Genomic DNA, 144,179 nt, shown 5'->3' on the forward strand with positions numbered 1-144,179 from the left:
GACTGACCCTGAAAGTCAGGCCAATAGGGCCATCAGATTCAGGGCCATCGCTGGCTTTCTCCAGGTGCAAGGTGAGATAAGTTGCACACATGTGGCCATCAAGGCTTCAACAGACCAGTCAGCCGCCTTCATCAACAGGAAGGGTTTCCATTCCATCAACATTCAACTGGTCTGTGACCACGGAAAGCGTTTCCTGCAAGTGTGTGCCCGCTTTCCAGAAAGCAGTCACGACGCTTACATACTTCGACAGTCCCAGGTGGCACAGTTTTTCAGGCCCCCCCCCCAACCCCCACTCGCTTTCAGGGTTGGATTCTTGAGGGCAAGAGCTACCCATTGAAGACCTGGCTACTCATGCTGTGAGGAACCCTTGCACTGCAGCAGAGGAGGTACAACAGCTCCATGGGTCCACCTGAGCATCCATCAAACAGGCAATTGGACTGCTGAAGATGAGATTCCCTTGCCTCGTTCGATCCGGTGGAGGCCTGCAATATGCCCCAGTGTTGGTGTCACGTATTGTGGTGGTCTGCTGTGCTCTGCACAATCTAACACATAATTGATCACCAGTCCTGAACTGATGAGGATGTGGAGGCTGCCGATGAGCAGGCAGTTCAGGACCTTGAACCCCTTGCACCAGAGGCAAGAGACAATCTTGCACTTACCCGCTTCCAGCCACCATGATGGCCTCTCAAGTGAAAGCAATAAAGACTCACCTTGATGGATTCAGTCTGTTGTTTCCTTTCTATTTGGATTCCATGTCTAACGCCCAGCTTAATCATGCACTCTGGCACATCTGGGATGCAAAGGAGGGCTGTGCCTATACTGACAGCCCAATGAGGGAGAAAGGTGAAATCAGCATCTCACAATTAAGGCATGAAAGAATAAGCACTTTTCAACAATGAATGTGAACGGTAATAATGAAAGAACTTGATAAAACAAATGACAAATGTCAAACACCCGTGAAACCCCAAGCGTGTCTAAGTGGTTTTGTTTTTATGTTTTCATGTGCTTCTACGAGGTGTGACCCCTACGCTAGCAGCTGGGCAGGAGGCAGGCTGCTGATCAGGCTGCCCCTTGGCCTAAACCGACTTGGCAGCCGTCCTCTGGCTGTCTGATGCCTGGAAGGCCCTGACTGCTTGAGGGTTTCCTGCACAGGTGCAGGACTCTCCTCAGGTGTCGTGGCTGCTGGAGCTGGGCTCACTGACGGAGGGGTTCAGGAGCCACTGTCCACAATCAGAGTGCCCTGAGGGGAGCCCCTAGATGTGGGGGTCAGCCTCTTTGCCTCTCTTTCAAGCTCACATGAACCTCCCTGCTCACCAGAGAAGGATGAGGAGTGGGAGAAGACACAAGGTGCCTCTTCCTCCTCTCCCCTTGCCACTGTATGAAGCTCATGGCCAAGGTGATGTTCTGCAGGTCTGCACACATCTGTGGGATCTGGCTCTCCATGAGGGTCGTCAACCTCTCAGTGGAGGAAACCATGTACTCACATGCCTGAGATACGGGAGCAGTCATGGCATAGATGGACTCTTCCATTGTCCGCTGACTGTGCATGGCCTCCGGCATCACCGCCACATGTTGCCTTACTTCTCTCTGCAACTCCAGCGTGCCCTGTGCTATCAACACCAGAGGCTCGTCACCATCCTGGGGCTCGGCATGGGCCTGGCCACCCACAGTCCTTCAACTGTCAGAGGCCTCGGCTGTCTCAGCCTCAGCCAGCTGCTCGGGCATGTGTGCGATGCTCTCACCAGCTTGTGGTCCCTGATTCTAAGGCCGAGTAGAAACCCACTGAGGTGAAAGTATCTGCACTGGTGGAGAGTCATGTGATTGTGCATCCTCTTACTGCTCCTCCTCAGAGGTTGACAGCTGTCCCCCTTCAGTTGGAGCCTCCTTCGGACACTGACCTGCATGAGGGAACACAAACATATGTGGGTTAGGTTGTGCAGATCTCATCATGCCAACCATGCGTGATGTGGATCTCCAGAAGTGTGTTGGATGTCGAATGAAGACAATCCTCATTCTCTTGTGCGGAGACTCCAGTCTCACCAGCTGCTATTGAGCGGCCGCCCTGACTCCCCGCCCACTCCAATGCCGTTGAGAGAGGCCATATATCTGGAATTCCTCTGCCAGTCCACAAGGTTTCCCTCCTGTTATGGGCCGTTGGTTCTGCAAGTGGAAACAGAGCAATATTAAGATTTCACAAGACGAGCCAGATAACAATTCTGCTAGTGGCAGCCTCTCATCCCCTGCTGGGCTTACCTACATGGCTACTCCCTATGTGTGCTGTCAGGGGAGGTAATGAGGGGTGAGCTGTGGCCAAGATGCAGCCATGCATCTGACAAGATGTTGTGACGCTTAACCCCTTTAACCACTGCCTTTGTGGTACCTCCTTCCCCATATCCTGCTGCCTGCCGTGTAGCCACATGCAATCCCCAAAGAAGAGAGAGGCATGGAGCACTCACCTTGGTAGAATGAAGGAGATCTTTGCTTCTCTTTCTGCACTGCTCCCATATTCATGGGGTGGGTGAGGGGAGGTGGCCCCATGGCTGCTAATCTCCTTTGCAATCTCTGTTCAGGCTTGCTTGGTCAGGTGGGAGGACCACTTCTTGCCATCCCTGGGGAAGAGAACCTTCTGCCTTTCCCGTGCAGCCTGGAGGAGAATCTTTGGGATGGCATCACTAAACCGTAGGGCCACCCAATGCCTTGCCTCTGCCATAGTGCGTTGTCCTTTTCTGTGGGGGGCTGAGGTGGTCTAGGAGTCACTATCACACTGGGTTCATCAGTAACCAGCAAACAGCAAAGCATCTAAGGCAGCAATGCAAGCAGGACTGACAGGGCTTTAAATATGGCACCAGCACCTGCTCCGGAGTCATCTGCCACCACAATCTGTGCCTCGCAGCCTGTCCCCGTCATGTAATTGGACGGGCCCACACCTCCATTCTGATAACCGCCCACCCGCCACATGATTGTGGTTGGCCGGCCACACACGTGACAAGTGGCGAGGGCGCCCACTTCCAGGTCCGCCACCAGAATTCACAACGGGTTAACTAAATTCAGCCCCAAGGTTCCACTGTTCCTCTACACTTTTCAGTATCCTAACATTTATTATGTATTCCCTCACCTCATTTGCTCTCACCAAATGCAGCCAGATTGAATTACATTTGCCACTAATCTACCCATCTGACCAGTCTGTTGATATCTTCCTGCAGTTGACAGCTTTCTTCCCCACTATTAAACACATGGCCAATTTTCATATCATCTGCAAACTTCTTAATCATATCCCGACATTTTTAAGTCTAAATCATTGATATATCCCATGAGCAGCATGGGACCCAGTACAGAGCCCTGCAGAACCCCACTAGAAACAGCCTTCCAGTCATAAAAACACCCATAAGAATTGCCCAGAGTACTTTTCTTCTTATTGGCTTTTTCTGTTGTTTTTTTGCCTCTTCCAGGAAATTACATGGCTGTGAGGATATGAGGGTTAGGGAGAAAGAAGTGTTTGTCATGATACTCCAGCTATCATGAAGTGGGGTAAGCTTGCTGGACTAGATCTTCATTTCCTGCTCACCAATTTCATATGTTCGTATGTTCTTAACCTGTTTTCACAATTTAATTCTCTAAACCATAGTCTTCATTCATTCATTTTACTTGCTCATAGAACTACATAAAATATTATAGCACAGAAGAAGCCATTCTGCCCAACATATCTATGCCGGTGATTATGCTCCACACGAGCCTCCTTCCCAATCTCACCCTATCAACATATCTTTCTATTCCTTTCTCCATTATGTACTTATCGAGCTTCCCCTTCAATGCATCAATGCTAAATACCTCAACCACTCCATGTGGTAACAAGTTCCACATTCTCACCACTCTCTGAGCAAAACCGTTTCTCAAGAATTCCTTAGTGGCTTTATTAGTGACTATCTCATATTTATGGCCCCTAGTTTTGGACTCCCCCAACAAGTGAAAACATCTTCTTGTCCACCTTATCGAACTCCCTCATAATTTGAAGCACCTCTATTAGATCACCTTTCAGTGTTCTCTTTTCTGGAGACAAGATCCCCAGCCTTTTCAATCATTTGTTTTTAATTCATTCATGGGATGCCGGCCTCGCTGACAAGGCCAGCATTTATTGCCCATCCCTGACGGTCCTTGAGAAGGTGGTGGTGAGCCGCCTTCTTGAACCACTGCAGTCCATATGGATTATAGTTTTTGATATAATTGCTTGGCCATTTCAGAGGACAGTTAAGAGTCAACTACATTACTCAGGGTCTGGAGTCAGAAATAAAAGATATACCAGGTAAGGACAACAGATTTCCTTTCGTAAAGGACATTAATGAATCAGTTGTGTTTTTAATGACAATCTGGTAGTTTATGGTCATCATTACTGAGACTAGTAACCTCTCCTCCAGCAGAATGGGCAGCCAAACAGTTCACTCTGCCACTCAGTACGGTTGCCAACTCTGATTTGATGTATTCCAGGAGATTGCATCACATGACTTCTAACCACTGCTGGTCACCCAACACAGCCATCCTTGTGGTGCCCTGCCTTCATGCACCAATTGGAAAATGAACAGACTCTTTAGGGTAAATTTTCCTGATGTGGATTCTTATTTAGTGAATGAAGTGTGGTGGTCAGCATGCTTGATTCACAGTGCTCACGATTATCTAATGACTTGTTTCAGTGGTTGGAAAGTCAGGATTGCTATAAATTGGGCCCTCTGATCAACACATCTGTCAAGATCATCCTCAGAAAATTAACACTTTGACCTAGAAATTCACTGAATGGGTAGGCCTGAGGGGCACCTGATAGTGGGCTTCAGGCCTCATTTAACTGAGCCCAGCATGCTGACCAAGAGGCTTTGAATGTTGGGGCACTGCATCACTAGCACTGGCCCTCAGGTAGGTAGTTAAAGTGGAAGGGAAAGGAATCAGGAGTGGGGGAAATGACCTGGAAAATGAAGAGTGGTCTGGACTGGGGGGTAAGTCAAAGTGGCGATCGGGAGGGGACATTGGAACAGGGAGTCAGGAGAAGGGCTCAAGGCTGCACACCACTTGCAGTTTTAATGTGGGCTCAGGAAGAACAAGTCTGCACCACATTCAGCTAAATATTTTTCAGATATCTTTTGCTGGAGGCCAACAGTGGTCTCTTTAAGGATGACCTCCTTTTCCTGAACTCATCAGGCCGCAGGCTGCATTCGGGGCAGCACAATTTTGCACAGGGGGCCTCAAGCAGGCACTGGACCGTTTATTTTTATTTGCCTGATGCCTGTTCCAGGCACGATCTCTATGCACCTTTTTTTCCTACAACAATATCACGGGCAGTGTACTGCTGCTCATTATCTTGTTTTAACACCATCGAATTGGCCTTTATTTCTTCATTTAGTGACCACTATATATGAATTATATAGAAATTAGAGCATACCTGACAAATTTTAAAGGTTGACACATTACCAAATTTCACTTAAAATTACATTTTCATCGACAAATAAATTCGATTCCACAATGCAGTTGGCTTGAGGAGGACACAAACGTTTGAAATAAACTAATTTAACTTTGCAGGCTGTTCAGCTGTGAATTTACACTCCCATCTCTGGGGAGCTCCTGCAAGATGCTTCTTATAAATTCCAGTTTTCTGCCTTAATATTATCAAATGTTATCAAGAGCAAAATTCATAAATGCACAGGAATCATCAGCTGCTGTGGCTTGTGCGATGAATGAGTTCATTTTGGAAAAGGTTAGGAAGCCATTAAAAATAAACAATTTTTAACGTCTTTTTATTGACCAATTGCTTTATCTGTTTGCTAAAGAGAGATGTTCGGGGGTGGGGGTGGGGGTGGGGGGGGGCCTCAGTTAGTATCTGTAAAGAGAAAAGACAGCTTAACATTTATAAACCTGGGCCAGAGATTACTGCCTCTACATACATACTAGCCCACGAGTTACCTTTGAATTAAAGAAAATGGGGTCTTTTGGCCAACTGGCCAATTGATTTGCCAATCTTCCAGGATTGTGCTGGAGTTTCCAGGAATTGTAGATTAATCTCAGGACATTGCTGTGAGGGTTATCAAAATAAATTGTTTTTTCCTTATTTTTTTTTATTCATTCGTGGGATCTGGGCATCACAGTATTTATTGCCCATCCCTAATTACCCATGAGCCACTGCCTTCAACTACTGCAGTTCATGTGGTGTAGGTACACCCACAGTGCTGTTAGAGAGGGAGTTTCAGGATTTTGACCCCGTGATGATGAAGGAATGATGATGTATTTCCAATCAGGATGATGTGACTTGGAAGGGAACTTGCAGGTCACAGAGTCATAGATTCATTACGCCACAGAAGGAGGCTATTCAGCCCATCGAGTCCATGCCGGTTCTCTGTAGAGCAATCCAGTCAGTCCCATTCCCCTGCTCTATCCCCATAGTCCTGCAAATACCCATCCAAATTCCTATTGAAATCATTCATCATCTCCACTTCCACCACCCTCATAGACAGCGAGTTCCAGGTCATTACCACTGTACGTAAAAAAGTTCTTCCTCCCATCCCCAAGTATTCCCATGCACCTGATGCTCTTATTCTTCTCTGATGGTCGAGCTTGCAGGTTTGAAAGGTGCTGTTGAAGTCGCCTTGGCGAATTGCTGCAATGTATCTTGTAAATGGTGCAAGACTACTTCCACTGTGCTCTGGTGGTGGTGGGAGTGAATGTTTAAGCTGGGGTACAGGGTACTGATCAAGTGGATTGCTTTGTCCTGGATGGAGTGTTGTTGTTGCTGCACTCATCCAGGTAAGTGGAGAATATTCCATCATACTCTTAACTTGTGCTTTTAGATGGTGGACAGACTTTAGGGATTGTGGAGGTGCTCTTGTAGCCACTGTTTTTATATGGCTATTCAAGTTTCTGGTCAATGGTGACCTTCAGAATGTTGATGGTGGGGGAATTCAGTTTTGGTAATGCAGTTGAATGTCAAGGGAAGGTGGCGAGATTGTCTCTTGTTGGCGATGATCATTGCCTGGCACTTGAATGGTGTGAATGTTAATTGCCACTTACCAACCCAAGCCTGAATGATTCCAGATCTTGCTCCATGCAGGCACAGACTGCTTCATTATCTGAGGAGGTGCAAATGATACTGAACATTGTGCAATCATCAATGAACATCCCCACTTCTGACCTTATGATGGAGGGGAGGTCATTGATGAAGCAGCTGAAGATGGTTGTGCCTAGGACACTGTGCTGCAGAACTCCTGGGACTGAGATGATTGGTCTCCAACAACCACAACAATCTTCTTTTGTGCTAGGCATGACTTCAGCTGGTGGAGTGATTGCCCCTTTATCCCCATTGATTTCAGTTCTACTGGGGCTGCTTGATGCCACACTCTGTTAACTGCTGCCTTGATATCAAGGGCAATCACTCTCATATCACCTCTGCCATTCAGCTCATTTGTCCATGTTTGGTCCAATGAAGACTGGAGCCGAGTGGCCCTGGTGAAAACTAAACTGAGCATTGGTGAGCAGTTTAATTATGGGTAAGTGCCACTTGTTAGTACTGTTGACGACACCTTCCAAGCTGTTTTGGAACAACTTGGCTAGGAGTGCAGCTGGTTCTGAAGCACAAGACTTCAATACTACAGCTGGAATGTTGTCAGGGCCCATAGCATTTGCTGTATCTAGTGCACTCAGCCATTTCTTGATTTCCATTGGAGGTGGCGGAAATGGCAGAGGATAATCCGTTGAATATGGAGGCTGGTGGGGTGCAAGGCGAGGACAAGAAGAACCTTATCATGGAGGGAGGGAGGCAGGCGAAGGGGGTGACAGCTTGAGTGTGTGAAACAGATCATCCTCCACCATTTCCATCACCTCCAGCATGATGCCACCACCAAACACATCTTCGTCTCCCCTTCCCTTTCAGCATTCTGAAGGAACCGTTCCGTCCACAATACCCTGATCCACTCTTTAGTCACTCCCAACACCCCCTCCCTTTCCTACAGTACCTTTCCATGCAAGCGCAGGAGATGCAACACCTGCACTTTTACCTCCTCCCTGCCCATCATCCAGGGCCCCAAACAGTCCTTCCAAGCTCTTGCACCTATGTCTAAATCAAGGCTGCAATGACGTCTGGTGGTTCTAACAAAACCTGAATTGAGCATCATTGAGCAATTTATTGGTGATTAAGTATTGCCTGGTGGAACAATTGATGACTCCTTCCAAATGTAGAGTATGAAAGCTGGTAGCCAGGTGCATTTTAATGCCCTGGGTCTTCTTCCATTATCTCAGTGAGCCAATAGTTTCACGTTTTGATAATCTGTGTCCCTGTATAGGAAACACAGCAAGTTACCATGCAGGTACTACAAGCAATTAGAAGGAAAATAGTATGTTGGCCTTTATTGCAAGAGGGTTGGAGTATAAGAGTAAGGAAGTCTTGCTGCAATTATACACAGCTTCGGTGAGACCACACCTAGAGAACTGTGTACAGTTTCAGTCTCAGTACCTAAGGAGGGGTACACTTTCTTTAGTGGGGATTCACTAGATTGATTCCTGGCATGATGGTTGCCCTATAGTTACGACCGAGGTGGGAGCATTGCACTTTCAATTCAGTCCCATCACTCCACAGGTCGCAGCATATTATTAAAGTTGTCCCACCTAACCGGAAAACAGCCAAATTAAACACTTTATTAACCTCCAGAATAAAATACACCAAGCCAGGAATCTTTATTAAAAAACTAAATCTTAAACACTATTAAGATAAAGACCTTATAACTTCTTATTTAACCTAAGCCTCCCCATGCATGCACACATATATTCAAAAACTAACAATGGTTAACCGGTTTTCAAAGAATAGTGTTTTTTAGGAATAAAATAGTAGCTGGGTTGTAAGTCCTGGTGAGTTATGTTCCCAGTTGATGTGGTATCCCAGAGTAACCAGATGCCACTCGAAGCCTCCAGACGAATTCGACGAAACTGTTTTTGATAGATAGGCATCCAAAGTATTTCAGCTGCAGCAGGCATCACACAGTTCTTTCAACAAGAAGCACAGCAATAGGTCCACTTTGATTTTAAAATTGGCAGTCTTTTGGTAAAAACTTTACTGAGAATTCCAGCAAACACAAATAGGCAATAGAGTTACTTCTGTAGCAGACTGCTTAGAGTTTTGAAGTAAAACGGAATTTTACTACCTCCAATAATGCAAATTGTTCTTCATTTGTCTCCAGTTCAAACCGGTTTGAGGAGAGATTGAGTAGAATGGGTCTACACTTTCTGGAGATTAGAAGAATGCGGGGTGATATCATTGAAACACAAGCTTCTGAAAGGATTTGACAGGGTAGATGCTGAGAGGCTGTTTCCCCAGGCTGGACAGCCTAGAACTTGGAAGTCTCAGGATAAGGGGTTGACCATTTAGGACTGAGATGTGAAGCAAGTTCTTCACTCAGGGGGTTGTGAATCTTTGGAATTCTCAATCTCCTGAGGTCTGTGGATGCTCGGTCGTTGAGTATGATCAACACTCAGATGGATAGAATTTTGGACTCTAGGAGAATTAAGGGGATCGGGTGGGAAAGTGGAGTTGAGGTTGAAGATCAGCAATGGTCTTATTGAATGATGGAGCAGCCTCAAAGGGCAATATTGGCTTACTCATGCTCCTATTTTTTATGTTTATGTTGTTGTTATTATACCACTGATTCACAGAATAGGACCATGCTATAAATCAAACTGCTCACCCCCTTGTGCATGTGAACACTGCCCCAAACTCATTGCATATCAGGGCCCATTTTCCAAGCACGCACATCCAGAATTCAAGATGATTGGTCCTACTGGTTTTTCAGCTTCAGCTACAGTCTGGTTCCTGGCAAGAGATCCACTCTTTTGGGCCACTTTTGGATCTTATGTTGACCTTTTGTCTGCCCTGCAAACGATTCTGCACACCTTTTGAATCTTCATTCCCATGAAATACCTCCAGCAGTGCATCCTCTGATACTCTACCCTTCAAACAGCTTCTGAACTCACTCAGCCACCACAGCGTCTCCGAACCTGGGCATTAGTTCATCAATGCTTCATGCCAATTCCACCATACCTATATCAATTTTATCCCACCTCGGGACCTCTGACTCTAACTCTGACCTCCTTCCTATTGTCTCCTCTTTATTCCCCATTTCTGACCAGGATATATGTATTTTAATTTTGCAACGTAACCAGGCCTATGTAGGTTGTTTTTACCTGTGTCCATTCATGTACTGCTCCAGACCTGAGTCCATCACTTCTATTTCCACTGTTTTCTCCCCCCTTTTTTCATTTTTTCTCTTTATGCCTCAGAGATGCCCTCTCCCGTCATCATGCTTTCTTTCATTTCTCCCCTCTCAGGTACTCTGCTTTCCTAAATCTCTACATCAATCCTTTAGCACTCCTCAACCTACCTACTTTTCTACTGTTGTCTTAGCTAAGCCGACAATTTCCCTTTTAACCTCTCTAAAGGCATCCTGCGAATGGTCTATCAAGGCACTCATCACTGCCTCCTAACAGGCAGCAACCCCACTGCTCAATCCTACTCTTTCACTCACCATCCCACCCAGCACACCTGCTGGAGGCTAATCTTTTTTTACCTCCTTCCCAACCCACTCACTAATCCCAATGCTGACACTGTGAACAATCTCACTTGGTCGGCTATCAGTGCCCCTCTCTACATCTCCCTCAAGAATGTCCATTCACTTGTGAACCATTGCCATCCATGAGCTTATTGTGGATGATTGCATCGACATCACGGACTTGATAGAAACATGCTAGGGTCCTCCAGGTGGTCTGAGGGCTGGTCCAAAATGCAATTTACTGATGCACAATGCCACGGCCGAGGCCATACAATAGTACTGACCAGTATCCTCATCCCCACCACTCGTATGACATCACACAACCAGGCCAGCTCCTGTGTCCATGGTATGAGTCATCATAAGTGTGAGCAACAATAATGTTTTATAAGTAAGACTTACATTACTGTTACAACATACATCTGCAAGACTGGATTTTCAACACTTGTGGAACTGAAAACAAAGAGGAACCACCTGGAGGACCCTAGAAGACTACCACACTTTGAGAACCACTGCTCTATACCTTCTATCACTTTCCCCGCCCAAACCTCGCTGTGGCGGTGTGGGTCTTTCACCAAATCATATTCATGTCTGACCACCACCCCCCCCCAACTTCTCTGGCTCCGTTCTGATCCTTTCAAAATCTCACCTTGTTCCACCCCTCTCACCACTCATTTAAAATCCTCATTCTCTACCGCCCACCCAAGTACCATAAAAATTTTCTCACTATCTTCCTTGCTTTCCTTCTACAGCCTCTGCACCGTGATTATTTATCCTCTGCTGTTTCAGCCTCCATCACAATCATCATGCTCTCTCTCCTCTGAGTTCACTGCCCTCTTATCCTCCCTTAACCTCTCCCACAATATAAACTCCCCAACCCATATTCATGGCACCCCTTGAACTTGCCATCACACGTGGTCTTGCTACACCCATCGTTCACTCTCTTGTATCACGTGGTCTTGCTACACCCATCATTCACTCTCTTGTATCACTCTCCTCTTGCATCACTCTCCACCCACAGTGGAGAGCGCCTGTGGAGAAAGCCTCTCCTAATTTAATTAGAATTGCACTTTCAAAATTCCAGCTGTCCATTCACCACAAGATTTCTGCAGCTACCATCAGCTCAACTATACCCTCACCTCGACCTTGATGTCAAGTCCCTATTAAAATCATTACTCTCTCTCACCCTGATCATTCCCCTGGTACGGCCCTCATCTCCGCTCCCTTAAGCCCAAGGGACACAGTCTTGCAAAGATATGGCAGACAACCAGATCTGGCTGGATCATATAAAGTACTATCAGGTTTTGCTCTCCTCTGTCAAAACTGCTCGTTATTGTAGGGTCATCCGGGAATCCAAAGATAATTCTGGCTTTTCTCTACTGCAGACCATCTTCTTAAACCCCTTTCCCCTGACTTTTCCACCCTCATCTCCAAAAAGTATGAGGAGCTCAAGGACTTCTAATATTGAGACCATCCATTCAGCTGCCTCTGCCGCTTCCCTCCCTTCCCCCAGCCCACCAGACCAATCTTCATCTAAGGTTCCCCCCTGCTCTAACCCTAAACATGCATCTGTCTCTAGTTTCTCTCCTATCTCTCCTCACATCCATTATCCATGAAACCCACCTCCTGCACCCTTGACCTAATTCCCACTAAATGCCTGACCACCGGACATGCCTTCCTGGGCCCCTTTTTAGCTGATATTGTTAATGGTCCTCTCTCCTCAGGTACTGCCTCATTCTCTTCAATTCTGCCATCATCACCCCTCACCTCAATAAAACCACTCTTGAACACACCACCTTTGCAAACTGCTGCCCATCTCCAACCTCCCTTTCTGCACCAAAGATCTTGAATGTGCTATCACCTTCCAAATCTGTTCGCATCTTTTCCGGAACTCCATGTTTGATTCCCTCCAATCAAGTTGCTGCCCCCTACAACAGTGCAGAATCAGCACTTATCATAGTCATAAATGGCATCCTATTTGACTGTGACCATAGTAGACTATCCTTCCTCATTCTTTTTGACCTGTTTGCAGCTTTTGACACAGTTGACCATACCATCCTCCTGCAATGCCTCTCTCTTTGTCTTCCAGCTGGGTGGGACTGCAATTGCCTGGTTCCAATCTTATCTGCACAGTCATAGCTAGAAAACCACTTGCAATGGCTCTTCTTCCTGCTCCGTGTGGTGTCCCCCAAGGATCTATCCTTGGCCCCCTCCTATTTCTCATCTACACGCTGCCCCTCAGCGACATCATCTGAAAATATAACTTCAGGTTCCACATGTACACTAACAACCCCAGCCCTACCTCAGCACAACCTCTCTCGACTCCTCCACTATCTGGAAATTGTCAGAGTACTTTTCCGACATCTAGTACCATATGAGCAGAAGTTTCCTCCAACTAAATATTTGTAAGACCAAAGCCATTGTCTTTGGTCCCTACCACAAATTCCATTCCCTAGGCACCAACCCCATCCCTCTCCCTGACAACTGTCTGATGCTGAACCAGTCTGTTCACAACCTTGGTGTCAGATTTGACATCAAGATGAGCTTCTGACCATATATCCAGGCCATCACTAAGACTGCCTATTAACACCTTCCTATCAGCGCCCAACTCTGCCCCCACTTCAGCTCATCCACTGCTGAAACCTTTGTCCATGCCTTTGTTATCTCTAGGCTTGACTATTCCAACGCAATCCTCAAGCCTCCCATCTTCCGCCCGACATTAACTTAAGTTCACCCAAAACTCTGCTGCTCGTGTTCTAACTCGCACCAAGCCCCGTTCATCACGCCTGTGCTCGCTGACCTACGTTGGCTCCCAGTTAAAATTCACATCATTGTTTTCAAATCCCTCCATGGCCTTGTACTTTCCTATCTCTGTTACCTCCAACAGCCCCACAACCCTCTGATTTGCACTCCTCCAATTCTGGCCTCTTGAGCATCCTGAATTTTAATTGTTCCACTAATGGAACCTATGCCTTCAACTGCTGAGGCCCTAAGCTCTGGAATTCCCTTCCTAAACCTCCCTACCTCTTGTTCCTTCTTTAAGACGCTACTTAAAACCTATCTCTTCGGCAAGTCTTTTGGTCATCTGTCTTATTATGTGGGTTGGTGTCAAATTATGTTTGATAACACTCCTGTGAAGGGCCTTGGGACATTTAACTACTTTAAAGATCCTATATAAATTTAATTTGTTGTTGTTGTTGTACAGGATCAAGCCAACTGGCCAAAGATATCAGGAAATTATGAAGTGATCATTTCAAACAATGTTCATAAAATATAAGCATCTTCATGAAATCATCCATGCTGCTTCTAATGCAATGTTTATGGACGCTTGCAGTTGGAAATACACTGCTTTGCCAGTAATTGAGAAGGAAAGATCCAAGACTTCTAGAGATCCCAAGACATATTAACAGCTAAAGGTCCTTGCAAGTGGTAATTGAAAAGCAAGCAATGAGGAAGTTTAATTTCCTTCATTTCCATTCTAATTCCCCAAGATGGTTTAATTTTGAACATTTCAAGTCATGCTGCATTTGAATTCATTAAAATTCTCACATTTCCCTCAATATGAATAATGTCAGTAAGTCACTGCCATTCATCAATTAAATGTCTATTGATCCCTTTTAATGATTTCACTACCATTGATCAATTACACAACCACTGAATCCATTTAGTTATTTCAATGCTTTTAATAGATTACACGCCCAGTTTGAACCTGTTTAATGATTTCACTGCCACTGTTTGATTACATGCCTATTGATCCCTTTAAAAGACTTCATTGACATTGCTGGATTTCATTTTCTCAGGAACCAGCACTTATAGATGATGGAATAAACATCCACTGCATGTGAGGGCTGTTACACTTTTACTGGTTGAAGGCAGATGAGAGAGGCAATTGCATGGAATTGAGGCATGAATAGAAAGCAATGCATATGAAGGTCAGTGCACCAGTATTTAAGGTTCGTGTTTTGAAACAACAGCAGAATATACCTAGCTATGTTAGCCAGTTGTACAGTAGGATGGAACAGAAGGTTGAGAGGAGATTTGATGGAGGTGCTCAAAATCATGAGGGGATTGGATAGAGTAGATAGAGAGAAACTGTTCCCATTGGCAGAGAGGTCGAGAGCCAGAGAGCGCTGATTTAAGATGATTGGCAAAAGAAGCACCACAACATGAGGGAAAAACTTTTTTTACACAGCAAGTGGTTAGGATCTGGAATGCACTGCCTGAGAATGTGGTGCAGATTCAATCATGGTATTCAAAAGGAAATTGGATAATTATTTGAAGAGAAAAAATTTCAGGGTCATTGGGGAGGGGGGGGAGAGGAAAGACAGGGGAGTGAGACTAGCTGAGTAGCTCTTAGCGAGCTGGCACAGACATGATGGACTGAATGGCTTCCTTCTATGCTGTAACAATTCTATGATTCTATAAATTGAAAATAATTAAGGATCCAAATTATGAGACAAAGTGTGCCATTCCTGTCACATGGACTGCATTGTCTGGGATACAGGTTGACTGAAAGAATAAATGACTACACAGCAGTACATTCTGGAGGAAATGGCATTGGCGATTGGGTTGTGACACCATTTTAGCAACTTGTAAACATAAATGGGTAGAAATTGAACCCTTGATGCAACCAATTTACTGGTGCAAAACAGGTGCAACAGGAGTTAATTTTGAGGAACAACATCCTGTGCCCACTCAGTGTAAGGTGTCCTGAGGCTATCATATTAGTATAGGTAGGCACCCATGATGCTGACCTGAACAGGTGTTAGGCACCTTTAAATATGTAAATGAGGGGCCTAATCTCTAACCTCAGGACGACGGCACTGAATTGTCGATCGATGTGTTGAGCAGGATTCTTCGGCTGTTGTGACCTATGCAAACCGGGACAAAAAGTAAACATTTCAGTGCTTCTGCCAGCTCCAAAGCATTCCTGAGGGCTATTGCTGGCCCCCTATCCATTCCCCCTCCTATAGATTTACCTGAGCAGTGATGCCAGTGAGGCAGACAGTCCGAAACTGGAACATAGCCCAACCTTGGGCCTCCAGTTGTGCTGCATCAGTTATGCACCCAAAAATTGGCCACAATCAATTTTTAAATCTGAGTTCATCTCTGAGCAGCTCACAGGTCAGGACTGACAAATCTTGAACAGAGTGTAGTTAACAAAAAAGAGATCTGTCTGGCCAATTGATGTCCAGCATTCTGTCCACAGCCAAATTGCAAACAGTCAAAAATAGGTATACAGCACCAGAGTCACAAACTTGTGACATTACCTTCTCTCCATTCACCAGTTCATTATAGAGTCGTCTGTCTCTTCTATATTCTTTCATCTTTCAGAACATGGAATGTCTCCACTACTCTATCCTGCTTACAAGTGAAGATGGAAGTTTCAAACCCTTAAATCACATGTTTGCATCTAACTTTTACTTCATAACTCCAGCATATTTCATTCAGTAGCACTTGTTTGAAAGGAAGGAGACTGGCCTTCACTCAATGCTATACATCTCCAGCCGATTAATAACAACTGCCAGCCAGTTCTCTGTTTGGTGGCATTTTGTACTTTTCCAGCATTTTAAGTCTCTTGTGGGTGACAGAAAGGCACTCCAGAGGTTCAAATATTTATTGCAGCAGGGCAGCTAAGTCTTCAGAGGTCTGTCAAAGCAGCATTGGATCAAAGAGAGCAAGAAATTTTCACGCCCAATGTAAAATCTTGGCCCTTGTCCTGCCACAGATTATGTTGGCATTACCAACCTATATCAGGTATTAGAGGAAGTAAGTAGCCATTTACACCATTGTAATATGTGATAATTTATTCACTCAATTTTATAAATGTCTCAATCCCAGAACTCTGGGGCACACCCAGGTCAGTTAAAGTGCTAAAGGAGAAAATACATTAGCTTAGTAAAATTTTAATCAATAATGGTTAGAATTAGCAAACCAAAAGCTTTCTAGGTAGTTCATTTTATTTTGTTTCCAAAAGTACAAGAAAACATGTTTGTCTTCAAACAAATGCACACTCCAGTCATCATCAGTGCTCTGAAATGAAGTACCCGCAGAATCGAAACACATTGTATGCAATACAGTGACCGTGGTGAACCTGGAACTCAACTATTTGGTATCCCATCCCTCGGAAAATACTTCCAGATTATCTTACACATACAAATAGAAACTAATCTGAAGCAAGCATACAGTAGCTGCTTGAGTCAAGTAAGCACTCCAGAAGAATAAGTTGTGCTGGTGCATGTTTAGCCAGTTGCTGCTGTCAGTATACTTATGTATAAAAACTCTGAACAATTTAGACATTACAGTCAGGCTGCAGTATTTGTTTATATTAAAGTACAGATTTTGGTGAGTGAGGGGGGGATCTCATAGAAACCTATAAAATTCTAACAGGACTTGACAGGAAAGATGCAGGAAGGATGTTCCCGATGGTGGGAGAGTCCAGAACCAGGGGTCGTAGTCTAAGGATACGGAGTAAACCTTTCAGGACTGAGATGAGGAGAAATTTCTTCACCCAGAGAGTGGTGGACCTGTGGAATTCGCTACCACAGAAAGCAGTTGAGGCCAAAACATTGTACGTTTTCAAGAAGGAGTTAGATATAACTCTTGGGGCCAAAGGGATCAAAGGATATGGGGGGAAAACGGGAACAGGTTACAGAGTTGGATGATCAGCCATGATCATAATGAATGGCGCAGGAAGTTTGAAGGGCCGAATGGCCTACTCCTGCTCCTATTTTCTATGATTTCTATGGAAAACACTATACATCAAATGGTTTGGCGGGAGTTTACCAGTCCTATCTGGCAGGATATCCCCCTCCTACAGAGATGCTCCACTGTCCCCAGCCTAATTTAGATTATTAGCATAAGAAAGGCCTCTGCTGGGGAGTCATGCTGAGAGGTGGAGTTATGACACAGCATGCCTTGGAGGAGGTTGGTGGAGTTGGGGGGGTGGGCGGTTGGAGGGCACTACATCATCAGAATTCCAGCAGCCTCAATGACGAGGCAGGCCATTGTAAGCTCACTACAACATCAGAATTCCAGCAGCCTCTTAGCTGTTATAAAAAGACAAGAACAATTTTGAAGAATAAAAAAGCTCCATCTTGTCCTTGGGCCAGCTCAAGGCATCATTCTCTGAGTGTCACCAGCAATAAAACTGGGCCTAACAGGCAGCCCCTGCCTGCAACTCTCAAGTAGGGTTAATTCCTGACTGAGGTGGATATCACTGCAAGTGGAATGTTGGCTGATGCGCCACAAGATCGCTGTGGTCTCCTGGAAATTGTTTTCATATCTGGAGGTTGGGGAGGAATTTTGTAGAATTCCTTTTGCACTGATTTCTTTTTGGCCTGAATAAGCCTAGGGAGTTTAAAAAAATATAATTTTGCCTCGCGCATGAGATTGTGTAGCTGCTGTTGGGTGGGGAGTATTGGAGGTAATGATGCTGGCTTGATGGAACAACTGGTCTTTTTATCTGCTATTTTCAATTTGCTTAAATGCCCTGAAATATAATAGACTGCATTTCCCTATCTTAAATATTCTTAAAATGCTTCCTCCTGCATATGGTTTAATCTGTTTTACACCATCAGTTCCATGCACTCCAGAAGTGAGGGGAGAGGCCAGTTTCAACCCAGTTCTGATAAAAGGTCACAGACTTGAAACGTTAACTCTGTTTCTCTCTCCACAGATGCTGCCAGATCTGCTGAGTATTTCCAGCACTTTCTGTTTTTATTTCAACCCATGCGTGCCTCAGTTTGGCTGAAAATTTGCATGAGTAGGCAAGGGATCTCCCCTCCCACTACTATTAACAATACTAAATACAGCCGTGTCTAAAATTACAGCATTGTCACAAGTTCAATGGTTCAATGGTTTCATATATAGCATCTATTTCTTTTGGCTAGTCCAGATACATTCATTTATGAAAATCAAATGCTTGTAGTCAATTGTGCCTTTGTTAGAAGCTGGGCACTTTAGAGTTTCAGTCATCAGATGCTGGCTCTACGAAAGAGTTCAGAATCTCACGACGATGGCAGCTCCTGAAATGTTGCCCGATGTTCATACTTACTTCCCTCTGCAAGTTGTGGCTGTTCCTTTTGGCTGCTGACCAAATCCAAGCATGCTGGAGGACTTGCTGTGCGGTGTACCGATTTCTGGGGTTCACCACCAGAAGCTTGCTCACAAGATCCTTAGCACCTGACCAAAGCAGACCACGAAATAAACAATCATCCAAATCGTGTCATCTACCACTGAAGCACTAGCACAAAACCCAATGACATAAGGCGACAATTTTGGAAGGTAGCTTTTCCAGTTGCGGACTCCTGAAGTGGAGTCGGCCTGCCTGGAGCATATATTGAGCGCAGAGCTCACAGTTTCCATTCTTTGATGTATTTGCTACCTATAACTTGTAATAGCAGATAAGTACTCATTTGTTAACTGGTGTCAGCTTGGCTCAGTTGGGAGACACTCATCTCTAAATCAGAAAATTATGAGTTCAGGCCTCACTATGGACTTGAACATACAATGTAAAAAAACATTTGCGTATGCTACAGAAGGATCGTTGCATTGTCAGATTTTGCATTTTCACAATTGACATTTTCAGATAGCACATTAAACCAACACCCTATCTTCCCCCTCAGGAAGGCATAAAACATCCAGTGACACTTTGAAGAAGAGCACAACAAGATTACAATCTTGTAGAATTGTCCGTGATTTGATTATAATACCCTGCAGTTGAAACTCATTAATAAACTAACTGGTGAAACAAGTACAGAAAAGCATCTATTACAGATTTCAAGTTGGCTACTTGACAGAAAGGCTACATAGTTTTCAAGTTGCTACTACCTATCATTTTACATCGAGAAAAAGGATACCAGCTGGCAAGTTTAGACTAGGATATTGGCAGGCACTGACCGTACAAGGTTAGACTAGGATATTGGCCGGCACTGACTGTACAAGGTTAGACTAGGATGTTGGCCGGTACAGACTGTACAAGGTTAGACTAGGATATTGGCTGGTACTGACTGTGCAAGGTTAGACTAGGATATTGGCCAGCACTGACTGTACAAGGTTAGACTAGGATATTGGCTGGCACTGACTGTACAAGGTTAGACTTGGATATTGGCCGGCACTGACTGTACAAGGTTAGACTAGGATATTGGCTGGCACTGACTGTACAAGGTTAGACTAGGATATTGGCCAGCACTGACTGTACAAGGTTAGACTAGGATATTGGCTGGCACTGACTAATACACTGTTAGACTAGGATATTAGGCAGCACTGACTACAAGGTTAGACTATCATATTGGGTGGCACTGATTGGACTAGGATTGTGGTCAGCACTGACTGTGCATGGCTGGAGTATGATACTGGCAGCCACAGCATGTACACAGCTAAACTAACCTATTGGCTGTGACTGAATTTGCATGGCTCGACTAGGACACTGGTCGTCATTGACTGTACATGTTGGAGATCAATGCTGATTGGTAATGATGGTACAGGCTGGAATAGATTACTGGCATGCACTGATTGTACATGGCTGAAGTAGGAAATATAGCACCACTGCCTGTACATGTTAGACTAAGATATTGGTCGATACTGAGCCTACACAGGTGAACTAGGATATCGGCTGCCACTGACTGTGCATGGCTAGACGAGGGTGCTCTCTGGGACTGACTGTGCACATTGGACTAGGATATTAGTCAGCAGCGAATGTACACAGCTGGACTAGGAAACTGGCCACCACTCAGTGTACACGGCTAGACTAGAATATTGGCTGGCACTGACTGTACATGGCTAGATAGGATATTGGCCGGCACTGACTGTTGTTATGCTTGGAAGGAGCCGTGATGAAATAAACAATGCACTGGAGGAATTATAACAGTAAAAAGTCAACTGATTGAGGGATAAATATTGGCCAATTTGGAGAAAATCCCTGCTCTTCTTCAAATAGTTCCATTGGGATCTTTTATGTCCACCGTGCTGAACACCACTTGGACTTCAATGTCCATCACCAAGAATGGTACGGTAGCTACTGACCGAGCTGGCCAAGTCCTGAAGAACATAGCTGCCAGACTTCTCCTACATCAGGCAGTGAGGGAGCCAACAAGAGGGAAAAACTTACTTGACCTCACCAATCTCCCTGTCACAGATGCATCTGTCCATGACAGTATTGGTAGGAGTTGATCAATTGGCAAACATCCATTCACCAAACTCAGGAAGAAGGAGACAGTCTGTGATCCACAACTGTTTTATTCTCAATCCAGTACAAATACCAGTTTCCACTCTTCCCTTCTGGACTAACAACCTGTCCAGAAGTAACTCCCTCCTGACAGGGGGGGAGTGGAGTGGGGGGACCCAGCCATTAAATACAAGCTGCAATGAGCATCATCTGCTCTCTATTAACTCTGATGTAAGTCCTGGTTAGTTAAAGGGACCAGCATTTTCAACATTGTCAGGAGTGACTACCACACAGGGTGGCGCAGTGGTTAGCACTGCAGCCTCACAGCTCCAGCGACCTGGGTTCAGTTCTGGGTACTGCCTGTGTGGACTTTGCAAGTTCTCCCTGTGACTGTGTGGGTTTCTGCCGGGTGCTCTGGTTTCCTCCCACAGCCAAAGACTTGCAGGTTGATAGGTAAATTGGCCATTGTAAATTGCCCCTAGTGTAGTTAGGTGGTAGGAGAATGGTGGGGATGTGCACAGACTCAGTGGGCTGAAGGGCCTGTTTCAGTGCTGTATCTCTCTATAACACAGTCCTTGTGGAGACGCAGTCCCTTCTTCACATTGAGGATACCCTCCATTGTGTTGTGTGGCACTACCATTATTCTACATGGGATAGAATCAGAACAGATCTAGCAGTTCAAAACTGGGTATCCATGAGGTGCTGTGGGCCATCAACAGCAGAATTGTTTTCAACCACAATCTGTAACCTCATGGCCCAGCATATCCCTCACTCTACAATTACCATCAAGCTGGGGGATTGTTACGAAAGTGCTTCCATATTTTTGTTAAATCTTGAGGACTTGTGTTTTAAAACTGAAAAATGGATTCCATAGATGCTGGACTTTTTTTTTTAAAAGGGGTCATCAGAAGGTCTTTTGGACTTGGTTTGTAATCAACCCTTACTGGAAGTTACCTGTTTTCAGATAAGTATCCAACAGGAACTTTTTGGCTTGGGAAAGATGTTTACAGGGAAGTGACAGGTTAAGGTTTTTAGAGGTCAGGAGGCTTGGCTCTTGAGATATGGTTTTAGTTTTGCTTTGACAGTCAGTTGGCGTATGGACAGTGTTTGGAAGGAGTTTAAAAATCAACCTGAAGGACAAAACCCCAGTTCAGCCTGTTCCATTTCTTTGAAAAGCCTTTTCCATCTTTTGGCGTAGCTCTTAGAAGCGAGTGTAAGAAATTGAAAAATTGATTATGCATTCCTCCTGAAAGGCCTGCCTGAAACCCCAGGTGCCACATTTCTCCTGAGATGCTAGAAAAACATGCCGGATAAATACTCAACGCCGCCTGAACGAATTGCTCCAGAAAAGGATCCCTGTGACCCATGACCGTATATCTGGACGTCACAAACCAAAAAGGGGCAACTGACATCTTTCCATATCTTCTCTTTTTTTCTTCAAGAATTTGCAAGTATTTGACCCAAGTATTCTTTTTTGTCTTTTCTTTGTAACAGAGCTCTAAACAGAAAATCTCTTTATTTGTCGGTTAACTGGTGAGTGTGTATGTATGTGTATGTGTGAGATGCTGAGGTAAAAAGGGAACTTTAATTTTTCAATCTGTGTGTTAATGCTTTGCTTCGTTACTGGGTATGTCTTGTTTTATAATAAACTGATAATTTTGTTGTTTATTAAAGAAACCTGGTAGGTGTATTTTATTCTGGGATAAAGAGTAGAATATATGATTGACCATATCGGTAACTGAGTAAAAATTTAAATATATGTTGTGACCTGAAGAGAAGTGGAACTAGAAAAATCAGTGCACTCCTCCCGCCTTGGTCATAACAGGATCAACCCTGGTTCAATGAGGAGTGCAGAAGGGCATGCCAGGGGCAGCACCAGGCATACCTAAAAATGAGATGCCAAGCTGGTGAAGCGACAACACAGAACTACTTGCATGCTAAATAGTGGAAGCAGCATGTGATAGACAAACAAAGCGATCCCGCAACCAATGGATCAGATCTAAGCTCTGCAGTCCTGCCACATCCAGTCATGAATGGTGGTGGACAATTAACTAACTGGAGAAGGAGGCTCCACAAACAACCCCATTCTCAGTGATGGGGCAGCCCATCACATCAGTGCAAAAGACATAGCTGAAGCATTTGCATCCACCTTCAGCCAGAAGTGCCAAGTGAATGATACATCTTGGCTTCCTCTTGAGGTCCCCAGCATCACAGATGTCAGTCTTCGGCCAATTCAATTCACTCCACGTGATATCAAGAAATGGCTGAAGACACTGGATACAGCAAAGGCTATGGGCCCTGACAACATCCCAGCTGTAGTACTGAAGACTTGTACTCCAGAACTAGCTGCACACCTAGCTAAGCTGTTCCAGTACAGCTACAACACTGGCATCTACCCGATAATGTGGAAAATTGCCCAGGTATGCCCTGTCCACTAAACGCGGAACAAATCCAACTTGGCCAATCACCGCCCATCAGTCTACTCCCAATCATCAGCAAAGTGATGGAAGCTGTCGTTGACAGTGCTATCAAGCAGCACTTGCTCAGCAATAACCTGCTCACCGGTGCTCAGTTTGGTTTCCGTCAGGACCACTTGGCTCCTGACCTCGTTACAGCCTTGTTCCAAACATGAACAAAAGAGCTGAACTCCAGAGGTGAGGTGAGAGTGACTGCCCTTGACATCAAGGCAGCATTTGACTGAGTATGGTATCAAGCAGCCCTATCAAATTTGAAATCAACGGTAATCAAAGGGAAAACTCTCCAATGGCTGGAATCATACATAGTGCAAAGGAAGATGGCTGTGGTTGTTGGAGGCCAATCATGTCAGCCCCAGGACATCACGACAGAAGTTCCTCAGAGTAGTGTCCTAGGCCTAACCATCTTCAGCTAATTCATCAATGACTTTCCCTCCATCATAAGGTCAGAAGTGATGATTGTACAGTGTTCAGTTCCATTCACAACTTCTCAGATACTGAAGCAGCCCATGTCCACATGCAGCAAGTCCTGGACAACTTTCACACTTGGGCTGATAAGTGGCAAGTAACATCCGCACCACACAAGTGCCAGGCAATGACCATCTCCAAAAAGAGAGAATCTAACCATCTCCCCTTGATGTTCAACGGCATTACCATTGCTGAATCTCCCACCATCAACATCTTGGGAGTTTCCATTGACCAGAAAATTAACTGGACCAGACATATAAATACTGCAGCTACAAGAGCAGGTCAGAGGCTGGGAATTCTGCACCTCCTGACTCCCCAAAGCCTGTCCACCATCTACAAGGCACAAGTTAGGAGTGTGATGGAATACTATCCACTTGCCTGGATGGGTGCAGCTCCAACAACACTCAAGAAGCTCAACACCATCTAGAACAAAGTAGCCCACTTGATCAACACCCCATCCACCACCGACGCACAGTGGCAGCAGTATGTACCATCTACAAGATGCACTGCAGCAACTCGCCAAGGCTCCTTTGACAGCACCTTCCAAATCTACCTACCTCTGCCACCTAAAAGGACAAGGGCAGCCAATGCACGGGAACACCACCACCTGCAAGTTCCCCTCCAAGCCACACCCCATCCTGACTTGGAAGTACATCGCCTTTCCTTCATTGCCACTGGGTCAAAATCCTGGAACTCCCTCCTTAACAGCACTGTGGGTGTATCTACACCACATGGACTGTAGTGGTTCAAGAAGGTAGCTCACCATCACCTTCTCAAGGGCAATTAGGGATGAGCAATAAATGCTGACTTTGCCAGCGATGTTCACATCCCATGAATGAATGAGAAAAACAACCTGAGAGGGCTGATAGGGCCTCAGTTTAACTCCTCATTGAGGAAACAATAATCTGACAGTGCAGAATTCAATGAGTACTGCTATGAAATGTCAGCTAAGGTTATGTGCTTAACTAACTAGAGTGGGGATTCAACCCATGATCTTGTGACTAAGAGCCAAGAACACTAACACTAAGCCAATGCTGGCTTCTGAAGGTGCGGAAAGCATTATTTTCCCAAAATCAGAGCATGTGTTATTATCAAAAACTAGAGATATGCACATATTAATGGAAGGGGATTTAAACATTATTGGAGTGAAATTCAACATAGGCAGGAGTATAAAACTTGGCTTCCGTGATATGTAAATTCAGGCGGGAGGTACAATGGAGGCTGATATACCACTGCCAGTTTTGTACTCTTGCCAAAATTGAATTTCACCCTCTATATGTTGCCCTGAGGTTCCATGATACTCATCTAAGCTTCCCAGCACACAAACTTTACACAGCCCTGCCACAGTGGCATAGAATTCCAAATCTTCCGCTGAGGGAGGGGCAAGAATTAAACTCCATTTTCCCATGCTGCTAAGTTCAGCAATAATAGTGCCAGTTCGACATACTTTGTTGGTGTAAAGGTAGTAACCAGAAAAAATAACATAGAAGCAACTCTTGTCATTAATCTGCATTACGGCTTCAAATTGCAGACAAAATATCTGTGAACTCAGTGCCATTCCGCTGATTACACCAACTATCCACAGCCTGAAATAAATAAAGCTCACCATCAGAAATACTGTCCCAATATGGAGAGAGGAATTCATATTCGCCAAGTTGGATGATTTCAAATAACTCTTCTTGGTCTCGCTCCAGACTGCGAAATGGAGGAAAGCCACACAGCAGGATATACAGGATCACACCAGTGGCCCACATATCCACCTCTAACCCATAACCTATCAAAAGAATAAGACCAAATGTTAAAGTCAGTGTGAACTAGCATTGCTCACTATGCAACAGTTACACAGATTCTAACTGTGGTTGGGGGCTCTAGCAATAATTTATTGAACTGAGCATCGCAAAGAGGAGGAAGGTGACGGGGAGAGCTCCTCTGTTTGGTATTTTAGTGTAATGGTAAACGTATGCAATAAGAACACATGCTATAAATGTGACGACAGTAAGTATAACTTACTACCCCAAAATGACATCAGAATCTTAAAATCATAGCCTTGAGTAAAGTTGTGTGTATCAAAAAAGTAAATAAATGGTTAAGTGGACATATTGGTCAATATTCCACGAGCTTCTTTGTACCTGTGCACTAGCTTTTAGTGCACAATCACTGAATGTTAGTGTACATGTACAAAAAGTAATCCAAATCAAAAATAATGAATTACAAGGGCGAGGAAGTAATGCTTCAGTTGTACAGAGCCTTGGTCATTCCCCATCTGCAGTAATGCATTTGGTTTTGTGCACAGCACTCAGGAAGGATATACTTGCCTTGGAAGAGGTACAGTGCAGATTTACCAGAATGGTACTTAAAGGGTTAAATATTCAGCTGGGTTGCATAAACTTGGCTTGAGTTTAGAAGGTTGAGGGGAAATCTAATTGAGGTCCTTAAAATGTAAAGAGGTTTGATGGAGTGGATACAGAAAAACTGTTCCCTCTGGTGGAGGAATCCAGAACAAGAGGGCATTGTCTTAAAATTAAAGCTTAAATTAAGCCATTTAGCAGTGGAATCAAGAAGCACTATTTCACATAATGGGCACTGGAAGTTTGGAACTCTCTCCACCCAAAGGTTGTGGATACTGGGTCAATTGAAATTTTTAAGACAGAGATTGATAGATTTTTGTTAGTTTCGGTGACTGCAGCTTGGATAGCAACGGAGGTGCGTGAACGGGCTTACAGCTGTGAAGTCAATTTCAGCGTAAGTTTAAAAGTGAATTCCCTTTTGTTTTCGGAGGACCAGGGGAGTGCTGGGTAAGGAAAAAGGTATATATTTGTGTGGTGGCTGTACCCGAGACACTACACGTGTAGTGTCTCCCACCCACCCTCCTCCTCTAACCAAAAAAAAAGGACTCTGGTGTGTTGATAAGGTAAGCTTTTTATTTAGGAAGTTCTGTCCGTTGGATTGCTAACCTAACGAGTTTTGACTTTTTGTTTTTTTTTGGTTTTTCAGTAGATTTGTTGGGAATTTGGAATAGTGGGAATGGAGGTTAAGGCAGTTGTATGTTCCTCCTGCAGAATGTGGGAGGTAAGGGTCGCCAAGAGTGTCCCTGCTGACTGCATCTGTGGGAAGTGCACCCAACTCCAGCTCCTCGAGAACCGCGTTAGGGAGCTGGAGCTGGATGAACTTCGGATCATTCGGGAGGCGGAGGAGGTTATTGAGAGGAGTTATGGGGAGGTAGTCACACCTCAGGTAAAAGAAGTAGGTAGATGGGTTACCGTCAGGGGAAGGAGAGGGAACCAGCAGGCAGTGCAGGGATCCCCTGTGGCCGTTTCCCTCAACAACAGGTATACCGTTTTGGATACTGTTGCGGGGGACGACTTACCAGGGGTAAGCAATGGGGTACAGATATCTGGCACAGAGTCTGTCCCTGTTGCTCAGAAGGGAAGGGGGAAGAGGAGCAGAACATTAGTCATTGGGGACTCCATAGTTAGGGGAACAGATAGGAGGTTCTGTGGGAACGAGAGAGACTCACGGTTGGTATGTTGCCTCCCAGGTGCCAGGGTTCATGATGTCTCGGATCATGTTTTTGGGATCCTTAATGGGGAGGGGGAGCAGCCCCAAGTCGTGGTCCACATAGGCACCAACGACATAGGTAGGAAGAGAGATGGGGATTTAAGACAGAAATTTAGGGAGCTAGGGTGGAAGCTTAGAGCGAGAACAAACAGAGTTGTTATCTCTGGGTTGTTGCCCGTGCCACGTGATAGCGAAGCGAGGAATAGGGAGAGAGAGGAGTTGAACACGTGGCTGCAGGGATGGTGCAGGAGGGAGGGTTTTGGTTTCCTGGATAATTGGGGCTCTTTCTGGGGTAGGTGGGACCTCTACAAACAGGATGGTCTTCACCTGAACCAGAGGGGTACCAATATCCTGGGGGGGAGGTTTGCTAGTGCTCTTCGGGGGGGTTTAAACTAATTCAGCAGGGGAATGGGAACCTAAATTGTAGTGCCAGTGTACAGGATGTTGAGAGTAGTGAGGTCAGGGATATGGTTACAAGGACGCAAGAGGGCACTGGCAAGCAAGAACCTGGTTTAAAGTGTGTCTATTTCAACGCCAGGAGCATCCGGAATAAGGTGGGTGAGCTTGCAGCATGGGTTGGTACCTGGGATATCGATGTAGTGGCCATTTCGGAGACATGGGTAGAGCAGGGGCAGGAATGGATGTTGCAGATTCCGGGATTTAGATGTTTCAGTAAGAACAGAGAAGATGGTAAAAGAGGGGGGGGTGTGGCATTGTTAATCAAGGAGAGTATTACAGCGACAGAAAGGACGTTTGAGGACTCGTCTACTGAGGTAGTATGGGCTGAGGTTAGAAACAGGAGAGGTGAGGTTACCCTGTTGGGAGTCTTTTATAGACCTCTGAATAGTTCCAGAGATGTAGAGGAAAGGATAGCGAAGATGATTCTCGACAGGGGTGAGAGTAACAGGGTAGTTGTTATGGGGGACTTTAACTTTCCAAATATCGACTGGAAATACTATAGTTCGAGTACTTTAGATGGGTCAGTTTTTGTCCAGTGTGTGCAGGAGGGTTTTCTGACACAGTATGTAGACAGGCCAACCAGGGGCGATGCCACATTGGATTTGGTACTGGGAAATGAACCCGGCCAGGTGTTAGATTTAGATGTAGGTGAGCACTTTGGTGATAGTGATCACAATTCGGTTAGGTTTACCTTAGCGATGGGCAGGGACAGGTATATACCGCAGGGCAAGAATTATAACTGGGGGAAAGGAAATTATGATGCGATTAGGCAAGATTTAGGATGCGTAGGATGGGGAAGGAAACTGCAGGGGATGGGAACAATCGAAATGTGGAGCTTATTCAAGGAGCAGCTACTGCGTGTCCTTGATAAGTATGTACCTGTGAGGCAGGGAGGAAGTTGTCGTGCGAGGGAGCCGTGGTTTACTAAAGAAGTTGAAGCGCTTGTCAAGAGGAAGAAGAAGGCTTATGTTAGGATGAGACGTGAAGGCTCAGTTAGGGCGCTTGAGAGCTTCAAGCTAGCCAGGAAGGATCTAAAGGGAGAGCTAAGAAGAGCAAGGAGAGGACACGAGAAGTCATTGGCGGATCGGATCAGGGAAAACCCTAAGGCTTTCTATAGGTATATCAGGAATAAAAGAATGACTAGAGTTAGATTAGGGCCAATCAAGGATAGTAGTGGGAAGTTGTGTGTGGAATCAGAGGAGATAGGGGAAGTGTTAAATGAATATTTTGCGTCAGTATTTACAGTAGAGAAAGAAAATGTTGTTGAGAATACTGAGATTCAGGCTACGAGGCTAGATGGGATTGAGGTTCACAAGGAGGAGGTGTTAGCAATTTTGGAAAGTGTGAAAATAGATAAGTCCCCTGGGCCAGATGGGATTTATCCTAGGATTCTCTGGGAAGCTAGGGAGGAGATTGCAGAGCCTTTGTCCTTGATCTTTATGTCGTCATTGTCGACAGGAATAGTGCCGGAAGACTGGAGGATTGCAAATGTTGTCCCCTTGTTCAAGAAGGGGAGTAGAGACAGCCCTGGTAATTATAGACCTGTGAGCCTTACTTCGGTTGTGGGTAAAATGTTGGAGAAGGTTATAAGAGACAGGATTTATAATCATCTTGAAAAGAATAAGTACATTAGAGATAGTCAGCACGGTTTTGTGACGGGTAGGTCGTGCCTCACAAACCTTATTGAGTTTTTCGAGAAGGTGACCAAACAGGTGGATGAGGGTAAAGCAGTGGATGTGGTGTATATGGATTTCAGTAAGGCGTTTGATAAGGTTCCCCACGGTAGGCTATTGCAGAAAATACGGAAGTATGGGGTTGAAGGTGATTTAGAGCTTTGGATCAGAAATTGGCTAGCTGAAAGAAGACAGAGGGTGGTGGTTGATGGCAAATGTTCATCCTGGAGTTTAGTTACTAGTGGTGTACCGCAAGGATCTGTTTTGGGGCCACTGCTGTTTGTCATTTTTATAAATGACCTGGAAGAGGGTGTAGAAGGGTGGGTTAGTAAATTTGCAGATGACACTAAGGTCGGTGGAGTTGTGGATAGTGCCGAAGGATGTTGTAGGGTACAGAGAGACATAGATAGGCTGCAGAGCTGGGCTGAGAGATGGCAAATGGAGTTTAATGCGGAAAAGTGTGAGGTGATTCACTTTGGAAGGAGTAACAGGAATGCAGAGTACTGGGCTAATGGGAAGATTCTTGGTAGTGTAGATGAACAGAGAGATCTTGGTGTCCAGGTGCATAAATCCCTGAAGGTTGCTAACCAGGTTAATAGGGGTGTTAAGAAGGCATATGGTGTGTTAGCTTTTATTAGTAGGGGGGTCGAGTTTCGGAGCCACGAGGTCATGCTGCAGCTGTACAAAACTCTGGTGAGACCGCACCTGGAGTATTGCGTGCAGTTCTGGTCACCGCATTATAGGAAGGATGTGGAAGCTATGGAAAGGGTGCAGAGGAGATTTACTAGGATGTTGCCTGGTATGGAGGGAAGGTCTTACGAGGAAAGGCTGAGGGACTTGAGGTTGTTTTCGTTGGAGAGAAGGAGGAGGAGAGGTGACTTAATAGAGACATATAAGATAATCAGAGGGTTAGATAGGGTGGATAGTGAGCGTCTTTTTCCTCGGATGGTGATGGCAAACACGAGGGGACATAGCTTCAAGTTGAGGGGTGATAGATATAGGACAGATGTGAGAGGTAGTTTCTTTACTCAGAGAGTAGTAAGGGCGTGGAACGCCCTGCCTGCAGCAGTAGTAGATTCGCCAACTTTAAGGGCATTTAAGTGGACATTGGATAGACACATGGATGAAAATGGAATAGTGTAGGTCAGATGGTTTCACAGGTCGGCGCAACATCGAGGGCCGAAGGGCCTGTACTGCGCTGTAATGTTCTAATTCTAATTCCAAGTGTATCAAGGGATATGGATCAAATAGAATGGAGGTTCAGATCAGCCACACTCTGGCTGAATGTCAGTACATGCAGAATAGTATTGAATGGCTTACTGCCTTTCCTACGTTCCTATACATGAACACTACACATGCTGAACCTAGTTAAGACATGGCATAATCAGTGTGGGAAAGGGGAATAAAGGGAACTAGGGCTGCGGCAGACATGTGGGTTTTGGAATTTCACTCATGTAGGGGATAACCACCAATTTAGACTGTTTGGGTCAGGCAGCCTGTTTCCACATTGGAATTTCTATATAATTTTGACTCATCGTAATGCAAGTGCTTGTTGGGGGGTGTTGAGGGTTGGGGGTGGTGATGAAATTTGAGGTTAAATATAGTGCATCACCATGGACAGTCGTAATGCACTATAATCTGGAAAGATACTAGATGGTGTGGCACCAGAGACTCCCCAATCCTAGGCGTGTCTCTGAGGAAGGGAGGACTGGGAGAGGTATTTTTGGATTGCAAGTATTTTCCCCAATGAAAAATGCTGGGAATACTCAGCAGATCTGGCAGCATCTGTGGAGAGAGAAATAGAGTTAGCATATCAGGTCAATAACCTTGCATGGAACATTATTCTCTGTTTTTATTTCGGATTTCCAGCATCTGCAGTATTTTGCTTTTGTTTTTCGCAACAGCCTCAGCATAGAACAATCTTAGCTTTGCTGTCCACTGACCTTGCTCATTGTCGGTGATGCATAATGACACCAATTTGTTGGGAATATGGAAAATGATTAAAATCTATTCTATCACGTACAAACAGATTACCTGATTTTCAGTTTTAGATTTTCCTAAATTTGGGTCAAGAATGTTTTCTTCTCAGGCCAATAGCAAAACAAATTGTTTGCACTTGGAAAACTTCTGAGTTGAACTGGAAAGTCAGAGCAAGGCAAAAATGAAACACAGTGCACTCAATAAGACTGCATGATGAATGGAGTCAATTACCAGAAACCCGTAAACAGAGACGACCTGCCACCTGGTATGTGATGTGAGTCATTTTACGTTTATGTTATGGCAGAGGTGATCCTCTTCCTACCTTAACGGTTTTGTTTGGCTTGTAGTCATTTAGGTTTTGAGTTGGGTTGAGCCAGATTCTGGAATTGATATTTGGGTGGTAACTAGTAGGTGAAATCTTAAAATCTGAACCCATGAGTCCGGAGATATAATAACACATTACGGGATCAATTTTATGGTGTAGCGCTCCTGGTGTGGCAGGAGCCCATATTAGGAATTTGGGTGGTGAGCTGAGAGCCCATGATTCACAGTTCACATCATTTTTTGATCTAAGCACTGGAATTCCTTCCCTAAACCCCTCTTTCCTCTTTTAAGATCCTCCTTAAAACCTACCTCTTTGGTCATCTGCCCAAATATCTTATGTGGCTTTGTGTCAAATTTTGTTTGATAAGCCTCCTTTGAAGTGCCTTGGGATGTTTTACTACATTAAAGGCACTACATAAATAAATGCTGTTGTTGTTAATTGGGTACATGTTGTATCCGATACGAGGCCCTGCACCAGGAGCCCTAAATCGTAAAATCTGCATCTGCATTTCTAAAACCATGGGTGGATTTTAAGTCACAGCAGGTTTTTGGTGGGACAGTACACTGGCAAATTAATTTCCTCCCACAGCAGAGTGAAGCCAAGGCAATTTTAACTGCCAAGCCTCATTAATATGGCACTAGCTCCAGGCAGGAAGCAGCTACCGGCCTGCAGAATGGCCGTTGGCGATCCAGCAGCACTAAGGTTACTGTAGAGACATCTTGCGGTACGAGAGGAAAGGAGAAAAGTCTTTGTTTCAGGAGGCCTAAAACTTGCTTGGGGGGCTGAGAGGAGCAATCCTGCTCCTTCTGGCCCCATAAGGGAAAGCAAAGGAACTTAACTTGAATAGCTTCTTTGTTTTTATTTATTCATTCATGGGATGTTGGTATCACTGGCAATACAACATTTATTGCCCAGCCCTCTTTGCCTTTGAGAAGGTGGTAGTGGGCCACATTTTATAACTGCTGCAGTCCTTGTGGTATGAGTACATCCACAGTGCTGTTAAGGAGGGAGTTCCAGGATTTTGATCCAGTGACAGTGAAAGAATGGCAATATATTTCCAAGTCAGGATGGTGTGTGACATGGAGGGGAACTTGCAGGTGGTGGTGTTCCCATGCTCCTGTTTCCCTTGTCCTTCTAGGTAGCAGAGATCGTGGCTTTGGAAAGTGCTGTCGAAGGAGCCTTGGTGAGTTGCTGCAGTGCATCTTCTATATGGTACACACTGCTGCCATTGTGCGTCGGTGGTGAAGGGAGTGAATGTTGAAGGTGGTGGATGGTGTGCCAATCAAGCAGGCTGCTTTGTCCTGGATGGTGTTGAGCTTCTTGAGTGTTGTTGGAGCTGCACCCATCCAGGCAAGTGGAGAGTATTCCATCACACTCCTGACTTGTGCCTTGTAGATGGTGGACAGGCACTGGGGAGACAGGAGATGAGTTACTCGCTGCAGAATTCCCAGCCTCTGACCTGCTCTTGCAGCCACAGTATTTATGTCACTGGTCCAGTTAAGTTTCTGGTCAATAGTAACCCCTAGGATGTTGATGTTGGGTGATTCAGTGATGGTACTGCTGTTGAAATTCAAAGGGAGATGGTTAGATTCTCTTTAGTTTGAGACGGTCATGGCTTGGCACTTATCAGCCCAAGCCTGAATGTTGTCCAGGTCTTGCTGTGTGAGCACAGACTGCTTCATTACCTGAGGGTTACAAATGGGACTGAACACTGTGCAATCATCAGCAGACATCCCTACTTCTGACCTTAGGATGGAGGAAAGGTCATTGATAAAGCAGCTGAAGGTGGGTGGGCCTAAGGCACTGGCCTGAGGAACTCCTGCAGCCATGTCCTGGGTTGAGATTTTTGGCCTTCAACAACCATAACCAACCATAGAACTCCAGCCAGTGGAGAGCTTTCCCCCGATTCCCACTGACTTCAAGTTTACTCGGGCTCCTTGATACCACATGGTCAAATGCTGCCTTGATGTCAAAGGCTGTCACTTTCACCTCACTTCTGGAATTCACCTCTTTTATCCATGTTTGGACCAAGGCTGTAATGAGGTCTAGAGCTGAGTATTCCTCTTCTGACAAGCCTGCATCTAGCAGGGAAGCTGCAGCGGCTCTCCACTGCAGTCAGTGCCCAATTATATCATTGGGCCGCAATGTGCACAGTAAAAGAAAGACCCCACTGGCTTTGGGTGTGCAGCTTAGCTGCCTTTCTAGATTTGTTAGTAAAAATTGGAAACAGTGTAATCTGGGCAGGACAATGGTGGGTAAGTCACCTATTGGATTATAACTGCTTCTGTGCTTGGTATCCAAGGGTCGGGTAGGGTTAAAATCTACTCCCGTATATTAAAACCAAATGAAATTCCTCAAAGCAGAAAAGTCAGTGGGAGGAGGAGCTACTACTTTATATTTAAACAAGTTGATAGAAAACCACATGGTCCATGAATTGATCAACTGTAGCACCATGCTCCCATTCCCTCAAAGCCTTACACCTGGGGCAGGTGGATGTCTACATGGTGACATTTACCACAATGGTTCCTGCAGTGCTGGGGTGGATGACTGCTAAGCAATGAATAATTACACAAAATTCTCCCCCAAAATCATTCAATAGGAAATACAGAATCTGCATTCAGCTCTATTACATGAGCCTTTGCTCATTCCATACCTTATGTGTTTATTGGAAGGTACCATACACATGCAAAGCCCAATATATTTAAGTGGCTCATGATGTTACTCCATTATCTACAATAAGGGATGGAAGCCATCTAGTGTACAATAGAGATTGGTGGATGGTGGAGAGCAATACACGAGACACAGGAATGAAGATAAGTACAAAGCAAACAACTGCAGAAGCATTACCAAGGTGCAGTAGAAATAACAAAATAAGCTGCAAAACAAGTAAATGTCTTGCAAAGCTTCTGGGCGACGACAGGGATAAGGATTAACAGGATTGCCCAGTGCACCTAACAAGTTTACAATATTATTATTCCTGACATAAGGATACATTTTACTTGTAGTCTTTAATACCTGTTTCAGAGAGGATTTCGGGAGCCACATATGTCGGTGTTCCACATACAGTAAATATGGGCTGGGTCACTTTCAGAGCGAGGCCAAAGTCAGCTAGTTTTAATACTGTGCTTCCATCGGCTTTGTGCTGAACCTACAGATGGAAAACAAACCCCACAAAACCATTAAAGTGACACAGTCCTTGGCCACAGACAATTATAGTAAATGTTGTGCTGTTCAATGTAAAGGCTGTTGGTGTTGGGGAGTGGAACACTTCCCATTTCAGGCAGCATCAAGCACGAAGAGATCAGGGAGTATACCTGGATGCAGTGTAAAACTCCCTCCACATTATGCTAACATGCCACAGTTCCGATTGTACTAGTATGATTTTTCCTTTTCCTACATCAGCCATCCTGTGGCCTCTATAAGAGAGATTACCGTGCAAAAATCAGAAGCACTGTTAGGTTGTGTGGCCATTCACATTAGGAACTGAGCTGAGACTATCCAATCTCATTTCATGTAGACCCTTTAAAGTTACTAAAAAGAGACTTTCATCCCATCAGTCTAAACTGGATGTGAACTTCGACTCAGAAGTGAAAGTTCCATTGCACTACCTAGTCTCCCAACATTTCTTGTTTAGAAACAGCTACAACGTAACAAGTATAATCTTATGAGTTTAAATTTTACAAACTAGCAAAGCTTAGCACAATGGGAACACAAACCAGGAATCGAGACATGCTGACTACTGCCATCGAACTCATAGAATCATAGAATGATACAGCATAGAAGAAGTCCATTTGGCCCATCATGACTTTAGTAGAGCTATTCAATTAATCCAACTCCTGGTATGCGATGCTGCATTGGGAATTGCAAAATCTACCCCATAAGAGCCAGGGACAAACCAGCTCACAGCAGCTGAACAAGTAACTACTACTAAATAAAGAATGTTCCCAAATCCAGATCCCAGAAGCCCTCCAGGAGTAATGTGTGGAGGGAAATACAGGTGCCGCAGCAATGGAATAACCATTTTAAATCAGCTCTGGAGGGTTTAGACTTTTAAAAAAACGTCAAATACAGTGAGGGCATTAACTGAAATATGGGAAGAGATGCTTTTAGCCAGCATATATGTACCAATTCCAGTCAACACACTATTACTCTAATGGCTTCCATCTCCATTTGCAAACATTCATATGGTGGCAGAGGGACTTTATGGAAATGACCTGCAGGAAATGTGACCAAGACCACAGAAATGAAGAGGAGGCAGGTCCAGTACATGATGACCAATGAACAAGCAGGTTAGCCATCCATTTCCCTCTCTTATCAGATAGATATGCCGAAACATCCTATATAAGAAGTTTTGTGATATAACTGCAAGCAATCATGTTGTGATCCAGGTAATTGCTGTGATCCTGGAGAATCTAAAGCTGAAATGGCAGGGATAATGCTGCTCCTTTATCTCCCTGACCCAAGCACATGGGGTGATCCATCTTCATTGTCTCAAATGATGTTGACTATACCCCTATCCCCCACCCCTGGTTTTCTATTTTGAATTTCCACCAGCTCCTCCAGGACCTCCCCAATCCTGACCCAATTTCCTGGGTCTACACGAAAGATATGTTCCTGGCAACATGCCCATCACAAGTCTGAGCCCAGTGGGAATTGTGCTGCAACACCAGCAGAGGTGGTTTGGGGTCTTAAAAGGATGAAAAAATGGCCAGCATGGCATTAGATATGAAACATCAGCTGAAATGTTCAGAGACAGAAGGCTTCCTAAGTCTATTGGGGGGGGGGGGGGGAGGACAGATTTAGCACCCTTATTGTAGCTTCCTCAGGTCTGCCATCAATTTCCACATGGAAACCATTGATAAGTTGTGAACAGGTGGTAAATCCATTGGAGAGTAAGGCCAACTCCCCCTACTTGCATGAGGCAGGTGGCTTAACAGCAGCCAGCGATGATCTTGGCATTAGACCTCCCCACCCAAATTTTCCCTCATTCAACTCTGCGATTTCACCCAGTTTCAATAAGGAGTGTAGACTAGAATTCCCCCATGATGCCACTGCTGGGTGACTGGAGCAGAACCTGTTGGCAGGGTCCTGAATATAGATAACTGATCTCCTGGTATGCTGCTCTATGGACCTCACAGGAATTCTAAAAGGAACGTTGACAAATCTCCTGCCCAAGCACATAAACAGTACTGTAAAGGTACAATCTGGCTTTTAGAAACATGAATCATGTATCCTTGAGGATTTTCTATTTGATAGCCCTCTTTAATTTAAGAGGGCTTTTTACAAAAAGAGCTTTTTACAAACAATCAGCCTGGTCTGCAGGTTCATGAGAAGACCCAAAATATGCAGACAAGAATAAAAGGTTAATCATGATTAGCTGGGATCCTTTTTATTTCACCTCCTGGAGAACAGGGTCTTTCAGTATCATTTTAACATTTGGCGATGTTGTAAATTGGAGCATATTGGATTGGTCGCTCAATGATAGATGTTCCTTTCTAATTAATTTTACACCATCGTTAAAAGTTAAAATTACTCTACCCTGCCTCCTCTTCATTTCTGTGGTCTTGGTCACATTTTGTCAAAGAAGCCTTCAGAATTCCAGCAATGGTTGGAAGTCAATGACCGCTCTCAAGTACTACCATCATTGTAAATAATTAAAAACTAAACTGCAGGAAAAATCATCATATTCTAATCTAGTGTCTGGAAGAAGCACAACAGTAGTCCATAAGTGAAAAAGGTACACTTTCACCATCTACCGAGTCCAAAGAATAGGGAAACTAGGGTATGATCTAAAGTCCCTTTTACTTGTGATAATCTCTATTGAAGTAAGGTTTTAAAAATTAATAAAGAACTTCAAATGTATTGAACAAAACTGTTCACTCATCCACTGATAAACATTGTACATAACAGAACCAAAGATTCACTCAGGCCATAAGGACAACTTTTAGAAATCACTTATGAATTCATTGCTCATAGGTTTGCAATGGTTTCTTCATTTCTGAAATAAAAAGCAAATTCCACTGGTCCCCATTCTATCACTCCCATTAAGGATCTTAATGTTCATCATGCATTTCAGCCGACGGAAATCTATTCAGAGGGCAAATTAGATCTGTTTTATCTGAAATTTGCCGCTATGTTGTGAAGACTCGTAATTTTGTTTGTGGTTTGTTACAGGCTCAGATGAGTGCCATGTAAACTATGCCCAGCCATCTGCTGTTTGTGATAAATCTCCAAGCTAGCTACAACAAAGAAATAAACAGGAGGGGAAGGTTGGAGCTGGATAATGTGAAGGATAAATTACATTTCAAGAGTAAGGAGGAGCATACTGAGATTTTTGCTTCACAATTATGTTCCAAATATCAATGGATATTATTACAACAATGCTCAAAATAAAATGTGGACAAAGGCATAATTTTTTTCGCAACTCAAGCTTGCACATCTAGGGCGGAATTTTATCAGCCCGTCATGGGTCCCAGCAATGGCACTTGATGAGGGTGGCGTCATTGCACATCATGGCCGTAATTTTACGCCACCCCAGCAGGTCGGATGGTGGTGTGGGGGCGGCGTAAAATTGAGCGGCAGGCTCCGGGAGGCCTTACCACCCCAATTCCACCTCCGACCAAGTTTACGGAGGTCCGGCGGGGGGGGGGGGGTGGTGAGAAGCGGCCCGCCCGCCCGAGGCCAATCAAGACCCTTAAGTGGCCACTGCAAGCACCCGTTGCAAGCGGGTGTGCCGGGGACGTGAAAGGCCCGATTGAGGGCCGACCCCGGTCCCAACCCAACACCGGGATCCAAGACGCCCCCCCTACCCCCAAATGACCACCCTAGCCTCACCAGGGCCCGACCGATTCCCCTGGTGAGGCAACCCAAATTTACCTTCAGTCCCGGCTCCTTGGTGTCCTCCTCGGTCGGCTGGGCTGCAGTCCTTCAATGGCCACCGCTCCCAGTGGCGCTGCTGAGACTAAGAGCTGCCGGCCCGCTGATTGGCCAGCAGCTCACTGAGGCGGGACCTCCTCCCTCAAATGGGTGGAAGTCCCGCCTCAGGACAATTAAAGCCTGGGGATCCGTAAAATACGGGACGGACCCCCAGGCTGGGCGGAAGCGGGTTCAGCATCGACATTTACGTCAGAGTCCGGCTCCCGTCCGCCCACTGTAAAATTCCGTCCCACGTGTGTGGCTGCCTTACCATGATCACATGCTGGCTGGCGCATTTGAATGCAAGAGGCGTGGGGCCCATCCCATTGGAGAATCAGGGCAGGCAACAAGACACCGATGGCATCATCAACTGAGACAAACGCAGGTGCTGGTGCCATATTTGAAGCGCTGCCAGCCCTGCTTGGACTGCTGCTTCACCTAGTGAATTTGCTGCTGCTTTGCCTTTGTGCTGCTGACCAGCCCCCCACCAGCTGGGGTCCCTGTGCTGCTGACCCCCCTGGCTGGAGTCCCAGTGCTGCTGTGCTGCTGACCCACCCCCCATTTGCCTGGAGAACATGTGCTGCTGAACCCACACTGGCAGGAGTCCCTGTGCTGCTTTGCCGCTGACCCCACCTCCCATTTGCCTGGAGTTCCTGTGCTGCTGCCTTCGACTGGCTGGAGACCCTGTGCTGTTGTGATGCTGACCAAAGCCGCATAAGGCCAGGAGCTGACCAGGAGCCAAGAGGGACCATGTCAGGTGGATGACACCAGGTGGCTCCACAGTTCAGCGATGCCTCCCTGCGGATTCCCTTCCAGGCTGTAAGAGAAAGGCAGAAATTCCTCTTCCATGAGGTGGGAGGAAGAAACCCTCCCGCCTGACAAAGCAATCCTGGACGGAGATCGCAGAGGAGGTCAGCAGTCATGGGGTCACCTCCCAAAACTGGATCCAATGCCACAAGAGAGTCAGTGACCTCCTTTGCTCTGCCAAGGTGGGTCCTCCAAACCCATCTCATCTTTGGGGTTTGCATGTGGTCATGTGGGAGGGAGCGCGACATGGTCAGGGAGTGGCTGCAAAGTCGGTGGCAGGGGGCTGTGGCAACAACAGATCATGTCATCTCCAAGACAGACAGCCTTCTGTCCTAGCTTGCCTCCTGCACGTCCCTTGAGAGCAGATGTGAGGAGGAGGCAATCGGGAGCCCCCATCCTGGGCCAAAGGTCTTCTACCAGAACAAGAGTCCTCCTGGTCTCTTTGGGAAGGCTGACAGTATTTTGCTAATTCTCCTCAGCAGAAAACTGCTTACAACACTAGGGAAAGGGTGAAGACTGGAGGTGGGATCCCAGACATCTGAGAACTGACCCCGGCAGAGGAGCAGGTCCTGGAACTAGCGGGCTCCCAGGGAGGCTATTCTGTAGCAGATGGAGAGACTGCAGAGTTCAGCCAAGACAGTGAGGAGGCATTGTGTTCATGTGCCCCCCCCCACTGCCCTTCCAGAGAACCACACCACACATGGTTGATATAGGCAGGTCGATGCAGCAGAACCCCAAAATGTTTGTGTTTTCTCATGCAGGTTGTAGTCCCTCAGAGAGAAGATCGTCTGCTGGCGCCTCTGGAATCCTGTTGTCCTCTGAGGAAGAATCCTCAGAGGCTGTACCATCATGCACCCACTACCAGTGCAGAAACTCCATCATTGGTGGGTATGTGCTTGGACACAGATGCAGGTTGACAAGCGGGTGAGAGCACCACACATGTCCGAGCAGCTGACAGAGGCAGTGACAGATGAGGCCACTGACAGTCAGAGGACTGTGAGAGGCCTGGCCCATGCTGAGCCGCAGGCTGATGTCAAACCTCTGGTGTTGGCAGCACAGAACATGTTGGAGTTGCAGAGAGAGATAAGGGAACATCTGGCAGAGCTGTCAGAGGCTATGTGTAGTCATGCATGGACAATGGAGGAATCCAGCCATGAGTGCTGCTATCTCTCAGGCGTGTGAACGCGGAGATGTTGGCGACCATCCTGGAGAGACAGATCCCAGAGATGCACGCAGACCTGCATATCCTCACCTTGGCCATGAGTTCAATGAAGCAGTGGTAAAGTGAAAGGGCGATGAAGCACCTGGTGTCTTCTCCAGTTTCTCGTCCTTCTATGGTCAGTAGGGAGATTTAAGTAGCCTTGAAAGGGAGAGGCTGACCTCCACATCTGGGGGCTCCCCTCAGGGCGCTCCGAGTGTGGACACCGGCTCCTCAGCCTCTCTGCCAGTGAGCCCAGCTCCAGCAGCTGCAATGACTGTGGAGGCTCCTGCAGGTGAGCGGGAACCCGATACAAATACATGCTAAATACCTCTTCAGTAATTGTAATTGCAGTCCCGCCCCCATTGCTGCAGCAATGCCACCTTGGACCTTTCCTGTCGCTGACAAAATCTCGAGCCAACATCATGACATCGAGTTTCTGGGCGAGCGTGACCACCCCCCAATATTTCAGCCCACCACACCTCCAATCCCACTCCTGCTGGCTGGATAAAATTCAGCCCATATAGTGACTTTAATGGAGTGTCATGAAAACCCCACCTGCCAAGAATGAGGCATATTAATTTCATTATATGAAACATTAATTTTAAACTGTTCCTGGACTGAAAAGATGACTTGTTTAAAAAGATCCCAGCAGTGCTGGAAACATTTGCATACTAAGTGACAGTTGCCTGGAGAAGACAATGGAATTACTCCCTGATCCAATTAACCCAAATGGATTTTGATTACCAAACAATGAATGTATAAAAAGCCAGCATTCCATCCACCTCTCCCCCCCCCGCAACCCCGCCAACTGAGGGTGTCTGCTAAGATGGAGAATCCACAAGAACGCAGGAGAGTTTGTTTACCAAAAAGCTGTTCACATGACTAACCTGATGGCCCAGGTTTGGTTTTGAATTGTGTTCACCGACCAGTTTGGGTCAGACTGCAATTTGAAGACAACAGAGAAGGAAGGTCTCTCTCTCTCTCTCCTTCTCACACAAAGACAGGGATCCATGGAAGAAAATTAAGCCTCAAGACAGAAAACCATCGAAACAAGTTTGAAAGTGTGTACTGGGCCCCAACGAGACGACAAGATTGAACTGCAATCGAGGACTTTACATCAAACTCAAAAGACAGTAAATGAACTCCAGCTATTGCTTCAAACCTTTCCCCTTGATTCTTTCTCCTTTTCTGTCTCTATCTGCGTGTGTGTTTATCGCATATGCATGCTAGCATGGTCTCGTCGCGTATTCGTAGTAGTTTGAACTGAATTAGAATTTTAAGGTTAATAAACTTACACCTTTCTTGTTTAAATCTAAGAAAACCTGTCTGGTTGATTTCTTTGCCACTACAATTGGAGAGCAGTAAAACAAGGATTCACTGAGGGGAAGCTAAAACACAGTGTTTTTAAAAATTAAACCCTGTTATGGTCAAATCAGGAAAAGACTGAGAGGGAAGCTCTAGACCCCTTTCTCAACTGGTCATAACAGTAGTAAAACATCCCAAGGCGTTCTCAGACAAAATTTGACACTGAGCCACATAAGATATTAGGACAGGTAACCAAATGCTTGGTTAAAGTGCAAAGTTTTAAACAGCATCTTAAAGAGAAGAGAGAAATGGAGAGGTTTGAAGTGGGAATTCAAGAGTTGAAGACCTAAACCATTTAAGGCACAGCCACCAATGTTGGAGTGAAGGAAAGTGAGGATCTAGCACTGTGGAATTCATTCATCATGAAGATTAAATAAATTAGGAAGAATGCAACATTAAGAATAAGTGTATTCTCCAATGTAAACTCTTAACTTTACTTACAAGAAGATTTTCTGGTTTTAAATCTCTGTGTACAATGTTCTTGCTGTGGATGTATGCTAATGCATCGCAAAGGTTGTTCATCATAAGGGCAGCATTGTTTTCTGTAAATTTCACACTATCTGTAATTGCATCAAATAGGTCTCCTCCATCAATGTACTCCATAATAAGATATATCTCCCCCTCAGTCTCAAACTCCTCAATGAACCTCACAATATTAGGATGAGAAAGGCTCCTTACAATTGCAATTTCATTTTCAATCATAATCGCTTTTCCTTTTACCTTCGATTTATCAATGATTTTCACTGCATACTCATATTTTGTATTCTTAAGCCGACATTCTTTTACTAAAGCAAAGTTACCATCACCAATAGTTCTGCCAATTTCATAATACCGCTCAATTTCTCTGTGAGGTTTTGGTTGTTGTGGCCTTGAAACAAGTACATCTGCTTCTCTAGTGTAAATGCTATTGGCTTTTTTGATGAAAAGTTGTTCCATTCTAATAGTTTTCACAGGTTGCTTTTGAGTTTCTTTTACTTCTTTATCACCCCATATTTGTTCTTCCTCATTCCTTGATGTTTCATGACTACAACAGCATTTTCGTGTATCCTCTTGCTTTGTATTTTTACAGACTTCAACTCTTGTAATAGGCAGTTTATCTTCAGTATCCCATTGGTGTTCCTTCATTTGTCCTTGTCGCCTTTCAGGTTTCACTTTCTCCAAAATGTCTATTCCTTCTTCCTTTTTAATTTTCTTCTGATCCCTCCTTATATACTTCACTGGCTGCTCTCCTTCAGTATCATATTTGTCTTCTTTCCATCTATTTCTGTTTCTTGCTTCCTCGCTCCTTTCTATTTCTTTAACTTCATAAGACATTGTTTGTTCACTGGTGACTTCTACTCTATCTTCTTCCCATTTAGGTCCTCCTATCTGCAACATCTTTATTTCTTTTGTTCTTTTACATTTTCTTTCACATGTTCCTGCATCCTCCTCAATTTCTCTGTTCTTCTCTTTTTGTTTATGCTTCTTCTTTTTGTTGAGTTGGCACTTCTCCATTTCTTCTTTGTCCCTATCAAAGCTTTTATCCTTCTTCTGCTGCCTCGCTTTCTCATCTGGCTCCCTGCGCTCTCTTTCCCACCTCTCCTGTTCCCATTTCCGAGCCCGCTCTCTTTCCTGTTGTCCCACTCTGGCTCTGACTTCTTCCATCTTTTTGGCAATTTTTCTTTCAGATGGGACAGCCTCAGTACGCTCAAACTCAGCAGCTGCCTTTAATCCCATCTCATTGTATCTGTGGTGAGGTTTCTCAGAATGACACCAGTGCCGCTGGATCAAGCTTTGGGCATATGGATTGTTGGGGTAGAGTTCTCTTAAGACTTTCTGTATATCATTTATAGTTAGCTGCTCTCTCCCAGCAGCAATAAACACCTCATCTCCTCTGTAAAAGTCCGAAACACTTCTCACCTCTTTCCCTTTCAAAGTGTAGAGTTTTTTCACACATTCACTTCTACCACGTAGGTGTCCCAAAGCTTCTGCAATATCACCAACAAGTTGCTCAAATGTCTGTGTGCAGCGTCTGTTCAAGAGAATGGTCACCTTCTTATGTGATTGCCCGCCAGCTTTTATTACCGTCATTATCCTGGGCCTTGCAGGTCTGGTCTCAGAATGGACAGCATTACAGCAACTCCCTTTGTGAGTGAGTGTATTGCAACTGGTTGCAACAGACAATGACTGTCCAAAAGTACTTCTTCCTATGGGTGGATAGGTGGCCCGCAGATTATTTTCCTGGGGCTCGCTGCTTAAGTTATTAAACAAGGCTTGTTTCTCTGGAAAAGAAAAGATTTAAGCAATTTAGTCTGTGAAATATTATATCAGCTGTTCTCAAAAATTAAAATCAGAAAAGCTCTGCAGACTAACACTTCCTAGCACAATTACATAATATTTAAGTGAACTAAAGGGAACTGAATAGATACCTAAAATATTTCTTTGTACGGTGGGGTGGGAGATTAAACACATTAGCTGGTTAGAGTTTTAGTTCATCTATTCGTCATCAAATGTAAATAATACATAAACCCTTGAGAGTCTGGAGCTTCTAATCAGCATGTCGTGTTGCCCATCACTTGCTAAATTTAGCAAACAGTTCGGAATCTTAAGCTAGGATTCAGCCTCTTGATCCCATCAGAAGAAATTTTTCAACAATGCAGAAGCTTTTCGTGACTGATTTTTATTTGTAGGATAGATCAGTGGGCATTGACGCCTCACCACAAGGCCTTTGATATCTGTGGGAGGCCCGATCAATTTTCACAACTGGGCTTCATCTAAAGACCAGAGACAAGATGACAGCATTAATTATGTCTTTAGAGTGGCGCAGTGATTAGCACCACAGCCTCACAGCTCCAGTGACCCAGTTTCAGTTCTGGCTACAGCCTGTGAGAAGTTTGCGAGTTCTTCCTGTGACCACGTGGGTTTCTGCCGGGTGTTCCGGTTTCCTCCCACAGCCAAAGACTTGCAGGTTGATAAGTAAATTGGCCATTGTAAATTGCCCTTAGTGTAGGTAGGTGGTAGAAGAATTGAGGGAAGGTGGGGATGTGGTAGGGAATATGGGATTAATGTAGGATTAGTATAAATGGGTGGTTGATGGTCAGCACAGACACGGTGGGCCGAAGGGTCTGTTTCAGTGCTGTATCTCTCTATGACTCTATAGGCAGCTCACTGCTTGAGGGGGAGAGTAATTGTGCGGGCCTGCTGCTTCTTAAAACCAGCCTGCAGATCTTAAAGGGGAAGGAGTGTTTTCAGCCACTAGATTCCAATTATCAAATACTGCCATGCAAATTCTCATGGAGAAAGTGAGGACTAGGAAGGAAGTCCTGTTTCCTTTTGATGGACAATGGGTGAGTTAGCCAGCATTATTGCAGAGAGGAGGCTGGACAGGTCAATGCCAACAGGACAGTTTCTAGAACCTGGCGGCAACGCAGGAAGAAGCTTCATAATCTTACCAGGATTGTTGCGATGAGATAAAAACAAGAAATGCTGGAAATACTCAGCAGGTCTGGCAGCATCTGTGGAGAGAGAAGCAGAGTTAACGTTTCAGGTCAGTGACCCTTCTTCAGAACTGGCAAATATTAGGAATGTTAAAGGTTATAAGCAAGTAAAACGGGGGTGGGGCAAGAGATAACAAAGGAGAAAGTGTAGATAGGACAAGGTCACAGAATAGCTGACCAAAAGGACATGGAGCAAAGGCAAACAATATGTTAATGATGTGTTGAAAGACAAAGCATTAGTACAGATAGGGTGTTAATGGACTGAAAATTGAACAGCTGCAAGTACAAACATGAAAAAAAAAGTGGGTAAGCAAACTGAACAAACTAAGATGAAATAAAATAAAATAAATACAAAAACAAATCTAAAAAAAGGAAAAAGAAAAAAATAACTAAAAATAAAAGTAAAATGGGGGGCCCGTCATGCTCTGAAATTATTGAACTCAATGTTCAGTCCAGCAGGCTGTAGTGTGCCTAATCGGTAAATGAGGTGCTGTTCCTTGAGCTTGCGTTGATGTTCACTGGAACACTGCAGCAATCCCAGGACAGAGATGTGAGCATGAGAGCAGCGGGGAGTGTTGAAATGGCAAACAACCGGAAGCTTGGGGTCCTGCTTGCGGACTGAGTGGAGATGTTCCGCAAAGCGGTCACCCAGTCTGCGTTTGGTCTCCCCAATGCAGAGGAGACCACTTTGTGAGCAGCGAATACAGTATACTACATTGAAAGAAGTACAAGTAAATCGTTGTTTCACCTGAAAGGAGTGTTTGGGGCCTGGGATAGTGAGGAGAGAGGATGTAAATGGGCAGGTATTGCACCTCCTGCGATTGCAGGGGAAGGTGCAATGGGAAGGGACGAGGCGCTGGGAGTAATGGAGGAGTGGACTAAGGTGTCACGGAGGGAACGATCCCTTCGGAATGCTGAGAGCGGAAGGGAGGGGAAGATGCATTTGGTAGTGGCATCATGCTGGAGGTGGCAGAAATGGCGGAGGATGATCCTTTGGATATGGAGGCTGATGGGGTGGAAAGTGAGGACAAGGGGAACCCTGTCGCGCGGTTCTGGGAGGGAGGGGAAGGGGTGAGATTAGAGGTGCGGGAAATGGGCTGGACACGGTCGAGGGCCCTGTCAACCACAGTGGGGGGTAATCCTCGGTTGAGGAAAAAGGAAGACATATCAGAAGCGCTGTCATGGAAGGTAGCATCATCAGAGCAGATGCGTCAGAGACGGAGAAACTGGGAGAATGGAATGGAGTCCTTACAGGAGGCAGGGTGTGAAGAAGTGTAGTCCAGGTAGCTGTGGGAGTCGGTGGGTTTATAATGAATATTCGTAGACAGCCTATCCCCAGAGATGGAGACAGAGAAGTCGAGGAAGGGAAGGGAAGTGTCGGAGATGGACCATGTAAAGGTGAGAGAAGGGTGGAAATTAGAAGCAAAGTTGATAAAGTTTTCCAGTTCGGGGAGGGAGCAGGAAACGGCACCGAAACAGTCATCAAATGTACCGGACAAAGAGTTGGGGGAGGGGGCCTGAGTAGAACTGGAACAAGGAATGTTCGACTTATCCCACAAAAAGACAGGCATAACTAGGACCCATGCGGTTACCCATAGCAACACCTTTTACTTGAAGGAAGTGAGTGGAGTTGAAGGAGAAGTTGTTCAATATGAGAACAAGTTCAGCCAGGCGGAGGAGGGTGGTGGTAGATGGGGACTGGTTGGGCCTCTGTTCAAGGAAGAAGCGGACAGCCTTCAAACTGTCCTGGTGGGGGATGGAGGTGTAGAGAGATTGGACGTCCATAGTGAAGAGGAGGCAGTTGGGGCCAGGAAACTGGAAATTGTCAAAATGACATAGGGCGTCAGAAGAGTCACGGATGTAGGTGAGAAGAGACTGGACCAGCGGAGAAAAGATAGAGTCAAGATGGGCTGAAATAAGTTCAGTGGGGCAGGAGCAGGCTGACATAATGGGTCTGCCGGGACAGTCCTGTCTGTGGATTTTGGGAAGGAGGTAGAAGCGGGCTGTCTGGGGTTGTGGGACTATGAGGTCAGAAGCTGCCAGCTCACATTGAACAACTTCTCTAGTTTATTCAGTTTGCTTACCCACAGTTTTTTTTCATGTTTGTATTTGTGGCTGTTCAATTTTCAGTCCATTTACACCCTCTCTGTATTAATGCTTTGCCTTTCAACACACCATTGGCATATTGTTTGCCTTTGCTCCACGACCTTCTGGACAGCTATTCTGTGACCTTGTCCTATCTACACCTTCTCCTTTGTTATCTCTTGCCCCACCCTCACTTTACTTGCTTATAACCTTTTACATTTCTAATATTTGCCAGTTCTGAAGAAGGGTCACTGACCTGAAACGTTAACTCTGCTTCTCTCTCCACAGATGCTGCCAGACCTGCTGAGTATTTCCAGCATTTCTTGTTTTTATTTCAGATTTCCAGCATCTGCAGTATTTTGCTTTTATATTATTGTTGAGATGAGAGTCCTCTTCACATCTGCAACCACCAGACTTTGACCCCATCACCAGCAATCCCCCCCTCCTCCCTCGCCTCATTAACCTCCCCTTCAACCTCAATGGGACTCTTCACTGCACCTCCTTCAGCCTCCACTCACACACTGAACACCTGCTACTGCTCTTACAATGGCTTCCTGCTCTTCCTACATTTGCTGCTTCTTCCTTTAAGTATGCACATTACCTTAAGTTGCTCCAACAGAGCACACACCAACTCACTCTCAGTCTACTTGCAGGGTAAGCTGGCACATAATCAGAGCATAGAAAGTGGATCTACCTCTTAGGAAACTTGGACTCTCATGGAGTAAGCAGCCATCGACATCTTTGGCAGAAAGGGCATGCTGCACTGTAGTTGGCGAGCTTTGAGGTCAAACACAGCAGGGTATTTGGGAATTATCTCTTTTCTCTTTCTAATTAACTCTAGCTTACATACTCACACACACAGTATGGTAACTAAGACTGCACTATAGAATCATAGAATGGTTACAACACAGAAGGAAGCCATTCAGCCCATCGTGTCCATGCCAGCTCTACAAAAGCAATTCAGCTAGTCACAATCCCTGCCCTTTTCCCTGGAATCCTGCAAAATTTTTTCTCTTCAGGTCTTATCCAATTCCCTGTTGAAAGCCATAATTGAACCTGCCTCCACCACGCTCTCAGGCAGTGCATTCCAGATCTTAACTACAGGCTGCATAAAAAGTTTTTCCTCATGTCACCTTTGGTTCTTTTGCCAATCACATGGTGATTGTTGCCTCCCTGGTGCCAGGGTCAGGATGTTACTGAGCGGCTGCAATGCATTCTGAGGTGCAAGGTGGGGGTGGTGAGCAGCCAGCGGTACTAGTCCATATCGATATCAACAACATAGGTAGCAAGAGGCATGAGGTCCTGCAGGCAGATTTTAGGGAGCTAGGAAAAAGATTCTAGCAAGCAAGTGCTATTAGGGAGTGTTTAAATTAACTGGGAACAAAGAGGTAACATTAGTGAGGAAAAACAGGATGCAAAAAGAATTGGGAGAGACAGGTAGCACTAGAGTAAGAAATAGTAAGGTATTAGGTAAGATGAAATGCAATAAGGCCTAAATTGGGTCAACTGTGCATATATGTGAATGGACAGAGTGTGGTAAATAAGGTTGGTGAGCTACAGGTGCAAGTCGCCACATGTGAATATGATGTCATGGCGATATGGAAACCTGGCTCAAAAAAGGGCAGGACTGGATACTAGATACAAGGTGTTTAGAGAAGATAGGGAAGGAAAAAAATGAGGAGGGGTGGCAGTACTGATTAAGGATAATATTACAGTGCTGGAGAGAGAGGATGTACTAAAGGCATCAAGGACAGAATCTTTTTGGTTACAACTAAGAAACAATAGAGGTACCATTACGCTGGATGAGCTAAAAATTGTTAAAGAGGTGGTATTCGAAATACTGAATGTACTTAAAGTTGATAAGTCACCAGGATCAGATGAGATGCCTCCAAGGATACTGAGGGAAGTAAGGGTGGAAATTGTGGAGGCACTGGCCATAATCTTCCAAACCTCCTTAGATACAGGAGTGGTGCCAGAGGACTGGAGAATTGTAAATGTTACACCCTTTTTCAAAAAACAGAGTAAGTATGAGCCCAGCAACTACAGGCCAGTCAGTTTAACCTCGGTGATGGGAAAGCTTCTAGAACTGATAATTTCAGCCAAAATTAACAGTCACTTAGACAAATGTGGATTAATCAAGGAAAGCCAGGACGCATTTATTAATGGCAAATCGTATTTAACTAATTTGATTGAAGTTTTGATGTGGTAACAGAAAGAGTTGATGAGGTAATGTGGTTGATGTGGCATAGTTGGACAAAAGGCATTTAAAAAAGTGCCACATAACAGGCTTGTCAACAAAGTTGAAGCCTATGGAATAAAAGGGACAGTAACAGCATGGATACGAAGTTGACTGAGTGACAGGAAACAGAGAGTAGTGGTGAATGGTTGTTTCTCAGACTGGAGGAAGGTATATAGCGGGGATCCCCAACCTTATCTCTGTTCCTGCACCCCTTATTTTATATTGCCTCTCCTCATTCTTCCAAAATGTATCACGTCACATTTCTCTGCATTAAATTTCATCTACTACTCTGCATTTCATTGCCACTCAGCTGCTACTGCTTGCCCTTGTCACAACATGCCTTGTCCATCTGCCTTTCTTCTAGGTCCCTCAGTCAACTCAGGCTGTGTAGCTGCACAGATGGAGCGGAACAATCGTTCCAAAGATGTGGTGTCATTTACTCAAAGCTACCCAAGAACCAACTCAAAATTGGCACTGAGTGGTATAAATAGTGAGATAGGTGAGTCTGTACACAGCATTTCATAGGGCAAAAGTCTGCAAGTGCAAGTCGAAAGAACAGCCCAGAAATTGGCCAGCTTAGGTTGTACCTCTGATTAAAATAACAGAGATGCAGACTTGAGGGACCTGGTCTTTCAAAGATAAATGCTTCCTATGCACCAGCAGTTGTATTGGACTACCCACCAGTAACATGCTGGAGGATTTGTAACAGTCCTCCATCAACTTGCATGGCGTTCTGGTACATAGCACCGACACACTCCAATCAACCATACAGTCTCTGGTACCAGTGGCAACATTTCTCAGGTTGTTCATTCTGGGTCATGCAGGCTCTTGGCTCCACTATTCCTTCTTGGACAGGCTGGAACATTGAATGGGTTCAATTACATCCTACAGTCCGCTCTCCTGCAGATCAAAGAGAGCACCTTGTAGCAGTATAAGAACAGGTTAAGACATCACTTAAGCCAGGCATTATGGGTTCATACCTGCTGATAATTGTTGAGATATTTGTGTGCAGAGTGCTCTTGGTTAACAAGTTGGTTAACCTGTAATGTCAGGTGACATAAATATCAAGATTGGTCTTTGAGCAAATGTAGTTAATTGGAGGGTGCAAAAACAGTGACAGATGATAGGTATGAATGTTTATGCTGAGAGGCAGGGATTATTTGGCTGAAGCTTTCTTTAAAGCTGCTGCCAAAAAGCTTTAGCTGCAGCCCAGTGTGGGAACCCTTCCACTTCTCTGTCATTCTTACTGTCATCAGGGTCTTTTCAGCTTGCTGAAGGCCCTCATCCGGTGGTGACTCCACATGTTGTCCCTGTTGCAGATCAATGTTATGCAGCATACATCAAACCAGTATCATAGGTGACACCCTTTCTGGGCTGTATTGAAGGAAACCACCATAAACACACAGCAGGGTCATTGCTTGAATAATCCAGTGGTCTGCTCCATGAGAGTTCTTGTTGACCAATGAATCTGATTGTAGCACAGTTCAGTCACCGAGCATGGGTCTGAGAGGCATCAAGATAATTGTGCAGGGGATAGCCCTCATCTCCAAGCAGTCAACCTCTCACATACTGTACAGGGGCATAGAGTGGGGGTGATTTATAATATAAAAGTATCATGGCAGACACCTGGATAGCAGACACAGACCTATATTATTCGCTACTGATGATCATGTATCAGATATGTAAACTAATGCAATGGTAAATTCATTTATGCAAGACATACTGATGGCCTTGATCTTCCTTTAGGGTCATTATGCTAACCTCAAACTTGGCATTTGGGCCTAAGAACATAAGAAATAGGAGCAGGAATAGACCATATGACCCCTTGAGCTTACTCCACTGTTCAATTCAATCATGGCTGATCTTCTGCCTTAACTCCACTTTCCTGCCTGCTCCCCATATCTCTTAATTTCCCGAGAGACCAAAAATCTATCTCAGCCTTGAAAATACTCAACAATGGAGCATCCACAACCCTCGGGGTAGACGATTCCTGAGACTGTGCCCCCATGTTCTAGCTTCTCCAGCCAGGGGAAACAACCTCTCAGTATGCACCAGTTCAGAATCTTGTATGTTTCAATTAGATCGCCTCTCAATCTTCTGAACTCCAGAGAGTATAGACCCAATTTACTCAACCTCTCATCATAGGACAACCCTCTCATTCCAAGCACCAATCCAGTGAACTTTCACTGTACTCCCTCCAATGCAAGAATATCCTTCCTTAAATATGGAGACTAAAACCACACACAGTATTTCTGCAGTTGCTGGAAATATGAAATAAAAGCAGAAAATGCTGAAAATACTTAGCAGGTCAGGCATTACCTGTGAATAGATAAACCGAGTTAACATTTCAGGTTGATGACCTTCTGTCAGATCTGGCAAACATTAGAGATATAACAGGTTTTAAGCAAGTACAGAGTCAGGAAAGAGGAGGTGAAGGAACAAAAGGGAAGGTCTGTGATAGGGTGGAAGGCAGGAGAGATCAAATGACAAAAGGGAAGATGGCATAAGGCAAACGGAGATGGTAATGGGACAAGTAAAGAAACAAAAAATGGCTCCAGAGGAGGTGTAAATAGGAATGGGGAATCATCACCAACAGCTGTCATCTGAAAAAAATGGGGACAACGGTTATGATATGAAATTGTTGAACTCAGTGTTGAGTTTAGAAGACTGTTAAGTGCCCAATCGAAAGATGAGATGCTGTTACACAAGCTTACAGTGGGCTTTATTGGAACAGTGTGGGAGACTGAGGACAGAGAGGTCAAAGTGGGAGCAGAGCAAAGAATTAAAATGACAGGTGACTAGAAGCTAAGAGTCATGCTTGCAGATTGAATGGAGATGTTCCGCAAAGCGGGTGCCCAATCTGTGTTTGTTCTCCCCAGTGTAGAGGATACTGCATCATAAGCAGAGAATACAGTATATACACCCTATCACAAATCTCCTCATTTGCCCTCTATCCTTTCCCTGCCTCTGTACCTGCTTAAAACTTGTTTCCTCTCTAGCTTTTTTCAGTTTTAATGAAAGACCATTGACCTGAAATGTGAACTCTGTTTCTCTCTCCACAAATGTTGCCTGACCTGCTGAGTATTTCTAGCATTTTCTGTTTTTATTCCAACACCTGTGGATTGGTTCACACTATCTAAATATAAAGGTACATGGTGTCCCCAAAGACACATTGTACAGCGAGCTCGCCACTGGTATCAGACCCACCGGCCGTCCATGTCTCCGCTATAAAGACGTCTGCAAACGCGACATGAAATCGTGTGACATTGATCACAAGGCGTGGGAGTCAGTTGCCAGCATTCGCCAGAGCTGGCGGGCAGCCATAAAGACAGGGCTAAATTGTGGCGAGTCGAAGAGACTTAGTAGTTGGCAGGAAAAAAGACAGAGGCGCAAGGGGAGAGCCAACTGTGCAACAGCCCCAACAAACAAATTTCTCTGCAGCACCTGTGGAAGAGCCTGTCACTCCAGAATTGGCCTTTATAGCCACTCCAGGCGCTGCTTCACAAACCACTGACCACCTCCAGGCGCGTATCCATTGTCTCTCGAGATAAGGAGGCCCAAAAGAAAGAAGATGGTGTCTTACAGGCCTCAACAGTACCATATGAGATTGGGGTTATATGCACAGCAGCAATGCTTTGTTTTGCTGCCATTAGATCTGTTTCTTCAATCTGTTCATTTTACCCCATTTACAACAACAACTTATATTTATATAGCGCTTTTAATGTAATAAAACGTCCCAAGGCACTTTACAGGAGCATTATAAAACAAAGTATGACACCGAGCCACAAAAGGCGATATTAGGTCAGATGACCAAAAGCTTGGTCAAAGAGGTAGGTTTTAAGGAGTGTCTGAAAGGAAAAAAGCAAGGTGCAGAAGCAGAGATGTATAGGGAGGATACTCCAGAGCTTGGGGCCTAGGCAACTAAAGGCGTGGCCACCAATGGTGCAGCAATTAAAATCAGGGATGCACAAGAGGCCAGAGTTAGAGGAGGGCAGCTACCTTGGAGGGTTGTAAGGCTGGAGGGGATTATAGAGATAGGGAGGGGTGAGGCCAAGGAGAGATTTGAAAACAAGAATGAGAATTTTAAAATCAAGACATTGCTTGAGCGGCAGCACACCAGTAGGTCAGAGAGCACAGGGGTGATAGGGAAATGAGACTTGGTGCAAGTTAAGACACCGGCAGCAGAGTTTTGGATGATCTCAAGTTTGCAGAGAGTAGACTGTGGGAGACCAGCCAGGAGTGCGTTGGAATAGTCAAGTCTCGAGGTAACGAAGGCATGAATGAGGGTTTCAGCAGCAGATGAGCTGAGACAGGGCGAAGTCGGGCAATATTATGAATGTGGAAATAGGCGATCTTGGTGGTGGTACGAATATGAGTTCAGAAGCTCACGTTGAGGTCAAATGTGACACCAAGGTTGTGAACAGACTGGCTTAATCTCAGACTGTTGCCAGGGAGAGGAATGGAGTTGGTAACTAGGGAATGGAGTTTGGAGCAGAGAACAAAAACAATGGCTTCAGTCTTCCCAATATTTAATTGGAGCAAATTTCTGCTCATCCAGTACTGGGTGTTGGATAAGCAGGGGAGGAGTCATAAGAAGTGGTGATGAGGTAGAGCTGAGTATCATCAGCATACATGTGAAAACTGACACCGTGCTTTTGGATGTTGTTGCCAAGGGGCAGCATGTAGATGAGAAATAGCAGGGGGCCAAGGACAATTCCTTGGAAGAATTATCCGAGATAATGGTGTGGGGGCAGGAAGAGAAGACATTACAAGTGGTCCTCTGGCTACAATTAGAGAGATGAGAATGGAACCAGGTGAGAACAGTGGCGAGGCAATGGAGGAGGATGGTGTGGTGAACTGTGTCAAAGGCTGCAGGCCGATCGAGAAGGACGAGGAGGGAAGGTTTACCTTTGTCACAGTCACATAGGACATCCTTTGTGACTTTGACAAGAGCTATCTTGGTACTGTGGCAGGGGTGGAAACATGATTGGAGGGAATCAAACATGGAAAGATGGTAACAGATTTGGGAGGCAACAACATGTTCAAGGACTTTGAAGAGAAAAGGGAGGTTGGAGATGGGATGGTAGTTTGCACGGGCTGTGGGTCAAGAGTTGTTCTTTTGAGGAGAGGGGTGATGATGGCAGATTTAAAGGACAGAGACAACACCTGAAGAGAGAGAACCATTTACAATATAGGCTAACATGGGGACAATGAGGGGAAGTTGGGTGATCAGCAGTTTAGTAGGAATAGGATTGAGGGAAGAGGAGGTGGGTCTCTGGGTCTCATGGGCAAGATGAGCTCAGACAAGGCATGAGGGGAGATAGGAAAGAAACTGGAGAAAGATGCGAGTTCAGGGCTAGGGCAGTGGGGAGCATTATTGGAAGTTTAGCCAGGTGGGCTAGTGGAAGGAGGCAGCTGATTGGATGGTCTTGATTTTAGTGACAAAGATGTCCACGAGCTCCTCGCACTTATTGTTGGAGGTGAGGGTGGAGGGGAGAGGGCTTTAAGAAGACAGTTTGCAGTACAGAAAAGAAGCCAGGGATTATCTTTGCATTCCAACATGATCCTGGAATAGTGAGCAGTTACAGCAGATTACAGCAGAACCTGATAGTGTTTGATGTGGTTCAGTCAGATCTGGCAGTGGATGGCTAAACCAGTTGTCCACCATATCCTTTCAAGTCTGTGTCCCTTGTACTTAAGGGAGCAGAGATGAGGGCCTTACCAGGGGAGATGGCCAGGGTAGAGAGACTGATACTTTTATTGGGAATTCGGGCATCAAAGGTGGAGGTGAGGGTATGGTTGAGCAAATCAGCAGCTGCAGTAACCTTGTGGTCAATGGAGGGCCGAAAGCTAGATAGTTGAGATTTTGAAAGTGCAGTTGTAAGTGAACAGGGGGATAGTTTTTTCCAGGGACGGATACAGAATGAGGTAGGGTTGAGGCATGGAAGGGGGATGTGGATGGAGAGTGATACAAAGAAGTGATCAGAGATGGCCTTATCTGTAATTGATACGATGGGAATAGCAAGACCACGTGAGATGGCAAGCTTAAGCGGGTGGCCGTGAATATGGGTTGGGGAGTTTACATGCAGGGAGAGATTTAGGGAGGATAAAACGACAGTGAACTCAGAGGAGAGAGAACATGATTAGTTGAGATGGAGATTGAAATCACAGAGGATGTGAAGTCGCTCAGTGCAGAGGCTGAAGGAGGAAAGCAGTGAAGATATATTGGTGATAACATTTTTATCGTACTTGAGAGGGCGGTAGAGAACAATGATTTTGAAAGATAGGTGACGGGGTGGAACATGGTGAGATGCTCAAAGGTGAAAGTACCAGAGGAGTAGGGGGTCAGGCCAAGGTGTGATCTGGTGATAAGCACCACACCGCCACCGCAACAGTTTTGGAGGGGCAAGTGGTGGAAGATGTAGCCAGGCAGAGGGGTTTCATTAATTGGTAAGGTGTCACCACCCCTCAGCCAGATTTCTGTTAAGGCCATAATATTGATGCAATCATCCACAATATGTTCAGGGATGGCAAAGGCCTTGTTCACCAGTGAATGGACATTCTGGAGAGAGATGTGTAGAGGGGTGGTGGGAGCTGATCCACTGGCAGAGTTCACAGTGTCAGCAGTGGCAGAGGTGAGTTGGACAGGAAGAAGATTGGCAAGATTAGGCCTCAACGGGCACACTGGGCAAGAAGGTCAGCAACAGAATGGGATGGGGTAATTGGGATTGCTGCTCATAATGAGTGCCTAGTGCCCCGATGTGCCCGTCAGAGGATGACAAGAGAGGCATAGAGGGAAGCTGTAGGCTCATCTAAAATGGAGTCAAGCCTTTCAACTCGTATTAGACATAAAATATGATGGAATAAAAATAAATAACATTTTCTTCACCTTAACTACACTGTCCCAACAAAGTACAACATGCTAGACATCGGCTTGATTAGTGACATACTGACATGCAATGGAGATAATGGAGAAGGTTAAATCTTCACCTCACCCTAAATAAATCACCATAGTAAATTAGTTTGCAGTTGTAAAGCTTTACAGAGTATGTTCCAGAAATTCTAGAACTTGGCACCTTTATCTGCAAATGGAACTGGTTATTGAACTGGCTGCCAACTAGCAAGTGCATCAAGGACACAAAACCAGCTACCTTTATCCCACCTGAATGGCAAATGCAGGAAAGGAATGTTTACAAATAAAGATTTTCTCTCTAGCTTCCCCAGAGTCAATTCACAAACTTGAGAGGCTAAATTGGATAGCACCTGAAAATGGTCACTGGAATCACGATGCACGATTAACCCATATCATTTAAATATCATGCAGGCAGCACATCAGATCTGTGCTGCTTCCTTACTTGGATGATTGCCATGTACTGGCAGCGCTAGTCATGCTGTTCATTGGGTGTCGAAAACTGTAACTTGCTGGCACCATTTAAATCTAGCCTGCACCTCTTAAAGGGAGATGCATTGTGGCTGGTGAAGGTGCTGGCAGTCATGCAGGAAGTGAATCTGACCTGGAATACACTGAATAATGGCACAACAAGGTAGAGCGTGGACTTCAAGATGTTCGGATGCTGCACCAGAGGCCTTGGTGGAGGTGAAAAGTAGGAGAGATGTCCTGTATCCACGGGGAGGAAGGAGGCCCTCCAGACGCATAGTCAAAAGGCAGTGGTAGTGAATAACCGTGGAGATCAATGCCAGGAGTCAAGCTCTGAAGACCTGGATGCAGTGCCGCAAGAAATTCAATGATCTCACATGAGCCGTCAAGGTCAGTGAATGCATCTTCAAATGCCATATCTTACCAATTGTATCAACTAGCCTCAGACACTGCTTGAATTACTATACAGCCATCAGTCAACTACCAACAATTGAGACTAATCAGGACTCATACCAAACATTCATATGCATCACTTCACCTTCACACATGAAGCACTGCTTCAAGCCTCACAGCCACATCTCACACCTTCACACACTGTCATCTATTCAACCTAGGCAGCCACATCAGCAAAACAGATTGCACAACACTCACTGAAACATTTCCCTCTCTCTTGCAGAATAATGTGGCACACAACCAGAGGCAGCAGGAGCTAAGTGGAGGGGGGGCATGTGCACCTGCATGTACTAATCCCAATGGAGGAGATGATGCTGGCCATTACTGGGGTGCCCATTGCTGAAACTGTGGCTGTTGACGAAGCAGAAGCCATCGAAGATGACAGTATCCTCACACTTAATCCTCCTTCAACATCCCACTTCCTCCTCATCCCACATGCTCTTCTGAGTTATAAACTACAGATGGTGGAAGCATGCATCTCTCACCTTTCCCCTGCCCTCACCACAGCCTTATCCTTGTACATTTTTCTTATCAGATATCCAACAGCTGCAACCTGGCCAGACAGTGGCCAGACCAAGAAGAAAGTAATAATGAAAACAAAGCACTGTCATTTGATTTCACACTCACAGCCACCAGCTCAGATACTGACACTGCACGTTTCTTACTGGATGTTTTAGAGGCAGGATCTGCACATAGTGAGACACCAGGCATGAATGGGCTGCAGCCAGAGCAGGGGGTAAGGATAGCACAAGTGCCAGCTCATCACAGGGAGAGCTCACAAACGGATTCTACTGTAGAGAACTCAGATCAGGACTTCAATTGGGCAGCCTACAGAAGAACGCTGATGGGAATGCACAAACAAATGCTTGGAGCATTGGGAAGCCTGCAGTCAATGTCAATTTGCATGAAGGAGTCCAACACCAACTTGGCACAGAGCTTTGCACAGAGCTTGACCAGCCCATCCTTTCCAGCATGGAAGTGATGGTCAAAGCCATTCGCAGATGTGTGGACCCAATCAAGGAGCAACATCTGATGGCCGATGTCAGAGCTTCCATCACAGCACAAGCAGCAGCCACCCGCTACCTAAGTGCGGCAGTGAAAACTCAAAGTAATGTCATACAAGATCAGCTTACTGTCATCATGGCTGTGGATTACAGTGTGCAAAGGGGCTCATAGTGTGCCACAGCAGTCTGACAATCTGATCTTCAACAGATTACTAGAATTGCTGAGGCATTGCCCCAGTGGAGCGGCAGTGGCTCTATGGAGCATGAACCTGCTGTCATCTCTCAAAAGACTGCACTCATCCTCCAACCACTGCCAGTCCGCCAGTACCATTACTGTTGTCTGTCAGCCAGCCAGCTCACATTGCTGCTCCCCACACTGAATTAATACAGTTTGCAGCTGGGCCTTCTAGGACCAGAGCTGCTCGAGGTCATCCTGCGAGACCATCTGCAATCTCCCCCACTGAAAGTCATCAACTTTCCACCGGCCATGCTGCAGCCATTGGGATAGCCCTGCATAGAAGCACTAGAGCAGGCAAAGGCACATGGAAGAGAGGCACTAAGGGAATGTATAAGAGTGATTAGTCGACTTTTGTATGCATTTTGGCATGGTTTGATTTATAAATTTGGTTTGGAATGTTTATTTTGTTATGGTTTTTATTTTTACATTGTGGCCAAACAGACACCGTGATGGTGAGTGACAGAGGGAAGGAAAGGAGTGAGACTGTTGGTGAATGGAGAATTAGGGTTGTGGTTACTGGTATTGAACTCAGGAAGTTTTTCATGGACAGCCTGGGCTGAAAGGAGCTGTCTAGGTTGCCTCCTCCTCGTACTCCTGCTCCTCCTATTGCTCCCTATGTAGCAGGTGGCAAGGGCTTTTCCCTCATGATGGCGAGGTTGTGCAGCATGCAGGAGACCACTCGAATCTTGAGACCTCTTTTGCTGAGTAGTCCAGTGCCCTCCAGAGTAGTCCAGACAGTAGAGGCATTGTTCCAGCATGCCAATGTTCTGCTCTATCACATTTCGTGTGGCAGCATAGCTTTCAGTGGATGCATGTTGTGCACATGTGTGTGGGTTGTGCATTGGAGTCATCAGCCAGTCAGCAGATAGACCTTGTTGTTCAGTAGCCACCCTTTTGTTTGCTGCAGTGACTCAAATTCAGCTGGCACAGCACACTGCCGCAGAATGAATGCTGCCAGGATTCACAGCATTGCCCTGCATGATTTGCTGCAGGTCACACACCAGCTGGACGTTAAGGGAATGGAATCCATTTCAGTTCTGGTATAGGTCATTGTTGACATGCAGCACCCACAAAGCGATATGCGTGTAGTCAATGTTTCCCTGTACTATAGGGAAGCCTTAAATCCTGGTAAAGCCATGTGCTCATTCCACCTGCTTGGCTCTGGCAAGAAAGAATGAAATGTATTCAGGTCTCGTTGCTTATTGAAGAGCAGACATCTCATTCTTGTTCCTCTCTGAGGATCAGGTACGAGAGTTGTTCCCTGCATATCTGGATGGATATGGCCCACTGCTGAGAGCGTGTTTCCTGTTCTTCCAGCAGCTTGTCCTACTCTGCATGGCCTCTGTTCACTCTCCAAGTCATGTTGTATTCCAAGGGGACTGTCTACTAGTGCACCCATGTCTGGGAGCAACTGGTTTGTGCAGAAGTCTTGAAGTCAGCAAAGATCCATGAGGACCTGCCATACCACTTCCTGTGGATGTCTGCAACTTGAAACAAATATAGAAAACACCAAACACATGCAGAATCATTGCACCAGCCAGAAGATATCAACCAGCAATTAACCTGTTGATAATCCTTTTAAATCGTACTAGTGGGGGTTCTTTCTGCTGCTGGATGTGTTTTCAGTTATGTGAGTTTAAGAGAGGGTGTTAGCTGAAGTGTTGAGCTCCAAAATGGCACAGCTGACATCAAACCAGCATTGAACGCTGAGTGGTATTATGATCTGTCTTCTCTGTATATTTCTGGGGTCAGTTCATTGCGCACGCGCTAACCCCCTCAACAATATCCCCAAAAGCGTGCATCTGCACCACGGACACCAGTTTTGTGCTCGAAGGGCACTTGTAGCGCCCAAAAAAGCAGCAGTAACAAGCCCAACTTCTTGCCCTTGAAATCTGCAGGCCCAAATTTTTAGTAAACAATTAATTAACCCAAGCTCATGTGGAATAATTTGCAAAGCAGAACAGGAAAAAGTGAGGCAGATGAGGGAAATCAGTTCACTTATTCTCAAGTTCCTTCCTCCAAATGCTATAAATAAATTAAACGCTGCAACTCAAATCAGGCATCAAGGAACGTAATTCAAATTTTAAAAAAAGCAGCTTCATAAAATCCACTTTGATTAAGGGGCTCTCTATAATTAACATCACAAACATACAGGGCTGGATTTAATGGGCTCCCTATAGGCTATAGGCAGACTAGGAGGTGGGGTGGGACCCATAGAATTGCGACAGGAGGCAGTGGGTGGGGGAGGGCCCGTTGCTTTCCCATCCCACTGCAATTTAGTCAGAGGCAGGATAGGCTGAAGACGGCCTTCCCGTCCAGAGGCCAACTGAGGGCATAAGAGGCCTATTATCAGCCACTTAAGGGCCTATTCCCCCCACTGCTGACATTAGGCCAGTGGCAGGGGCGGTTGGGGCCTCTGCCACGCGGGGAGGTCACCCAGTAAAAGGAGGCAACCTCCCTGCAGGCTTGGGAGCAGCGGGAGGGAGGGGGGGAGTCTCCTCTGTGGGCAATCTGTGCCCATGGAGGGTCCCCATTGGGAAATAACCCACCTCCCTGACAGCCCCCCCCCCCACACCCCGCACTCAGCACCCACCCTTCCTTCCCCCATCGTCATCATCAGGGTCTGCCAGACTGGCCCCGGTGACCCCGCCTCACGTACCTTGGTTCTGGGTCTCCAGCAATGGGTCTGATTCCAAGACCTCTTGTAGTACTGACAGTGGCCACTGCTCCCATTGGCACTGCCAATACTACTGAGCTGCCAGCACTCTGATTGGAGGCAGGGATCCCAGTGCCAGGCTGTTAATTGTCTAGGCGCCATAAAATAGAGCCGGTGGGTGGGGCGTTCCAAATGGCCAAGGTGGGATTCCCACCGCCTTTTCAGTCCGGCGCCGTGATCCCTGCTGGCTCCACTAAATCCTGCCAACAAGGTACAACATTCCAATATGGTGCCTGTAGTGAGACACTCTGACCAATGGCAGCAGCTAATCAGCAAAAAGGTGATTAGCCTTTTCTGTATTCAAACAGTCTGACAAAGACAAAGGATAAATCTTCAAAGTCAAAAAGTGTTGAAGAAATCCATCTTATACCTACCCTAAAAATATTCCAAAATTGAATGTCTTTTTCTAAAACAAAAGAGGTGTGAAGTAGCCACGTCCTGGGCCATAGTGTGGTCACCATGGGAGAGAAAGCAGAGTGTCTCCTAACAGGAGGTGAGAGGTGACACAGTTTTACCTTAAAACAAAGACAGAGACTGACCCAGAAACTGAAGCTACTTGTAACAACTGCATTCCAGCAAACCAGAAAGCACATGCCCTGCTGAAAAAATCTGACATCTACATTACACAGCAGAGAGAGCTGGAAGTGACCCACCATCTTCAACAGAACCTTCTATCAAGAGAGAAATCTACAATCATCTCAGGCCTTGAACTTGAATTTCAAAAGAATTCAACAACTTTATTGTAACCCTTCTCCTCCACGAAAACCCATTTACCTCTTTCCCTTCTCTATCTGTTTTGTCTTATGTGTGCGAGCAAATGAATGAGTGAATGAGGTTGCCACAATTTCGGGATAAGGTGTATTGACCAATAAACAATTGACTTTCTGTTTTAAAAACCTACAAGTAAACCTGTCGCTGTCTGTTTATTTGAAAAATAAAATCCCAAGGGGCTAAACTCTTGATACAAATACACTTGCTGCAGTCAGGTGGGGAGTTGATCAGTAGGGAACCACCCACGTCACAACATGTGGCCGTAATACACTGTTTGTCTGTCATCCAGTACTGATGGATGAGCAGAAAGTTCCTCTAATTAAATACTGGGAGCTCAAAGCCATTGTCTTTGATCCCCACCACAAATTCTATTTCCTAGTCAATGATTCCATCCCCCTTCATGGCCACTGCCTGAGATTGAACCAGACTGTTCACAACTTTCGCATCCTTTATGAGCTTCTGACCTCATATCTTCACCATCACCCAGACCGTCCACTTCCACCTCCATAATATTGCCTACTTTTGCTTCTGCCTCTGCTCATCTGAGGAAACCCTAATCGATGCCATTATTACTTAGACTATTCCAATGATTTTCTGGCCAGTCTCCCATCTTCCACCCTTCGTAATCATGAGCTCATCAAAAACTCTTTTGCATGTATCCTAACTTGCACCAAGTCCTGCTCACCGATCACCCCTGTGCTCACTGACCAACGTTGGCTCCTGGTCCAGTAACGTCTCGACTTAAATCATTCTCATCCTAGTGTTCACATTGCTCCATGGCCTTGCCCATCCTCCAGCCCTATGAGCTTCTGATAACTCTCCATTCCTCCAATTCGGGACACTTGTGCCTCCTCTAGTTCCTTCATCCCTCTGTTGGTGGCCGTGCCTTCTGCTGCTTAAGCCCTAAGCTCTGAAATTCCCTCCCTAAATCTCTCCACCTTTCTCTCCTTTAAGGCACTTTTTAGACTGTATTTCCTTGACCATCTGTCCTAACATCACCTTCTGCAGCTCGGCGTCAAATAATGCTCCTGTGAACTGCCTTGGGATGTTCTCCTATGTTAAAGGTGTTACATAAATGCAATTTGTTGTTGTTCCATATCTACCAATTTCTATTCCAATTCTGATCTACCCCCAAAAGAAACATTAGTTTTAAGCTGCATAGCTGCATTAAGCTACAATCCTTCCAGACATATCTGCCAAACCAATTTTAATGCCAAGGAGTCAGTAAACCATAATAATTTTATGTAGACCATTGGGGATTGACAAATCTAGGGATTTATTTGGTCAATAACCATACAAGAAAGAAAGGAATGAGAAATAATTATTTCAAGGTACGAAACCTGCTCCTTCCACACACTATGAACAATCAACCTATTGCTGCCCATCTGAATAGAAGCTTTACAAAATCTATCCTTGATCCTTAAACAGAATGTGGAGATGCAGGCAACAATGGCACCATCAGGTACGCCAACTTGGAGATCGAGGCCACCCGGCCGTTTGAGATCGATCCAGTGATAGGATTTATCAGCACAATGGTGGCAGCTTCACGGCTGGTGGTGGCCCAGAACCTGGGGGTGCCGCTCCTCTCCTCCACTGACACTGTCATGCTGCACATCAAGGGTGTGAATGACAACAAGCCAGTCTTGGAGCGGCAGCTGTACAGCGTGACCAGGCGGGAGCAAATGGACCCTGGGACCTGCTTCCTTCAAGTGAGTGACAGCCATAACAGGCCAACACCCTGCAGACAAGTTGAGGCAGCGGTCAACAGGGGACAGAAGCTTCAAATTTAGACCTAACCCTTGGCCATTACTTAGCCTTAGCCATTGATTTGGCCCTGGCTCTTGACCCTGTCTTTGGCCTTGCCCTTAACTTTACTCTCAGCCTAGCCTGTGACCCTTGCTCTTGACATCGTCTTTGCCCTTGACTAAGCCCTAGCACATGGACCTTGACCTTTCCTTTGTCCTAGCCCTTTACAGCTGCAGTTTCCACCTATACACACACTGAATAACTTGTGGGTTGAACCTGTGCCGTGCCATATTGGCAACAAATGCATTAATTCATTGTTAATGAAATTTGTTTGCTTTTTTTTTATTCATTCACGGATGTGGGCATCGCTGGCTAGGCCAGCATTTATTGCCCATCCCTAATTGCCTTTGAGAAGGTGGTGCTGAGCTGCCTTCTTGAACCGCTGCAGTCCATTTGTGGTAGGTACACCCACAGTGCTGTTCGGAAGGGAGTTCCAGGATTTTGACCCAGCGACAGTGAAGGAACGGCGATATAGTTCCAAGTCAGGATGGTGTGTGATTTGGAGGGGAACTTGCAGGTGGTGGTGTTCTCATGCATTTGCTGCCCTTGTCCTTCTAGTTGGTAGAGGTCGCGGGTTTGGAAGGTGCTGTCTAAGGAGCCTTGGTGCATTGCTGCAGTGCATCTTGTAGATGGTACACTCCGCTGCCACTGTGCGCCGGTGGTGGAGGGAGTGAATGTTTGTAGATGGGGTGCCAATCAAGCGGGCTGTTTTGTCCTGGATGGTGTCGAGCTTCTTGAGTGTTGTTGGAGCTGCACCCATCCAGGCAAGTGGAGAGTATTCCATCACACTCCTGACTTGTGCCTTGTAGATGGTAGACAGGCTTTGTGGAGTCAGGAGGTGAGTTACTCGCCTCAGGATTCCTAGCCTCTGACCTGCTCTTGTAGTCACAGTATTTATATGGCTACTCCAGTTCAGTTTCTGGTCAATGGTAGCCCCTAGGATGTTGATGGTGGTGGATTCAGCGATGGTAATGCCGTTGAATGTCAAGGGGAGATGGTTAGATTCTCTCTTGTTGGAGATGGTCATTGTCTGGCACTTGTGTGGCGCGAATGTTACTTGCCACTTATCAGCCCAAGCCTGGATATTGTCCAGGTCTTGCTGCATTTCTACACAGACTGCTTCAGTATCTGAGGAGTCACGAATGGTGCTAAACATTGTGCAATCATCAGCGAACATCACCACTTCTGACCTGTTGATTGAAGGTAGGTCATTGATGAAGCAGCTGAAGATGGTTGGGCCTAGGACACTACCCTGAGGAACTCCTGCTGTGATGTCCTGGAGCTCAGATGATTGACCTCCAACAACCACAACCATCTTCCTTTGCGCTAGGTATGACTCCAGCCAGCGGAGGGTTTTTCCCCTGATTCCCATTGAACTCAGTTTTGCTAGGGCTCCTTGATGCCATACTCAGTCAAATGCTGCCTTGATGTCAAGGGCAGTCACTCTCAACTCAGCTCTTGAGTTCAGCTCTTTTGTCCATGTTTGAACCCAGGCTATAATGAGGTCAGGAGCTGAGTGGCCCTGGCGGAACCCAAACTGAGCATCACTGAGCAGGTTATTGCTGCTTGATGGCACTGTTGATGACACCTTCCATCACTTTATTGATGATTGAGAGTAGACTGATGGGGCGGTAATTGGCCGGGTTGGACTTGTCCTGCTTTTTGTGTACAGGACATACCTGGGCAATTTTCCACATTGCAGAGTAGATGCCAGTGTTGTAGCTGTACTGGAACAGCTTGGCTAGGGGCGCGGCAGGTTCTGGAGCATAGATCTTCAGTACTATTGCTGGAATATTGTCAAGGCCCATAGCTTTTGCAGTATCCAATGCCTTCAGTCATTTCTTGATATCACGCAGAGTCAATCGAATTGGCTGAAGTCTGGCATCTGTGATGCTGGGAACTTCAGGAGGAGGCCGAGATGGATCATCCACTTGACACATCTGGCTGAAGATTGTTGAAAATGCTTCAGCCTTATCTTTCACACTGATGTGCTGGGCTCCCCCATCATTGAGGATGGGGATATTTGTGGAGCCACCTCCTCCAGTTAGTTGTTTAATTGTCCACCACCATTCACGGCTGGATGTGGCACGACTGCAGAGCTTAGATCTGATCCGTTGGTTATGGGATCGCTTAGCTCTGTCTATTGCATGCTGCTTATGCAGTTTGGCATGCAAGTAGTCCTGGGTTGCAGCTTCACCAGGTTGACACCTCATTTTGAGGTATGCCTGGTGCTGCTCCTGGCATGCCCTCCTGCACTCTTCATTGAACCAGGGTTGGTCTCCTGGCTTGATGGTAATGGGGGATATGCCGGGCCATGAGGTTACAGATTGTGGTTGAGTACAATTCTGCTGCTGCTGATGGCCCACAGCGCCTCATGGATGCCCTGTTTTGCATTGCTAGATCTGTTCGGAATCTATCCCATTTAGCACGGTGATAGTGCCACACAACACGATGGACAGTATCCTCAATGTGAAGGCGGGGCTTCGTCTCCACAAGGACTGTGCAGTGGTCACTCCTACCAATACAGTCATGGACAGAAGCATCTGAGGCAGGCAGATTGGTGAGAACAAGGTCAAGTATGTTTTTCCCACGTGTTGGTTCCCTCACCACCTGCCACAGACCCAGTCTAGCAGCTATGTCCTTCAGGACTCGGCCAGCTCGGTCAGCAGTGGTGCTACCGAGCCACTCTTGGTGATGGACATTGAAGTCCCCCACCCAGAGTACATTTTGTGCCCTTGCCACCCTCAGTGCTTCCTCCAAGTGGTGTTCAACATGGAGGAGTACTGACTCATCAGCTGAGGGAGGGCGGTAGGTGGTAATCAGCAGGAGGTTACCTTGCCCATGTTTGACCTGATGCCATGAGACTTCATGGCGTCCAGAGTCAATGTTGAGGACTCCCAGGGCAACTCCCTCCCTACTGTAGACCACTGTCCCGCCACCTCTGGTGGGTCTGTCCTGCCGGTGGGACAGGACATACCCGGGGATGGTGATGGCAGTGTCTGGGACATTGTCTGTAAGGTATGATTCCGTGAGTATGACTATGTCAGGCTGTTGCTTGACTAGTCTGTGGGACAGCTCTCCCAACTTTGGCACAAGCCCCCAGATGTTAGTAAGGAGGACTTTGCAGGGTCGACAGGGCTGGGTTTGCCGTTGTCGTTTCCGGTGCCTAGGTCGATGCCGGGTGGTCCATCCGGTTTCCTTCCTTTTTATTGACTTCGTAGCAGTTAGGTACAACTGAGTGGCTTGCTAGGCCATTTCAGAGGGCATGTAACAATTAACCACATTGCTGTGGGTTTGGAGTCACATGTAGGCCAGACCAGGTAAGGACAGCAGATTTCCTTCCCTAAAGGACATTAGTGAACCAGATAGGTTTTTACAACAATCGACAATGGTTTCATGGCAATCATTAGACTAGCTTTTAATTCCACCTTCTGCTGTGGTGGGATTCGAACCCATGTCCCCAGAGAAATACCCTGGGTCTCTGATTTACTAGTCCAGTGATAATACCACTACGCCACTGCCTACCCTGAAATTTTTTGCTATTTTATTATTTAATCGATTTGTTTAAGGTAGTAGAGGAAGAATCTTCATAATTTGTTACAAATATTGACCGGTGTAGTTTAAATCAATACCACCAATTTGTACCTATATAGTGCTTTTAATGTAAGGAAAAATGCCCCAAAGCACTTCACAAAATACATTGGATGCCACACCAAAGAAGACTGAATAATTTTTGCATGATTCAGGCTTGAGTGGTTAATTCAACAACAAGTTTTAATATATATTGAGTCAACTCTGTTCTAATACAACTTGACAAGCAAGTAATGCAATTTGATTCCTAGGCCTGGGGTGATCAGCTCTGTCTCTGTAGGCTGCCTGCACAGCAGTGAACTTCCAACTGTCCTGAAAACTCTAACTTTCAAAGGGGGAATGGTCTATATTTATGCTATTCAGCTGCCTTAGGTTGCACATCCACATCTATTATCTTCTAGGCATATAGAATCCCATCATTCTAGCATTGCATTAAGTGACTGCTGATGATTTGTGGCCGCAACTCTTACCTTGGCTGGATATGTACCTCTCAGGGAAGTGTAAGACTATATTACCAAAGTACAAATTATTAATGGCCTTAGTGCCTTCAAATACTGCAAACAAGAACATTTTCCCATGTTGGTTATGTGGGTCTCCAGTAACCAGCTTTATTCTCCAGGTGAGGGTCACCTCTTGACATGGGAGTTATAGTTTTGGAGACTTCAGTATTCTCTGCTGTTAGCTTCTTTGTTCACAAGCAGGGGCTAAATTCACTCTGGCTAAAGTGCTGAAGCAAAGCAAGCTGGGATATCATGACTACTGTCTTAGAATATTTTATGAAAATGGCTTAAAGCTAACAAAGGAGAATGTTAAATTGCTGGCATTGGGGTACTGGAATCCAATGTAGGTCAGCAGGGACTGAACTGGTATGGATTAGAATATGGTTAGCATAGTTTTGGATGAGCTGAAGTTTATGGGGGGGCGGTGGGAGGGGTTGTGGAGGATGGGTCCAGCCAAGAAAAATTGAAATAGTCCAGTGTGGAGGTGGGGAAGGCATGCATGAAGGTTGGTGATGCAGGCAATGTTACATAGGTGGAAGTAAGAGGTCTTTATGATGGAGAACATGTGGTGTCCGAAATTCAGTTCAAGATCAAATAGAAAGTAGAAGTTGCAAATAGTCTTGCTAAGCCTGAGATGCTGGCCAGGCTGTTAGGTGGAATTCAAAACAAAGGTACAGATTTTATGCTGGGAGTGCAATATGATGACTTTTGTCTTTCTAATATTTAACTGGAGGAAAATGAGGCTCATTAGATTAGAGATACAGCACTGAAACAGGCCCTTTGGCCCACCGAGTCTGTGCCGAACATCAACCACCCATTTATACTAATCCTACACTAATCCCATATTCCTACCAAACATCCCCACCTATCCCTATATTTCCCTACCACCTACCTATACTAGTGACAATTTATAATGGCCAATTTACCTATCAACCTGCAAGTCTTTTGGCTTGTGGGAGGAAACCGGAACACCCGGAGAAAACCCACGCAGACACAGGGAGAACTTGCAAACTCCACACAGGCAGTACCCGGAATCGAACCCAGGTCCCTGGAGCTGTGAGGCTGCGGTGCTAACCACTGCGCCACTGTGCCGCCCTCATCCAAGACAGATATTGGACAATTAGTTCAAGACAAGTGGTGGAGGAGTAGAACTGGGTCTCATGAGCATACATGTGGAAACTGACCTCACGTCTGCAGATGAAGCTGCCAAGGGCAGCATGTAGATGAGGAAGAGTAGAGGACCAAGGATAGATATTTGGGGGAATTCTAGAGCTAGCAGTGCAGGAGCGGGAACAGAAGCCTTTGCTGGAGATGTATTGGCTATGATGAGAAACAGAAGACAAACACTGAATGTAGGCCTCCAACCACAAGTGTTCATGTATTTTCTTCTCTCTTTCTCCCTTTTATAATTTATTTTCCATTCTGATTTCAATGTGCCTTGATATGGGATTTGTGTATGTTTTCTTGCTTTTCGAAATAGAAAATATGCACAGTAATTCTGTTAATATTTGAAAAGGCAGATTAACTTTATGTTGGGTATAGTAGTCTAATGGCAGTGGTATGGAACTAGAAAACTTGAGGTTGCGATTTGTGAAACTGAATTCAATAAATCTGATAAGTTATTGTCTAGCATGAGGAAAACTGAACATTAAGCTTCTATATAATAGTTAAAATTAACTTCAGAGAAAGGACCCTGCTACGTCTATTCAGTGTGGCCTACATGTGACTCCAATTCTAAAAGAAGCCATCTGAAGTGGTTTAGTAAACTATTCACTCAGGTTGCTGTAGAATAGAATCAACAGACATGTTAGTAATGACCCAGGTATCAGATCAGGAAAAAGACTCTTGGCAAACCCAGCCCAGTTGGCTCTACAAAGTCCTCCTCACTAACATTGAGGCCAGTTGCCTCAGTGCTAATTTATGCCCTATCCATTCCCAAGAGATCTGATTGCTTCAAGTCAAATAAGACTGAGGTAATCTTCTGCTGCTTATCATCTGCCACCCCAACTAGTAATTCAGTGAAATACACTGAAATTGATGTTTCCATTAGGCAATAATGTTAAGGGTGAGAACCAAAGAAGAACCAAAGTGGGTAGATGGAGTTAAGATTCAGATCAACCTTTATCTGACTGAATGGTGGAACAAGCCTGAGGAGCTGAATAGCCTATTCCTGTTCCTACGTCCTATGGGGACATTGGTCCCAGCCCTGTTCAGGCTCCCCTGCCCCAGAACTGGTTTTCAATGCCCCAGGAATCTGAAACCCTCCCTCCTGCAACAATACTCCAGCCACGCATTCATCTACATTCGCAGCAGACAGATGGTAAAATGGTACTGTTACGACCTCAGTGAGATCGTTAACGTGGAAAATGAGTCATGGACCGCCAGACCAATTTCAAGAATTACACAACAAAGTTTCATGTTTTAAGACTTTTGTTATAATAACTGAACTAAAAGAAATCCCCAATTAACTGAGTAGCACTTTGTAAGTAGCTGATACCCTGAATTACCAATAATATTTTTCTTTACTTATTAAAAAATATCTGCAAACTTCACACCACACTTAAACATTACACGTGCTTTTTGATGATAGAAATCATTTGTGGTAAAATGTCCCAAACTTCTACTAGTTGCAATGGGTTGGATCTTCCAGACTATTTCAAAAATCAAGGCTCTCTTCGCTCAGTTCTCAAGCACTTCCGACCTGCACATCTGTAAATAAGGTGTTTCCTGGTGATCCTGCTGGTTTTCTTCTCTGCAAGTTTCAACTTTCAAAACAGGTTTAAGTCTTTGCATCCTTTTACTGTAACAGGTTTCCAAGAGTGGGTGTTTCCTCTCTCTTTCTCTTGAGCTGTCACTGCTCATTTCTCCTCTGTCAGGCTGCTACTGCTGAGTTCCCTTCTTCTATCCTGCCTTGAGGCCACAACTGTTGATTCCTTCTCCTACAGCCACTTTGCCTTCAGAATGTCTAAAAAATTTATCTGGACTCAGAAGTCAATAGCTTATTGTTCTGCTCCAAAATGCAAAGTCGAGGAATCTGGTTTCACAAAGTCACTTGGGCCATCCATTGTTCCCAGGTGCTAACAACTGCCTGTACATTTACATTTTCTGAATTACCGACTCCTTGTTTTACAACCTGAAAAGTCTGGGAGTGCGAAACCCATTGTTCTTCAGGTGTTAGCTCTGCAGTCTTTGTTTTCAGAAGAAAGTCTTTGATCTGTGTTCTCTGTTGTCCTGGTAACCTTTCGCAGAGGTGAGGTCGCCTGACCTTCCAAACTCCAGCTTGAACTTTTAAAAATCACACTTTTTAAGACATAATCATGTTACAAGGTCCAGTGTTCAAAACAGTAAAAATAAGACTGAAGTGGTATATTTTTGTAGGTGGGCATTTTGTAATTTATGAGTCTAAATATGGTAGAGACGCAAAGCAATCTGGAGGTATTGATACACAAAACACTAAAAGTAGTGATGCAGGTTAACAGGGCCATAAAAATACAAAGTACTGTGGTTCATTTCTCGAGGAATGGAATTGAGAAGCAGATAAGTTATGCTAAACTTGTATAGAACCTTGATTAGACCACACTTGGGAGTACTGTGCACAGTGTGGTCTCCATATCACAAAAAGGATTTAGAGGTGCTGGAGAAGGTGTAAAAAAGGTTTACAAGGATGATATCAGAACTGAGAGGTTATAACTACCAGGAAAGATTGAACAGGGTACTGCTCTTTTCTCTGGAAAAGTGAAGGCTGAGAAGTGACCTGATAGAGGTGGCACAACTCCATCACTACCTTCAATACGAAAGCAAAATACTGCAGATGCTGGAAATCTGAAATAAAAACAGAAAATGCTGGAAATATTGAACAGCTGTGGCTGCATCTATGGATAGAGGAACCAGAGTTAGTGTTTCAGATCTGTGACAGGTCATCAAGTCACAGACCCGAAACCATGGGCTGGGTTTTGTGTAGGAGGCGGGACTCCCGACGCCAGGCCGTAAAGGTGGGGGGATTCCCGCCTCTGCATTTTCGCAGCCCTCTTGTAGTGATCCTCTGCTGTTTTTAAATGTGATTTTCAGAAGGCGGAATCCCCATCCCTTTAAAGATGGGGGATCTTGCCTCCATGAGCTGCTGGCCAATCAGAGAGCCTGCAGCTCAGCAGTACCGGCAGCGCCACCAGGAGCAGTGGCCACTGCCAGTACTGCAGAGGCCTTGGACCCAGACCCAGCACTCGAACGCCGGACAAGAGGTAGGTGAGGCAGGGTCGCTAGGGCTAGTCCGGACTGGCCTCGCCAAGAGGTGGCTGGTAGGTGGTCTTGCAGTCCAGGGTTGAGGGGTCCTGGGGGGGGGGTGAATGCGTTCCCAGTGGGGGTCCTCCATGGGCCACAAATGGCCCAAAGAGGAGGGACCCCACTGCAAGCCCACAGGGAGGGTGCCTCATTTTACAAGGCATCCTCCCTGCTTGGTGGAGGAACACCCCCGCCCGGTATGATCCCAGCAGCAGTGGGATGTGGCCCTAATTGGCCGTTAATAGGCCACTTAAGGGTCTCAACTGGCCTCTGGGCGGGAAGGCCGTTGTCGGCCTGTCCCACCCCCCAGGAAGATCTCTAGGCGACAGGGGGATGACACACCCTCCGCCCCACCAACCCCCCGTCAAAATATTCCATACCCCTCTGCCTTGGGTGAGGGGGCTGTAAAATCCAGTCCGTTTACTGTTTCTCTCCCCACATATGCTGCCAGACCTGCTGAGTATTTCCAGCATTTTCTGTTTTTATTATTATTGAAATAGGAGATCCAGCCTGAAATAGTAATGACGCAGGTCTTTTCACCTCAGTGCTCTTTGATGTAATCAAAGAGAAGTCTATCTTTCATCTTCCTCAGAGATTGGTCTAGAGAAATCCTTCTTTCTCCAACTGAAATTAATAAAAGCAAATTACATTATCCCCTTCTGTATTCAATAACCCTTCAACATGTAGCACATTATTAAATGAATTAAAAGTACTTTGAAGGTATTTTGATTTTTGTGTGTGTTCTCTCAATGTGTAGGTCTTACACAGCCTAAAGATAAGAACATAGGAATAGGAGTAGGCCAGTCAACCCCTCAAGCCTGTTCCACCATACAATCAGATCATGGCTGAACTGCACCTCAGCTTCATTTACACACGCATCATATCCCTGAACATCCTTACCTAACAAAAATGTCCATCTTGAACATTTAAATTGGCCCAGCATCCACAGCCATTTTGGGGAAAGTGTGATAGTGGAGGTCGCATGGTTTTTGCTAGATTTCCCCGTTTCCCGGTGATTCTCAGAGCTACTGAGATTATTCACCGAGTTGAAGTCAGTGTGTCTGCAGTTTGTCCCCAAGACTCGAATCCCTGAATGTTACCAACGTCAAGGCATCAGCCATTTGCCGATGACGTGGAGTAGACTTGTGTCCATAGAGCCTGGGAGGAGTGCAAAGAGGGAATATTGGGCAGAGAGGATCACATGTTCAGGACACAGCCTACCCCTTCCTTTTAAAATAATGGAAGAAAATTGGCAGATTCAGTGCAATTCCTCCACCCCAACCAACCTCCCTCTTTTTGTGCTCTGCTCAGGTACCCAGGAAATAGAGACAAAAATCTACCCAATTACATCAAGTTACTGTGCACAGAACAGAAGCAGGCCATTCGGCCCAACTGATCTGTGCTCCACATGAGCTTCCTCCCACCTCATTTTGTCTAATCCTATCAGCATATCCTTCTATTCCTATCTCCCTCATGTGCTTATCTAGCTTCCTCTTAAATGCATCTATACTATATGTCTCGGCTAGGCCTTGTGGGAGCACATTTCACATTCTTTACACAAAAAGTGACAAGAATTTTCTCCTGAATTACCTATTGGTTTATTAGTGGCTATCTTATATATATGGGCCCTAGTTGTGGACCCATCACTATGGGCAAAAGCATCAGTCTTGGCTCAGTGCCTCAAAGTCAGAAGCTTCAGAGACTTGGGCACACAAGCTAGGCTGGCATATACATACAGTACTGAGGGAGTCCTGCACTGTTGGCATGGGCATCTTTTAGCCCTGTATGGCCTCACAGGTGGGCATAAAAGATCCTAAGACACTATTCGAAGAAGAGCAGGGAGGTCTCCCTGGTGTTCTGGCCAATACTCAGCCCACAATCCACATCGAAAACAGATTATCTAGTCATTTTCTCATTGCTGTTTGTGGGACCTTATGTGAAAATTAGCCGACACATTTCCTATACTACAACAGTAACTACACTTCAAAAACTGCTTTATTGGCTGTAAAGTGCTTTGGGAAAAGCTGGGGTCATGAAAGGCTATATAATTGCAAGTTCGTTCTTCCAATATTTATCCTTGAATCAACTTCACAAAATCAGATTATCTGATCATTTTCTCATTGCTGTTTGTACACAAATTGTCTGCCTCATTTCCTACATTACAACAGTGACTACACTTCAAAAGTACTTCATCAGCTGTAAAGCACTTTGAGACATTCACTGGTCATGAAAAAGTGTTATATAATTGCAAGTCAATTCTTTCTTATGTCAGGTTGTCAACACATTACAGGCTAAAGCATGAATGGCTTGGATTTCTGATAAGCTGGAAAGTGGCATTAGGCTGGATAGTTCTTTTTTGTCTGGATAGTTCTTTTGCGGCTGGCACAGACAGGATGGGCCGAGTGGACTTCTGACGAGTCATACATTTTCTATATTTAATAGCTGATCTGTACAGAGTCAGTCTCCAGCTGGGGAGTGCTGCACGATGGTCACTCTCGTGATTTGGACTAAATATTCTCAGAAAACAAATCACTAAATACCAGACAAAGATCTTGTTCAATAAAAGTACTACAGCCCAGTTTGTCACTTATCATATCTAACAGTCCTTCAACAATCCACCCCAAAACCCAGCATATGCAATATTTAACATGAATATAAAACCTAATGGTTACAACTCACCAGTGTTCCAGAGGTAGCGCGAGGTAGAACTACCTGAGCACCCACCATTGCGTAGAACTGGCATTAGACAATTGTCTTGAGTCACTGGTTTTAACACAACTGGCAACTATTAGCTGTCACTCCTCTGCAGAGTCACACACTGCTGCTTCCACAGCGACTCTTTGACAGTAGCAGTGTACACAGTCCGCAGAGAGAGAAAAAATTACACAAAAGCTCTCTTTGTTCCACCAGTGCAATATCGTTTAAGAAGCAGGAGGTGGAGTTTGGGAGCTGGTGGAGGAGAGTTCACAAAGTACCAGGCAACAGGACTGCTGTCAAGAACAATGCCATTCAAATCAGATGACCAAGTGTACGTGTAAGAGTTTCAAAGTGGGTTCAAAGTAACCTGGCAACATTTGTAGAATGGACACTATCTTCAACCAGGAATTTCAAAAGCACTAGGTGTGAAACACCAAGCAGCAGCTGCAGATAGCATGTGTGTGCATGTGTGTGTGTGTGATAGAGAGACAGAGCTAGAGATGAGAAAGACAAGGCATGAAATAGAAAAGAGTAAGACAAAGAGACAAGCAGAAAGGCACAGACAGAACAAATAATTATTTTCTAAAGTTTAATATTTGTTTTGTGAAATTCAAGCCACTTGAATTCATAGGGCTATACATTTGTTCGTGTAGGCATACCGCCGATTCCCAGGAGTGCGATACGCCATTGGCTGCTTGCTGCACAGCCCACGTGCTGTTGCTGGAGGAGAAGAGGGCACACGTGTGCGTTCCCTGGTGTGCCGGAAGGCTCTGAATCAACACTATCCTGATGTCAAACAGCCCCATTGGCTGATGTGATGTGATGCCAAGTTTGCACATTTAGGCAATGCATATGAAGGCAGCCTCTTTGTTGTTCGTTCTGCAAACAACAAGAGTGAAGCTGCAAGATGAGCCCCACACTAGCAATAGTTAAAGGGCCAGGCACCCAAAATGCAGGTAAGGTAATTTTTGCAATTTTTTCTATTGCAAAGTGTTTGGAAGTACTCTGAACTTTTTTTCAGAGGTGTTTTGGTGAGTCCCTGCATTTGGCAGAGAGCATTGCTACATACTCACAGGGATGGCCAAGGAGTAGGTGACCTGTCCACACAAAGGCTGCAACAGGTATTGGGGCAGCAGTGCCAGTGCCACTGGGTCTTCGGGACAATGGGGAGATGGAGCAGAGGCTGCGCAGAAATCAAGTTCTGCGCCATGCCATGTGCCGATTTGGAGGCGGACTCCTCCATGCTCCTTGACAGTTACAGCAGGCAGACAAGCCAATGTACCAAGCAGCTCAGTGTACATGACCATTCAGTGCTCTCTTGTATGCCACCCCATCAAGGTCTTCATGGGAGCAATCTGCAACAGTACTTGTCTGTCACCTCACCCTCTGGTGAGCTGGCAAACAAACCATCCTTTTACACATGGCCTAGCTGCAGCCCACTCGTGTCCAGTGACTCACCATGTGCTGAGCCCAACTCCATACTAGCCTCCAAGATACTTGCAGTGTCAGTACCTGAGCTGCTGACTGCGAGTGTCAGATCAAGTGATAGGGCCTCGTCATTAATGCTGTGCTTTGCTGCTCCTGGGACCACCGTGGCTGGGCGGGCAGGCAGCAGTTCTTGGGTGGCTGAAAGCAGAAACTCAGAAGGGGAAAGTTGGTGTGAGCAAGAGGGGGAGGGGGTGGATGAGGTGGGAAGCAAGAGGTCCATGGGCAAACCATCAGCAGGTGTTTATCATGCCAGATAGCAGGATGAGGGTGCGTTAGGAGTTGAGAAGGGGCATAGGCAGGAAGATGCCATCAGCCGCAGTGTTCTCAGTGATGCCAGACGGCATGGACTCTATTGCAGCTGGCCCATGATCCAGACAACAATCTACTCTGTGGAATGCCAGGAATGCAGGCTTCTAGTTCTCCGTAGGTTCTGCTATGCTCCCTTCTATTACATGTGTCAGCTGTGGCTCAGTTGGTAGCATTCTTGCCCCTGAGTCAGAAAGTTTTGGGTTCAAGCTCCACGCCAGAGACTTTAAGCACAAAAATTTAGGCTGATACCCCAAGGTAGTACCGAGGGAGTGCTGCAATGTCAGAGGTGCTGTCTTTCAAATGAGACATTAAACCCCATCCGCTCCCAAAGGTGGACATAAAAAAATCCCATGGCGCTATTTTGAAGAAGAGTAGGGGAGTTCTCCCCAGTATCCTGGGCAATATTTACCCCTCAATCAACATCATGCAAGCAGATTATCTGGTCATTATCACAATGCTGTTTGTGCACAAATTGGCTGAAATACTGATTATGCTTCAAAAGTACTTAATTGGCTGTAAAGCACTTTGAGACATCCTGAGATTGTGAAAGGTGCTATGTAAATGCAAGTCTTTCTTTCTTTTTATTGTGTGGTACCTTTTCCTGAAAGAGACAGGGCAGAATGTCAGTGGTTGTATAGCATTGCGTTTTGGTGATGTGGCTGCCAAAGTGAATATAGCTGGAGGTATATGCAGGCATCGAGAGATGGGTATGAGCCTGGCAGCATTGGTATGTATGCGAGGTTGTCTGACTGTTAGATATCAGTCCTGAATGCCAGGGAGTGCTGCTGGGTGAGTGATGGAGGGGGTGCATTGAGCAGTGTGAGAGGTCGGTGGTGTGGTGGGTAGGAGATGTCATGTGAAGATACATTCCTTGCCCAACCACGTGAGGTCATTAAACTTCTTATAGCATTGCTGTCAGGTCCTCAGGTCCAGACTCTGGGAGCTGATCTTCCTGCCCACGCCCTTCTGAGGGTGGTCCTTAAGGGCCTCCTGGCACCCCACTGTGGAACCATGGGCTGGAATTTTACACCCTCCGCAGGAGCAGGCTGGAGGTGGGCAGGGGGGGGGGGGGTGGGGGTGTCAAATTGAGTGGGAGGTATAGGGGGGCGGTTGCTGTTCCTGTTGCCTTCTCGCCCCAGTGGCAATTTTACGCAGGGCAGCAACGGCGAGAAATGGCCCGCCCGCCCCAGGCCATTTAAGGCCCCTAAGTGGCCAATTAACTACCACTTAAGGGCCTCCTCGCACTGTCGCAGGTATTTTACCAGCAGCAGATCAGCAGCTCAAGACATCAGGAGGCTACTCTGTAAAATATGGCGGCCTCCTCACTGTACCCCACGGAGTGATCCCCCCATGGCCCAATCACCCACTCTACACTACATTTCCTTCCCTCCCCAAACCAACTCCTTTGCCTTGTTGGGGCCCGGCTGATTGTCCCCGGCGAGGCCCCCACATACCTTCATTCCGGGGTTGGTGTCCCTCTTGCTCCTCTCCCTGCATGCTGTCTTAGCAGTGGCCAGTGCTCCCGATAGCGCTGCTGGGACTGAGAGCTGCTGGCACACGGATTGGCCAGCAGCTCTTGGAGACGGGGCTTCCTGCCTCAGAGGGGCAGAAGTCCCACCCGAAGCTAATTAAATGCCTGGGCCACGTAAAATTATAGCATGGCTCCCCAGGCTTGGCGGAGGCAGGCTTGCCACCAGCTGTTTGGCTAGTGGGCCAAATGTAAAATTCCAGCCAAGGTGTCTCTCCTCCTGCCCACCTCCGCCCCTAATCCCTCCAATGCATCATTACTCTGCAACCTCTCTGTGCCCTGGCATTCAGTTTGACATAGTTTAAATTGCAGCAATGTTGTTCAGTGCAGCTTCCCTTTAAGATGGACAGCCTGCCTTTACAGACAGCAGGCTAATTGTACCACATGGATTGCAAACATCGCTGCCGCTTCTCCCTCTCCCCCCTCCCCACTGCCCCTACGGACTGCAAAGGCTGCGGGCAGCATGGAGGAGTATGAATCAGCATGGGACCCCGTCTCCAAGAGCTACTGGCCTACTTCGAACTGCATAGGCGCAGGCAAGCTCCAAATTGTGACGGTCACACTCAAAAACAGGACTATCCAATTTCTAGCCTCTTGTGTTTTGGGGACAGACTAGATGGGCTGCAACGCTTTTTTTCCAGTCCTGTCATAGAACATAGAACATAGAATATAGAACAGTACAGCACAGTACAGGCCCTTCGGCCCACGATGTTGTGCCGACCCTTTAACCTACTCTAAGATCATACTACCTACATACCCTTCATTCTACTATCATCCATGTACCTATCCAAGAGTCGCTTAAATGTCCCTAATGTATCTGCTTCTACTACCACCGCTGGCAGTGCATTCCACGCACCCACCACTCTCTGTGTAAAGAACCTACCTCTGACATCTCCCCTAAACCTTCCTCCAATCACCTTAAAATTATGCCCCTTGGTGATAGCCCTTTCCGCCCTGGGAAAAAGTCTCTGGCTATCCACTCTATCTATGCCTCTCATCATCTTGTACACCTCTATCAAGTCACCTCTCATCCTTCTTCGCTCCAATGAGAAAAGCCCTAGCTCCCTCAACCTTTCTTCATAAGACATGCCCTCCAGTCCAGACAGTATCCTGGTAAATCTCCTCTGCACCCTCTCTAAAGCTTCCACATCCTTCCTATAATGAGGCGACCAGAACTGAACACAATATTCCAAGTGTGGTCGAACCAGGGCTTTATAGAGCTGCAGCATAACCTCGCGGCTCTTAAACTCAATCCCCCTGTTAATGAAAGCCAACACCCCATACGCCTTCTTAACAACCCTATCAACTTGGGTGGCAACTTTGAAGGATCTATGGACGTGGACCCCAAGATCCCTCTGTTCCGCCACACTGCCAAGAATCCTGTCTTTAAGCCTGTATTCTGCATTCAAATTCGACCTTCCGAAATGAATCACTTCACACTTTTCCAGGTTGAACTTCATCTGCCACTTCTCAGCCCAGCTCTGCATCCTGTCAATGTCCCGTTGCAACCTACAACAGCCCTTCACACTATCCACAACTCCAGCAACCTTTGTGTCATCGGCAAACTTACTAACCCAGCCTTCCACTTCCTCATCCAAGTCATTTATAAAAATCACAAAGAGCAGAGGTCCCAGAACAGATCCTTGTGGAACACCACTGCTCACCGAGCTCCATGCTGAATACTTTCCATCTACTACCACCCTCTGACTTCTATGGGCCAGCCAATTCTGTATCCAGACAGCCAAATTTCCCTGTATCCCATGCCTCCTTACTTTCTGAATGAGCTTACCATGGGAAACCTTATCAAACGCCTTGCTAAAATCCATATACACCACATCCACTGCTCTTCCTTCATCAATGTGTTTTGTCACATCCTCAAAGAATTCAATAAGGCTTGTGAGGCATGACCAGCCCCTCACAAAGCCATGCTGACTATCTCTAATCAAACTATGCTTTTCCAAATAATCATAAATCCTGTCTCTCAGAATCCTCTCCAATAATTTGCCCACCACCGACATAAGACTGACTGGTCTGTAATTTCCAGGGTTATCCCTATTCCCTTTCTTGAACAAGGGAATAACATTTGCCACCCTCTAATCATCTGGTACTACTCCAGTGGACAGTGAGGACACAAAGATCATCACCAAAGGCGCGGCAATCTCTTCCCTCGCTTCCCGTAATAACCTTGGGTATATCCCGTCTGGCCCCGGGGACTTATCTATCCTCATGTCTTTCAAAATTTCCAGCACATCCTCCTTCTTAACATCAACCTGTTCGAGCATATCAGCCTGTTTCACGCTGTCCTCACAAACGACAAGGTCCCTCTCACTAGTGAAAACTGAAGCAAAGTATTCATTAAGGACCTCCCCTACCTTCTCCGACTCCAGGCACAAGTTCCCTCCACTATCCCTGATCGGCCCTACCCTCACTCTGGCCATCCTCTTGTTCCTCACATAAGTGTAGAACGCCTTGGGATTTTCCTTAATCCTACCCGCCAAGACTTTTTCATGTCCCCTTCTAGCTCTCCTAAGTCCATTCTTCAGTTCCTTCCTGGCTATCTTGTAACCCTTTAGAACCCTGTCTGATCCTTGCTTCTTCAACCTTAAGTAAGCTTCCTTCTTCCTCTTGACTAGCTGTTCCACATCTCTTGTCATCCAAGGTTCCTTCACCCTACCTTCCCTTCCTTGCCTCATCGGGACAAACCTATCCAGCAGCCGCAGCAAGTGCTCCCTAAACAACCTCCACATTTCTGTCGTGCATTTCCCTGAGAACATCTGTTCCCAATTTAAGCTCCCCAGTTCATGCCTAATAGCATTGTAATTCCCCCTCCCCCAATTAAATATTTTCCCATCCCGTCTGCTCCTATCCCTCTCCATGACTATAGTAAAGGTCAGGGAGTTGTGATCACTATCACCGAAATGCTCTCCCACCGAGAGATCTGCCACCTGGCCTGGTTCGTTGCCAAGCACTAAATCCAACATAGCCTCCCCTCTAGTCGGCCTATCTACATATTGAGTCAGGAAACCTTCCTGGACACACCTGACAAAATCTGCTCCATCCAAACTATTTGCACTAAGGAGGTCATCTCATATTTAAACCTTTAGTGACCAAAAGTATATTTACATTTTAAAAATCCCCGATCTAGTTTTCAAGATAGTACTTAAAACATTTCAACACTAAAAACAAAGACAAAAAAATTTAATTCTGGGGGGAGGGGGGGTGTGGAGGGGTGGTTGCGCAGTCCAGGAGGAGGGGGGTCCCGGGGGGTAACGTTGTGCCCGGTTGGAATCCTCCGTGGGCTCAAATTGCCCACGACGGAGGGGCACCACCCCCTCGCCACCCCCACACCCACAGGGAGGACATCTCATTTTATAAGTCGGCCCCCCTGCCGCTGGTAAGATCCCAGCTGCAGCGGGAGGAGGCCCTTAATTGGCCATTAATAGGCCACTTAAGGGCCTCAATTGGCCGATTGGCGGGAAGGCCGTCATCTGCCTATCCCGCCTCCAGGAAGCTCGCTGGACGATGGGCCCTGCCGCCTACCCCCGCTACCATCGTGATACTCCGTGCCCCCACCATCCCCCCAACCTCCAATGCCACCTCAGGGGGCTTCACAAAATCCCTGCCGGATGTGCGAAGAGTGGAAGAATGCAATCAGCATGTTAGAATGAGACATGAAAGTAGAGGCAGAACGGATGTATGAGGACAGGTAGAATGAGACGCGTGAAGAGAGACAATAGGACCAATGATAAGAGACATAGATTGGAAAGTGTAAGAGTAGAAGTATAATGTGACCTGTTAAAGGAGAAGTGGATATGGACCAGAGAGAGGTGAAGGTGGAACGGGATCTTCAAGAAGAGGAAGAATGGGACGTGTGAGAGGAGAGGAATATTTCCTCATTGGCGCACACATGCAGCAATCTGGAATGCACTGTGCACTGAAATAAACAGGCCTCTCACAACGTCATGACAGTTCAGTGATTTTTAAAATGTGAGCTGCCCATGGACAAAAAGTAGTGCTCAGAGGAGTTTTTAGCCTGCCCAGTACAAAGAAAATTTAGAAGGAACATCGGCGGAAAGCAAAGACAATAGCTTTGATCTTCCCAATATTTAGTGGAGAAAATTCCAACTTATCCAATCTCCCTTAGGCCTCCTTGTCTCGGGAGACAATGGGTAAGCGCCTGGAGGTGGTCAGTGGTTTGTGAAGTAGCGCCTGGAGTGGCTATAAAGGCCAATTCTAGAGTGACAGACTCTTCCACAGGTGCTGCAGATAAAATTGGTTGTCAGGGCTGTTACACAGTTGGCTCCCCCCTTGTGCTTCTGTCTTTTTTCCTGCCAACTGCGAAGTCTCTTCGACTGAATGTTGAACGAGCAGTTGGACAGTTTAGAGACAGTGGAACAGTCAAGAGAGGTGATAGTGAAATTGAATTCAGTGTCGTCAGCGTACATGTGGAAACTGACACTATGGGGGGAATTTTATTCTGGCGGTGGAGGTCTCGACGTCTGGAAAAAGGGAAGCCGAGATTCCCTCGCCTCTTTGCTGGAAGACCCACCAAATTTAGTGCCATTCAGGCACTTAAGTGGACATCTGTGGGCCTTCCACAGGATCAAGGAAGTCCCATTGCCTGAAGTCCTGCCCTTGGAGATCTGCCAGCCAATCAGAGGCCAGCTGCTACAGTGCCACCGTGGAGGCCATGGCAGCTGCTGGGGGAGCACCTACCGGAGGCCAAGGAGCATCACTGGACCTGGGCCACAGGCAGGTCAGTGGGGAGGGGTCTCGTGGGGTGGGGGTTGTGGGGGGGAGAGGGGGTCGCAGCAAGGGCAAGGGGGGTGGCTCTCAGTGGGCCCCTCTTTCTCAATGCTGGGTCCCTTGTTCAGGCACTAAATATCTTTAAATAAGGGACCACCACCACCCTCCAGCCCCGAGCTGGGAAGCAGCCCACATGGTTTTCTATGCCGTGCCTCCCATGCAGCAACAGGGTCGCTGCCACACGGCTAATTGCGGCTGCAACGGGAAGAAGCCCTTAATTGGGTGTTAGTTGCTGAGTTAAGGACCTCAATTGGTGGCCAGGCGGGAAGACTGTTCACAGACCTTCCCACCCTGGACTAAATTTTGGTGGAGACGGGATAGTGGCGGGAAAATCCCCACCGCCATCATTCCACCCAATTTTATGCTGTCCCCACCTCCAAAGCCATCAAGGGGGAGAGAATAGAATTCCCTCCTTGTTTTCAGATGATGTCGTGGAGGGCCAGCACATAGATGAGAAATAGGAGGGCACCAAGAATGGATTCTTGAGGGACACCAGAGGTGATAGTGTGGGAGCGGAAGGAGAAGCCATTGCAGGTGATTCTCTGGTATGGTTAGATAGATAAGAATAGAACCAGGCAAGTGTAGTCCAACTCAGCTGGACAACAGTGGAGAGGCATTGGAGAAAGATGGTGTAGTCAATCGTGTCAAAGGCCATTGACAGGTCAAGAAGGACAAGGAGGGATAGTTTACCTTTGTCACAGTCACATTTTGACTTTGAAAATGCCTAAAATTTTCTTCTTAGATTGCTGTTGATTGTAATCATATTAGCAAATACCCATGAAGTTAGACTGATGATGGATGAGGCATCATGACTACTGCCAGCGTATCTGGCATGGAGTTGCATCATTTATTACCTACAGTCGCAGATGAGTTGCACATTTAATAATCAGGATCCCTTCTTTTTGTAATAAAGGCTTTGCTATCTTCCTTGCCGTTGCTGCCCCTCCTCCTTATTTTGAAGGCAGACCAAACAGAATACCCATGTTCCAATGATGGGAAGTCAACCTTTTGAAAGGGTGTAGTGCCTTCCAAAAATCACTGTCCTGAGTTCAGTTCATTATAACAACAACCAAAATACCATCAAGAATCACCAAAGTATTTTCCTTAATGGAAGTATCACTTTAAATAGCGTTTCTGCGAAGTGCTCCCCAACTAGGAATCAGTCACTTCCAACACTAGTTTAGGAATTGGATCCTTCTTCAGACAAAGGACCTTCATTTTATTGAAATCAATAGTGCACTCCTTAACAAAAATCTCAGGGTGAATTTAGCAGTGGTTTGGGCACATGCACAAATCAGCCGCGGGCAGTCGCACTGCTAAATTAGTCATAGTTACATCTGTTTTAAGCCTGAGAAGTGGGGACAACAATATTGAATTAAACCGTGAAGATTTATTCTAAAGCAAAGTACAGCAGCCACTGGATATTTGAAATAAAAACAGAAAATACTGGAAATTCTCTGCAAGTCAGGCAGCATCTGAAAAACAGAGTTAATATTTCAGGTCAATGACCTTTCATCAGAACTGGAAAAAGTTAGCAATGTGACAGGTTTTAAGTAAGTACACAGGCAGCGAAAGTGGGGAGGGGAGGAAAAGACAAAAGGGAAGGTGATAGGATACAAGGCAGGAGTGATTAAATGACAAAAGGGATGATAATACAAGGCAAAAGGAGATAGTAATGGGACAAGGAAAGAAACAAAAGATACAGGCATGCCCCAGATCCTCTTTAGAGCTGCAGCATGGAAATGGCTTTCTAATTACTGCAAAAGCACATAGAAAGTCTGTCTGCAAATAGAAGTATAATGAATGGCTTGCTGGTGCCGTTCATTCGCCACTGACCACACAATTTGGGACATAGTGAATTTTGTTCTCGACCCTCAAAAGTATTTGTACATAACTCAGATTATTAGCAAACTTATAAAGATTCATATGCTATTTAATATGACTATGTTTTTACAGTATAAATGTCACTTTGTGAACAATAGACAGAAAATGCCTTGGTGTATGATGCAGACTATTTTGGCTTCGAAAATTGGTTATTGACTAATGTTGCATATATTGTCAATTTCTGTATTTTTTGAGCTAAATTTAGAGTACCTGGCCATTGCACATTCCAGAGGGTTGGTATGGCTAAGATTTTTATGGATGTCTTCATACCAAAGTGGGTAATTTCACATTTCTCCACATTATACTTCATCTGCCACCTTCTTGCCTAATGACTTAACTGGTCTATATCCCTTTGCTGCCTTTTCACATATTCCTCGCAACTTACTTTCCCACCTAGCTTTGTATCGTCAACAAACTTGGATTTATTACACTTAATCCCTTCCCTCTAAGTCTTCAATAGAGATTATAAATAGCTGAGGCCCAAGCACTGATCCTTGCAGCTCGCCAAGTTGTAACCTACCAACCTGAAAATGACCCTTTATTCCTAATCTCTTTTTTCTATTCATTAACCAATTCTCAATCCATGCTAATAATATTATTCCCAATCCCACCCCTTTTGTAACATTTTACTAAATGCTGTCTGAAAATCTAAATATACTACATTCACTGGTTTCCACCTTATCTACCCCAATCTCTCATCATAATCTGATGCTTGGAGCTCTGTTTACATCCTGTTGAATCTGTGCTGTTCTCCTTCCAAGACGAAGACATGATTTATTAGTGTACAGGATTTTTCACTTTTTATAAGTGCTAAATTTTCTTCCATTTTGGAAGCATTCAGATACCTTGTCTGTTAGACAAACCTTAAAATACTGAATTCAGACAGTATTAAGCCAGGGAAAACAGTGATAGTACAAGACTTTAAAAGAACTGCCCCTAGTGTAGGTAGGTGGTAGGGAATATGAGATTACTGCAGGGTTAGTATAAATGGGTGGTTGTTGGTCGGCACAGACTCGGTGGGCTGAAGGGCCTGTTTCAGTGCTGTATCTCTAAATAAATAAAATAAATAAAATAAATCAACAGCTTTTCTATACCTTGAATTTTAAATGTTACATTTACTGACACAGATTCACAACATGAACTATATTTGTCTGATAACTTAAAAAATAGGACCAGTGGTTATAATTTGAAATTGCTCAACTCAGTGTTGGGTGCAGACGTCAATCAGCTCTATTATAAAAATTCCAAACCAGGCCCAATTATGGCCCTTTTAGGATCAGAGTCATGTACATTTCAAGAAAAAAAATGGAACTTCCACGTGTGCATGCACAAGAATGAACAGTGAAGCATGTGTAAAGCCACCACACATATCTGGGAGCAGGATTTTATCATCATGGCACCTCGTGGACAAGGGACTGACACCAGGGCTGTCATGTGTTCTTTGTGGTGTCTTAAGTAACACAATGAGTTACGTGGATTCCAATTCCTTGAAGATCTCAAACAGCTAACTATTATATACAATACAGAGCAAACGATGTATAGAACCTCTGTCTAGGGTGTTACAGTTGCAGGGTGACTATGGCTTCTAGTCACATGACTACATCCTGGCTCAGTAGCATACTGACTTCTTAAAGGGACATCACTCTTGAAGTGATCATACAACAGGGCAACCAAATTTTTTTTTTAATTGTTAAATCCTGATTATTCTCTGATGACCCCGTCAACCTATGAGACTGTGGTGGTAACTATGCTTCAAATCTTTGATCTTTTAGTGGTGGTCATCCATCACCTGGTGGTCCAATACCAGCTTATGAAATTGATCTGGTTGGGACAATTGTCAGGTAGTATATATCTGATATTTTGTGATCTTGTGCAATATTGATGTAATGATGAGTGTGCAACCAATTGTGTTTGAACACTAATACACTTTGTCTTCAGATTTCAGCTACTCAAGTTTATTTGCCTGTGAAATATATAGAAAAGTCAAGATAATTGACTAAGTATTGGAGTACTCCGCTGTCCTGTTTAGCAAATCTAGCCTCTAAGTACCTAACTGCTTGACCAGGAAGATTATCAGCTTGAATAAAAGGATTGCAAATCAGATAAACCAATTTTCCTTGATTTCACAGACTCCCAACTCTCTTATGTTTAGTAGGAGACTCCCAAGAACTCATGACCTCGCATGTTCCTATTTCAGGATTGCAATTTCATGGATGTAGCTAAAAGCAAGGGTGCATAATAAAGATGCCATACAAGTAGGAAAACTAAAAGAGGGGAGGGCACAACTGCCAATATTTTGTGTGATTGTCTGGTGGTCCAGACTACATGCAATCAGCCCAAAGGATGAAGGCTGTGGAGATCTGAAAGAATCTGAACTGACTGTTGGTGAGTAGATTATTGGTGAGTAGTTGTTACTTGATTGCGCTATTTAACTCACTTAACGAACGAGTGAGAGAAGATTGATAGGGCAATATTTCCTTCGGAAACATTGGAAAATTTGTATCCTCTAGATACCAATCCTCCTGCCAATTTTGTAACTGTGTCCCTGTTTGTTTGCATGTTATATGAAAAATATTAATTTATATCTGGTACCATCTCACTAAAGAGTTAATTAGTTCCACCTTCATAAATTTGGTGATTTTGGTAGCACAATAAATTGTCAAGGCCCCTGCATCACACTATCATGAGTTAAGCACACAAAGAGGTATGTGAATTCCAGTTCGTTGAAGAGCTCTAGAAGGTTTATTAACAGCTAAACTAGTATATACAATACAGAGCAAACCATATACAGAATCTTTGTCCAGGGTGTTGCTTGTGCAGAGTGACTATGGCTTCTAGTCACATGACTTATCCTGGTACTTAGCTCATTAACATACTGAGTTCTTAAATGGACATCACTCTTAAAGCGATCATACAATATACACTATCTTATGATTAGATATGTGGCTGTTTATGTAAACCCCTAATTGTAAGGGTCTAAGAAACTGCTTACAGCTTACAGTGATGCTGAACCTGAAAGAATATCCATCACTGACCTGAAATCTGTAAACAACAGTTTAACTTAGTTGTTAAATGAAAAGTATTTAATCTTATTTGATTCATGTTGAAAGCCTATCCCTGCAAAATAAATCCCAAAACATGAACATTTCATTCAGGCTACTACTATCAGAATTAATCTACAATAGTTATCCTACAATTACAAGATTTACAAGATTTGTAATACATCTGCTCTACAAACTTTATGCAGTAAAGAAAATGCATTATCTGGTACATTTTTGTTCCAGAAGAAATTCTTTTGGTGCTTTTAATCCCAACTAGGCAGGGGGAGACAGGATGTGCTCTAGTATGGGAGCAAGGGGCAGATGCACATGACAGCTTTAAGAGATGTGCTCAGAGTTTGTGGAATAAGTGCTTTTGACTAGTTTCTGGAAAATAAAAATCAATAGTGGTTGCCTTAACCATGGAAGTACATAAAAAAATTGTTACCCTCACTTTCCAGTTATGTAAATAATTATGTGCACTAAACCTACTAAATAAATCATATTATCACAAAAAAGTTCCACTAAGTCACAATAAACATTTCAGTTTGGACATCACATATCAGTACATGAAATGTACTGCCCATCATTAGCCATAAAATCCTCCCCAGTAAAGGGGTGAGGGAGAGAGCACATTGGAGGGTTGTCGGGCTGGAGTAGATTACAGAGATAGGCAGAGGATAGGCCACGGAGGGATTTGAAAACAAGGGTGAGAATTTTAAAATCAAGGCGTTGCTTAACGGAAAGCAAAATCAGGTGAAACCATGTTTCAAAAGACCCCTTGTGCACGCCACTGCCTCAGGTGGGCCATGGCACTTAGCTGCTCTGTGATAGTTCTAAACTGGTATGAGTAGCCATGATTGCAAAAATTACCCAAATCTCCCAGCAGCCAGCCAGATACCCTACCCTCAAATTCAAATAACAAGGGCACTGCAGAGTGGAGGACAATCAAAGCAGTGCACTTGCTCCACGGAAACAGTGCATCAACATGCAGGATGGCATTCTAATGCTAGGCAGCTGCATTCTGGTGAAGAAGTCCGGTAGCCACAAGCACAGTCATCTGCAGCACACTCTGCCATCTCTAGTGAAAACAGTCACCTGGTGAAACCTTTGCACCTTCTCCAGCATAGCCCTCATCTAAATGGAAGAACTGACTTTTCCAGGCAAATGCTGCATCAGTCACCTGCTCAATGCAGAAATGGGCTGCGTACTGGCTGATGTGGTATTTGTTACCAAAGGGCTCTGGAACGATCCTGATCATTGAACATCAAAAAGTAGTGACTTTGACAGCAACAGAAAGCAGAGCAGCAGTCCTTAATCTGGTCTTCAAATGTCAGCCATGGCTCATTTGGCAGCACTCTCGTCTCTGAGTTAGAAGGTTGTGCATTCAAGTCCCACTCCAGAGACTTGAGCACAAAAAACTAGGTTGATACTCCAGCTCAATACTGAAGGAGTGCTGCACTGTTGGAGCTGCTGTCTCTTGGCTGAGACATTAAACCAAAGCCCTGTCTTCCTTCTCAGATGGACATAAAAGATCCCATGGCACTATTTTGAATATAGCAGTGGAGTTCTCCCCGGAGTCTTGTCCAATATTTACTCCTCAATCAACATCACTAAAGAAACAGATTATCTGGTCATATTTGCTGTTTGTGAAAGCTTGCTGTGCGCAAATTGACTGTCGCAATTCCTACCTTATAACAGTGATTACACTTCAAAAGTACACCATTGGCTGTACAGCACTTTGGGACATCTTTGAAAGGCGCTATATAAATGCAAGTCTTTTTTTTCTTTTGCAGGATAAGGCACAGCTCCTGCATCTATAGGAAAAAGAAGCACTGGAGAAAAGTCTCATAGAATCTCGACCATCATCCTTGTCCAACTCTTGCAGGAGAGTGGGTGCAACGAAAGCCAGACCCACCTTCCCAAAAGTTAAAGTTGCGACCTGCCAAGCAGCAGTTATTTCCATACGTTGGCCGGGATTTTGTGTGGCCCCCTGAGGCAAGGTTGGAGGCGGGGAGACAGGGAGTATCGTGACGGCAGGGGTGGGCAGGGCCCAGGGCCTGTTTGAGGAGGGCCTCTTCCCGTCACTGCTGGGATTTTACCAGCAGCAGGGGTGCCTCGACCGCACGTGGCGGATGCCTTGTAAAACGAGGTGCCCTCCCTGTGGGCTTGGGTAGGGGGTCCCTCTTTTGTGGGCAATTTGTGGCCCACAGAGGACCCCTACTGGAAACCATTTTACCCCCCAGGATCCCCCCTCCCTCTGGACTGAACAACCACCCCCCAGCGCCCCCCCTCGCCAGGGCCTTCCGGACTGGCTCCGGTGACCCTGCCTCACCTACCTCTTGTCTGGGGTTGCACCACTGGGCCTGGGTCTGAGGCCTCTGCAGTACCGACAGAAAACACAGCGCACAGCCAGCTTTAAGAGGTTTTCTTAGCTGTTTCAAAGACTCCATGCGCAGGTACCAGTGAGGTTTGCGCTGGGTTGGAGCCCTGCCCAACATTGGAAACTTGGACAAGGGCTCATTCAGCCTCAGTTTACATAAAATTATGAGCCTCACGTGGTGCAAGCCTCCAAAGCAACGCAAAATATGAAATTAAGAAAGAATTGGGCAGGGGGTGGTCCTGGCACTCAAGGGCTTATGCTTGATTCTCTAAAGCTCGATGATGCTGTGTGAGGCCCTGGCACCTATGTGGATTGGGGGGTTGCGGGACAGGGTTTGTTGGGTGGGCTGGGGGCGGTGGAAGGGAAATCAGCCAGAGTGTGAAGGCACTTTGAATCCCCATGTCTGGGCTTGACCAGGAGAGTAGGATTGCCTGGAAAGGGGTCTTACTCTCCTCAGTACCAGTTCAAAGATTCACCCCTGATTTACAATCTCAGTTTCGTGTCAGGGCAAAGCAATTTTGGCTTCATTATCAATGCCTGACTTGAAGAGTGTGAATACATCACTGATGTCAGTGTCAGAAGCTTCATAATGGAGAAATTTAGCTTCATACCAGATTAATTGCTGAAGTAACAACACTTTGGTTGGGGAGCAAAATAAGAGGTTACTGAAAATGCATTATAATTAAGTCAGCAAGTTCTTGATTTGATTCTGATTATTTATTCGAAAATGATCTTCATTATTTGAACCGATGGAAACATGGGTTAGTGTTTTATTTCCAATTCACTTTTGTTTAGGCTGTACAACTTGGTGATTTTCTAAGCACTAAAATACAGCAACCGACAGTTATGGTAAATCATTATAACTCCCAGGGATTAATGTGCCTGATATTATCAAAAATGCTGCGGTTGCCAACCAAATTCCTCAATCTCCTGTTTAAATCCATTTAATTTCAGCAAACTTCAGAAGCATAATATTGATTAATTAGTGATGCATCACTATCATAGGAATTAATGGGCATGAAAGTACTCAATAATGGAAATAAAGCTGACCTGTGTACACGCACAAGTGCTAGTAGAGGTGGAGATAAAGCTCAAGTACATTAAATCTCCATTTGCAACATATTTCAAAAGCACTACCTTAACTGATACCAGTTTCTGAAGGCTCGTCTTGCCAACTCCCCGAAAGGCTTCAAGCTCCCTCTACTAAACCAGTTAGACCATCCTCTCTCTACACAGCTTGTCTTACCCAAATCTGACTCAAATGATCACCACTGCTGAATAATATACAGGCAACCTCCAATTTTCAAATGAATACAGTGAGATCTATTCAATGCAACATGTTTCAATACAATTTGCTTACAATCTAGGCAATCTTTATTACAGATAAGTGAAAAGTTAATTAAACAACAAAGGTACCTGAAGAAGTTTCAAGCTCCTGCCAGAAGAGATACAATTAATGACAGGCATGTGTTGGGAAGCAAAATTTTTTACTTTTTTTAAATTTTAGAGATACAGCACTGAAACAGGCCCTTTGGCCCACTGAGTCTATGCCGACCAAGAACTACCCATTTATGCTAACCCTACAGTAATCCCATATTCCCTACCACCTACCTACACTTGGGGCAATTTACAATGGCCAATTTACCTATCGCCTGCAAGTCTTTGGCGGTGGGAGGAAACTGGAGAAAACCCACGCGGTCACAGGGAGAACTTGCAAACTCTGCACAGGCAGTACCCAGAATTGAACTCGGGTCCCTGGAGTTGTGAGGCTGCAGTGCTAACCACTGCGCCACTGTGCCGCCCAAAAGTGGATACAGTGCCCAATATAGTGGCACACTGCGCAGTGGTCAGGATTAAGGTCAAAGTGGCAGATGCAGTAGTGAGGGGTGTTGTAAATGCACCAGTTTGGTTGCCCATTTTTCTCAAAGAGAAAGAACCAAAGTAAAGTCTGTGGAAAATAAAAGAAGAAAAGTGTGTAACAAAGATAGCAAGTATGAAAGAAAGTGACTAACAAAGAGACGCAAGCCAAGACAGATACAGCGGGAGACACAAAATATACAATTTGACAAATACATAGGGCGGAATCTTATGCGGAATTCAGGGACGGGAACGGAGGTGGGGTGGGGGCTTTAAATCAGGGTGAGAGACGTCAGACAGAAGTCCAATGATGTGACGTCCAATCTCGATTTTATTGATGGCAGCAAGCATGGAGAGTGGAGACCAGACATCAACATGGCGGGCGGGCTGTGAAGGTAGTTAAGAGGCCTATTGACAGCAATTTTATTCTTGGTTTTAAATTTTATTGACAGTGCATAGGAATCACGCGGGCTTCACAACCTCCCCTGGTTGAAGGAGGCAACATGAAGGCAGGAGCTCATTGCTGGCTGCAAAGGGAGGTCATTGGGAGAGGCAGCATCGACTGCTAGGCAGGGTGGAGAAGTGAGGGTATTGGACGTTGTTTGAGGAGTGGGGGCAAAGGTTTCAGCACTGCAGGGGTGTCATACGAGGGAGGTAATGGGCAAATGCCACCTTGTCAGAGGTGAGAAGTATGTGGAAGGAGGTGGGGAAGGGGAGCATTGGCAGTGAAGGCCATGCACTTAGGGGGAGGTCACCTATCATGGGTCTCATTCATCCAGGCTTCGGGGATCCCATTGAAGAGGAAGTGTAGCACAGCGGGCGGGAGGTCCATACACCAGCAGTGGCATTGCAAAGACCTGTGAGCTCACAGGAGGGGCAGCAGTGGTCACCAGACGGCGGAGAAAGCATAGAGGGGAAAGCCAACAGCCTCCTCCGCGCAGAAGAAGCTATCCTCCAGAGAGGGTCTACCAGTCAAGGCTCAACTACCTACAGAAGTTTGAGAGACAATGCCAACGCAAACTCTGCCTCTCCATGAAGGCTGTCACTGACCTATGCTCTGTGATTCAGGATGGGCTGTGCCCCAGGGGACTAGGGAATCCAATGCCAGTGGTGCTGAAGGTCACCGTGACTTTGAACTTCTACGCCTCTGTATCTTCAGGGATCCACAGGGGACATGTGTGGGATCTCACAGTCAGCGGCCCATTGGTGTATCAAGGAGGTCACCAATTCCTTTTTCAGGAGTGCGCTTCCGCACGGTTTCCAACTCTCAAGCTAAGGGGTCCATCGAGTTTGGGGCCATCGCTGGATTCCCCCAGGTGCAGGGCATATGGCCATCAAAGCTCCTGAACATCAGCCAGTGGCCTTCATCAACAGGAAGGGCTTCCACTCCCTCAATGTAAAACCAGTCTGCGATCATCGTTAATGGATCCTGCAGGTCTGTGCACACTTCCCGGGAAGTTGCAATGACGCTGACATTTTAAGGCAATGCCAGGTGCTAGAGCTTTTCCGGCTTCCTGTGTGCCTTCAGGGATGGATCATTGGAGACAAGGGCTACCCACTGAGGACATGGCCTCTGATACCTGTGAGGAGCCCTTGCACGAGTTACAACGCCTGCCACAGGACAATGCAAGCAAACCTACAGCAGGTCATTGGTCTGCTGAAGATGAGATTCAGGTATCCAGATCAGTGCAGGGGAGCCCTTCATTATGTCCCGGTGAGGGTCTCACATATCGTGGTAGTCTGTTGTGCACTGCACAACCTGTCGCTACAGTGCAGGGAGGCGTTGAACAATGAGGATAGTGAGGAGCGTGCTGCCTCCTCAGAAAATGAGGACGTGGAGGAGGAAGCTGGCCAAGGACCCCAAGGACAAGAGGAGAGATGCCATGTGATACGTGCAAGGGAGGCTCACGATGCCCTTATACAATCGCATTTCCTTTGATCTGTTCTGCCAGTTGTACATTGACCAATAAAGACTTACCTTTATGCAGCCCTGTTGTCGCCTTCCTTCTTTCAGGAGACATTCACTCCCAGTGCGCAGAGCTCAAGTGGCAAGGCTCCAGAGTTGACCCCTCGCAGCATGTTCCCCCACCCCGAGTTTCTTGACAGAGGCAGGGTTGAAATGAAGCATGAAAGGCCATAAATAAGAGGAAGGAGATCTTGTGTAATAGAAAATAATGTTTATTATCCGTGACAGCAAACACTACCCTTTCTATTTATATTACACATTCACCCGTGAATCCACCCACCCCCACCCCAGACACAGATCCTTTTCTTGAGTCAGTTTATTCACAGAATGCAGCATTGTACATCCCTGCCTTCAGTTCACCCTTGTGTCCAGGAGGCTCTCTTTATATTCACTTCAAATCCTTAATTGAACAATGCCCTTTAGCTGTTTACCTTTAACAACATAATTAACCATTAATAACCACCCTCTGTCGTCAGGGATGAAGGAGGATTTGGTGTCACTGGCAGAGGAGGAGAGGATCTGCTGCCTGTACCAGGAGCATCCTGAGAGGAGCCCCAGCTGTGGGAGGCAGCCGCTCCTCCTCCTTAGCAAGGCAGACTTCTGCCTCCCTGTTGACCTGAGAGGGTGAAGGACCTGGTGGCGACTCCAGGTCCTCATCCACCTCTCGCCTTGTCGCTGCTGCCTTGAGCTCATGGTCAAGATGACGATATACAGATCTGCACGAATATCCTGCAGACACAGAGTGGTCTGCTGGATGTGACTCTCCAGGACAGCCACCAATCTATCAATGGAGGAAGCCACTCATGCACCAGTCAGACAAGGTGCAGCACTCAAGGCCTGGATGGACTCCTCCATTGTCTGCACTTGACCATGCATCACCTCTGGTATATCTGCCAGATGTTGCCACACCTTTCTCTGCAGCTGCAGCATTTCCTGTAATGCTGGCCACATCAGAGGCACTTCATGATCTTGGGGTTCAGCATGGGCCTGGCCTCCCACAGTCCTCCCGACTGTCAGAGGCCTGGGTGGTCACAGCCTCCATCAGCTGCTCAGGGGCATGTGTGAAGTGCTCACCAGGTTGTGTGCCCAGATCTAAATGTGAGTGCAAACCCACTGATGGGAGAGTACCTGCGCTGGTGGAGAGTGCAGAGTTATGAGGTGACAATCCACCCTCTGAGGCTCCGTCCTCCCCCTCAGAGCTGAGTCTCTCCCACAGTCTTAGAGGCTTTCTGTGCATACTGTACGTGACCTGTATGAGAGAACAGTCATTGCAGGGTCAAGAGCCTCCCCTCCCGATATAGCAAACTCCCACAGGTCGAATATCCCTGTAGGCACCGGATGCCTCAGGAGCAGTATGGCTCCATTGCTGCTGATGCACCCTTGTGACCCATGGCCATCTTACTCACTGTCTTGGGAAGATCCCCCTATCTCTCCATCCGCTATGCATCATCTGTCCTGTGGCCATGCCAGCTCCATGGCTTCCTCCTCCATCGGGCTCAGGACATGGAGATTTGGCAGTCCAATACTGGTCTTGGTCTTCTCTCTGCGATTGTGCTATCTTCTCCCACAGACACAAAGATGAATGTTGTTGGCCTCCCAGCAGGAACAATCCTGAGACACATGCCAGTGATAGTCCAGTGGTTACTGATGATTACAGATACCTCCTGCATGCGCCCCCTTTACAGGGACTTCGTGAGGGTCTCCAATGACAAAAGGCTGCCTTTCACCACCATTTTGCCATGCCTCAGGCAGGTTGTCTGTATGCCCTGATCCATTGCCCACGTCTGAGTGGTCACTCCCTCTCCACCCAACATGGCCTCCTCCTCTGACAAATGCAAGACTGAAGAGGACAAGGGTTTTGAGGCACTCACTTTCCCTGCCTGGATGAGGTCATTGAGCCGCTTTGTGGCACTGAATCCAGGTTTTTGGTGTAACCCCATGGCTGCTGACCTCCTCTGCTATCTGCAGCCGGGCTTGCTTTGGTCAGGTGTCGAGCTCTCCTCCTCCCATCACTAGAGAATAGTATCTCCAGCCTTTCGCTGGCAGCTTGTAAGAGCACCTGGAGGGAGGCATCACTAAAGTGTGGGACCACATGGGGTCTTCTTTCTGCCATCATTCTGCAGCCTTTCTCCCCTGAGGAAATCCTTATACTTGACCAGTAAACACTGAATGCAGGGCTGGCAGCCCTTTAAATATGACATCAGCACCTGCCACTGCATCAGCTGATGCCAGCATCTCTGCCTCCGCCATCCTCCACTGCACCTCATTCACCTTAATTGGCTGGCCACCGCATGATCGCGTACGGCCAACTGCTCTTGGTCTCGACAGAAGCTGCACTCACTTTTGGTCCTGATGTCAGGACCTGTGGCTTCAACATAAAATCCAGCCCATAATATCTCTCTCGATGGTTCAGACATATTCTCTGTTGCTATTTCTATGTCTGGAACAGCCTATCACTCTATTTTCCTCTCCAAGTCTGTCACTCATTAATGTGGAAGGGATGGACCGCCCACCCCCAATGACGTAGAGGGGGCGGGTGCTCCATTCCCAGCGCCATTTTAAAGGGCTTCAGGCCCTTCAGTTTCATTTCCATGTTTAAAAACACAGGCTTGTTTAAAAATTAAAATAAAAATTTTACCTGCAATCCCCTCTCCCACCCCCCATGAATAAACAGTTAATTACTTTTCCTCTCCCCCCAAAAATAGTCCCAATCCTGACCTTTCCCCCCGAACTTTCTTTACTTTGACCTTCAACCCCTTCCCACCACCCCCTCAACCAGTCGCGTTCGTTTTTGCCGCTCACCCACACCGCCCCCCCCCCGCCCTGAACACCTCACTCCTCCCCCCTCCCCACCAGTCTTCCGCCTCAGATCTTTGAACAGAGATTCGAAGGCGCAGGAATTCCAGCCACCGGCCGGAATATCGGCTTGGTAGAGATAAGCCATTATAACTTTATTAAGTTTGATTTAAATATGTTAATGAGTTTTGTTCACTGAGCGGCAGGAGTATTTTCCGCCCCCCCCCCCACCATGACCCCTGATGGTGGTAAAATTCAGCCCTCAGTTCCCATCCACCCAACCCCGCTCCTCCACCTGCTCTGAATCTCCCCTCCACAGAATGTAACCACTCATTTTCTCCCATATCATTTTTTTTTCTACTTTAGTATTTAAATTCCCTCTCTGCTTAAACTAGACAGCCATGGCTCTGCACAGAGAAGGAAGGTACAGGTTGAGCCCATTCAGAGAGCGACAAGGATGAATGAACGAGGACCTCCGCTGTTGTCATCTTTGGAGGGTAACAGGGATTTGATACAAGAACATTTCTCTATCTGTTTGCTTGATAATACTATGCAACAGTTTACAGCGTAGTAGTATACTCTTGGACAGACAGGGACACAAAAGGAAGAGAGTGAAACAAAGAAAACGAGAGAGAAAGTATGTTATACCACTCTTATGAAGTAACCACTGCTCATTCAGCAAAGACGTGAGAATTGTGTGACCTATATCACAAGTAAATCAATTAAGTCAATCTATAACCAGTTGCACTAAACTTCATGTGCAATTAAGATATACATGAGTTCTCAATTATTTTGAAACAATTTACTACAATCACAAGTGAATACTGAATTACATGCAATTTCTATTTAACAGGTCAGTCAACCCAAATATTCTGTGTTAGTTTTTATCATCCACATGAGCAGTAGTCGTCATCCCCCATTCTCATGCTGATCTCATATCCCTTTATTCACTTTCCTTCAACCATCTATCAAATTTACACCGAAACGTAGGCATGGTCCCTGCTACACTTGCTCAGTCTGGTAGTGCATTCCACAGCTTTACAACCCTCTGTAAAAAAAATCTTCTCCTGCTCCATCCTAAATATGATATTGTCCTTTTGTTCTAGACCCCTCAATCACTGGAAACAGTCTGTTTCCATCTACTCTGTCTCAGCCCTTCATAATTTAACCACCTCCATTCAAATCACCCCATAAGCTCCTCTGAAAACACCAGCCGACTGCAGGGATCCTATTGCAAAAGTATCTGGAGAAGTATTTTGTGGTGTGAGGTTTCTGCGAATAGATGCATCTTAGCCACTGTTTTATCTGCATTTGCTAGCCTGAATTGTCCTGAGTTGGAAGAGCAACAAACTTAGTGGTAGGAATAAGTGCTCCAATCAAGTAGTCCTCATCAGCTTACAAAATCTGGAATGGTTTCCTGCACGAGGACGACAAAAGCCTTTAAAAAAATCTGCTCATAGTTCTGCAGAGTGCCTGAAAGAGTTACACATCCTGAATGAACGCTGCTCCCAGGCAGAGAACACAGTTTTGTCCAGCTGAAGTAAATATCTAGTCAGCTCAATGAAATGTCCCCCACTGATATTTATCTAACAAACTATTGCTTAGAAACTGGACATTGTCTTTTGTGTTTTTCTCTGCGGCAGTGATCACTAGACTGGCTTTTTTTTGTTCTCTCCAATTTTTCTCCCTCAGGCAACGTCACTCCCTTGCACCACAGGTGGCCATTGCCTTCTGCTACCTCCCCCAAGTGATCAATGCCTGCGGGTGAGTGTCCACAGACTACCTACTGTAAAGTACTTCATAGCCAATTCTGGCCCGGTTCTCATTTCACACGTGCGCTTTGAGTAGGGTCATTGGATAGCAATCAGAGATAAGATCTCTGATCCATTTTCCCTTTCCCTCAATTAGGTAATGCAGCTAAATGAGTTTAAGTTCAGTGGGCACGAACTGGGTCTTGAGTTCACAGAATCACAGAATTGTTACAGCACAGAAGGAGGCCATTTGGCCCATCGTGTCTGCACCAGTTCTCTGAATGAGCAATTCACTTGGTGCCATTCCTCCACTTTCTCCCCGTAAACCTGCACATTATTCCTCTTCAGATAACTATTAAATACCCTTTCGAATGCCTCGATTGAACCTGCCTCCACCACACTCTGGTAGTGCATTCCAGATCCTAACCACTTGCTGTGTGAAAACGTTTTTCCTCATGTCACTGTTGCTTCTTTTGCCAACTACCTTAAATCATTCATGATCCTTTCAGGAGTGGGAACAGTTTTTCCTATATACTCTGTCCAGACCCCTCATGATTTTGAATACCTCTATCACATCTGCTCTCAGCCTTCTCTTCTCCAAGGAAAACAGCCCTAACTTCTTCAATCTATCTTCGTAAATTAAATGGCTCATCCCTGGAAACATTCTCGTGAACCTTTTCTGCACTCTCCCAATGCCTTCACATCTTTCCTAAAATGCAGCACCCAGAACTGGACACAATATTCTAGCTGAGGCCGAACCAGTATTTTATACAAGTTCAACATAACCTCCTTGCTCTTGTACTTTATGCCCCTAGTAATAAAGCCTAGGATACTGTATGCTTTATTAACTGTGCTCTCAACCTGTCCTGCCACCTTCAAATTACTTATGCACATATACCCCCAGGCCCCTCTGCTCCTGCACCCCATTTAGAATTGTACCCTTTATTTTATATTGTTTCTCTGCGTTCTTCCTACCAAAATGTATCACTTCATACTTCTCCACATTGAACTTCATCTGCCACTTGTCTGCTCATTCCACCAACTTGTCTATGTCCTTTTGAAGTTTTACACTATCCTCCTCACAGTTTGCAATGCTTCCAAGTTTTGTATCATCCACAAATTTTTAAATTGTGCCTTGTACACCAAGGTCTAGGTCATTAGTATATATCAGGAAGAGAAAGGGTCCCAAAACTGATCCCTGGGGAATTCCATTACAAACCTTCCTGAAAAACATTCATTAATCACTACTCTGTTTCCTGTCACTTAGCCAATTTCGTAACCATGTTGCTACCGTCCCTTTCATTCCATGAGCTATAACTTTTCTTACAAGTCTGTTGTGTGACACTGTATCAAATGCCCTTTGGAAGTTTGACCCTCCTGGTCTATGGCTCAGAGACAATCAGTCTGGAATCAGTCTTGGTTGGTAGCACATCAGCAGCCTGTTATATACACAGTTCAATTTTCTCAAACCTCGACTTCAATGGATGAGCAAATTGGGTGAGTGTAAAATGGGCAGCTGATTAGCTATTGTCCATTCTGTGCTACTGTCCAAGACAAACTTCATCCCCAGTGTTTGTACTGCTGAACCATTGCAAGAATTTTACATCAACTTTTGATATTTATCACAGAAATATTATTATGCCTTAATACATAAAATTAGAACTGAACAGTATAAATAGTATTTTTTTAAAATATGTGCTTTGAATTCCAGGGCAAAGCTTTTTTTTAAAATTAATTTAATCAATTTTTTTAATTCAAAAGAACTCCTATCGAAAAAACACTGGATGTCTTCCTATCCTAAAACATTTCCATTCTAATAAATTACTCCTGATGCGCTAACACTATTGTTGTACAGGTTATGAAAGTCATTTTAACAATAGCAAGGTTCCACAAACATTAAATTAAATTATTCTTTTGACGGTGTTGGTTGAGGGATAAATAATGACCAGGACTCCAGGAGAACCCCCAGCTCTTGGTTCAATAGCTCATTGGAATCTTTAATCTGAACTGGGAGTCAGGACCAGGAATCTGGGTTATGAGGAGAGACTAGAGAAGTTGTGATTATTCTCCTTCGCGCAGAAGATTAAGGGGAAATATAATAGGAGGAGTTCAAATTTATGAGGGGATTTGATAGAGCAGATAGGGAGAGACTGTTTCCACTGGCAGGAGGGTGGGTAACCAGGGAACAAAGATTTATAAAAGAATCAGGCAGATGATGAAGAGATTAAGAAAAAATGCAGCAAGTTGCTGTCATCAAGAATGAAAGGGTGGTGGAAGCAGATTCAATGGCAAATTTTAAAAGGGAACAGGATACATACTCTAAAAGGAACAATTTGCAGGGGTGTGGTGAAAAAGCAGAGGAATGAACTAGTTGGATAGCTCATACAAAGAGCCAGCAGAAGCATGATGGACCACTTGCTTCCATCTGTACGGTACCATCCTATGATTCCTGGACCTTGGGCTGACTGCTCATCCAAAAGCACATGCATGGAACATAGATGCACTTTTTCTAAACTACTTGCTGTTAAGTGAAAAATCTTGCAAGGCACAATCTTATTGAATCTATAACTAAGTATATAGTGATGCCCACATCCCATGAAAGAACAAAGAATGTAAGGCAGCCCATTCAGATCATCCTTACTGCATCATCATTGCAACCTGTGCTTGCTGATAAACAGGCTGTCTGGCACTTGCTAAATATGTAGTCCTATTATTATTAAAATGAGTGATGTTGGAGGCTCTATAACAGAATAAACATTAAAGGCAGAAATAAAAGAGGCAGTTTCAAGAGTGGCTGCCCATTAATTTTGAAAAATGGAATTTGGACAAAAACGAAGGCCAATTTCCCGATGCTGGATCTGAAATACAAGTCTGTGTGCATGCTCAAAACAGATGCAATAAAAAGCAATGTTCAATATTTATACCAGGATATTAAAGTGAATCATACTGTATTTTATGAATATTTTCTATAGATATTTAACCTGAACCAACTCAAAATGCTTACTCGCTTCTGATCTTTTGTCTGCTTTGAATGCAAGCTAAAACATCGTGATTTTCTGATGTGTCATACAAGTTCAATCACAGAATATTAACTCAGTTAAAAAAAGATTATGGCATCCCTAACAGACCATAATACCCAAGTCTGGTAAGGGCTTGGATTTTTAAAAAAAATCTAATACACCTGTGATGTGAAGCAAGTTTTCCCTCTTCATTTTAATTTCATCTTTATTACACTGAAAATGCAGGGTGACATTTCTCAGCATAAGTTCCACTAAGGGTCCAATGAAATAGGGGAGATTAAAATGTCTTTCGGCACAGATAATGTCCTAGCTGGGGACAGTAAGTAATGGTTTCCCAGGGTTTCTGGCAAGTCAATTGTAAGGAATGTTCACTCAGTATCGAAGGCACATCAATCCTGACAGTGAGGGACATTGAAATTCAGTTCCTCTTCCCCCACCTCCGCAAACCCCTCCCCCCCACCCCCCCCCGCCCGCACACTCACCCACCCACCAACTTTAAAAACACAAATACACCTTGCAAAAGCAACTTTCATTTCTTCAAAAATTAAATATCCTTGAGAACATAAATGAGTGCTTTTACAACCTTAACTTCCACCTTAAAGGAGCAGAAAGCTTCACCTAGTATTAGCTTCCAATATCAGTTACAACACATCAGAAATTGGGTAGATCGTCCTTCATAATTTATACAATATGTGATGCTTACTTACTCATTAAAGAACAATGTACTGGAGAGAACAATTACATAAAGGACAAGTTCTGTGCTGAATTAAAACCTATAAATTTCTTCTTCAAATTCATGCGGATTGAATGGGTCAATTCGCAAAATAAAAAAACAATTTTTCCCCTTGGCAAGTTGTGTATTTTCCTCTTTGCAAGAAAGCTTCAATTGACCTGGAGCCAAGTGTTTATGTTGATGCCAAACAGAATGAGGGAACAGGACCATGAACAATTCCAATCTGATGGATTGCTGCCCAACACACCAATGCTACATTATTTGAGGGAACTTCCGCTTGTTTCTTGCAGAGAAATTGCAAGTTATTGGGGAGTATTATATTGGCATTGTTTGATTCTAAACCTGATAGTTGTAAATCTGATAGCCAATATTGGGCGAAGATTTCTGCTTCTTCAAAGTGGAAATTAAGGTAATAAAAGCACTGAATTATGTTCTCAAGGATACTTAATTTTTGAACAAATGAAAGTTGCTTTTGCAAGATGTATTTGTATTTTTAAAGTTGGTGGTCGGAGGAGTGGGTGGCAGGATATGGAAAGAGAAACTGAATTCCAATTCAGCAATTACAGCACCATCACTATCTTACAAAAGAAACCCCTGCCCAGTCATGTACGGGTGGTGTTTAATCACCTGCAGTGGTAAGAGGTGGCCTCTGATGTTGCATCAATGCGCGGGCACTCTGTATGTGATCCTGGAAACTTTTTGCTCATTGTGTGAAAGGTGCCAGCCTTGCCCACAGTGCCCTCACCTGCCCTGCAACCTGTTGTTGCTCCTGGCTGCTCCTGGCCATACGTGCCGCTGCGGAAGGGCTCGAAGGCTGCACAGACATAGCCATGACCATCCATCAGCTCAGCCAGACTGTGTACAATGCGGCCCCCCCGCGGGCTGTACAGCCGCCTCACTCCGTTCGCTAGGGGGATCCAGCGGCTCAGCTCCGCCAGCAGGCCCTCCATTGACAGGTAGCGGTGTGGCGTGATGCGCAGCGCCTTGCCCCGGAAATAGCGGTCGCCGTTCTTGTAGAAAGTCACAAGCCGGGGCCGCCGCAGCTCCCCGCAGCCGGGCTCGGTGAGGTCCCGGAGCTCCCGGGATGTCCCCGGTGCGCAGTGGTGGAGTCCGAGCCTGGACATTGCTCCCGAAACTATCGTTAAATTAAACGCCTGCAATCACACATCCGATTCAACTTTCTTCAAATGATACTTTGATATCTTCAGTTCAACAATCGCTCTGTGGGTTTTTGTCTGTCTCTGCAAAGTTTCCAGGGGAGTAGCCTGTAAGTTGGACATGCAATGTTTGCCCTGGTCCCAGTCAAATATTTCAAGTTAATTCGTTTTCCAAAAGCGATAGCTTCTTGGATGCACAAGTTTTTCTTTTGCTGATACTTTGTTTTCTTGTCTGAGCAGCACAGTGGTTTGTCACAAGCACGTTTGCCTGATCGAACAGCTTCACAATGTTGCTCTTCAAGGTGGTGCTGATGCAAAATATATCCAGTTGAAATGCCTCTTGGTGAATAGTTTCCACTCCGTCTATTTTGTGATGCACAAGCTTCGTTTTGCTTCGTGCAAGTTGTGAACCAGTCACTGCATTAATGCAGCCGAGTAAATCGTCACTGCTTCTCTTCTGTGCTGAAACTGGGTTTGCAGTTTAGCTGCTCTTTTACTGTCTCAGCCTGAAACTATTACAACTGCATTGTACTGCGGGGAAAGGAGTTGTATCAGCTGTCACCAATTTTCAAGCTTTTATTCAAATGTCCTCCTGTTTCATTGGGGGCGAGAGTGAATGGGGAGGTTGAGGGGTTATTGAGGGGAAGACATTGACTCACAACTTGCAAAGAATCTGATCTATATTCAGCAACCAGCAGAAACACAAGCACTACACTGATTCATCCCTAGAACACCACTTTGTAAATTGTGCTGGACTTCATCTCTTGCTGTGGATATAATTGTCTGTCTGAGGGAATGCTTTTTCATTGTGGATGTTTGAAACAGTTGCCGGGGTAACACAGTGATTCTAGGATAATGGATTCAAAGGAAAGGTTTTATTTGATGAGTATACTGGGGATAATACATTTAACTTGGATTGGTGCGTTTCAGATAACATTCCACCCACAGAAACTCAACATGTACAGCTTAAATTTTAATGAAAAATATTTTCCATGCAGATCAGATATCTGCTTAACTGTGTCACGTTAAACAGCAAGCTAGACAGCTCATACTCCAATCTACAGCAGTACTTAACTAACTTAAAAAAAAACAATGGACCAGGATTTGCTGACAAAACACGGGCGTGTTTAATGCGCATGTTATTATTAGTATGTAGAAAATTCAGCAATTTGTGGCGACAGAGAGATTATGTGAGTTGAGAATCGCCACAATTTGCTGGATTATTCATCCTGCCCCAACGGGTTTCGGAACTCGACTGGCGGCTGGAGTCACTGTTGTGCATCCGCGAGGTGGAGGACTATATGAATAGCACGTTTAGGGAAGTGGTCACACCACAGGTTAGGAGCATGCAGACAGAGAGGGAATGGGTGACCGCCTGGTAGTCTAAGAGAACCAAGCAGGCAGTGCAGGAGTCCCCTGAGTCTATCTTGCTTGCTAATCGATTTTCCATTTTGGATACTGGTGAGAGCAATGGTTCCTCGGCGGAGTGCAGCAGGAGCAAAGTCTGTGGCACTACGGGTGGCTCAGCTGCACAGGAGGGCAGGAAGAAGAGTGGAAGAGCAATAGTGATAGGGGATTCGATAGTCAGGGAATCAGACAGGCGTTTCTGCGGCAGTAAACGTGACTTCATGATGGTGTGTTGCCTCCCTGGTGCCAGGGTCAAGGATGTCACGGAGCAGCTGGAGAGGGTGAACATTGAGGTCCACATTGGTACCAATGACATAGGTAGGAAGAGGGATGAGATCCTGAAAGCAGATTTTAGGGGTTAGGAAGGAAATGAAAAAGCAGTAATCTCAGGATTACTCGCAGTACCACATCTAGTGAGCATAGCAATAGGAAGATTGATCGATTGAACATGTGGCTGAAGAATTGGTGTAGGAGGAAGGGCATCAGATTTCTGAGGCATTGTTCTGGGGCAGGTGAGGCCTGTACAAGTTGGACAGGCTACACCTTAACAGGACCGAAACTAACATCCTCGCAGGGAGATTTGCTCGTGCTGTTGGGGAGGTTTTAAACTAACTTGTCAGGGAGGTAGAAATCTGAGGGGTAGCTCAAATAGGAAGGAAGTAAAGCTGGTAACAGGAGGTAGAAAAGTAGCAAGTGACATGAGAAGACAGGTGAAACAAAAGTGAGCATCAATTAGGCTTAGAATGCAGAATAATGTCAAGAAGACAAGGTTAAGGTCACTGTACTTAAATGCACGTAGCATTCACAACAAGGTACATTAAAGGCCCAAATAGAGGTAAATGGGTATGATCTAATTACCATTATGGAAACGTGGCTACAGGGTGACCAAGACTGGGAACGGAATATTCAAGGATATTCAACAGTTAGGAAGGACCAGGAAAAAAGGAAAAGGAGATGATGTTGCGCTGATAATAAGGCATGGGATCATTACATTAGCAAGGGAAGATCTTAGATCGGAAGAACAAAATGTGGAATCTGTTTGGGTGGAGCTAAGAAACAGCAAGGGGCAGCAAACATTGGTAGGAGTTGTTTGTAGGTCACCAAACAGTAGTGGTAGTGTGGGGCATGGTATTAATCAGGAGATTAGAGAAGCATGTAGCATGGGTAATACAGTAATCATGGGTGAGTTCAATCTGCATATAGACTGGGTAAACCTAAAGAGCATTAATGTTATGGAGGGCAAGTTTCTGGAGTGTGTTACGGATGGTTTTCTAGAGCAATATGTTGAGGAACCGTCGAGAGAACAGACTATTTTAGATCTAGTATTATACAATAATGAGCTCCAGTCAGCGCAAACTGTACTCCACCTTAAAGCACCACTGAGCAGGCAGGAAGGAAATCCAACCACCCCAACTATAATTCAACAAGTATGTCCTTTAGCGATGGGAAAGAGGCGAAAATGTGAGGTGTAAGATGGCACTGCCACTGCAGCTGTAGTTCCAATCCGGCATGCAGGCGGCTCAGCATATTGTTCATTTTGATGATGACCTAGAGAGGACATCGTCACCCGGTAGCACCCTGACTGACTAAGCAGCCTTTTTGAAGGACAGTACTGCTTGCTCCTGAATTGCAGAGGGGCCTAGAAAAGGTGGTCTAAACAAATGCTCGTCTCCCTACCACCCAGTTGGCTTACCGCGGTCAATGGGCACCTCTTAATGTGGTCAAACTATGACAGAGAAGGAATCGCGAACTCCTAACCTCGCTTCAAAAGATGGGAAAAGAAGAAAAATTCTGAAACTCGCCTGCTGGAATGTGAGAACAATGCTCGACTCTGGTGACAAAAGCCGCCTCCAACGACGCTCAGCCCTAGTGGCCCTTGAGCTAGCCAGACTAGACATTGATATAGCAGCTCTGAGTGAGGTCCGCTTCTCAGAGCAAGGCAGCCTAACAGAACACAATGCTGGCTACACCCTCTATTGGTCAGGTAGATCTCAAGGTGAACAATGCCTCTTCGTTGTAGGCTTCATTGTGAAGAAGACTATTGTCACTAAACTTTCAAGCCTGCCAATCGGCCATTCCAAACGCATCATGTCCCTTCGCCTGCCCCTCCAAGACCAGCAGCATGCAACCCTCATCAGTGTTTATGCTCCAACCCTGAAGGCTAACCAAGCTGACAAAGATAAGTTCTACACAGATCTCTGTGATCACATCCAGAATGCCCCTCCCAAGGACAAAATTGTCGTCCTTGGCAATTTCAACGTCAGAGTGGATTGTGACAGCCAGGCGTGGAAGAGAATGTTCGGAAACCATGGAGTTGGAAACTGAAATGAAAACAAACGTTTACTCTTGGAACTCTGTGCAGAAAAGCAGCTGTCCATAACCAATACCTTTTTTCAGCAATAAGATTGCTTCAAGACCACATGGATGCACCCCGCTCTAAACACTGGCACCTGATAGATTACATCTTGGTGCGCCAGTGTGACCTAAAGGACATCCTGCATACTAGAGTCATGCCCATTGCTGACTGTCATACCGACCACCGGCTCGTTTGCTCAAAGCTGAACTTCCACTTCAAGCCTAAGCCCAAGAACAGGCCTAGAGACAACCCATCAAAGAAATTTCGAATCAGCAACCTGCAAACCTTATCTTGCGGAGATAGATATCAAGCAACCTTACAGACTGGACTGGAACATCCTGATCTCACTGCTGATTCCATTCCAGAAGAACTCTGGGAACACATCAAAGCTGCAGTACTGGATACTTCCAACAAGGTCATCAGACCCAGCACCAAGAAAAATAGGGACAGGTTTGATGAAAATGACAAGGAAATTCAAGATCTGCTAAAAATAAAAAGGTCAGCGCATCAGGCTCACCTGGCTCAACCGGCCAACCAAGAGAAAAAGACAACCTATCGTCAAGCATGCAGTACACTTCAATGTAAACTGAGGCACATCTAAAATGACTGGTGGATCGCACTTGTGGAAAACTCTCAACTGTACGCTGATACTGGCGACAGAAGAAGTATCTATGAAGCACTAAAATCTGTCTATGGACTGGTATACAAACCCAAAACTCCCTGAGGCGCGCCGATGGCAATACCCTACACACCGACAAAGAGCCAGTCCTGGATCGCTGGTTGGAGCACTTTGAAACTCTCTTCCATGCCAAGTGCACAGTGCAAGATACTTCCATCAATTGCAGCCAACAACAGCCTGTCAAAGAAAAACTGAGAGTCCAACTCTGGAGGAAACTGTGACCGCCATCAACCAGATGAAGAACAACAAAGCCCCTGGAGCAGATGGAATTCCACCCGAAGCCTTGAAGCATGGTGGCCTTGCCCTATACACCAAACTCCATGAGTTTTTCACGGCCTGCTGGGAACAGGGCAGGATTCCTCGGGATCTTTGTGAAGCTGTTATCATCACCTTGTACAAAAACAAAGGAGAAAAATGAGACTGCTCCAACTACCATGGGATCACCCTCCTTTCTGTTGCTGGGATGATCCTGGCTAGAATACTTCTGAACAGGCTTGTGTCTACCATTGCGGAAGAAAACCTCCCAGAGAGCCAGTGGTTTCACAGCACCACAGATATGGTATTTGCACTCAGACAATGACAAGAAAAGTGTCGTGAGCAAAACAAAGGCCTGTACGTCACTTTCTTGGACCTCATCAAGGCATTCGACACTGTGAGCAAAGATGACTTTGGAAAATCCTTGAAATACTTGGATGCCCACCCAGGTTCCTGGCCATGGTGAAGCAGTTTCATGAAAATCAGTACAGATAAGTCAAGCAAAACAGCTACCATCCGAGTCCCTTTCGTATCTCCAATGGCGTGAAGCAGGGATGTGTGCTGGCCCCAACCCTATTCATCTTTTTCAGCATGATGCTGCAGCAGGCATCGGAAGATGTTAAGGAGGGAGTTTACGTATGCTTCCGGACTGATGGAGGCCTTTTCAATCTCAGGTGCCTTCAGGCTCACACAAAGACACAAGAAAAACTCATCCGTGAACTTCTTTTCGCTGATGACAGTGCTCTCCTGGCCCACAGTCAGTCAGACCTGCAACATTTAACAACACATTTTTCCGAGGTGGCACTTGATGCCACCATAGAGAAGGAAGTAGACAATAGGCCTTTCAAAAGCAAACAGAACATTCGTCAGACTGTACAAATGTGTGTGGAGCAACCACAGCCTCAGAGCACAGACCAAACTCAAAATGTACAAAGCCGTAGTCATCACCACCCTTCTGTATGGCGCCGAGTCATGGGTCCTATACCACCGACCTGTATGCCATCTAGAGCACTTCCATCAGCTCTGCCTCCGCAGCATCCTCAATATCCACTCGCAGGACCGCATCACAAACATTGAGGTCCTGGAAACAGCCAACATCACCAGCATTGAGGCTATCCTCCTGCAAAGCCAATTGCGTTGGGCAGGTCACGTTGCCCGGATGGATGACAGTCACCTGCCCAAGATCGTGTTGTATGGAGAGCTGACCATGGGTAAAAGGAACAGAGGGGCCCCATGCACATGTTTCAAGGACTCCCTGAAGAAGTTCCTTTCTGTGTGCCACATCGACCATTGCCAGTGGGAAGCGCAGGCCATAGATCGTGATGCCTGGAGATGCTGCATCAGGAGGGCTACAGACACCTTTCAGACTGAGTGAAGAACCAGCATGAAAGAGAAAAGGAGGAGAGGGATAAATCCAATTGCCCCCAGCAGCAACTACACCTTCACTTGTACTGGCTGTGGGAGAATCTGCTGGTCACATCTCGGCCTGACTAGCCACCAGCGAGCCTGCAACTGATAACTACAACCTTCCCAAAATCTTTGTCCACGAAGAAATGCTGAGAGATTATGAAATGAGGAAGGGCTAATTAATAATCTTGTTGTAAAAGAACCTTTAGGGATGAGTGACCATAATATGATAGAATTTTACATGATATATGAAAGTGAGGTAGTTCAATCTGAAGCCAGGGTGTTAAGTTTGATCAAAGGAAATTATAAGGATATGAGGGACAAATTGGCTGAGGTGGATTGGGAAAATACATTAAAAGGTATGACAGTACACAGGCAATGGATAGTTTTTAAAGAGATATTACATAGTTTACAGCAACTATACATTCCTTCAAGGCACAAAAACCCTAAAAGTAAAGGCAGTCAACCGTGGGTAACAAAAGAATTTAAGGATAGTATAAGATTCAAAGAAAAGGCCTTTAAAGTTGCCAGAAATAGTACTAAACCTGAGGATTGGGAGGGTTTTAGAATGTAGCAAAGGAGGACAAAGAAACTGATAAGGAAAGGGAGAATAGAATATGAATGTAAGCTCGCAAACAATATAAAAATGGACTGTAAAAGCTTCTATAGGCATGTAAAATGGAAATATTTGGCTAAGACATATGTGGGTCCATTACAGGCAGAGTCAGGAGAATTTATAATGGGGAATAGAGAAATGGCAAAGAGGCTAAATGATCACTTTGTATCTGTCTTCACTGAGGAAGATACATGAAATCTCCCAGAATTAGAGATCCAAGGGATAGGGGGAATGAGGAATTGAAGGTAATTAGTATTGGTAAGAAGGTTGTATTGGAGAAATTAATGGGGCTGAAGGTTGATACGTCCCCAGTACCTGATATTCTACATCCCAGAGTGTTGAAAGAGGTAGCTATGGCGATAGTGGATGCATTGGTGAGCATCTTCCAAAATTCTATAGATTCTGGAGCGGTTCCTGCAGATTGGAAGGTCACAAATGTCACCCCACTATTTAAGAAGGGAGGGAGAGAGAAAACAGGGAATTACAGAACTGTTAGCCTTACATCAGTCATTGGGAAAATGCTAGAATCTATTCCAAAGGATGAGATAAATGGACACTTGGATAATAATGATCTGATTGGGCATAGTCAACATGGATTTATGAATGGGAAATCAAGTTTGATGAACCTCTTGGAGTTTTTTGAGGATGTTACTAACAGAATTGATAAAGGTGGACATGGTAAACCTGACTTTCAGAAGGTTTTTAATAAGGTCCCCCACTTGAGGTTGGTTAGCAAAATCAAAGCACATGGGTTAGGAGGTAATATACTGGCATGGATTAAGGTTTGGTTAACAGGCAGAAAGCAGAGAGTAGGAATAAACGGGTCATTCTTGCGTTGGCTTGCTGCAACTAGTGGGTTACTACAGGGCTCAGTGCGTGGGCCCCAGCTGTTCACAATATATATCAATGATTTGGATGTGGGGACCAAATTTGGTATTTCCAAGTTCACGGATGACACAAAACTAGGTGGGAATGTTTTGTGAGGGAGATGTAAAGCGTCTTCAAGGGGAATTGGACAGATCTAGTGAGTTGTCAAGAATGTGGCAGATGGAATATAATGTGGAAAAATGTGAGGTTGTCCACTTTGGTAGGAGGAAAAATGTGCAGTGTATTTATTAAATGGTATTACATTAGAAAGTGTAGATGTACAAAAGGACCTGGGTGTCCTTGTCAATAAGTCACTGAAAGCTAACATGCAGGTGCAGCAAGCAATTAAGAAGGCTAATGGTATGTTAGCCTTTATCGCAAGAGGATTTGAGTACAGGGGTAGTGAAGTCTTACTTCAGTTGTATACCTTGGTTAGACTGCACCTGGAGTACTGTGTGCAGTTTTGGTCCCCTTACCTTAGGAAGGACATTATTGCCACAGAGGGAGTGCAACGGAGGTTTACCAGACTTGTTCGCAGGATGACGGGATTGTCCTAAGATTGGGGAAGCTGGGCCTACATTCTCTAGAGTTTCAAAGAATGACAGGTGTTCTCATTGAAACCTACAAAATACTTAAAAGGATAGACAGGGTAGATGCAGCTAAGATGTTTCCCCTGGTTGAGGAGTTTAGAACCAGAGGACACAATTTCAAAATAAGAGGGAAGCCACTTAGAACAGGATGAGGAGAAATTTCTTTACTCAGAGGGTTGTGAATCTTTGGAATTCTCTACCCCAGAGGACTGTGGAAGCTCAGTCATTGAGTATGTTTAAAGCAGAGATTGGAAGATTTCTAAATACCAATGACATAAAGGGATATGAGGATAGTGTGGGAAAAAGAAATTGAAGTGGATGATCAGCCATGATCATATTGAATGGCGGGGCAGGCTTGATGGGCTGAATGGCCTACTCTTTCTTCTATGTTCCTCTGGTCTTAAATTAACTCTAATCCACCTTCATTTCCTTCTCCATCAGTTACAGTTTCTTTTTCTATCCATAAATCTCTTGGTTAAAGAGATAGATTGTTGATCCTGTTGTTTACCAAGGTGCCAGAAGATGCACTTCCAGCAAATTGCAGCACAAAATTAATTGGAGCTAAAAAGTGGCAAAAAGGATCCAACTCACAGCACTCACCATGAAATGCCCCAAACCAGCAAATTCTGGGCTAATAGTGTTTGTGTTTTCCCAGATTGTAATCAATGACCAGTTGCTGCTTTTCTTAAAATGTTTATCTTTCATTTGTGTTGTGATTAATGAGTGACTAGTCCACATGAAGCTGTTGGGAATTTCACAAACAAAATGAGTATGATATTCAACATCTTTGTGTACAGTATATATTAGCAGTTCATAGTGAGTCAGATTCACTAAAGTGTGACTGTTTAAATGTGACAGGAAGTGAGTGTGATGCTTACAAAAGTGCATGCTATATGGAACTGTGAATACAGATAGATTTTAATACATATTAGATTGTAAAATATATTGGATTGAATATATAATTGTCTGTAATATATATTGTATATGGACATAATTTTCTTGTATAATATGTTTCAGCATTCGAATAGAAGATTGTTTTGTAAGTTCACTGTTACTGTAATCGTCTTTGTTCTTATGGGATAGAATGTAATAGCATTTCAATTCCTAAGGTCACTTATCACTCTCGTATAGTCACCTTTCAGTTGTCGTTCATGGATGGATCAGTTGTGAAATCTGATTATCAGGACCTTTTCTTGGAACTTCTGTTTGTTTTGTTCTAATTCAATTTAAATGGTATTTAAATAAGTTTGCTGTGAGTTTTAATAGCTTTGTTTTAATTTGTATGGGTTAGCATAGGTTTTTAGACTGTTGATGTTCCAGAATTCAAAGAGAGCAGGGTGTTCCCTCAACCAACATCACCAAAAACAGATGATGTAGCCATTTATTTCATTGCTGTTTATGTGACCTGGCTGTGTACAAATTGTGTTTCTTACAACAGCGACTATGCCAAAAAGGTACTTAATTAGTTGTAAAGTATTGTGGGACATCATGGGGTCATTAACGCACTATATAAATGAACATTCTTTGTTTCACATGTATTGACTAAATATCCAAACAAGATGCTGATCATATCGGATCTGCTACATTGTTTTTATAGCTCTGTATCCTTGCTGCCATCTTATTTCTGGTTTCATTGCACAGAGCACAGGGTTTGAACAGAGAGATCTGGGATCACAGACTGAGCTGCGTCACTGAACTATGATGGCCTTGGAACTGATTCTATCAGTATTTCACATAGAGGACCTCAAGATCTTTCAGTTCACATAGAGTGTGAACAAACTAAGTTGGGAATACAATGCTTTGTAGGGAATAGACCATTTGTGGAAAATTAGCTATCATCTAATTGAATGGCAGGGTGGCGCGAGTAGCTGACTGCCTTACTCCTGTTTCTGATGTTTCTATGAAGGACTTGTCGGTCCAGATCAGCAAATGCTACTATTCCCACTGACGTACCCAGAACGCAAAAGAGATCCACTCCACTGTGAGAGTTCAATGAAAGGTTATTAAACTGTAAGCTCTGAATCTGTTATATTTAAAAAGGAGGGACAGTTTCTGTAGTCCCTCCATACCTTTAAAATTCTGGAAAACAGTGGCTCAGACTTCTTGGGAAAAGCAATTTAAGAATCAAACCGTTTCATTTGCTGGGATGTGGGTGTCACTGGCTTGCTGGGGTGAGTTTATTTGGGGCTTCTCCTGCTTCGCTGTGTCACTTCAGCACAAATCCCATTTACGTGCACAATGGGGTTTTCCCTCGACGTTCCAGAGGGAGAGCAGGAAAGTCCCTAAGGAAGTTCACCCCATATGTGGTTGATTGTTAATGCCTTGAGGGCAACTAGGAACAGGCAGTAAGTGCTGCTGTGCTGCCTTCCAGCTGGGGGAAGGAGTTGGTGCTCGGGTGGAGATCTCCAGTCAGAACATGTGCTGGCATTGGTGACCACTGGATTTTCCTTCTGCCAGGCTCCTAGGCCACTGGAGTCTGCTCCACAATGCTAGTTTTTTACACTTCCCTTTCCTCCATCCTGTCCCCCACCCCTTTACCCATCACACACTCATTTCTTTGATTTTTTTCAATTCGTTGATGGGATGCTGGGCTGGCAAGGCCAGCATTTATTGCCCATCCCTAATTGCCCTTGAGAAGATGGTGATGAGCTGCCTTCTTGAACCACTGCAGTCCATCTGGTGTAGGTACACCCACAGTGCTGTTAGGGAGGAAGTTTCAGGATTTTGGTCCAGTGACAGTGAAGGAACGGCGATATAGTTCCAAGTCAGGATGATGTGTGGCTTAGAGGGAAACTTGCAAGTGGTGGTGTTGCCATGCATCTGGTGCCCTTGTCATTCTAGGTGGTAGAAGTTACGGGTTTGGAAGGTGCTGGCAAAGGAGCCTTAGCAAGTTGCTGCAGTGAATCTTGTAGATTTCTCTCATTAGATCTCTTATTCTCTCATGCCAATTAGCAATCTTGTGTTTTCCATTTTCTATTCTTAGCTCAATGTGAATCAGACCACCATCTTGAGTGTACAGCAACAATGTAGTAATCCTGTTGTTAATTCTTCTGTGTTATAGAGTAGCTGTAGTAAATCTGCACCAACATCATCAGTGAATTTATCACCGAGTCCCCAGTGCAACCCATGCTTGTTTTTTGTATTTATCACAAGAAGGAAACACAAACAGTAAAACAGTAGAAAGCACAAACAAATGAGGGAACAGAACAATTGATGATATGGCGAATTGAGTTGTTATTGCAAGATATGTTGGTCAAGGGTTGATATTTTGATTGCTTGTGATCACATTAGAGCATCCAAAATAGCTCATTTTTAAATTCATTTTATTTTCAAATCATCATTCAATTGTAAACTCAGCAGTTTGAAATAATCCTGTACTTTTTAGGAGATTTTCCCCCTCCTTTTCTGCTAATTTTCTCCTTTCCTCTCCATTTGAGAAGGTGTTGATTCTTTGCTCATGCACAATTTGGGAGGTATAGAGCCGTACCCCTAAATTGGCCCTGGATGCATTAGTTTTCCGCCCACAAAATGCATGCAATACGGTCCAATTTCTAACTCATTATCTTTTCATTTATCTCATTGCTGTTTGTGGGGCTTTGTATGCAAGTTGGCTGCCAAGTTTGCCTTCATAACAACATTTCAAAGGTACTTCATCAGCAGTGAACATGCAATGCACTATATGGGCTGAATTTAAGGTGGCCATTGAAGGCTGGTTTGGTGGCATCGGGGGGACGGAGAATCGCATCGGAACCGTCCGCCCAGAAATCTGGTGTCATGACATCAGTTCCGGATCTTGTTAGTGGCGGGAAAGCACCATGGTGACATTGCCATTCCAACACAACAGGAAGCAATTTTAAATTGCTGAAATGCTATTTAAATGCATTTAAATATAATTAATTTAGATTTAAAGATTGGCGCTCGATTTTCTGAACAGCATGTGACACTTACGTGCCTTCGGTTTTCCAACCGTGAAAACCAGGCGGCACCGATTGAGAAGACACATTGCCACAACGGGTGGTAGCCTTGAGCATTGCTGCATAGGGGAGGAGATGGGCTCGGAGGCCATTGTGGGATTGTATTACTGCGTGCTCTGCAGGGGGTTCCGGAGTCTTGTGGGTTCTGCAAGAGGGTCTGGGGTCTCAGGATCTGCAAGGGGCTTCAGGGTTTCGGGTGCTCTGCTAGGTGGTTCAGTGTGGGTTTGGAGGGGTTGCATTGGGTTACCAAACTGCTGTGAGATATGTTTAGTCTCTCACACTGCTGGAATAGAGAATGGGCTATCTGCAAGGTTGGGCTTTAAGGTCCATCAGTGACTCTGCCAAGATAATTGTCAAAACCTCAGATGCCAAGGCAGGGTCGTTTCTGCATCAACAGCGATCTGCAAGCCCACTGGTCACCTGGCACGGGTCTCATACACTTTGTATTTTTGGACCCCCGTTGTGTGATGCGGTGCCTCCAGCGGAGGCTGGTGCACCTGCCCATGAAGCTCCATGACAAGAGGAACAGCAGCTGGCCATGCCAAGAAGGGCCCATGCACACCACAGATTTTTAAGACAGATTCCTTTTTATAATATAATATCCAAAGAAAAATGAGTTTTATTATAACTTAACTGGAACATATATATACAAACAGTTACTGCACGAGCACACCTACACGTCTCACTCTATTGGGCTCCACCCACAAATAACTGGGCATGTGTGACATGACATCACTTTGTCGGGTGATCTTCACTTACAACTCTTAAGGTGGGGTCCGCTCATAAGGTGGTCCCTTCTTAAGGTTGCCCCACAACAATGGGACAGTGCATCCTCGGAGTGGTCCTCCTCCTCAGAGGTTGGCAGCTGCCCCCTGTGGCTGCAGTTTCCTACGTATGCTGACCTGCATGGCAGAACACAAACATCTGGGTTAGGCAGTGTAGATTTCCTCATACCAACCATGCGTGATGTGAGTCTGCAACATTAGTGATTATGTTGATGAAAGCCAATCCTCACTCTCTTGTGCAGGGACTCCAGTCTACCCATCTGAAATTGTGTGGCCGCCCTGGGTGCCCACCAGCTCCAAGGCCTCTTCATTGCTGGTGGTGGAAGGAAGCAGATCAGGAACTCCTTTGCCAGTCTGGGCCGTCTCCCTCCTGTTGTGGGCTATTTCATCCTGCAAGAGGAAGGGTGGAGACAATAGAGAATGGCAGAGAGATCAACATGACAATTTTGCTACTATCAGCCCCTCGTCCTCCACTGGGCGGATCTCATGCTGCCACATGCTGTCGGAGGAGTTAAGGGAGGTGAGCTATGAAAGAAGGTGGCCTGTTTCCAAGATGCAGCCATGCATCTGTCAGGTAATAATCTAGTCCCTCTGCCATCACTGTGGTAGTGCCACCCTCCTCATGTCATGCACCCTCCTGTGTGGTCACATACAATCCCCAAAGTTAGAGAGGTATGCAGTACTCACCTAGGCTGAATGCAAGTGGTCGTTGACCCACTTTCGGCACTGGACTCAGTTCCGCTGGATGACCCCACGGCTGCTGACTTCTTCAGCAATCTCCACCCAAGCTTGCTTGGTCAGGCGGGTGGACCGCTTCCTGACATCCCTGGGGAAGAGAACCTCCCACCTTTCCCTTGCAGCCTGGAGTCGAATCTGCAAGGAGGCATCACTGAACCGTGGGGCCACCCTGTGTCTTGCCTGAGCCATCTTGTGCTGTCCTCCTTGGCGGTGTGGGCGTGGGGTGGTGGTTCCATGATTCGGCTCAGCAATGTTTTCACCAGACAGTAAAAGCTGTCAGTGCCTCTAAGGCAGGAGTGAATGCATGGCTGGCAGACCTTTAAATATAGCTCCAGCACCTGTTCTGGAGTCATCTGACGCCGTCATCGTGACTTGCCTCCCGTCCCTGCCATGTGATTGGGGGGGGGCCTGCATCTGCACCATACAAAATGGCCGCCCGCCATGTGATCACGATGGGTTGACAGCCTACATGATGGACAGGAACGGCATCCATTTCCAGGCCTGCCACTGGCTTATTAAATTCAGCCCCATAAGTGCAAGTTCTCTATTTCTTCATGAATGCAAAAGGATGTGCCGAATCAAAAATGGATTGTGATACAGCCTAATAGATGGTTGCAAAATTTGAACTTAAGGACGAGCATTGCATTGACCTTTGGGAGGTGAAAAGTATCTAGGCCTATCTTAAGACTGCCAAATGTGTCACAGCAGAGCAGAGTCTTGTTCCAGTGGTCACCTCCAAAATGTCTGTTTAAAAATGTAAAAAACAATTCGCTGTGGAGGTGGGCAGAGCAGAAGTACATCCCCTATTCCATGGTATATTGATTGGCTAGGTGCTAACCCACAACCTCTGCTACCCTCTCCCCACTCTGGGACTTACCCAGCTGGAATACACACTCCATGCCTGACACTCAATTCAGGCTATAAACTGATTTAAAGCAATTTCACAATCAGTCTGTTCTGGTGATGTTAGTTTAGGAATATACACCAGGAGAACATCCCTAATTTCCGAATAATGCCATGGGAGCTTTTAAAACCACCTAAGAGAGAAGACAATGCATCAGTTTAATGTCTAATTCAAAAGATGGTATCCCCAACATTGCGGCACTGCCTCAATGGACTTAATTGAAACATGTCTAGATGATGCACTCAATCTCTGGGGAGCAGTTCATAAGCCTCCAAAGGAATCAAACAACAGAAGTATATGTACTTAGGTTGTATTGTACCTGTCTCCTACAAACTTACTCAAAAACCAAGGCAAGTTTCAAGAAAATAGAGGTGAAGAGCTCTGTAGGCGCTGCATATGGTGCCAGATTAAATTCAGCCCCATAAGTGCAAGTTCTCTATTTCTTCATGAATACAAAAGGATGTGCCTAATCAAAAATGGATTGTGATACAGCCTAATAGATGGTTGCAAAATTTGAACTTAAGGACGAGCATTGCATTGACCTTTGGGAGATTGCATGGAAAGTGACAGAACTCTTGGGAGATGCTGGAAGGTACATTATGAATTGTCAGAAACAGTGAGTGATATGGTTTGCCCCTCCAGCTGCCCCTTATTTACGGACTCTTTATACCCCACAACACTACCTCTTTTCATTTCAATCATTGGCCTGTTCATGGGAACAAGAGCAGGCCGCTCAGCTCCTGTTCTGCCATTCAGTTAGGCCATGGTTGATCTGTACCTCAATTCCATTGCCAAGGAGAAACTCAGCATTTGGGCACTGCCTGAGTTTTCTATTTAATGAAGGAACTTACATTTATGTAGGACTTTACCACATCCTCAGACTACCATAAGGTATTCTGGGTATGCATGACAACAGGGAGATGAAGCAGAGGCTGTGGAGAGAGCAAGCTCCACATCATGCCCTGTGCCAACTAGAACCTGACCATTCCATGCTCCTTGACAGTGACAGGAGGTTATCCTGCAGGCCATCTGATGCACCCATCAGCACTTTCTTGTGTGCCACCACATCAAAATTCTCATCTGAGACCTGTGCAGCAGAACCCATCCGCGGCCTCATCCTCCGGAAAGCTGGCAAATAAAACATCCTTTCCCCAAGATGAAAGGTCACAGACCTGAAATGTTTACTCTGTTTCTCTCTCCACAGATACCTCCTGATCTGCTGACTATTTCCAGCATTTTCTATTTTTAATATCCTTTCCCCATGACCTGGTTGCAGCCACTCATACCTGGATGACTCACCACATGCTTCTCCCAACTCTATACTTGCCTCCAAGTGACATGCATTATCTGAACTTGTGGCTGTGAGTGTCAGATCAAGTGAAGGGGGCCTCTTCATCAACGCTGTGCTGTGGCTCTCTCCCTTCATCCTTGGCTGCAGTGGCTGGAAAGGCAGCAGTGTTTGGGTGTCTGAAAGCAGACACCCAGAAGGGGAAGGTTGGGGTGAGGGAAGGAGAGTCGGAAGCAAGAGATCCATGCCCACACCATCAGCAGCTTGCTCACCATTTTTTTTAAATTCATTCGTGGGATGTGGGCGTCGCTGGCCAGGCCAGCATTTATTGCCAATCCCTAATTGCCCTTGAGAAGGTGGTGGTGAGCTGTCTTCTTGAACCGCTGTAGTCCATGTGAGGTAGGTACACCCACAGTGCTGTTAGGAAGGGAGTTCCAGGATTTTGACCCAGTGACAATGAAGGAACGACGATATAGCTCCAAGTCAGGATGGTGTGTGACTTGGACGGGGACTTGCAGGTGGTGGTGTTCCCATGCATCTGTTGCTCTTGTCCTTCGAGGTGGTAGAGGTCGCGGGTTTGGAAGGTGCTGTCTAAGGAGCCTTGGTGCGTTGCTGCACTGCATCTTGTAGATGCTACACACTGCTGTCACTGTGCATCGGTGGTGGAGGGAGTGAATGTTTGTGGATGGTGTGCTAATCAAGTGGGCTGCTTTGACCTGGATGGTGTCGAGCTTCTTGAGTGTTGTTGGAGCTGCACTCTTCCAGGCAAGTGGAGAGTATTCCATCACATTCCTGACTTGTGGCTTGTAGATGGTGGACAGGCTTTGGGGAGTCAGGAGGTGAGTTACTCACCGCAGGATTCCTAGCCTCTGATCTGCTCTTGTAGCCACGGTATTTATATTTAGAGATATATATGGCTACTCCAGTTCAGTTTCTGGTCAATGGTAGCCCCTAGGATGTTGATAGTGGGGGATTCAGCGATGGTAATGCCATTGAATGTCAAGGAGAGATGGTTAGATTCTCTCTTGTTGGAGACGGTCATTGCCTGGCACTTGTGTGGCGCGAATGTTACTTGCCACCTATCAGCCCAAGCCTCGATGTTGTCCAGGTCTTGCTGCATATGGGCACAGGCTACTTCGTTATCTGAGGAGTCGCGAATGGTGCTCAACATTGCGCAATCATCAGCGAACATCCCCACTTCTGACCTTATGATTGAAGGAAGGTCATTGATGAAGCAGCTGAAGATGGTTGGGCCTAGGACACTACCCTGAGGAACTCCAGCAGTGATGTCCTGGAGCTCAGATTGACCTCCAACAACCACAGCCATCTTCCTTTGCACTAGGTATGACTCCAACCAGCAGAGAGTTTTCCCGCTGATTCCCATTGACTCCAGTTTTGCTAGGGATCCTTGATGCCATACTCAGTCAAATGCTGCCTTGATGTCAAGGGCAGTCACTCTCACCACACCTCTTGAGTTCAGCTCTTTTGTCCATGTTTGAACCAAGGCTGTAATGAGGTCAGGAGCTGAGTGGCCCTGGCGGAACCCAAACTGAGCGTCACTGAGCAGGTTATTGCTAAGCAAGTGCTGCTTGATGGCACTGTTGATGACACCTTCCATCACTTTACTGATGATTGAGAGTAGGCTTATGGGGCGGTAATTGGCTGGGTTGGACTTGTCCTGTTTTTTGTGTACAGGACATACCTGGGCAGTTTTCCACATTGCTGGATAGATGCCAGTATTGTAGCTATACTGGAACAGCTTGGCTAGGGGTGCGGCAAGTTCTGGAGCACAGGTCTTCTGTACTATTGCCGGAATATTGTCAGGACCCATAGCCTTTTCAGTATCCAGTGCCTTCAGTCGTTTCTTGATATCACGGGGAGTGAATTGAATTGGCTGAAGTCTGGCTGGGGACTTCAGGAGGGGGTCAAGATGGATCATCAACTTGGCACTTCTGGCTGAAGATTGCTGCAAATGCTTCTGCCTTATCTTTCACACTGATGTGCTGGGCTCCCCCATCATTGAGGATGGGGATATTTGTGGAGCCACCTCCTCCAGTTAGTTGTTTAATTGTCCACCACCATTCACAATTAGATGTGGCAGGACTGCAGAGCTTAGATCTGATCCGTTGGTTATGGGATCGCTTAGCTCTGTCTATTGCATGCTGCTTATGCAGTTTGGCATGCAAGTAGTCCTGGGTTGTAGCTTCACCAGGTTGACACCTCATTTTGAGGTATGCCTGGTGCTGTTCCTGGCATGCCCTCCTGCACTCTTCATTGAACCAGGGTTGGTCTCCTGGCTTGATGGTAATGGTAGAGTGGGGGATATGCCGGGCCATTAGGTTGCAGATTGTGGTTGAGTACAATTCTGCTGCTGCTGATGGCCCACAGCGCCTCATGGATGCCCAGTTTTGCATTGCTGGATCTGTTCGAAATCTATCCCATTTAGCACGGTGATAGTGCCAACAAAACGATGGACGGTATTCTCAATGTGAAGGCGGGACTTCGTCTCCACAACGACTGTGCGGTGGTCACTCCTACCAATACAGTCATGGACAGAAGCATTTGTGGCTGACAGATTGGTGAGAACAAGATCAAGTATGTTTTTCCTTCGTGTTGGTTCCCTCACCACCTGGCGCAGACCCAGTCTGGCAGCAATGGCCTTTAGTACTCGGCCAGCTCAGTCAATAGTGGTGCTACCGAGCCACTCTTGGTGATGGACATTGAAGTCCCACACCCAGAGTACAATTTGTGCCCTTGACACCCTCAGTGCTTCCTCCAAGTGGTGTTCAACTTGGAGGAGTACTGACTCATCAGCTGAGGGAGGGCAGTAGGTGGTAATCAGTAGGAGGTTACCTTTCCCATGTTTGACCTGATGCCATGAGACTTCATGGCGTCCAGAGTCGATGTTGAGGATTCCCAGGGCAACTCCCTCCCTGCTGTATACCACTGTCCCGCCACTTCTGCTGGGTCTGTCCTGCCGGTGGGACAAGACATACCCGGGGATGGTGATGGCAGTGTCTGGGACATTGTCTGTAAGGTATGATTCCATGAGTATGACTATGTCAGGCTGTTGCTTGACTAGTCTGTGGGACAGCTCTCCCAACTTTGGCACAAGCCCCCAGATGTTAGTAAGGAGGACTTTGCAGGATCGACAGGGCTGGATTTGCCGTTGTCGTTTCCGCTGCTTAGGTCGATGCCGGGTGGTCCGTCCGGTTTCATTCCTTTTTATTGACTTTGTAGCGATTAGTTACAACTGAGTGTCTTGCTAGGCCATTTCAGAGGGCATGTAAGAGTTAACCACATTGCTGTGGGTCTGGAGTCACATGTAGGCCAGACCAGGTAAGGACAGCAGATTCCCTTCCCTAAAGGACATTAGTGAACCAGATGGATTTTTACAACAATCGACAATGGTTTCATGTCCATCATTAGACTAGCTTTTAATTCCAGATTATGCTGTGGTGGGATTCGAACCCATGTCTCCAGATTAATACCCTGGATCTCTGGGCTATTAGTCCAGTGATAATACCACTACCCCACCGCCTCCCCTCATCATGCCAGATAGTAGAATGAGGATGAGCTGGGAGATGAGAAGGGGCATAAGGCAGGAACATACCATTACCCTCATTGTTCCTAGCAATGCTGGATGCCATGGACATGGTCTCAGCTGGCCTCATGATGCAGAAAACCATCTCCTCCATCGGAGGCGTGTCCTTGTCACCTACCAGTTCTGCTCTGCTCCTTCTAATGTTTGCCACCTTGTTCTGCAAGAGTAAGGGCAGAATGTCAGTGATTGTGTTGCACTGTGTTTGGATGATGTATCTGCTCCAGCTGAATAGCTGGGGGTATGTGGATGTCGTGAAAGGTGGGTGTGAAGCTGGCGGCATTGGAAGATATATGAGGTGAGGTGGAGTATTTGAGTGTTAGGCCTGAGTCCTTTTGTGCCAGGTACTGGTGCTGAGTGAGTGATGAGGGTATGAAAGGTTGGTGGTGAGGTGGTTGGAGATGTCAATTTAAGATGCATTCACTGACTTTGACCACCTGCATGATGTCATTAGACTTCTTGTGGCACTGCTGCCAGATCCTCAGGTCTGGACTTCAGGAGTTGACCTCCCTGGTCACCCGCTCCCACTCGCTTCTGAGGTCCTTGAGGGTCTCCTTTCCTCCCTGCGGAAGGATGGTGTCTCTGATCCTGCCCACCTCTCCCACTTAATGCCTCCAGTGCTGTATCCATCACCCTGGAACCCTCTCCTGCCCTGGTGTTCATGTTGCCATCATTTAAATTGCAGCAGTATTGTTCAGTGCAGCATGCCCTTTGAGAACAGGCTGGCGGTTTCTAAACAATGCTACTGGGCTCCCCAGCTGAGCACAGAGGCAGCCAGCAGTGTTAAAAAGAAGACAGCAGCGCAGGACCCATTCAGCCAGATGCTTCACTCATTTAGATGAAGTGGGTGCACCAAATTTGTGTGGTGCCCACCTCGACCTGATGGGGCGCAGGCAGGTCACAAATCGTGAGCCCCGCACCCCAAAAAAGAGGCAAATCAATTTCTATCCCTTTGCATTTAAAGGCAAGCAGAAGTTATTTAATCCCTTCTGACTTCCACCCAATCACAGACCTTCCCATTTGTTCTTTCCTCCCCACCTGCCTTTCTCTGCCTCTGTACTTGCTTAAAAATCATTACACCTCGAACTCTTTCCAGTTCTAATGAGGTCACTGATCTGAAACATTGGGCTGAATTTTAAGGGACCGTTGGAGACGGGAATGGAGGTGGGGGGGAGGCATAAAATCGGGACGGAAGACATCGAAACAGAAGTCAGACTTCTGGACATCCCTTCTGCACTTTACTGTCGGCGGCTGACAAGGAGCACAGACTTTGCATATCCATGCAGTGGGAAGACAATTAAGGTATTTAAGAGCCCAATAGACATCAATTTTATTCATCGGGTCCGATTTAATGAGTGGCGCACGGGACCATGGGGCTTCAGAGCCTCGGCTGGTAAAAGGAGGCAACAAGGAGGTGAGAGCTGAGTGCTGGCTTTACTGAGAATCCATTGGGTGAGGCAGTTGCTTGACAGGGTGTGTGGAGGATAGAGGGCATTGGAAATCACTGTCAGGAGTGGGGGCACTGCGGGGGAGGCATACCAGGGTGCCATCGGAGCTGTGCTGCCTCATCAGCGGTGACAAGTGAGGGAAAGAGGGCAAGGCCATTTGGTCGAAGAGGCAACCTGGCATGGGCCTCATTCACCCTGGCTTCAGGGCCCCTGTTGAGGAGGAGCAGCAGCATAGAGGAAGGGAGGTCCAGGCATGGGCAGGAGACACCAGCAACTTGGGGACACACACGAGGGCCAGCGTTGGGAACGGGGAGGCTGGAGAAGGATACAGTGAGGCACGCCAATAGCCCCTTCCACCCAAAAGAAGCTACCTTTTAGGGAGGGTCTACTGGCCAAGGCTCAACCGCAACTACCTGCAGGTGTCCGAGTGGCAGTCTTTGAAGACTCTGTCTCTCCAGTGAGGCCATCTTTGACCTGTGCATCAGGATGCAGGATGAGCTGGGCCCCATGGGACTTGGTGGGCACCTGATGCCAGTGTCGATGAAGGTCACCGTGGCACTGATCTTTTACGCAACCAGATCATTCCAGGGATCAACTGGAGATATGTGTGGAATCTCGTAGTCTGTGGTGCATCAAGAAGGTTACCAATGCCATGTTCAGGAGGGCCGGGGGCTATGAGTGCTTGTGCACCGATCCAAACAGTCAAGCTGTAGGGCTATAGGGTTCAGGGCCATTGCTGAATTCCCCCAGGTGCAGGGTATCATCAACTGCACGCATGTGACTATCAAGGCTCCCACAGACCAGCCAGTGGTCTTCATCAACAGGAAGGGCTTCCACTCACTTAACGTACAACTGGCCTGCGCCTATCTTAAATGGATCCTGCAGGCATGGGTAAGGTTCCCGGGAAGCAGCCACAATGCCTACATACTTCAGCAGTCCTAGGTACCAGAGTTTTTCCATCCTCCCTCGTGCCTTCAGGGATGGATACTAGCAGACAAGGGCTACCCACTGAGGACATGGCTACTGACGCCTGTGAGGAACCCTAGCATGGAAACAGAGGAGAGGTCAACCCGAGCGGCCATCAAACAGTTTTCCTGAAGATGAGATTTAGATGCCTAATTCAGATGCCTAGATTGATCTGGTGGAGCCCTGCAGGAGATCCAGCGAAGGTCTCACATATCATGCTGGCTTGCACTGAAGCTACAGAGGGGGGAAGCGTTGACCAGTGAGGATTTGTGGAGTGAGATGCCTCCTCTGATGGTGAGGAGGAGGAGGAGGAGGATGCTGTCCAGGCAGTGACAGCTGAAGGACCCCAGGAACAGAAGAGAAGGCGTCATGAGATACACAGAATGGAGGATTAAAACACCCTTATGCATTCATATTTCCTATGACCCTTACCACCTTCTGGAACCTCACCAGTAAAGCTCTACCTTTAAGCAGCCCGTTTGTTGCCTTCTTCCTTCTGCTCTCCATCACCCAATGTCCAGGTGCACATCACACAGTGAAAAGGCTGAAGCTTTGAATGCTCACAGCTTGACCCCTCACGTGCAGCCCCTTGGGAGGAAGGATTTAAATGAAGTCCCAAAGGTAATCAACAATAGGAAGGAGACGTGGTGAGAGAACATCATTTCTTTATTCTGCATGATACCAAACATAACCCTATCCATTTGGAATGTACATTCATCCATGAACCACGAAGTGCATTTAGGTGCTCTTCCTAAATCTTTTCTGGGTGCTCCTACATAGTACTTCCCCTGCACTGTCGGCTGAGGTGGAGGCAGGCTGCTGAACTTGTTGCTCCCTGGCTTGGGATGACCTTGGTGGCCATCCACAGGGTGCCTAAGGCCTGGAGGGCCCGGCGTAGTGAGGAGCTCCTGTACAGGTGCAGGACCCTCCACTGTCATTAAGGGTGATGGAGGCACTGGCGTTACAGGCAGAGGGGCTGAGGAGCTACTGTCGACACCAGGAGCACCTTGAAAGGAGCTGCCTGAAGCAGGAGGTAGTAGCTCCTCCTCCCTTGCAAGGTACACATGTACCTCTCTGCTGACCTGGGAGGGATGTGAACTTGGTGGTGACTCCTGGTGCTTCGTCCCCTCTCGCCTTACCACTGTTTCGTCGAGCTTATGGACAAAGCGTGGGTGTGCAGGTCTGTGCGCATGTCCGGCAGTCACTGAGTGATCTGCTGGATGTGGCTGTCCATGAAAGTAGGCAATCTCTCGATGGAGGAAGTCACACGTGCACCAGTCAGATACATGGCAGCACTCAAGGCCTGGATGGACTGCTCCATCATCTGCACTTGGACTAGCCTCTGGCCTCTCTGCGATGTTACCTTATCTCTTGCTGCAGCTGCAGCATTTTCAGTGTTGCCAGCTACTGCAGAGGCACATCATCAGCCTGGGCCTCAGCATGGGCCTGGCCTCCAACAGTCCACTGACTGTCAGTGGTCTCGGCTGTCACAGCCTCCATCAGTTGCTCTGGCGTGTCTGTGATGTGCTCACCAGTATTGTGCCCAAATCTAAATGCGAACGGATAGTCACCGATGTGATAGTATCTGGTGGAGGGTGCGAGGGAATGATGTGACAGTGTACCCTCTGAGGTTCCCTACTCCTCCTCAGAGGTTGCCAGCTGTCCCTCAGTCTCTCCAGCTCTTTGTTGCTGTCCTTGGGCATGGCCTGCATGAGAGAACAGATAGATTGAAGGGTTATGGGTTTCCCATCGCGACATTCCAACCACTCTTACTGTGGAGCTCCAGATATCCAGTGGTGGACACAAGAGCACCATGGCTTGTTTGTGCCACATACACCCTGGTGCCCCAGGACATCCACACTCACTCTCTTGGATAGGTGCCCCCATCACGCCATCTGCTAAGGAGTGGCCGCCAAATAAAATTCAGCCCATTAACTCTGTTTCTCTCCTCACAGATGCTGCCTGAGCTGCTGAGTATTTCCACAATTTACTTCTTGTTTCAGATTTCTAGCATCCACAGTATTTTGCTTGTACAGTGGATAAGTCAAATGTACCGTCTGTTAATCTGCCTTAAATGAGAAAGAGGTAGAGAGGGTTAGAGAGGGAATTCCATAACTTAGGGCCTAGGTAACTGAAGACACAGACACTAATGGTGGGGTGATGGAAATCGGGGATGCCCAAGAGAACAGAATTGGAGGAGCACAGAGATCTCAGAGGGTTGTAGGTCTACAAATAGAATATTCTTACGTTTCATTTCCCCTGCCATCAAATTTTGCACGAGTTCAACAACCAAAGGCCTCCTTTCCAGTTCTCAGCAGTCTGTACACATCTTTGCCTTTCGTTTCAATCAACTTGCAGATCTGCCTGCTTGGGTGGAATCCTTGCTTTATAATCTTCTTGCAACACACCTAGTCAGTCATCAATTTTTTGCACCACATTTTTAAAACTACAGAACATTGCTTTCTTGCACCCTCACCTCTTTCCTTCCTCTGCCGAAACCTATTTCACTCTTCATTACTTTAACTATTGATTTTTTTAAAAAATTTCCAGCATTTTGTGAATGAAATTACATTTGATACCAAAATCTTGTAGACCCATCACCCTGTCCTGACCAAGCTTAACTGGGTCCCTATGTATTTATTTTAAAACTCTCTCCATGGTCTTGTTCCACATGGCCTCTGATCTTTCCTAGAGGCAAATCCCAGCCTGCATCTTGATTCTAGATGCCCTGTCTTTCCCCGCCACCAGTTGAAGATTGATCAAACAGCCAACTATTTTCTATTCTTGTCCTTGCTACTCCTCTTTTACCCTTCAAGATAAGTACATGAGTTTGAAAGGAATAGAAGGATATTATAATAGAGTGAAATGAAGTAGGGTGGAAGGAGGCTTGTGTGGAACATAAACGCCTGCATTGACCAGTTGGGCCAAATGGCCTGATTCTGTACTGCAAAGTTCCACGTAAATTATGAGAGCAGACTACAAGTACAGAAGATTAAGAGGGGAATCTAATCATGTATAAAATCATAGGATTTGATAAGGTAGATAAAAAGAAACAAGAAGGAAAAGAAACAAGAGGGCATAATCTTACAGTTAGACTCAGACCTTTCCGAAGTGAAATCAGGAAGCACTTCTTACAAAAGGTAGTAGAAATCCAGAACTCTCCCCGCAAGAGAAATAGACATGGTGCTGGGTTAACCAAAGCTTTCAAGACTGAGATTGATAGATTTTTGCTAGGTCAGGATATCAAGGGATATGAAGCAAGGGCTGGCAAATGGAGGTGTCACACACATGAGTCACAATCAAACTGAATGCCAGTACACCCTCCTGGAAAAAATTTTTTTTCCTATAAAAGGCACTATACAAAGGCAAGGGTCAACAAATGTGAGCAAATTACAGTTTATTTCAATATCCATGTCATTTAATTATATTGGAAACAATAGGGGTCCAAGCACTGGTTCTTATGGGAGTCCACCCAACTCTCCTCTTTCTCGCCCCTCCCCCCCATCTGAGAGTAAACGTTTCTTGGACTTTGTTTCATTTCAAAAAAACTTTCTTATCCAATACAATGTTCTACTCTGGCTTCCTGAGGTGTATAGTTTAACTGGAAGTTTTTCATGTGGAACATTGTCATAAGCTTCCTGAAACTACTTCTAGATGATGTCGAGTAACACGCTCAATTTAATCTGTAACATCCTTAAGGAGTCAACCAAGTTTGTCAGAGATTCTAAGTTTGTGAGACAGGTTCCTGCCCTGTCTAAATCCATGAAGGTAGTTTCTTATTGATTTTTGCTGTACAGTTATTCCAGCCTGCTGTTGACAATGGCTTGATGGGTCTGTATTTGCCTGGGTTCGTCTGACATGGTGAATTCTACCACCTTTTCAGTGCCTCTTTTAATGGCCCAGGATTTATGGCAACTGGCCTAGAGGATTTGTTAAGTTTTAAATTCCCCTAAAAGCATTACATAATCTATGCCACATTGACTTCTTACTCCATCAGATACTAATATACTATAATAAAAGCAAAATACTGCAGATGCTGGAAATCTGAAATAAAAACAAGAAATGCTGGAAATACTCAGCAGGCCTGGCAGCATCTGCGGAGAGAGAAGCAGAGTTAATGCTTCAGGTCAGTGACCCTTCATCAGAACTATACTATGGATGCTAGTAACAAGTTGTTCTATCCTCCACAGTCATGACTTCCAGAAAATACACCTTTAACATTTCAACTATTGCCTTATTCTTTAATTTCACTGTCACTTTTCAATTGTACCTTTTTCTCCAACTACTCCTTTAAGGCTATATTACTGGGAGATTAACATCCTGAGTTATTCTCATCTGTCATCTCATTCTCATTCTGAATTTTTCTCATAGTGTCAGCTGTGGCTCAGTTGGTAACACTCTTGTAGATTTAAAAGATCCCATGGCACTATTTTGAAGAGCAGGGGAGTTATTGCTGTTGTCCCTGGCCAATATTTGTCTCTCAATCAACATCACAAAAAATAAATTATCTGGTCATTTATCCACAGTGCTGTTGTGGGAGCTTGCTTGGGTTCTTGCCCTCATTTTTTCACTGTGGGTGCTGCAGTTGGTTTATCTTTTTATTCCCATTTTAACTGATCTATTCACCCATTTTTGGAGACTACTTTTTTCTCACATATTTCTGGAGTATGTATTTATTCTGTATACTCTATATTATATCTTTCAATGTAGTCATTTCTCCTCATCACACTATTTGTTAGCCATTTTTCCCAGTTAATTTATTAGTTCTTCCATCCATTCCTTTGAAATTTCCCATTTTAAAAATCCTTATCCTTACTGATTGCCTTTGTATGCTTTACTCTTCTCACAACGTAAAAACTGAGGGAAAACAACAGAGCAAAATGGTGGAAACACTCAGCAGGTCAGAGAGCATCTGTGGAAAGAGGAAGGTAGGGTTAATGTTTCAGGCCAATGGTCTTTTTATTAGAACTGGAAGGTATTACAGATGAACAGCTAGTAAGGAGGAACAGAGCCAGAGAAATGGAGAGTTCTGTCATTAGGACATGATTATATAAGACAAAAGGTCATGACAATAAATAAAATTCATTGTCAGTTTTATTCTGCCAGGATGGGGATGCATTGTAGAAATCCCTTAGTGATAATTCTGTCCATACACAATCATCTCCTCACCTAGAACATCAACTCACATTCCTTATTTCAAATTCACCTTCTCTACAACCATGACTATCACTGCAGTACATCACAAATGCTTGAATTTTGAAAACATTCTAATTTTGCTGGTGAAGACGAGGATAAGAATAACGAAGGAGAACATAAATCTATGGAAAATGAACCCACAGAGGGGCCAGTATTGCACTTGGTGTTACTGTGCTTGGCTTGGAAGTGGTCTCAAAATAAGGGTCTATCGCTCGGTACCCGAAGCCTGTTTTCGATGGCAGGCCTCTTTTAACACGCAAGTCAAGGTCCCAGGTTGGAACAGGACAGAGCGTGTGCCATGCAGGCTCCGATCAGTTCCATGGACATTACAGCCACGTGACGAGCAAATGCAAGTACTCCGCCAACCCACTTATCTTGCTGTCAGCCTTTGTGGTCCAATGTTGCCCAGCCTTAATCAGGTGAGCAGCATTAAGACACCAGATTGGCACCCAGAAACAAGCCAACTCAATAAAAACAAGGCCTGCCTCAGAGCTGTCTCATTGCCATGAGTACTGATGGCTACCTGGTGTATCAGTTGGTCATTCAAATTGACCCCCCGAGATTAAAATACGTTAATCCACTGCACCACTCAAACCAGTCCCCTCCGTTCTTTCCCTTGTCAGAAAGGGTATTAGGAATGTAACCCATTTGGTCCCAGGGTCTGTTCTGTCATTCACATAGCTGATGTGCAAAACTCCATATACACACCCTGGCTTTGTATCCCTTAATACCCTTTACTAACAAAAATCTATAAATCCCACTTTTGAAATGTTCAAATGACTCCTAGCCTCAACAGCTTTAGGCAGAAGAATATTCCAGATTTTCACTACCCCATGTTTGAAGATGTTCGCTTTAGCACCACCCCTGCATGGCCTAGCTCTCATTTTAGGGTTATTCTCCCTTGTTCTGAAATCCCCCACCAGTGGAAATAGTTTCGCTCTACACTATTAACTCATTTAATCATTATAAACACTTAAAATTAGATAAGCCCTTAATCTTCTATATTCAAGGAAATACAAGCCTAGTCTATGCAACCAGTCCTCATAACTTAACTCTATTAACCCTGGTATCATTTTGGTGACTCTGTGCTGCACCCACTCCAAGGCCAATATATCCATCCTGAGGTGGGGTGCTCAGAACTGAATGCAGTACTCCAAATGAGGTCTCATCAGAGCTTTACATAACTGTAACAAATCTTGCACCCCTAGGCGTTCCAGCTCCCTTGAGATAAAGAGCAACATTCTTTTAGCCTTTTAAATTTTTTTTGTTCATGTCTGCTAGCTTTTAGTGATTTCTGGACTTAGACTCCTAAATCTTTCAACTCATCCAGTTTCTAGCTTCTCGCCATTTAGAAAGTACTCTATCTTTCTTGGGTCCAAAGTGGATGACCTCAAGCTTTCCCACACTCATCTGCCAGTTTTGCCCATTTACTTAATCTAGCGTTCTTTTCCAACTTTCTGCTTTCAGTTACACTATTTACTGTGCCACCTAACTTAGTGTCGTCAACAAATGCTGTCTGTACCTCCAGCCAAGTCATTTATATAGTGAAAAGCTGTGACCCGTGGGGGAACACCACTAGCCACAACTGCCAATTAGAGTACATACCCATCATCCCTACTCTCTGCCTCCTAACCAATTCTTTATTTTCTAATTTACTCATGGGTTGTGGGCGTCGTGGGCTAGGCCAGCATTTATTGCCCATCCCGATTTGTCCTTGAGAAGTTGCTTGGTAGGCCATTTCAGAGGGCATTTTTAAGAGTCAACCACATTGCTATTAGTCTGGAGTCACCTGTAGGCCAGACCAGGTAAGGACAGCAGATTTCCTTCCTTAAAGGACATCCTTAAACCATCGACCATGGTTTCATGATCACCATTAGACTAGCTTTTTAATTCTAGATTTATTAATTGAATTCAAATTTAACTAGCTGCCGTGGTGGGTTTTGAACCCATGACCCCAGAGCATTAGCCTGGACTTCCGGAATTATTAATCCAGTGACATTATCACTATACCATTGCCTCCCCAACAGCCCAACAATCCAAGCCAATAGATTGCCTCCAATTCCATGCACTTTCATTTTTACTAACAGTCTCTTAGGTGGAATGTTGCAGAATGCCTTCTGAAAATCCATATAAATAACCTCCCATATACACTCACTTACATACCAAGTTAACTACCTCCTCAAAAGATTCAGCTAGGTTTGTTAGACATGAGTTACCCTTCACAAATCTATGCTGGCTCTCTGATCAGCTCATATTTGTCTAAGTGCTCAGTCACTCTGTCCCTTTTGCAAGAACAAGGATTGAAACCCAGTGCACATACTCAGCAGGTTGAGGGCAAGTGCCATTGTAAAACTATGTTCACAATCGTGTACCCTGAACAACTCCAACAGTTTAAATCCACTTTACTTCAAGACATTTGTCCATTTTTAACATGTTGTACCAGGTCAGAGACTGGGAATTCTGCAGCACGCGACTCACCTCCTGACTCCTCAAAGCCTTTCTGGCTCCTGTAAGGGACAAGAAAGGTGTGAGATGAACTAATCTCCACTTGTCTGGATGAGTGTAGCTCCAACACTTAAGAAGCTCAACACCACCCAGGACAAAGCAGCACGCTTGATCAGCACCCCATCCACCATCTTAAACATTCACTTCCTCCACCAGTGCATCATGTCTGCAGTGTGAACCTTCTACAAGATGCACTACTGCAAATCCTGAAGGCTTCTTTGACACCATCTCCCAAGCCAGTAACCTTTAGAACCTCGAAGAACGAGGGCAGCAGATGCAAGTTCCCCTCCAAGTTATACACCATCCTGACTTGGAAACAGATCGCTTTTCCTTCATTGTCAGAGTCAAAATCCTGGACCTTCCTCCCTGTCAGCACTGTGAGATGACCTACACTACATGGACCACAGTGGTTCAAGAAGGGAGCTAGGATGGACCATGAATGCTGACCTTGTCAGCAACGCCAACATGCCATGAATGAACAAATAAATCCTTATTCAATTGCTTTATGGTGATTCTAAAATGATGCTTGTGGTATTGAGCCTGGTGAAGCAAGGAGTTCTGAGTGATTGGAACAAACTGTTGCTCATTTTGTGGGAGACTTGGTGCAGCAAAGGACATTTTAGAAATTCTCAGAAGTACCAGTATTTCACGTCGGCGGTTCTTACTGGCCGCCACGTAGAGATCACTAATATCTTGTGGTATCAGAGCTCCTTTTACAGGGTTGGGGAACAACCAATATTGCAGAACAAGTAGTGTTTAGTTTTTGTATTTCTTTACAGTGGGTTTGAGACCCACATGTCCGTAGCTGATATCAGAATGTGTTAACCAATTAATATGAATTTGCAACATTTTAGCAATTTCTTCACCTTTCAAAATAAGTCAACAAATACTGCACCAGATCGACTGCAGTTAGACTACCATTTTTATGTCGATGCAAAGTGATCTGAATGTACGTCAATGCAAGAGCCCACCTAGGTGCCCATCACACAACAGTTTGAGTTCCCAAAGAGTGCAGTATAAATCCAAAAATACACCCACAAAATCTGGTTAGGGAACTGTATCAAATGTTATAAATGCAACTAGACTGAGATGATATAATTAATAATATGTCTGAAGGTTTTAAAACAGTAGTGAAAGATTGTTTTCGCGAGTTAAACATTTAGAATTATTACAAGAGGAACAATAGGTGGCAGCTAGAAAAAACTCTTTCATGCAGAGAGTTATTAGGTCAAGTGGATATTGAGGCAGAGATTAAACCAAATGAGAATTGGCTGAGTATTTGAAAAGGAACGTGAATTTAGATAGCACCTTTCACATCCACAAGATGCCCCAAATGTTTTACAACCAATAAAGTACTTTTGAAACTTCGTCAGTTGTCATGTGAGCTGTACTCTGTGATGAATGGTCACCTGCTGACCCCTCAAGCTTTCACCACCATTTACAGTGTTCAAATCAAGGCTGTGATGGGATACTCATCACTTGTCTGGGCAGGTGCATCACAAACACCACACAAGAATCTCAACAGCATCCAGGACAAAGCAGTTTGCTTGAGGGGCAACATAGCCACTGGATTCAGTATTCATCTCGTCAGTCTCTGACACACTGGTTGTAGTGTGTATTATCTACAGGATGCACTGCAGCAACTCGGTTATTCAAAAGCAATTCTCTGTTTTCTGACTTTTTAAAATTCTTTTATGGGATGTGGACATCACTTGCAAGACTAGCATTTGTTGCCCATCCCTAATTGCCCTGGACAACTGATTGGCTTGGTAGGCCATTTCAGAGAGCATTTTTAAGAGTCAACCCCATTGCTCTGGTTCTGGAGTCACATGCAAGTCAGGTCAGGTAAAAGCAGCAGATTTCCTTCCCTAAACAACAGTAGTGAACCTGATGGGTTTTTAAAGAAAAACAGCCAATTTGTGTGCAAGATTACACAAGCAACAAATGAGAAACATCAGTTGATCTGTATCTTGTCATGTTGGTTGATGGCTGAATGTTGGCCAGGTCACAGGGGGAACTTGCTCTTGTCTAAGTGCTGCCATGGGATGTCACTCAAAATGGGCAGACAGCACCATGGTTTAACATCCCATCTGAAAGAGGGCACCTCCAACAACACAGCACTCCCAGCTGATGTGTCTTGCCTAGATTATGTGCTCAAAGTCTCTGGAGTGTCACTTGAATCCACAACCTTCTGACTCAGAAATGAAACAAGGCTGATTCTTAAATGAAACAGGGGATGGCTCCAACGGTCTCTCCTTCAGTGCTGTAATTGGTGCCAATGTTGCCAGGTCTGGTGTGGATGTGTTGAATCCTAGAGGTGGAAATAATAAGATTCTAGCACTTTGCTTTTTACCATTGGGAAAGTATTTCTGCAGGACTTTTCCACAAGAGAGTAAATGGGTTGAGTAGAGTCCACAACTGTTTAGATTGTACTTGTTGAAGGAATGAGCTTGATTGGACAAAAAACCCTCAAAATGGCAACAAATAAAATATAAATTAATCCTGTGAACTTTTTCTTGGAACCAATCTGTGAAGGAGACCGTTCAAGCCCTTGTGCTCTTCCAGAGGAACTCCGTTCCATTTCGCTGCTTGCTTAACTATCAGCTTGGCTCAGTAGTATTACTCTTGCCTCTGAGTCAGGAGGTTATGTGCTCATGCCACACTTTGGGAGAAGCACATAATCTGGAAGTGAGAAAATACTGACTGCCACTCACTGGCCTATAAAAGAACACAAAAAGAAACCTAAATGACATTAAAACCTTTGGAAAAATAAAACAGAACCATAAAAACAAGATTGTCAGTTTTAGTTTTAGAGATACAGCACTGAAACAGGCCCTTTGGCCCACCGAGTCTGTGCCGACCATTAACCACCCATTTATACTAATCCTACACTAATTCCATATTCCTACCACATCCCCACCTGTCCCTATATTCCCCTAGCACCTACCTATACTAGGTTCAATTTATAATGGCCAATTAACCTATCAACCAGCAAGTCTTTGGCATGTGGGAGGAAACCGGAGCACCCGGAGGAAACCCACGCAGACACAGGGAGAACTTGCAAACTCCACACAGGCAGTACCCAGAATTGAACCCGGGTCGCTGGAGCTGTGAGGCTGCGGTGCTAGCCACTGTGCCGTCTACTGGCTTTAAAGTCTATCGTTTGGTTGGGCCCCTTCCTGATGGTTTTTCATTATTCTTTAACAGATTAAGCAATCAATAACACGAGATAATACACACTGGCAAATGATTTACTTCAGTATACATTTTAAAGACCAAAAACACAGGAATCCTTAGAACGATTATTACAAACTTGATGTCAAAAAAGGCATCTCAGTAAAAAATAAAGGTTTAGAATGTTCTCCTTTAGTACTCTTCAAAATGACATGTTGAGAAAAACTAAAGCTTTAGACAGCTGGTAAAACATTATTAAACACTCAATTTTATAGAAAAAAATCAATTGGTAAAATATAAAATATACTTATTTGAGCCTAAATACACAACTCAGTTAGCAATTTATTTGCTCATTTCCTTGTCTTTAAAATCAAGACTTTTTCAAGAACAAAGGGAATTTCACATGTGCAGACTTGTTTTAATCTTGAAAGGGAAGCTTTTTGCAGAGCAAGCAACGCTACCCTGACATTGATTCAAATACTCATTTTGAATTTGTTGAACAGGTAAAGGACTATTCAGTTCGGTAATCGCTCATTTCAAACGATGTAAACTGAAAAGATGCGTGCGCAAAAAACTGATTTGCATCTGCTGGCTTGACAGTTTCTCATTTCAATAATAGATAAAAATGGCTAAAAAAACTAAAATGTTAAACCATTGTAAATAGAAATTTCACAACTTGCAGACATCCACAAAAAGTTTCAAACATTCAACAAAAGTCATTATTTGGAAGGGTTTTGATATCTTCTTCAAGCAATTTGACTAACTGGTCCACTCAATTCAAAACAGCATCATTGAAATTATCTGTTAATTCAAGTTCAAATCCTGCAAAGCAAATCGCCGCATGTTGGCTATTTGATTGCTTAATTCAAACTACTGGGCAAGACAGATTATTTTCTCTTGATCAAAACATAATTTTGTATTAACAGGAGTAGACTGCACATGCTTTTTCTACATTTTGTTTGTTAAGAGAATGAGCTTAATTCAATATTTAGTAAACAATTTGGTCCAAAGTAATCATGTATCTGCAAGATCTATTTCCAAGCAAACACCATTAAATCTTAAATGATTTAACTTCATTAAGAATAAAGGTAAACTAAATGCACATAGGTAAATTAAATATTACAATCAACATACAATGCTTTCGGTACGTTTACCAACAAGTCAATGTAAAATTTCATATTCAACAGCCTCTTGTAAACTGAGATGCAATAATCATGATAAATAAAAATGTTTCAAACAATGTGGAAACTGCCACTAGGAGGGACTGGCATTTACTGGTATGACACGTGAGCATTTGAGGAGAGGTCAGTACCCTAATTTTAAAAAAAATCAAAAGTTAAAAATGACCTTTTGGTTATGTCAATGAGATCATTTTGTTTAAAAGTATGCATGTATGGTCTCATCGACAGGACTGGGTATGAGGTGCAATGGCACAGGTCTTACAGCCCATCAGCCCCATGAATACCAACCAGCAAATTTCCCTCCTTTCAAAACTCAGATACAAAACAAAGATGAGAAAGAATATATTGATATGAATAAATCTATTGCATTTTGATTGTTTTTTTAAAAGGAGCATCAATAGTACACATCTTTCCAATGCCAAGGACAAGACTATTACCAAATGATAGAAAAAAAACAATTTGCTGCAAAAAGAAATGGAAAAATAAACATACCATCATGAAAAAGGAACACTGTACCATGTTGTCAGTATTCTAAACAGTTAAGAAAGCCTGGCCTTTATGAAGGGCTCATCCGTGCATAAATTGAGTTGGTAAAAAGTCGATAAACAATGAGACCCAACAATTATCCAAGTATATAACTACCAGCAAATGCAGAATGATGTGTTTACATTCAATCAGCAGGATCAAAGAGATACAACTGATATATAAAAGTTGTGGACAGGAAAATTCTGATCTCCTATGCACCCCACCCCCCACTGTACAAGTTTGGTTCTGAGCTAGCGCTTTTTCTTTTTTCTCTGGTACTTCTTTTTCCTCTTGGAGCATAATTCATCGAAGTTTTCTTGCCCATCTTCCAGGCCTTCTTCAAAATCGGCTGTGCTCTGGTTAACTTCAACACCTAACAAAATATTATTGTGCATATAAGAGAAATGTAATGCAAACAACACATCAGTAGTGATGCACATAGTCAAACATGCATATTGGGCACAGAGGCACTCCAACTGGAGACACTGGGCAAAGGCATTGCAATGACATTTCTTCTGAAGGCAATTGACATTCCAGGTAGTTCCAAAATGAAATTACGAACATATCCGTCTGTAGCAATTTGTAATTAGAGATGGATGATCATGATACAGCTTCCAATTAAATCATGAATTCATGAACAATATGTAGGGTATTAGCCAGGTGATATTGCACTTTGAAACATTGTCACCAAATGAAAGTGCAGCAGTAGTACAATATTCTCAGCATAGGATTACACTGGATGGGAATCTAGCGGAACCAAATAATTGTGGACACTGCACATGTCTCTTTGCCCATTGTTTTCTGTTGCTGTGACTTAGACTACTTATGCAAAGTGTCTTATAAAGGCAGGTTCACACTATCACATCTGTTAAGATATCCCAACGTCCATCACAGCCAATGAAATATGTTTGAAATGCATGTACTATTGTTACTTAGGTAAAGGTGATAGCGAGTTTGCACATAGCAAATTCCCACAAATAATTATTTCATCAAAAACTGGTCTTTTCCAAATACTGATTGCCACAAGTACTGGTTAGAGATTTTTAATAATGGTAAGGAAAACTGTGAATCAGAGTGACTCAAGTCTGCTAATCAAATACTGTTAGTGATTTTTCTTTACGTTATTGTAATGTTAGCTTTTAGTCTTTGTTATGCAAGGAGGCATGATTCAAAGTTAATGTACTGACCACTGAACATTTGAACTGAGATTAATTCTGTGGCTGGTTGGTTTCAATATGAAGTTATCACCAACTTAATAAGGAAACTAATTAAAGACATGCCATTGAATACTGGTTCCTAAGTTGCAGGGAGATTATGTAACAAACAATGGGTGCAAAGGCAGCATCTGGGTAAATATTTTACCTTTCTAATAGGGCTTTCTGTAGGAGAGAATTAGCTGATTCCAAACTGTACAGAATCAAAGATACACTTATAATTAAAGGTGGAATAGCAATTATAATAATAATTTTGCTCATTACATAAGATCAGTAAGAGAGTTATACTGATCTCCTTAGCCCAATGGAAAAGGAGACTGTTAGTAAAGAAACCAGCTTATCAACTGAAGTTATTGATAAGACCAATTAGATTCTCCTTATTGGAAATTGTATTTTTATTTTTGGTATAATGATGGAATGCAGAAACATGCAGGTAGTTGGGGTGACAGAAATGTATAAAAAGTAGCAGACTGGAATGAGTATTTGAATTTAAAAGAGTTTGATCAGTCGAAATACTGAGATCAGAACTGTAGCACATTTCAGTTTCCAACCATCAGGTGTGGTTGTATCTTTTAAGTGTGTGTTTAAGTACTATTGCATGTACTGTATGCGTAATAAATTGATGAATGTTTAACCTCGCCATTTCAAGAACCTTATTGATTCTGAGGAATATGTAGAACATCTAATCATAATAAAAACAATCCTTAAAGATAATCATTTTGTAAGAAACATATTTTACAATGGTCATTGTATAGGAATGGGCCATATCACATTAATGTGCTGAGTTAAAGTTACTTATCATGTGATTCACTATTGCTACTTATTTAAACATACCATCATCAGTCAGGCACAAAGATTGCTTCTGCCACACGTCAGCGCCATTTACAATTTCCTGAAGTGCGTCAATTTTCTGAGACAATATTTCCTCACCTAAGGGATATGTATAAAGACAGTTTGGTTATATAGATATCCCTATATCTAGTACTAAATTTATATTATTCTGGCTGAATTAAAAGAACCAACTAAAAGATTTTTAAGTTTTTCCTCCCCCATTGCCATGCACCTATCCCAGCTCAGAGGAATGGGGAAAGCTGCTCTCACACCTGTCCAATACTACTCTAAAGCTGCTAGGCTCTCAGTTGCTCTCCTTCCCTGCAGAAAGGTATCTAACCTGCACTTTCCCAATTATGATAAAACTGAAATAGAGGACTTAACAAAATACTACTCTGTTGTGCAGTACATGGCCGCTCTTAGCTAGCCATATGCCACTATTATGGGGAAGAGTAGAATATTTCATATGCTGATTGACTCCAAACTGGATTCACAATTGGGCTGACCTTTAAACTAATCCACAGCAATTCCAAGCTGAACTTGGTTATATAAAGTTTTGGTGAGTCTTCATTTGAAGACCTGTGTACCTTTTGGTTCCCTTCTACACCTCCACCTCAAGAAGCACATGATCGTACAGAGACAACTAAGATTGAGCAATGCTACTTTGGGTTTGGATTTTCTGGAAAGTATACTTAGAGGGGACCCAACTCCGGTGTTTGAAATGATTAAGGATATTAATAATATACAAGCAACAGGATTGTTTGAGATGATGTGCCTGGTGGAAGTCGAGGCCATCCATTTAAATAAATAAAGCAGGGAATGAAGTTTTATCTTCCCAGAGTTTGATGGCTCCAGAGGTGGGACTGAGGATTGATTACTTGCAGTCCTTCCAGAAAAAGTTAAACTGATTTTTGGACATTTAATCATAGAATGATACAACACAGGAGGAAAGAATTTGGTCCATTATGCTTGCGCCGGCTCTCTGAAAGAGTTACCAATTAGTCCCACTCCAGAGCTCTTTCTCCATAACTAGGACCCGACTAAATTCATGGTCAAATTTTACAAATTTCAGAGTCATGACATTTTACATATTTAAATCTTAAATTTCAGTGTCACTATTGAAAACAAAAAAAAAAGACAAGGGAGGTTTATTGTTTCAAATGGCATTTATTTTTTACTCAAAAATTATTGTAAAACGCTGACTATAAACATGTCATCCTCTTTACTCAATGAAGCCAGCATACAGAATTTGGCTACCCAATTATTTCACTTGCTGTGTTGCAGTAATGGTTCTGGCTGTTTTTGATTTGCTCATTCTAGCATTCTCACTCGTCTAATAATACTAGAGACTGCTTTTCTCAAAACTGCATCGGAAGCCCTCCCTCATCAGCAAGTTGAGCCTTGTGTCAATCAATAAATGTGCAATATTTGCAAAATGGCTGATTTCACGGAAGATCCAAGATTTCATGGTGCGTGACACATTTTTCACTGCCCTGTAATGGGTAGGGCCCTATCCATAGACTTGCAAACTTTTCCCTTTTAAATGCATATCTGGCTTCCTTTTGAAAGTTACTGTTGAATCAGCTTCCACCAACCTTTCAGGCAATGCAACTCAGTGAGGAAAAAAGATTTCATCTCTTCTCCCTGGCTTTTTTTGCTAATTATCTTAAATCTGGGCCCTTTGGTTACCGACCTTCCTGCCACTGGAAGAAGTCCTCCCCTATCTAACTCTAACAAAACCCCTCATATAATTTTGAGCACCACTGTTAAATCTCTCTTTAATCATCTTTTCTCTAAAGAGAACAATCTCAGCTTCTTTCATTCAAGAGGAGTAACTGTTTCCACTTGCAGGAGGATTGGTGACCAAAGGACCCAGATTTAAGTTAAATTGGCAAAAGGACCTGGGGAAAGAAGAGCAGAATTATTTTGACGCAGCAAGTTGTTACGACATGGAGCGCATTGCATAAATGGATGATGGAAGCAGAGTTAACAATGACTTCCAAAAATGAATTGGATGTATACTTGAAAAGAAAAAAAATTGCTGGGCAATGGGTAAAGAGCAGAGGTGTGGAACTAATTGAGCAGGTCTTTCAACAATGGGCCAAATGGCCTCCTTCTGCACTGTAAGATTTTAAGATTACATGATTAAGCTGTCAACAATTAATCAGAAAACTACAAATCAAGTACTTGTCCTTAAAAGCATATTGTCCATTTCAAGGGGAATAAAGAAAAATGTTAGCTAATTCTAAAGAGAAATACATTACCTTTTACCCAGGTCTTGTGCTTGTAGATACTGTCTATTGAATCTACAATTACATCAATACTGCTCTTCAGTTTTCCATACATCACTTTCAATAGTTCTTTAGATGTCAAATGATCTGTTGCCATTTCCTCAAGACAGTGCAGCACACTTCTGCCTTTGCCCATGACAGGTTCCACAGATCCTCTGAAGTAAGCCAAGTAAGCATTGTAGGCAACTTCTTTCTTTATGTGCTCTTCAAGTCTCCTGTGGGTTTCAAAACATTTGCGTAAGCATGATGTTTTACTCTCTTCTTCACCTTCATTCTCTTCCCAGTTTTCTGAGATCTGGTTAGTAGCTTCTTCACATTCCTGCTCCCGACAAAGGTCTGCATAGCTTTTAGAGCCTCTAGCAAATTTCACTCCACAAATATCACACTGCGTCTCATCTATTTGGGCCTCTCTGAAGTTGCTGGGAACCTCTGTTTTTTGTTGGGCAATATCTGAAACAGCTTGTGTCAAGATCGTTAGCAGGTATTTGCACACACTAATTACATGTAGTAAACACTTCCATTTCCTTCTCACGTTTGCTTTCATCTGCAATTTAGAAGCTATGTCCTGGAGATGATCATCTTTTTCTTCAAGATACTGAGCAACGTCAGGAGCATTATAGTCTTCCTCTGGAATGAGAATAATTTCATCGATGTTTGTTCGATATTCACCAGTAAATCTTTCAACATGAATGTTCTGAAAGTAAATACCCCGCACTGAACCACAGCCAGAGTGGTGGTCCCATTTCCAGATGCAGTCGTGCAAATACTCATCATCTCTCTTACTCAGCAACTCCTGAAGGGTGTTCACCACATCTTTAACACTTTGTGCTCTATTAACTTTTTCAACAAGATCTACAAGTCTTGCTGGAACCTTTGACCTATGGTCTTGGGTGATTTCTATCAACTTTTTCTCCACCTTCCTGAAATTATATCTGATCACCCTTTCCATCCGAGGTTCCAGAATATGTTGTGCATTGACCAACATCACCACACACAGAACCACTGTTCTCTCTGCCTCTCCTGAAGAAGTATAATCTGGATCACTGAAGGCATCCAAAAGTACATTGAAGTCATTGCTCTGCTCACCACACAAGACTCTGACCAGGAAGGACAAATGTTGCTTCATTTTATGAATCACTTTGGGTACATCCTTTGGCTTGTATTCATTTATGATGCTAAAGGCATCTTTGGGCTTTTTGCGTTTGACTTGAAGTTTAAACATGAAGTTCCAGTAATGAAGAAGAGCTATAAAGCTCCTTGGGAGACAGACGACAAGGTTCTTTGTGATATGCATAAGGATAGAACAACATAAAACAAACTGGAATTCAAGCAATGTGACAGTGTTGGCTATACTTGGGATAAGGGGATCAACACATCTCCTAACCAGTACATTCATGAACCGGTAGAAGTTGTGAATGCATTGCTCTGGATCAGAGTACTCATAAAAATCTTTCATAGATGTAACCAGAAGCCTG

General features: G+C 45.0%; 2 protein-coding genes across 9 annotated transcripts in view; both read right to left on the reverse strand.

The window, feature by feature from the left end:
* Window positions 1–18,534: 18,534 nt before the first annotated feature.
* On the reverse strand, window positions 18,535–103,873 carry LOC137370286 (serine/threonine-protein kinase DCLK3-like). Its single transcript, XM_068032664.1, has 5 exons — window positions 103,495–103,873; window positions 42,400–44,219; window positions 34,686–34,818; window positions 25,282–25,449; window positions 18,535–18,749 (listed from the first exon to the last, which is right to left on the reverse strand). Exons 1-5 carry the CDS (start codon window positions 103,871–103,873, stop codon window positions 18,535–18,537), a joined length of 2,715 nt encoding a protein of 904 aa, XP_067888765.1.
* A 32,850-nt stretch (window positions 103,874–136,723) lies between these two features.
* The window catches only part of LOC137370106 (TPR and ankyrin repeat-containing protein 1-like), a 113,229-nt gene continuing 105,773 nt past the window's right edge, over window positions 136,724–144,179 (reverse strand). For all 8 annotated transcript variants that reach the window (XM_068032264.1, XM_068032261.1, XM_068032263.1 and 5 more), the window contains 3 exons: window positions 142,678–144,179; window positions 140,417–140,512; window positions 136,724–138,741 (listed from right to left, as the gene is read on the reverse strand). The exon at window positions 142,678–144,179 is cut by the window's right edge and continues 1,554 nt beyond it. In XM_068032264.1, coding sequence (XP_067888365.1) covers window positions 138,620–138,741; window positions 140,417–140,512; window positions 142,678–144,179 — 1,720 coding nt within the window. In that variant the 3' untranslated portion in view covers window positions 136,724–138,619. The remainder of the gene's footprint in view (window positions 138,742–140,416; window positions 140,513–142,677) is intronic.

The sequence above is a fragment of the Heterodontus francisci genome, chromosome 5 (assembly GCF_036365525.1).
Source record: "Heterodontus francisci isolate sHetFra1 chromosome 5, sHetFra1.hap1, whole genome shotgun sequence".
NCBI classification, from domain to species: domain Eukaryota; kingdom Metazoa; phylum Chordata; class Chondrichthyes; order Heterodontiformes; family Heterodontidae; genus Heterodontus; species Heterodontus francisci.

What these genes read in the sequence shown, in the direction of transcription:
- LOC137370286 (XM_068032664.1), bottom strand. Translation starts at nt 103,873, where the DNA reads ATGTCCAGGCTCGGACTCCACCACTGCGCACCGGGGACATCCCGGGAG. An exon ending in TAAAACCAGAAAATCTTCTT is followed by an intron (nt 34,819 to 42,399) that starts GTAAGTAAAGTT and finishes TTCCATCTGTAG; the next exon opens with GTTCAGCACAAAGCCGATGG. An exon ending in TTGGGACAGTATTTCTGATG is followed by an intron (nt 18,750 to 25,281) that starts GTGAGCTTTATT and finishes TGCTTTGGTCAG; the next exon opens with GTGCTAAGGATCTTGTGAGC.